Genomic DNA, 144179 nt, shown 5'->3' with positions numbered 1-144179 from the left:
CCTCATTTGAATCACATTCCTTCTTGCTTTCTGCAGAGAAGCAAAAGTGATATAACCCCACAAAAGACTTTGCCTAATTTTTGGATTGGATTTCATGAAAACTTAACACCGGATGACTTTTAAGCTAGACAAGATTGCTAAATTGTGGGAGGGTAGACCTTAAGGGCAACGTCTAAACAGTAAACTAAAACATATATCTTACCAATGGGTGAGATTTGACACATGCCCTATTCTCTACACACAACTCCCACCAATTTCCATGTCTAATCACTATTGCCACAAGTCTATACTTTTTTGACGAATTTTCAAACAACAAAATTTTAAAAACATTAGAGCTATACACGAAACATATCTACCACTCTTGCCAGGACCCAACGAATACTGTGTGTTGTGCCGAATTTTATGGCAGAAAAAAGAAAAGACAACGGAAATAAGGTTGTTAATAAATGACGAGGCCAAGACTTTGATGTCAAAAATCAAGTTTAATACAGAATAATATATGATGCATACTTTTGTGGGATTTTTTTTTGAGGTAAAAAATCCTAGTCACTCAACAAAAAAGGTTTTTTTGGCCTCAGTTCTTCCCCTCCAAGAATTTGTAGAAGACTGACTAAATGAATGGAAACTACCTAACGCAACCCCTAATACAGAACCTTATAGACAGTAGTGGTTTCCACCACGTGTTCATTATTAATGGACCAAAAAATAGCATAATGTATGCAATTTGTTTAAAAACTAAAAAATGTAAAGAATTTTTCAAATTTTACAATATTAGAAAGTTTACTCGTGCAGGCTAATTCCCAGCACATCCCTGTGGCACAAACAACAATAATCAATTGGGTTATCAATTTTAAAGAATTTCTTGTAAAGGAGATATTGATGCCATTTTTAACAATCACGAAAAATTATTTATCTTCTAGATGCAACCTGCTCATCCACTCAGATTTGTAGTAATAAATGAGACTATCGTTATTCAGAAACGGATTGAAATTACATTATAGAAAATTGAAATTGTTAACAATTTATGAACGCACACCAACAAGTCCACCACTTACAAAAATTACGAAATAATGAGCGCTTCCTTTAAATTCTATTGCAACAATGTCAGTTCTTATATCAAAGATGTTAGTTTAACTCTTTTAAACAGGAAGCATTCTACTGTTAAAAAAATTTTGCAAGACCTTTGAAACAAAGATATTTAAAAATGAGCAACACTTTCACAGATGGAAGAAGAAATTTTAGCAGCTGATTTGAGGAACTTGTAGTGAGGTTTGACCAACCTTTTCTACTGGTTATCATTCATTTGGAAAAACAACTTAACCATGGTCAATTATATTTAATGGTAAATTCTTATTGTAAAATGTTGCATATCCAAATATATTGTGCAAAGTATAGAGGGATAAGTGAAGCACATGCACAACACCACATTAAAAAAATTGGAAACAGACATGTCGATTGGCTTACTCCATCTGTCCAACCCTATTTTTGTTCAAATTTCCTATGCCAGAAAATTATTAGACTGCCCTGAAAAATGAAAAATGAATATGCCCAATGAAAAAATATGGTAGTGATACTCTAAGTGTCTCACAGTTTCCCATTATCACTCTGTGTATGCAGTTCCATATCCTCTCATTGCTCCATACCTTCATGCCATTGCCCATCAAAATTATGAAAACGTTTGGCATCACTTTCACTTTTGTCCACTTTCCATACTTGTTTTGAACCTGAAGCCCACCATTCTTATCCTGAAAAATTATTGTTATAAAATCATGATCAGAATGCGGTGAGACACATCCAGTTTTATTTGGTGGTATGCCACAGTAATTCTGATGAAGAAGACCCCAAAACTGAGATTCATAGTACTTGATAATTCCAAAGCTTCTCAATATTATTTTGATAATCCTTATTATTAATTCTTCAACATGAGATGTCTATTCCTCAATAATTTTGAGGCAAGTAAAATAAAAAGGATTGCCAACACGATTGGATTTAAATATAGTTTAAAATTGTAAAATGAAATAAATGCCTTTATACATCAATAAGAGTAACCTTAACGTGTTCTTCTTGTAAATGATCAAGATTGGAGAAAGATTTATGAAATAGGTGTTTTTTAAGATTGCTTTATAAAATGGAATATATTGAAAATAATTTGTGAAACTACATTTACATAGTAGAAAAATCAGTCTATTTATCTATCTATCTCATTATATCGTTATATTATTAGTTTATTCATTTAGATTTACCTAACTTAGACCTTAAAACAAAAAGGATAAATGGTATTAGTGAACTACAATATCTATCTATCTATCTAGATTTACCTAACTTAAACTTAAGAAAAAAGAGATAAATAATATTAGTGAATTACTAGATCAATCTATCAGTTCATCTATCTATCTAAATTTACCTAACTTAGACCTTTTTTTTTTTTTTAATAAAGAATACATGATATTAGTGATTTTTTTTTTTTTTTTAAAAGAATACATGATATTAGTGAATTACCAAATTTGTGGGTTTCCTTGAGGCCATAGTTGATTTGAAAATTTGTGAATGGCAGCAGCATCTGGGGCACTAGGCACACCAAGGCTCTCATAAAACAAAAATGCAAGCACATCAGCTATGTAACCAAAGTCTGTTCTTGGAAACATGTTTTTTTGTTTGCTTTCCTTGGGCAGTGCAAATCAATCTCTAGCAGCTGATTCCATTTCATGAATTATCTCCTACTTCACTTCTTGATTCACAAGTACAAAGCACTCCCATTCTTCACAATCCTTTCTCACTTCAATACACAAACTCTCCGAATCAATATCTTTAGTACCCAAAAGAGAAAGATCAATGAGAGGTATAACTTGCTCACTCTCATTCTGGCCTATCATTTTGTGAGAACCGATTTTAGAAGAGCCTTCAAAGACTGTGATGAATGCTTGTCTGGTGGATGGTATTATAATGGTATTATTATAGATAGTATAATAGTTATTATATCTATTTATAATATTTAATTTAATTTTAATAATAGCTTAGGAACTCGTAAAATGAATAAATTAATTTTGTTATTTGGCTACATGGTAATTTAGAAAAAAAATAGATTTCGAGCAAGTTAAGAGCGAAGTTTAGTTATTTAACATTAGTTTAATAAGGTAAACTTGTAATTCAAATAAACAATTAAGTCGATCAGCTTGTTTATTTTGGTTCACAATGGCCTAAAATTTGTCACATGCCTAAAAACTATCTAATGTTGGATGCTAGAAAATTATCAGTTTCATTAATGTCAGGGAGTGTATATAGTGGAATGAGTTTACTCCATGTCCGCTAGCATATTTGGAAGTAATGAAAGAAAGTTATGGGGAGTGGGTATTAAAAAGGTAAAAGAAAACACATTTTGATTATCCATGCAAACTGAACATAGGCATTTCTTCCAAAAGGATAGCAATTGGATGTAGTATGCCTAATTTTGAATGAATTCTTGGAGCCCCAAATAAAATCTTTATTGTCTTCATAATCACCTTGTTTGGAATGGAGAGGCCCAATATATACCTTGATCATACCAATGCTTGATTCAATGAAGGATTTAAAATTGGATCATACTTGTTAGGCTATTTGGGTACAAGAGGGCACTCTGTAGTACCTCAAAACATAAGTCATAGTTTATCATTTGATTTTTTATTTTTTTTATTTTTTTTTTGCTCTTTAATCTACATCAAAGTTGCAATAACTTAATAGATTACAAGTAGTCTTCTATTCAAGTAGTATGCACAAGTGTTATATTTTCCAGGATTATTTGAAGTGTATAAATTTTAATTCCTTAAAACAATATCTAGACTTCTAAAAATGTAAACTTTAGGAAAATAAACTTTTGGAATCCAATTGTAATGGCCATCCAATCCCTTTGACTTAAAATTAATTCAATTCCTCTACCTTTCACAAAGCATTTCGATGAATTTTAGGTGATCAGTGGATTTGTGCAGGTGGGAAAGCGACTGAAAATAGTTTTCAGTCAAAACCATAGCTAAAAAAAAGGAAGATCTCACAGAAGCCAATTTCTAAATGTCCTCTCAAATGAGTGGTAGATACATGTAATATATATTCTCTTTTAAAGTTTAATGTTGGATTGTCTCTGATTTAGGATTTTCGTTGCTTTCTCTGACTAGTTGATGTAAAATTGCTAATGTTTTACTCTTCAATTGCCTCAAATGAGTTAGCAAGAAAATTCAATGACATTCAATTTGTGAGACATTCAATTTTTATTTGGAATGTGTAAATCCAGTGTCATCGCACAACATCAAAGGATGGTTTTATTGAGGAAATATATCATTACATTTGTTCATAGACAAATTGCGAGTTGACTTGATATGTAATATTTCTAATGGATTTGGTCAAGGTTTTACAATATCTAGGAACTTTTCCAATCTATGCACATATTTTATTTTTATATTCATTTTAAAAACATGTTTCAAATTTTTGGTCCCTATTTCTTTTTGCCAATTGTTTTAAACTAATCGGGATTACTCATCAAAAATGAATGATTACTCCTTGAAAGTTTCAGAACTCATAACTCAAAGCAAATTTTGGTGAACCATGAGAGTTTAACCTATAGGTCTATCATGTGTAGTTTAACCATCTTCGACTAGCATACAAAGACAATCAAAATGATGTACATTCAATAGTAAGGGAAGGAAGAATTTCTCTTTGTCTAATTGCATAGAACAAGAATTTTTTAAAAAAAATCATGAGTAGAAAGTGTAGTACAATAGTATGTGGTAGTTGAAATATCATTAAAAAAGGTAAACTCTTATGGATAAAGATATTTACCATTGAGAAAGGTATACAAAATCATAAACATGAAGATTCTTGAAGTTCAATATTTAGAATGGTCTCTCAAGTTCTTTAACTCCAGTAAATTTGAAGTGGTAGGCACTTTGAACATACTGATAGAGTTGTTTAGAGATGGAATTTGCAACTAACTAAATTGTAGGCACCCAAAGACTCATAAACTTCAGTGATTACTAAAATTTAGCAATAAATAGGAATGTAAATAATTGTCTACTCACTGCTGCATTAGTATAGATGGGAAAATAAACTTTGTATACATTTTACACACAATTTAGTCAATCTTTCTATTGTTCTCTGATGTAATGCATATCATCAAAAGTGGGTGAACCAGTAAAATATATATATAATTGATAAATATCCTGATTCAAAGGCTCAATTGAGAAAGAAATAGGAAGAAAACCCAATATAATTACCAGAATACAACAAAAAGGGAAAGAGAAGAAAGATGAAGAAGCTGAACACCCATCAGTGAGTTGGGGAAGAGATGGAAGAAGAGGTTAGTACTAACAATCTGAATAAACAAGTTGGGAAGATAGTAAATTTTCCAATTTGGAGAAAAACTTTAAGATCTGGTCTAAATATATATAAAACTTATTTTATTTGGAACCGTGTTCTGTATCATTTCACAAAGTTTGAGATTCCTTAGTAATAAGAGCAAACAAGTCAATGAAGAATGATTCTGTTTCATCTCTTAAAGTCTGAGACTCTTGCATCTTCTTGTATGATATTTTTGCATAGAAAGCTCTGAACTCTGGATGCTTGAATGGTTTATAAAGACATAGATGATTTTCATCAATGAATTCTAGAGGTGCATGTATATCACTCTCATCTGAAAAGGAGTAAAAATATGGAAGTGATACTCTTGGTGTCTCGCATTTCTCCATTATCACTCTATGTATGCCATTCCATATCCTCCCATTGCTCCACGCCTTCTTGCAATCACCCATCAAAATAATGAAAGATTTTGGCATCACTTCCACTTTTGCCCACTTTCCATACTTGTTTTGAACCTCAAGCCCACCATTCTTATCCCTATAAATTATAGTTATAAAATCATGATCAGCATGCGGTAAGAGACCTACCTTCTTCGTCTGAATTACTATGACATACCACCAAATAAAACGTGAGGTCTCTTACCGCATGCTGATCATGATTTTATAACTGTACTTTATAGGGATAAGAATGGTGGACTTGAGGTTCAAAAAAAGTATGGAAAGTGGGAAAAAGTGGAAGTGATGCCAAATTCTTTCATTATTTTGATGGGTGATTGCATGAAGGCGTGGAGCAATGGGAGGATATGGAAGCGCATACACGGAGTGATAATGGAGAAATGCGAGACACCAAGAGTATCACTTCCATATTTTTACTCCTTTTCACAATTGAGATTCAAGGTACTTGCTAATTCCAAAGCTTCTCAATATTATTTTGACAATCCTTATCATCAACTCTTCAACATGAGATGTCTATTCCTCAATAATTTTGCTGCAAGTGAAAAAAAATGAAGATTACCAACACAAATATTAGATTTAAATACAGTTTAAAATTGTAAAATGGAATAAATGCCTTTATACATCGATAAGAGTAACCATAACGTATTCTTCTTGTAGACAATCAAGATTGGAGAAAAATTTAAGAACTACATATGGTGTTTCTTAACTTTGCTTTATAAAATAGAATATATCGAAAATAATTTGTGAAACTAGATCTAGATTATTAATAGTAAAATCAATCAATCAATCAACCTATCTATCTCATTAGGTTGTTAGTTTATTCATTTAGATTTACCTTAAAAAAAGATAAATGGTATTCGTGAATCATCAGATCGATCTATATCTATCTATCTATCTAGATTTACCTTTACCTGACTTAGATCTTACTTTTTAAAAAAAAAGATAAATGATAAATGGTATTAGTGAATTACTAGATTTGTGGGTTTCCTTGAGGCCACAGTTGATTTGAAAACTTGTGAATGACAGTAGGATCTGGAGCACCAAGTACACCAAGACTCTCATAAAATGGCAATGCAGGTACATTTGTTGGAATATTTAATACGACAGTTGACGTTTGCCCATGCAGCCAAACACCCACCTACCACCTGACGACCAATAGAACAGACAAAAAACATAAATATGGTAGGTGAGATTTTGAATTTGGACATTGAGGGGTAAAGATATGAAAAAAGGAATGCTTATTCATTCATTCAGAGTTTTTTTGCAGATCAAGCAGATCAGAGAGAAGTTGCAGAGCTGAGCAGAGAAGGAGGAAGGAAATAAGTTTGTGCCCGTAGTTGCACGTGTTTCCCCTATTCACTCTGTAAGTTTGTTGTTGTTTGGATTTGTCCTATTGAAGCAGTGATTTCTCTAGGCACCATTGTATGCAGCCATTAGAGTTGCAGGTTTAAAAGTTTATTGAAGTTTAAAGTATTATTAGTTTAGGGTTATTTTAGGGTTTTTTGGTTGAAGCCGAATGCTCCCAAATTTTGTAATAGTTTAATGAAAGATTGAATAGAAAAGAAAGCATACATACTTGAATCTATTGTTCTTCCTCTTCTATTCATTGCATTTGAGAAACTTGGTTGAAAGGTTAAAGCTTGGTTCTCTGGTTTTAATCGTGAAAGCATTCACGTTAGATTGTTTCTAAGTTATAAATTTTATTAGTTGGAGCTGACCTTACTCGACATCAATTGTCTTCTTTGAGTGCTGAGCTAGCTCGACATCTACTACATTTTTCTTTGTGTGCTGAGCTCACTCAGCACCTGTTGCCTATCACTCGACATCCTCAAGTGTCGAGCAACATATCACTCGACACCATCAAGTTCTGAGCAAAACTGACACTCGACACCTTCATGTGTCAAGCACTTTTTCAAGTGCTGAGTAAAATTTTTTGAGTTAGGGTTGTGAGTATTAAATTAATTTTTAATTGATATTTCTCACATGGTATCAGAGCTTTGAGGCTCCACATCCACACTGAGTTAGAGCATTTGTTTTTTTTGGGATATTTGACATGGCAGGAGATGTAGGAAAGATATGGCAGCAGCTACCATCCTTTAATGGGCAAAATTATGATACATGGGCAAAGAAGATGAAAACCATAATGGTTGCAAATGATTTGTGGGAGTTTTTTGTTAATGGATTCAATGATGTGACTGATCCAACTCAGTATGCTACCCTCACAAATGCACAGAAGACTCATTTGAAAGAGTCAAGGAGGAAAGATGCAAAAGCATTAAGTCTTATTGAAGCAGAAATGACAGAGACAATTTTTCCAAAGATTGCAGCAACAAATTATGCAAAGGAAGCATGGGATATACTTGAGACAAACTTCAAGGGGACTGATAAAGTCTCTACTGTAAACCTACAGAACATAAGGAGGGAGTTTGAGAACTTTCAAATGAAGGAAAATGAATCAGTTGTAAACTTCAGTTCAAGGACCTCCAATGTGATTAACCAACTGAAGTCAAATGGAGAAGACTATCAAGAGTAGAGGATAGTGGAAAAGATATTGAGGAGTTTACCTCGTAAATATGACAATTTGGTCATGATCATAGAAGAGGCAAAAGACCTCACTGTTTTGACAATGGATGAGTTGATGGATACACTTCAAACCCATGAGCATAGGATCAACAGATCTACTTCTTCATCTTCCCAAGAGAAAGCATTCAAGGCTCAGTCAAATCCAAGAGGAAGGTGGAGAGGAAGAAATAGCTCAGGCAGAAACTCCAGAGGTAGAGGCCGAGTAAATGGAGGACAAAGAAATGTTGCAGCAAAAAGCTCAAGAAGAGCAGATGGAGCAACTAGCTCACAAAATACCTCAAGAGGAGGTAAGAAAAACTACAACTCAAATAAGAGTAATGTAGAATGCTACTATTGTCATAAATATGAGCATTATGCAAGTGCATGCTGGAAGAAGCAGAATGATCAATTAGGACAAGAAAATGTGGTTGATGTGAATATGGGAAGCGGACCTAATGCCGTTGCCTTCATCATGTGTAATGTTGGTGAAGAAGGAAGCCCTGAGGTTTGGTACCTCGACAGCGGATGTAGCAACCACATGAGTGGTAATGAAACCTTGTTTTCATTCATTGACAAGAGTTTCAAATCAGAAATTAAGATGGGTAACAATGGAACCCTACCAGTTGTAGGGAAAGGATCTATTATGGTCCGCACCAAGAAAGGTGAGAAGAAGGAAATACAAAATGTGTATTTTGCCCCTAGTATGAAGCACAATTTGATGAGCATTGGTCAGCTCATTGAAAATGGATACAAAGTGCTAATGGAGAATGACAAGTGTGTCATTCATGAAAAGGATGGGAGCAAGAACTTACTTGTAGTAGTTCAAATGACAAAGAACAGAATGTTTCCCTTGAGGATAGAGACATGTTTCTCATCTCAAATTTGTGCTACACCTCACACACAATCAACTCTAAGGAGTGTGATTGAAGACCCTTCAAGGTTGTGTCTCAGCTATGGTCATCTTGGCTATGCTGGTTTAAATTTATTATCAAATAAAAGAATGCTAGATGGTTTGCCATGTGTAGAAAATTCTTGTGAGAAGTGTGAGGCTTCTATTTTGGGTAAGCAACATAGGCTTTCCTTTAATTTTGAAAATTCTAGGAGGGCTAGATATCCATTAGAGTTAGTGCATACTGACCTAGTCGGTCCTATGCAAGTTACTTCCATTGGGAGGAGTACTTATTTCATAATATTCATTGATGATTTCAATCGTAGGACATGGGTGTATTTCTTAAAGAATAAATCTGAAGTATTTGATAAATTTGTAGAATTTAAAGCCTAGGCTGAAAGAGAATGTGGACATTATATCAAGGTTCTAAGATTAGATAGAGGAGGGGAGTATACCTCCAATTCTTTTGTAAATTTTTGTAGGAAACATGGCATAAAGAAAGAGCTCATAGCCAGCTACACACCATAGCAGAATGGAGTGGCTGAAAGAAAGAACACGACCATTGTTGAAATGGCAAGGAGCATTATGAAAGAGAAAAGTCTCCCGACTGAATTTTGGGGAGAGGCTATGGAAACAACAGTTTTCCTAATTAATAGGTGTCCTACAAAGGTAGTCCATGACAAAATTCCAATGGAAGCATGGTCGCGAGGAAGATGGACAGTTGAACACCTAAGGGTGTTTGGATGTGTTGCATATGCACATATGCCTAAAGAGCAAAGGCATAAATTGGATGACAAAGGTCTGAAGTGCATCTTCACAGGGTACAGCTCAGAATCAAAGGCATATAGATTTTATGACCCATTGAACAACACGATGACTCTTTCAAGAGATGTGAAATTTTTTGAAAATCAGTCTTGGTATGGTCCAAGTGATGAGTCACCAAGCACTTCAAGTAAAGTGCCAATTATGAGTGAAGAAGATGCTGATGAACAGTAAGAAGAAGGAGCAAATAGAAGAAAAAGCAAGCATATTCAGACATTGTTGAGCTCCTCTAGGAATGGTCGAGTGTTAGTGCCGAGTACCTATGAAGACCGAGCTAGTTGGCAATGTAGCAGCAGTGAAGATTCTGATCCTACACTCTCCTTCCTATTACCAAGAAAGACCAAGAGTCTTACAGAGATATACCAAGATGAAAGGTATGAAGATTATGATGAGAGTGTTAATTTTGCATTATTTTCTCATAGTGATCCAATATATTTTGAGGAAGCTATTAAGGAGAAGAAATGGTGTAAGGCCATGGACGGGGAAATAGATGCTATAGAAAGAAATGAGACATGGGAGCTAACTGAATTGCCTCCCAAGAAGCATGTGATTAGAGTGAAATGGGTCTACAAGACCAAATGCAATGCTGAAGGCAAGATTGATAGGCATAAGGCAATGCTGGTAGTCAAGAGCTACAAATAGCAGTATGGAAGAGACTATGATGAGACATATGCCCCTGTTGCAAGAATGGAAACTGTGCGTGCTGTCATAGCAATTGCAACTTAGCTCAAGTGGAAGGTATTTCAAATGGATGTGAAGTCTGCCTTCATTAATGGTGTATTGAAAGAAGAAGTGTATGTGGAGCAGCCACCTAGTTATGAAGTTGCAAGTGAAGAGAATAAAGTATATAGATTGAAGAGAGCTTTTTATGGGCTCAAGCAAGCTCCAAGGGCATGGTACAATAGGATTGACTCATATTTGATGAGCAATGGCTTTAGCAAAAGCAATGGTGAGCCCACTCTTTACATCAAGGAAACATATGGTAATGTATTGATTGTTGTCTTGTATGTAGATGACTTAATTTTTATTGAAAATGACAAGGCTCTAATTGGCGAATTCAAAGAGGCCATGAAAAGTGAATTTGAAATGACAGACTTAGGTCTCTTGAAGTACTTTCTAGGCATAGAAGTAAAACAAATGCATAATGACATCTTCATCTCTCAAGAAAAGTATGCAGGGCAGATCTTGGAGAGATTTAAAATGCAGAATACTAAGGCAACCCCCACACCAATAGTAATAGGTCTGAAATTGAGCAAGGAAGACTCTAGCAAGAGAGTGGATCCAACACTATACAAAAGTATGGTTGGAAGTCTAATGTATTTGACTGCAACTCAGCCAAACCTAATGCATGCAATAAGCCTAATTTCCAGATTTATGGAAACATCGAAGGATTCCCATTGGCAAGCGAGAAAGAGGATCCTAAAGTATGTGAAAGGTACCAAGAGACTTGAGATTTTGTATACTGCAAATGATGATTTTAAGTTGGTTGGTTACACAGATAATGATTGGGCTGGAAGTATAGATGATAAGAAGAGCACTTCCGGATAGATGTTTCATATGGGATCGGGTGCAATTTCATGGGCATCCAAGAAGCAACCTATTGTTGCTCAATCTACAACAGAAGCTGAATACATAGCAGCAACATCTCGAGCAATTTGGCTAAGGAGGATCTTGACAGATTTGAATGAAAGGCAAGAGGATGGAACCACAATTTATTGTGAGAACATCTCATCAATTGCATTGTCCAAGAATCCAATCTTCCATGGGAGAAACAAACATATAAAAATCAGATATCACTTCATTAGAGAGTTGGTGGAGAATGGGGATATCAAAATAAATTTTTGTAAGTCTGAGCAGCAGCTAGTAGACATTTTCACAAAGCCATTAGACATTGGACCTTTTGTACACCTAAGAGAGTGTCTTGGTGTAGTTGATGTGGATCAATTGTGATATTTGTTTTATTTGGCTCAAAACAAAGGGGGATTGTTGAAATATTTAATACGGCAGTTGATGTTTGCCCCCAGAGCCAAATGCCCACCTACCACCTAACGACCAGCAGAACAGACAGAAAACATAAATATGGTAGGTGAGATTTTGAATTTGGACATTGAGGGGGAAAGATATGACAAAAGGAATGCTTATTCATTCATTCAGAGTTTTTTTGCAGATCAAGAAGATCAGAGAGAAGTTGCAGAGCTGAGCAGAGAAGGAAGAAGGAAAGAAGTTTGTGCCTGTAGTTGCCCGTGTTTCTCCTATTCACTCTGTAAGTTTGTTGTTGTTTGGATATGTCCTGTTGAAGTAGTGATTGCTTTAGGCACCATTGTATGCAGCCATTAGAGTTGCACGTTTAAAAGTTTATTGAAGTTTGAAGTATAATCAGTTTAGGGTTATTTTAGGGTTTTTTGGTTGAATCCAAATGCTTCCAGATTTTGTAATAGTTTAATGAAAGATTGAATAGAAAAGAAAGCAGACATACTTGAATCTATTGTTCTTCCTCTTCTATTCATTGCATTTGAGAAACTTGGTTGAAAGGTTAAAGCTCGGCTCTCTGGTTTTAATCGTGAAAGCATTTACGTTAGATTTTTTCTAAGTTATAAATTTTATTAGTTGGAGTCGACCTTACTCGGCATCCATTGTCTTCTTTGAGTGCCAAGCTAACTTGGCATCTACTACATTTTCTTTTGTGTGTCGAGCTCACTCGGCACTTGTTGCCTATCACTCGGCACCCTCAAGTGTCGAGCAACCTGTCACTCAGCACCATCAAGTGTCGAGCAACCTGTCACTTGGCACCATCAAGTGCCGAGCAAAATTGGCACTAGGCACCTTCATGTACCGAGCACTTTTTCAAGTGCCGAGTAAAGTTTTTTGAGTTAAGGTTGTGAGTATTAAATTAATTTTTAATTGATATTTCTCACAACATCAGCTATGTAATTAAAGTCTGTTCTTGGAAAAACATTTTCCTCTTTGCTTTCCTTGGGGAGTGCAAAACAATCTCTAGCAGCTGATTCCATCTCATGAATTATCTCCTCCTTCACTCCATGATTCACAACTACAAAGCACCCCCATTCTTCACAAGTCTTTCTCACTTCAGCACACAAACTCTCTAAATCAATATCTCCATTACCCAAAAGAGAAAGATCAATGAGAGGTATAACTTGCTCGCTCTCATTCTAGCCTGTCATTTTGTGAGAACCCATTTTTGAAGAGGCTTAAAAGACTGCGATGAATGCTTGTGTGGAGGATGGTATTATAAATTTTGTGAAGAGGCTTAAAAGATTTAGTCGACAATCTGTTGATTATCTTTAGATTTAATCGACGACATTGTGCTGATTATCTTTAGATTTAATCGACAAGAAAATGGGTGGAAGCTACCGGGCTTCCTATTTTAAATTTATAGTTAAATAACACCGGGAGACAGCCGGGACTCCTATTTAAATAACATTTGTTTGATTATCTCTATATTTTTTAACAATTTAAAAATTAAATTGAAGGAAGAATGCTTGGAACGCCACTCCAAACAATAATGAGGGGACCACTACAGTAATCTTACCAGCTCCAGTCCAAAGAGAGGCGGACTCCACTGTAATTCCGCTCTTACCAACTCCAGTCCAAAGAGAGGCGGATTCCACTGTAATTCCGCTCTAGAAATTGGATTTAATATTATATTTATATTTAACTTTTATTTGTATTTAGTGCAAACAGTAGCATCTCAATAGGAATTATGTGTGCAAGATTTCAGCTACTAGAGTATGCAAGGCGCCAAGAGACTGGAATCTTTTGATGGTTCCATGCATTTTGTACTAAAGATGACTAGACAAAGCAATGCATGTATATATGGCTCATAAGCGTGAATAATAATAAGAATGTCTTAAATAATATATAAATATTAGGAAAGATGTAGGATAATCAAATAAATTGGAAGATAATGGTTTATAGTCACTAGTTCGATTAATTAAACTAATAAAAAGAAAATATCTAAAGACAAAAAAATCATATTTTTAAATAAATTAGTTGATGTAAGGTTTTTGGCAAACCATCTTGATCAAAATGAATTAATAAAATATTATAAAAATATATTATTTAAATGATAAGTATCTAGTGTAGCATTTGTAAAATCACAAATTTTAAGCATAAAAGTAAAACAAAGTGTTATAACATGATATTTGTATTTGGTTACATGTGAATGATGCACAGATGTAAAAGCAAAGGAAACACATAATGTTGAGAAAATTGATAATATAGTAATAAGCACATTGAAAACAATAAAGTTTCAATCTATATAGTTACATAGAAACATTGCAATGTAATGCATACACTTGGACATAGAAACATTGTAAAGTAGTAGTAAAAAATTATAAGAAAAGCTCTTCCAATATCTCACCATCCTATGAATAAATTTAGTGTTAGAACAATCCAAAAAAATTCTCAATAAAGATAACTTATTCAACCATAAATAATTGTGTTATCATATGTAGAGGAGAGAAATGATGCAAACAAATATGGGTCAGAAGATTGGAGGAGACTTTAGGATTTATGCAATTGAAGGAGATATTGCAAATAAATGGGATGATGAGACAAATGGGAGTGTTTCTACAATAATTGGGGTAAAGCATCTATTATTGCTATATTGGGTTGTGGTGTGGAGTATAAGGGTTTTGAGGAGCCTTTGTATTTGGTTGACATTGTTTCTAGTTTACTACTTCTAAAGGAGGGCTTTGACTAGGCTTTTCTTTTTTGAAAAAAGAAATTATCACTCAAGTTATGGTAGAAATTAGTGGAAAAATTGTTGTCTTTGTATTATTTGCACCCTTGGTTGGATATCATTTGTTGATGATGACTTTACAGTGCATGTTGTCAATTTAAAGTTATTCTTTTACTATTTAGGTGGGATTTCTCTTCTAGTGATTCCCATGGCCTTCTTAGCATTGTTTTTGGGCATGGCTTGAACTAGTGCAGGGTTTATTCAAGAGATTAATAGTAGTTGTTGTGGGGTCCTTAGACTTCATGTTCCCTCTCATTAGTATGAGCCATATTATTTTCTTCTCGATGAATATTATTCATGAAGGCATTATAGATCAATGGGAGGTCTCTATAACATCAAAGGAGTTATCAGCACCAACCCCTTCTATCCAACAAGATATCAAACAAAAAATCATTGCAATAAGCTCAAAGTTGATTACTTGAAATTGGTACTTTAAGTAGGAGGATTTTGGTCCCAACTAGTACTAAGAAGCAGGGGGGTGGGGAGGTGGATTTGTTTTCCCAATTCTAAAAATTCTATTGGTTAATGAAGCTAACTTAAATACAAACTTTGTCACTATTATCTAAGTTACTGTTAAGGTAATGATAAAATCTATGTAGTAAAACCATACAATATTATAGAAAGATGCATGCATCAATGATGTGCATCATTATATTCATTAGGAATCCAACCATTTGGCTCATCTTCCCTTTTACTAGTATTAACATTGCCTTGAGCCCCATTTAGAGTAATCTTCCCATGTAGGCCCACTATTGGCTCTGCTTTCAAAGTTTTCAGTTTGAGGATCAACATTGGAAGTTTTCACATTGTCATGCTTCACACACTCTCTATCACTTTCATTCATTATTAACATCTTTAAATAATTAAATAATTAAATAATTAAATTATAGATTATATAGAACCTATTTTCCTACTCTATCACTAGAACAACAACCACCTTAATTTTCCTTTCAAAACTTCCTATATGATATAGGCCTAAGAAGAGAAAATAAATTTGAGAATAAAATATAGGCCTATGATCTAGATTATTAAGGTTAGAAAAGTTAAAGTCATGATAAGGGGTAAATGTATTGATTTTATACTAAATTAATTGGTTGCATGATGGAATTTTTTATTTAATAATTTTTCACAAAACCTATATGTATTATTTAAAAGTTGAAATAACACAATCAAGTTATGCTTTGGTAAAACTGAGCCTAATTTTTTTCAAAATGTGTGCATGTTTTGAAATACTAAAATTTGTTCAAAACATATACATACTTTGAAGGACTAAAACTTCTTGTGAAAATGTGTATGTTTTGAATAAAGTTAACTATTTTTTTAGTGATCATATTACAAACATTATGAACCATATGTTCATTTCTTTCAACAAAATATGTCTTTAGTTTTATAAAACCCATCTTTTCTTATCTTAAAATGAAACTTCTCCATAAGACATATCCTAAATAACATGTAAATTTTTCCTTGTGGGATGGATAGAGAGAGAGAGAGGCTTAAGAATACAAGGAAAGAGAAAGAGGGGAGAGATGGAGAGAAAGGGGGGAGAGAGGGGGGAGAGAGAAGTATATGCATATATATAAACATAGACACACAATATATACATAAATCTATACATATCTCTAGTGTATTCTCTATTTAGAATCCTATTTTTTATGTCTTCATAACTCATGTGAGTTATGAAGAATTTTGAAATGTACTTTTTTCTTTTCAAAACCTAAGCAGGTTATGAAGAACTTAAAAATGTTACATTTTTTTTCAAAACCCAAGGAGATTATTTTTCACATTAAAACTTGTACATCTTTTGGCCTAGTTAGGGGATTGAAAATTGACCCTAAATCTTGCAAGCTCATTTTCTCTCCATTTTCATCCCTTTACACATTTTGACATCTTCTAACATGATTTCTCGATTGCATCATCACCAAGTTAACAAAGTAACAAGTGATTATCTCTAAAATTACCACCATAATCTCACATCTTCTTAACTTTTAGACAATCTAATTTTTTTGTCTGTTGACAACCTTAGCATAGAAAACTTTATTTCTTTACACATGTCTTGTTATCGCTCATAAACATGTCTCTACTAGTTTTTAAATAAGTTTCAACATATTTGACCAAATTCAAATAAAATAACATATTATTTTTCTACACTAGATTCTATACACTTTAAAAATTAGAATTTTTTATTTTATTATTATTTTGATACAAGTTATGCTCAATGCACAAACAAATACTGAATTTTGAATATATAACTTCACTACAAAAAATAATAGAAAATAATTAGCTAAAAATTATAAAAAAAATCTACACAACTTTGAGATCTCCCTCTTAACTACCATCCTACTAAAGGGTTTTCCAAAATACTAAATCTAACCATATATATTTTAAAGTGCATGGAAATGACCATAAATCTATTTAAAATACACTCCAAGAGATAGGTTTTTTGCATAGGTGTAATCGTATGTTTTGCATCACCCATTCTACTCAACCTTTGAGAAAATTTATCTTAACCCATGCTTGACTCTTTTTTACCACCCTCGTACCCTCATCCCACATAACCATTATTTTTAGTGGATTCTTATCTTCATCACTCATTTTGACTTGATTCCTACTATTCAAAATCAAACAATGACTGAAATTGCTTTGCCTAAATTATCTTTCAACCAACCATACCTTTTCAACCACACTATTCTTCTCATCAAATTCTCAATTGTGTGCCTTGAACCCAAAAGTATAACTTCATTTCTAAGGACATTAAAGAAAATTCAAAGTATGCATAGTATAATCCATTTTCATTTTGGTATCTAACATAAAATTTCATTCATATTGTATGCAAAGTAACTCACATCCTAGTCTTTATGATCTCCATAAACCTTCGATCAAACATTTCTCCAAAAAAATCATCTAGCATTCTATTATCCTAAGAAAATGGTACTCTTCACATTTGGAACCACTTGTTACATCATGACATTCTTATGCATAAATGTTAATTTTTTAAAGAAGTGTTTATGCAACAACTTTGAAATACATTGCAATCTTCAAAGAAGGGTCAAGAAAATCATCATCTTTCCCCAATTGAAACAACTTTGTTTAGCTTAGGTATTTGTTACTACAATGTTACCTAAATTGAGCTTTATTGAGTATATTTGACTTATTCTCATTTCAAAGGCCATAAAAATGTGCATCTAATTCTCATTTCATTGGTTATGAATATGTGTCTATATATTCCATAGTATCCACTCATTCTCCCTAAAAAACACTACATCAAACCAATATGAATTACCCTATACTTTTGTTGGAGTGATTTTTTAGGGAGAATAAAATTGTCAAGTTGATGGTGGAGTCTATACTATCAGTAGTATAGTCGGGTTTTGAATTTTCTAGACAAGAATATTTTTGATAGAAACATTTTAATGAGGCAATTTGTATCATATAGAGACACTATTTTACATAATTGTGGGTTTAATCTAGATGTGAATCATGTCTTTTAGGCTAAAATTAGTGTAATAAATTTTGTTTCATCACATTTTGAAAAACTCTAATAATTTACTCTCATGTCTTAAGAGAGTTAGAAATTCATCTATAATAATGTCCTTTTGCGCTAATGTTAATAAATATATAAGTTTTTTTTCTTTTGTTTGAGAACGAATAAATTGTTTAATTACTTTATTTTAGAATTTGATTAATCAAAGAAATTGATGTCACAAAAGTTAATAATTAATTAATATACATGGTAAATGATTCAGTGGTCATAATTGGTTAACTAATAATTTTATGTTGACATTTACTCTTTTGTTAGTTACTTTGACCTTAAATCACACTACAAAAGTTAAAAGTGTTTCTTATATTTAATATTTACCAATATAATATATATAATAAAAGAAATTCTAAAATATTGAAATTAATATTTATTTAAATCTTAGAAGTAACAATGCAAAGTTTTAGTTTAAAAATTATAAGATTAACCTATAGACTATTTTGTCTTGGTTGATATATAATTTTTTTATGTAAAAGTGAAACAAAAAAATACATGAATTAAAAATTGTTTAAACTTTTGATTTTTTTTTAACATTCAAAATTTGCTCAAGATTTAGAAAATAATAATAATGGAAGTTTATTTAACAGAATATATATTGCTATATAATACAAGCCATTTAAGGAATTTCCTAATGGAGTGCTTAGCTTATTTTGTTAGCTAAAACACATATATTTTAGTCATAAGAAGTTTTGTTGAGAAAATTTTGAGAAAAATAGTAAGAAAATAAAAAAGAGGGAAACAAGTTTGTAAGTCATGTCTTTGTTCTTCCCTTTTTTTCAAAGCTTATTTTGAATTTTTTACATTGATTGCTTCAATAAAATAGAAAAATACTCTATTTCATTCTTTTTAAAATTTAAATATTGCATCAAAATAATCAACATGCTTAAATATAAGAAGAAATTAGTCTTAAGTAGCTACATGATAACACAAAGTTAAATGAGTCAAATAATAAGCCTTGAACTTGCCTATATCATGGGTTTAATTTGTTAATCTCAAATTGGTTTCTATATATGGGTGACAATACACTTGAGTCATTTACTAGGTAGAACTTATTTCATGACAAACAAGTAATGTATGTTGAGCATAAGTTGTAGATAGTGCATGCCAAGCGAGATATACAATATGTGCCAAGTAAATAGTAAATGCCGAGTCACTCAAGTGTCGAGTGGGCAATTAATGCCAAGCCATTTAGGTGTCGAGTAGACAATGGATGTTGAATCATTTATAGGCCAAGTTACAACATTGAAGATGTAGTGGATGCTTAGCATTAGAGACTTTAAGTGCTGAGTAAAATAGTTTTGGATATAGTTGTTTTTAATGGCATAGACTTTAATGTAAACTATTTTTTAGATGACTTAATGATTATTTTGTGATTATAGATGATTAGAATGAATCTAAAAATCTTGTAAGCCTTTAATAGGGTAGACCTTTCACATGATATATCATAGTTTATGATCAAACTTTGTAACCTTCATTGGATACACTTTACAACTATAGCAATGAAGATTTGTGGGTATCATTTCCATGCAAGTTTTACCTTCTCATTGGAAAGTTTCTAGGTAATCAAATATCTTGTGTCATATATGTGTTGAATATTTATTTGATTTCATGTTGTGGATGAACATGCTAGTTTGGTATTTCAGTTTACATGAAAATTGTGGGATGGATGTGTGGTGAATGATTTTATGGTTAAAGTTTTCAAGGACTAATTCATCCCCACCCTCCCTCGCTCAGAGTTTACTTTATCTATTGTATTTCCAATAATTTGTATCAAAGCTTTGTTCTCTAGAAAGGAAAGCTTTGCAACTTTGAGGAAAGATCTTGAAGGTGGAAATCTGTAAGTTGGGAAAGACTATTGAGAACCAAAAGATTGAAATCCAAATTTCCTTACATTAGATGATTGAAGCAAGTGACGAGTTAAAGTGCTCATTCAAGAGAACGAAAGAGATAGCTATTGAGGAGAATGACACACATTCCCAAGAGGATGACACTACTAAATTATTTGCAAATGGAAACTCAAGTAAATTTGATGCAACAATTGCATAATTGATGGAAAAGGTGTCATAATTGAAGAGGTCAAAAGTCTTAAGATAGAACAAGAAGTCCAATTAGTATTGCTATGTGAGGTGACTGAGTAGAAAAAGATTTACAAGGAAGAAAAAGTCATGATTGAAGATGAAAAAAGATACTGACCAATAGATTGGTAGAGAAGACATCAGAAGTAAATAGGATTTCTCACGTGAAAGTGGAAACAATGAATCAAATGATGATTTCCAATCATGATTTGAATAGAAAGTATATTGAAGACACAACCCTGAAATTATAGAATGAAGAACTAAGAAATGATCTGAAAAGAGAAAAATAATTTGTTGAAAGTTTCAATAAACCTAGTGAAACCATCAAGTATTTTGAGAAATTGATGAGATCTCCTAGATCTAATGATGATACTACTGGATTGGGTTACACAAACACTAAAGAATGAAAATCATTTAAAGTGGTGAAAAAGGAAAAAACAATGATAAGAACTAAAAACCTACTTGTCATAATTATGGGAAGATAGGTCATACAAAAAATGTATGCAGGAGCAATAATGCAAATCATAACCCTTAGAAGAAATGCATGGGTAACTATCATAAGTGCAACAATCAAGGACATCAAGCATATGAATGCAAGACCAATACTACAAGCACACAAAGATTTGAAGGTTACTACTACAACTATAAGAAGTATGGGCATAGAGAATATTAGTGTAGATCTAGGCCTAATTGGTCATCAATCAAGCAAGCTAAGGTAAACCATACTGACAAATCCTACAATTGGGATTACACTACAAGGTATAGTTGTCACCATTGTCAAGAGTATCGACATGTTTTTGAGAATTGGATTAAAACACATTTTAGAAGTGACTACAATAGATGGTAGAGTCAAACTACATGTTTTAGATTTTTTGAAGATGTGACACACTAGCATAAATTGTTCAACAAGGTCAAAAGTACCTAGCAATGAATTTAGTAAAGGAAAATGAAAGGTTTATGTTGAAGAAGTCAAAGTGTAGATGAACAAGACATGGAAGAAAAAGGAATATTGCAACACATCGAGTTCATATTAGACCATTCATCCAATGGATCAGGTAATCACACCATCTCCAAATAGGAAATCAAGGTATATGTGTGGGATTAATATTTCAAAGTTCACTTATACATCAGTTCCAAGGATTCAACTCTAAAAATATCAAATATCCATGAATCAAGATGTAAACTATTGGATAGAACCTAGAAGAAGTCTATAAGCTTTCATGTTGCTACCAAGCATGAAAAGTTTCACTATTGTTGCTGAGTGAAAAATTAGTTGATGTCAAGCTATCAAAGGTGAAAGTGTTGGCCAAGCTTACTACCATTTTTGAGCATGGTTGAAAATACATGGAATCGAAGTGAGTCAAAATTACAAATATAGCTGAGCTTACAATTGTCTAAGCACTAAGCATTTATTGTAAAGTTTCAAGGGTTATATGGTCATTTTTTAACTCATTTACAATCATTTGAGATTGAAGCGAGCATGAAGAGCATAAGATGAATTAGGGAAATTGATTCAAGCATTTGGATACTAGATTCAACTATTAGTCATCACCAAACATTAAAGATTTTTCAAGGTATTTATCATGTGTTGAGCTACACTATTTGAATTTGTGCAAACCCTAAACAGTTGTAATTGTGTTTAGCTCTTCTATTGCTATGGTTAAGAAGGGAATTTATTTTTTAAATGTACATTCTATTACTAATGAGATTTAATAAGCACATTTTTAGGAAATTCCTGATATTACATACAAAGGAGACTTGTCTAGTGTGTTATCTATGATACCACCACAAGTTTTAATGATACAAGATGTAAGGTGTTGCTATACTTGTAAGGTAGGAAGTATAGGAGACATGAAAATTACAAACTTGTATGAAAAATTGTGTGAAAATGAAGTGTTGAAGGAGGAATATAAAATTCTAGAGAGAAAAGGTTTAACTTGTGCCCTAGAATTTCATAATGTATTCAAGATAAAGTGGATTAAGATAGTTCTTAGCATAATACATGACAACTCTGTAAGGTTAGAATATAAACCTATCAAGATCACAAAGGTAATTATGTAAAGAGTAATAGGGTATCCTACCCTAGAGAGATCAAAGACTACGAGGAGTGATGTAAAAGAGGCAATTGAGAAGAATACTAGGGCAATATGGAACAAGAGAGGGATGACCATAGACACAATCACTAATCCCCTTATTGCATTTGAAGTAAGAGTAATTGCACATAACTTCTTTCAATCTAGTAGATTTAACAATGTACCATGTATAGCTGTGGATTCAGGCTATAAGATAGTAAAGGAGGACCATTCTTATGACCTTGCTAAGTTACAACTCAAGTAGTTATCAGAAAACTTGGGAGCCATAAGAAAGAAAAAATGTGCACATTGAAAATATGGTTCAATACATTTTTGTATATTTTTCTATGTGAAGAACACTTTTCTCTCATTTGGAAAAGTTGCTTGGAAACCATTAGGTCTTTTCTACTATAGATTGGAGAATACAATATAGAGAAACTTGGAGATAATTTTTAGACTACAATGACGACATATTTTGAATACTTTAAAAAGTCAATGAAACAAAGACTGAGAATACCAGTGTTGAACTAGGACAAAAAAATTACCATGATGTTTTTTTTCTAGTTGAGGTTGATTTCACTTGTGTTCAAGCTATTGTTCCAATGCTTAGATGGCTTAGACCATTGCCTTATAAAATTAATGTGGATGAGGCATCTGTAGCCATCACTACTTTACTACTAGAGGAAGTAGATAATAAGGCTAATGCATTTGGAAACTATGATTCATCCAAGTCTAAAATCACAATGAACTTGAAGACAGCTTCTATGATGAGGAAGAAGAACAATATTGTGAAAAATATCAAGGAACAATTTGACCTACCCAAGCACCACTTTCTATCACATAGAGTCAAGGTGAGGACCAAGGAGAAGAAGAAGCAGAATTTGATGAAGGTGCCAAGGAAAAAGAAGCTAATGAAGCATATATTGCTATAGAAAAGAAAAAGAGAAAAGAAAAGAATCCATTAGGAAGAAAACACAAGAAAGTTGTCAAACCTTCATCGCTAAAGTGTTTAAATCCTATCACGAAGTCTAGCACAAGAGCTACTGCTAATAAGACTCTAGAAGTTGAGAAGCCTAAAGGAAAGAGAGCTGGTAGAGCTACCAAGGAAGATGAACTTGAAGAGAGAAAAAGGAGGAAATATATAGCTCTAGTTGAATCAGATGAGGAGAGGACCAAGTTAGATGATGACAACCAATTCAAAGTGGTAGGTCATAGTCCCTCTTTTGATTTGGACAACTTGTGTGATAATATAAAAAATAGTGTTGATTTATTAGGGTTCACCCATGTTTAGTTTGATAAACTTGGGAAGGTAGAAATGAATAAGGTAGAAGAATGAGTATATGCCATGATGGAAACTTTTAAGACCACTAGAATTGAGATTGCTAACTCTTTACCCAAAAGTGGCAATACAGTCTTACAACTAAAAGTAATATCAAAGAGAGTGCTTTAGCAAGACTAATACCAGACTTGGAAAAATCTACAATGTAAAATACATTAATAAGCATAAAGGGAATTTTTCCCTAAAATATAGAGCCTTTAATATGATAGAGTTGAGAAAAGGTGGAAATATAGTCTTACAACTAAAAGTAATATCAAAGAGATTGCTCTAGCAAGACTAATACCAGACATGGACAAATCTACAATGTAAAATACATTAACAAGCATAAAGGGAATTTTTCCCTAAAATATAGAGCCTTTAATATTTTATAGAAAAATATGAAAGATGTTTTCCAAAAGACCACCCATTTGTGGAAAGTGATATATGGGGTGACAATAGATGAGTCAAACCAACACTTGTGGAAGTAGGTGAAGACAAAGTTAAACAAGAGGTAGTTGATATAACAAAGGATGAATCTATAAGGGAAGGACATGAGGAAGGGATTGTGAAAGAAGAAAATAAAGAGGCTATAGCTAAGGAAGAGAAACAACAAGACAGAAATGTATTAGAGGTACATATGCCAATTATTAGCCTCTCTCATGTGGACAAATCAGATCAACAAGAATAAATTGTAAAGATCAAGAATGTCTATTACAACACCACTCAGAACATCAATCCCTCAACAAGGGAGGATATGGAGAAGACACTAATTGTTTCCACCACCAAGGAAAAACTATGCAGCCATCCTGTATTGGTGAATGTGGATGAGAATGAGAAGGTAGAATTGGCATATGTAGGTGACAAAACTCAAGAATGCCTATTGCAGTATATCAAAGGAAGGACACAATGTCATCACATGTCAACACTATGGTATAAAATGCTTTAGTACAAGAAGTTTCAAGAGTTGAGAATGATGGGACACCAGTCCAAATATGTTAGGAAGCCTATCCTGCACTTGCAACATAAGCACAAGGTGAAACATAGATCATATAAAAGGAGAAGGATATGATTGAAGATTTAGTCCTGACTATAGTACAAAATTTTTTAGTAGAAGAAGTTTCAAGAGTTGAGAATGATGGGACACTAGTCCAAATAGGTTAGGAAGCCTATCCTGCACCTACAACATAAGCACAAGGTGAAACATAGATCATAGAAAAGGAGAAGGATATGATTGAAGATTTAGTCCTGACTATGAAACCAGATGAAAAAATAGCAATTCAAACACTAGTTACCCTACTAGATATTGGTACTCTTATTCCTAGTCAAGCACTTCATAGACCAAGTGTAGAAGCTACACCATTGTAGTCATCAAGGCCTAGTCCAGTACATCTAAGGTTAATGAGGTTAAACCTTATGGTGATATCAACATAGATGAGGTGATTGAACTTCTAAAGTTTGATCTTGCATCAATCATCATAGAGAAAATGAGCATATTGCAAGATGCTCTAGCAAGAAAGAAATACCAAGAACTACTTATAAGGGAGCATAGGTAGAAACAAGTGCTACATGATATCAAGAACATATTTCTTGATGTATTCAACCTACCTACACCTGATGAAGAAAAGACAATTATTGACTAGTTGGAAAACATTGTGGAGAAGATAAATGATAAAGACCTAGAAACAAATGTAAAATTACTAGGATGGCCTGAGAAAAAATTTCATGCCAAGTTAATTGCCATTACACTAAGTCAAGTTGATTTGGCAACCAAAATTGATGGTGCAAAGAAGGTGTTCGATAACATTATCTCTCTTTACATCAAGTTGTGTGATGTAACTTTGTTCAAACAAGAAATATAGACATACATTGACCACTTGGAGGGAGATTTGAATTCAATAGGTAAAATCCTACACCAATATCTTGGTCAAAGTCAGTCTCATTTCATAAATATGTTGTCAGCACAAGGTCAATTAGTAGCACTACAAGCTCAAGATGCCAACATTTGGGTTACACTAATCAACATCTAGTCCATGTTGACCCCTCACATGGAGATGTTGCACAAGGAACCGGCCTTTGTAGAAACATTGATGAAGAAAGATCCCCATATTTCTACTCACAAAGGCTTAGTTAGCCTTGTTGCCAAGTTCACTATTCAAATTGAATCTCTAGAGATAGTGTGTGACAAATGGGATTCAACACTAAAGCTTATAATGGAGTTCCATAAATCATTCTTGGACAAACATACTATTTGTGTACCACCCATGATATAAATGTCAAAAAGGGAGAGAAATAATTTTATAAAAGACAAAAGTGGAGAATGAAATAGTTTTGTGGGAGACCAAACTAAGGGGAAATTAGTATAGAAAAAGATACAAAACATTCACTCAATAGGATTATTCAAATTCAGAAAAGAACAATCAACTTAGGGGGATTTATAAAATTTTGAGATATAATTGATAAGTCACAAGTTATGCAAAATTTTAAAGTTTTGAAATTTTGTATGTAAGTCGAGTATCGAACATAGATTATCTGAGTTATGCTCATATGTTAGTGTTATTTATGCATGAACAAATGTTTGTGTCACTCATATCAAAGGGGGAGATTTTTAATCTTAGACTGGTTTTGACATATGAGTGAAAATACACTTAAGTCATTTACTAGATAGAACTTAGTTCAGGCCAAACAAGTAATGCATGTCGAGCATAAGTCATTAGATAGTGCATGCAGAGAAAGATATGCTATATGTGCTAAGTAAATAGTAAGTGTTGAATCACTAAAGTACTGAGAAGACAATTGAGTGATTCAAATGCCAAGCAGACAATGGATGCTAAGTCATTTAGAGACTGAGTTACAACATTGAAGATACAATGGATGTTGAGCATCAAAGACTTCAAGTGTCGAGTAAAATAGTTTTGGACATAGTTGATTGTAATGGCACAAACTTATATGTAAGATTGGTTTGTGATTCTAGATGATAAGAATGAATCCATATTGAGGATCCCTATGTAGTACATGCAACCAATTAGTTAAAGGGATGGATTAAGTGGAAAAATGGATGAATCACAATCATTGATTCATACCTAACCCTAAGTCACCTAGGTCTTCTTGAGGAAGTAAAACCCTAAAAAAAAGTATAAGTGAAGAGATAATTTTGCATGTGCAAATATAGCATTCATGGTGGCTAAGGAGTTGTGAATAAAGTTATGAATTGTAGAATCAGTTAGAGGAGAATAGAGGAAAGAAGTTAGAGGATCAAAGATACATGCAAAGAGGTGATTTTTTATATAGCAAAAAAGTGCTAACCATAGGATCATTGCTAAGAAATTATAATAGGTGAATCAGTTAAATCTCTTAATAGAGTATTCCAAACAGGCAGTTGTAAATCCTTTAATAGGGTGCTTACTTCATTGTAAGTTTAAGTCCTTTAATCATGAACACTTCTAATAGCATGTTCAAATCCTTTAATAGGGTAAGATTTAACAATATATTAAGTCTTTAACAAGGAATAACTTTCATAGGATAGATCATAGTTTATGATCAAACATTGTAACTTTCATTGGATACACTTTACAATTACAATAGTGAAGATTTGTGGGTGTCATCCAAGTGCAAGAGCACCTAGGTAGGCTAAAGGGTAGACCTAGGGCTTCTTTTGCATTTTTTTCTTGTAGTGATGCTAGCCACATCAATAGAGTAATAATAAGTTCAACTTGGTCACAAGGTTAAGTTAAATAGGTTTGAAGAGTCCTAAAATGCAATATTGCTCCTAATTGCTCAAAAACTGGTCATTTGGCTGTATAGAGCATTTTTGGGTTTTGAGGGCCAAATAGGGTAATCAAGTGTTTTAGGTTCTTATTAGGTGTTTTGAATCCATCTTAAACTTTTTGGAAAGTTTGGTAAAAATTAGAGAAAGTTTGGGTAGAAAGTTTGCAAAATTGCTCATTTCTTGCAAAGTTGTCATTGACAACTTTTGCAACTTTTATGCAAAAAGAGAAAATTATTCATGGAAACCCTTCAACCAATTGAAGTAGTTGGAAATGTACATTCCAAGACTAAACTCAAGCTTTTTAAGAGGTTGTAAGAAGGAGAAATGATATTGTACAGAATGTAATGAACATTTTTCATTAGTACAACAGTTTCTTATTTTGAGTTATTTTTCTTGCTTTGTACGAATCAAAATTAGGATTTTCTGAGTTGGAAGTGTTAGTGGAGGTTTCCCTTCATTTCCTTTTTTAGTTGTTGGGTTGTTTCAGAGAGTTTTATGTGCTCAACTAAATTATTTTCTAAGTTAGCAGGTTGTTGTTCTGAACTGGGCAGCCAACACAAAATGGAGTCTTAGGGCCATCTCCCACCATATGAAATGTATGGCCTCTTCTGATTTGGAACTAGACTTGTTGTACATTACGTAAAGAAAAAGAGAGCCCATGGGAAGTTTGTAAACCAGTTTAAGTGTGACGCCCTAGGCAAGAGAACCATGCTTGGTTAGGGATCACAAATATGAAAAAGAGCATTTGGAGTGGATTGAAAGGTCTAATTTTTCAATCCAAGAATGTGGCAAGTAAGTATATGGTTATGGATAACTCCAATATAGAGGATGAGTCCTGGTAAGGACTTTTAGGAGGTTTAAAACCCGAGCAACACCAAAATCCTTGAAACCCTCAAATTAAGCCTAAAATTATGCTTAAGTTGTATGGACAAATTGGGGCTTAAGAGTTACAAAATCTTCAAGTACTCCAAAACCGGTATCTAGAAAGGTGATTTTTCTTGGCCATTTTAAAGGGTTTTTTCAAAATATCTCAGTTTTAGTGCATTTAAAGGGCTAATTATTATAGCCTTTCTCCAAGCAACCGAGTACAAATTGACCTGTGGATTGCAATTTGAATAGTGTTTTGTACTTTTTTTGGGTGTATTATGTTGATGATTAACCTAAGGCATACCTAGGTATTCATTTGACCAAATGGAAAGGTCCAAGGAGAATTGGGGTTATTTGTGTGTTTGTGGAAGTTTGAGCAATCTTGTACTAACTGGTTGATGTGCACTAGTTTAAGAAGTGGAATCTCTTTGATAGAAACCTTAGAGGCATAGGGTGTGAAAGAATACCTATTTTATTAGGTGGAAGAATGAAGGAGGCCCTAGAGAGCTTAGGGTTTGTGAGCAAGATTGGTTGTCACATCAGAGTGGTATTAGAGCAAGTTAAAGATTTGGGAACAGTTGGTGGATGTTTCCACCTACTGTAGAGTTAGTAGGTGAAACCAGCATGGTGTCAAATATAGAAATAGTCAAGGAAGTTGACGAACAAAGGGAGAAGAATATAGTTCTTGAAGAATCCCTAGTAGAGGTGAAGGTGAAACTGGATGCATTTGTTGAAGCATCCAAGAGAAAGGAAGAAGCAGAATTTGAGAAGGGTAAAGAGGTAGTAGAGGAGGGTGTGGTCCTTGAAGCTGACCCTATCTTGAATGAAGAGCCATTCTTTAAGGATATAGAAGCCCTAGGAGTAATAGATTTGGAAGGTGTACCACTTTTCAATGGAAAGATGGACATAGTGTTAGAAATGCTTTAGAATAACTGAGAGGGAGGGGGGGTGAATTAATTATTCAAGGTCCAAATGTCCTATTCAAAATTTTTCACTAAGTGTAGTGAGCCCATTCAAAAATTCATTCATCCAAGCATTAACTTTTCTAATCATAAAGTTACTATAAATCATTATGCAAGCATAACACATAAAGAGATCAACACATAACAGAGTCATTTACGTGGAAACCCAATTTGGGAAAAACTACCAGTAACATGCTACTCAATTATTACTCTTCTAAAATGATGCCCTATGAAAGGCCTACCCTGTTAAAGGCTTATAACACACTGTGAAATGTGACCTTGTTAGAGGATTTATCCAACCTGTTAGAAGTGGGCCTGGTTAGAGAACTTTAGAACATTCTCTTGGAATGTTACCTTGTTAAAGGATTTACAAATGGTTGTTAGGCCAACCTAAGTCCATAGGACTTTTTCTCTATCCTAACTGATACAATTTCTAGAGAGTAACAATTAGGAATTTTGACCTGATTGCAGAATACAATGTAACTTGTAAATCTCAAATTACTTCTTAGCTCATACCATTGCCTAGCCTTCAATCTCTACAACTCTGACAACTTGCCCTCCTTTCAAGCTTAGTCTCTTTGAGTCTCCATGCTCAATGTACCAGTGTAGTCATCTCTTCTTGACCACTTTTAGAAGAAGAGCCTTTGTGCTCTTCCTTCTCCTCGACACCTTTCAAACCACTTCACAACTTCGTACTTCAGCAGTAGCATTTGCTTCCTCGTCTATGACTCCTTAAATAGAAGTCTTAGAGTTCCTTTCTTACTCTATTCTCTCATTCTTTAATTTCAATTCATATGGATTAGGTAGGATTCATTGTATTTAACCCATATTTTGATTCCTCTAGAAACTTCTTGAATAATCCTTTTGAATTCGCCCAAAAATGGTTTACATAGAATTCTGTGCCACCAGCTCATCATCCTTATACTACATCTGGTTGAAAAAATTCAAGGCAACAACTTTGTTAGCTTAGATTTGAAAAATCTTCATCATTTGAAATAATTTAGTAGCTTAGCACTATTGAAATACTGATGCTCGACACATACTGTATTACTCGGTATCAACTATGTTTTTCCTGATGCTCGGCAGTTGAAGATCACTCAGCACCAACTAAGATTTTTTGATGCTTGGAACTTGAACTTTACTCGACACCTAAAGATGACTTGGCACACACTAGAATTTCCTATTGCTTGGCTTCAACTGAGAATTTTCTCAGCTTCAACTAGCTTGCTTGGCACCCACTAATGAACTTAGTTTAAGCTTTGCATGCAACCTTGTTACAACTTATTCCTCCAATGTTTCTAAGTGTGACCAACCTCTATATCTTTGAGTGTGTTATCAATACATCATTTAACCATTATCTTAACTAATCTTTGCACTTCATTACAACATCATAACTCAACTTTGCCCTTAGGTACTCTTGTTACATCTTGTTGATCAAATCCTCTTCATCAACCAACTAAGTGATAGTACTTGGATCTTATAAGAAAATGTCATTCCTACAAATAGCAGGTTTGACATCAATGACAAAAAAATGATTGAAAAAATTCTTTTAATAATAATCTCCCTCTTTGATCTTCAACAATAAGCTTTTCAATGAGATTTCCAACAATCTCCCTCTTTGGCATTGATGGAAAACCAAACTGATCAACCATCATACTAAAATATTCAACCACAAGCTAACTAGTTTAGAACAATAAGTCAAATACCAAAAAGTAATTGTATTACCATCACCATCAATTTTCACATCTCCCTCTACAATCTTGATTGCTTCGTTTTTGCTTCTTCCTCTGTATGCATTGTTCTTCTTCTATTCTAATTAGCTTCTTGATCTTCCCTTCATCTATTGATCATTTCTATCTACTTCTCCTTTTATATTCATTTGATCAGTTTTTGCATTTTCTTTTATCACTTCTCCCCCATACTTTTGATCACATGTTGTTGATCAGTTTCTCACAACTTCTCCCTCTTTGACAACAATGCCAAAGACATATTAGCATCTTACCATTTAAGTGTAGCATTTGAAGGCTCTTTTAATTTCTCCCTCTATCACCTTGATTGTGACTGATTTGGAGCTTCTACACTTTGATTACTTTAGGCATGAATCCTAAAGTAAACATCCTTTGCATCAATGTGTAAAATCTTCAACAATCAACTCATTTGATACAGGATAGTCTTTCTTTTGCTTCAAGTAGCCTTGGCTATGGGTATCACACCTAACATACCTCTAAGATCCTCAATAGCATCTTTAGGTAGTGCTTTTGTGAAGATGTTAGCAATCTATTCTGAGCTAATATATTCCATCTTCACTTGTTTGTCTTCCACCAACTCTCTTACATAGTGATACTTGATTGCAATGTCCTTAGTTTTAGCATGCATTACAGAGTTCTTTGATATGTTGATAGCACTTGTATTATCACAGGGTCATTTACCTCGTCCTTCATAGCTTGCAACAAATGTTTGATCCATACAATATTGGTGCAATTTATAGCTGGTACAACATATTCAGCTTCAACAGTGGACTATGAAGTACAAATTTTCTTTTCGCTAGTCCATGTAATCAATTATTTTCCCAAGAAAAGTGCTCCTCCACTGGTGCTTTTTATGTCATCAATGTTGCCTCCCCAATCTACATCAATGTAGGATTTTAGTGCAAACTTTTCACTCCTCTTGTAACACAAACCATAGTCATCAGTTCCTTTTAGATACCTTAATATTCTCTTTATTGCCATTAAATGATTTTCTCTTGGATTTGTAAAAAATCTTGCCACTATTCCAACAACTAATGCAATATCTGATCTACTATGTATAACATACTGTAACTTTCCAATCATTGATCTATACAATGTCTAATTTACTTTAGTTGTTTCATCTTTCTTGGATAACTTATGTCCTATTGCCATTGGTCTACTAACTAGTTTGGAATCTTCTAATCCAAAATTCTTAAGTATCTCCTTGATGTATTTTGATTGGGTCACAAATATGCCATGTTTCAATTGATGTACTTGCAATCCAACAAAGAATTTGATTTCTCCAAACATTGACATCTCAAATTCATGATTCATTTGATTAGCAAAATCTTTGCATAAAATATCTCTTCCTCTAGATATTATATCATCAAAAAAGATTCTTGATATCAAAATGTCTTTAGCTTTTTCAACCTTGATATACAAGTTGTTGTTCTCATCTGTTCTCTCAAATCCTATTTTCACAAGATATTTGTGCAGTCTCTCGTACCATGCTCTAGGTGCTTTCTTCAATCCATAATGTACTTTGTGCAGTTTGTAGACCATATCCTTGTTCTTGTCATCAAAAAATCCCTCTAGTTGCTCAATGTATACTTCCTCTTCCAGTATACTATTTAGAAAAGTAGACTTGACATCCATTTGGTAGACTTTGAAACCTTTGTAAGTAGCATATGCAAGTAGTGTTATTACTCCTTCCATTCTTGCAACAGGGGAAAATTTCCCCCCATAATCTAGTCCTTCTTCTTGTGCATAGCCTTTACAAACTAATCTAGCTTTGTTTCTTATTATCTCACCATTCTCATCAAGTTTTTTTTCTAAACACTCATTTGGTACCAATCAATTTTTTATCAACTGGTCCAGGAACTAGGAACCACGTTTTGTTCTTCTCAATATGATCTATCTCCTCTTCCATAGCTTTATACTAGTCATTATCTTGTAGTGCATCCTTCACTGTTTTAGGTTCCACCTTGCTCAACAGACATGATTCATTTCTATGTCTACTCCTTGTCATTGCTCTTGCATCCTTGTCACCAATGATTTGATCAGCAGGATGATGTCTTCTTACATATTTGGCTAACCTTGGTTTTTTCCTTCTTTCTATGTTTGATCCTTCAACTTCAAACTCATCTTGATCTTCTCCATCTGGTACTTCATCATTCCTCTCATGTATACTAATTTCAGAGTTAGAATGTGTATTTTCTACATTCTGCAACTCAGCTTCTAAATGCAGCTCTACATTCTCTAGTTGTGACTCGGCTGATACTAAAATTTGTTGTTGAAAGAGAATGTGGACACTATATCAAGGTCCTAAAATCAAATAGAGAAGGGGAATATACCTCCAATTCTTTTATAAATTTTTGTAGGAAACATGGATAAAAAAAGAGCTCAGAGCCAGCTGTACACCACATCAAAATGGAGTGGCTGAAAGAAAGAACAGGACCATTGTTGAAATGGAAATGAGCATGATAGAAGAGAAAGATCTCCCAATTGAATTTTGGGGAGAATCTGTGGAAATAGCAGTTTACCTAATTAATAGGTTTCCTACAAAGGTAGTTCATGATAGAATTCCAATGGAAGCATGGTCATTAGGAAAATGGACAGTTGAACACCTAATGGTGTTTGAATGTGTTGCATATGCACATGTGCCTAAAGAGAAAAGGAAAAAATTAGATGACAAAGGTGTGAAGTGCATCTTCATAGGGTACAACTCAAAATCGAAGGCATATAGATTATATGACCCATTGAACAACAAGATGATTCTCTCAAGAGATGTGAAATTTCTTGAAAATCAGTCTTGGTATTGAAAAACTGACGAATCACCGAACACCTCAAGTAAAGTACCAATTATGAGTGAAGAGGATGCTGATGAACATCAAGAAGGAGTAGATAGAAGAAAAGGCAAGAAACCTCAATCATTGTCGAGCTCCTCTAGGTAGGATCAACTATCAGTGCTAAGTATTAGTGAAGAGCGAGCTGGTCTGCAAAGTAGTAGCATCGAAGATTCTGATCTCACACTCTCCTCCCTATTACCAAGAAAGACTAAGAACCTTAGGGAGATACACCAAGATGAAAGGTATGAAGATTAGGATGAGAGTGTTAATTTTGCATTATTTTCTCATAGTGATCCAATATATTTTGAAGAAGCTATTAAGGAGAAGAAATGGTGTAAGGCCATGGATGAGGAGATAGATGCTATAGAAAGAAATGAGACATGGGAGCTAACTAAATTGGCTCCCAAGAAGCAAGTGATTAGAGTGAAATGGGTCTACAAGACCAAATGTAATGCTGAAGGCAGAATTGATAAGCATAAGGCAAGGCTGGTAGTCAAGGGCTACGAACAAAAATATGGTAGAGATTATGATGAGACATATGCCCGGGTTGCAAGAATCAAAATCGTGCATGCTGTCATAGCAATTGTAGCTTAGTACAAATGGAAGCTATACCAAATGGATGTGAAGTTTGGTTTCCTAAATGGTGTACTGAAGGAAGAAGTCTATGTGGAGCAGCCACCTGGTTATGAAGTTGCAGGGGAAGAACACAAAGTATATAGATTGAAGAGAGCTCTTTATGGGCTCAAGCAAGCTCCAAGGGCATGGTATAGTAGGATTTACTCATATTTGATGAGCAATGGCTTTAGCGAAAGCAATGGTGAGCCTACTCTCTACATCAAGGCAGAAAATGAAAATGTTTTGGTTGTTGTCTTGTATGTAGATGATTTGATTTTTACTAGTAATGACAAGGCTCTAATTGGTGAGTTCAAAGAGGCTATGAAAAATGAATTTGAAATGACAAACCTAGGTCTCTTGAAATACTTTCTAGGCATAGAAGTAAAACAAATGCATGATGGCATCTTCATCTCTCAAGAAAAATATGCAGGGTAGATCTTGGAGAGATTCAAAATGTAGAATAGTAAGGCAGCCCCCACACCAACAACAATAGGTCTGAAGTAAGGAAAGGAAGACTCTAGTAAGAGAGTGGATCAAACACTATACAAGAGTATGGTTAGAAGTTTAATGTATTTGACTACAACTTGGCTAGACGTAATGCATGTAGTAAGTTTGATTTCAAAATTTATGGAAACACCAAAGGATTCCTATTGGAAAGCAAGAAAGAGGATCCTAAGGTCTGTGAAAGGTACCAAGGGATTTGGAATTTTGTATACTACAAATAATGATTTCAAATTGGTGGGTTATACTAATAGTGATTGGGTTGGAAGTATACATGTTTCATATGGGATCAAGTGCAATACTATGGGCATCCAAGAAGAAACCTGTTGTTGCTCTATCTACAGCAGAGGCTGAGTACATAGCAGCAAATGTAGCAGCATGTCAAGCAATTTGGCTAAGGAGTATCTTGACAGATTTGAATAAAAGGCAAGAGGATGGAACCAAAATTTATTGTGACAAGATTTCCTCAATTGCATTGTCCAAAAATCTATTCTTCCATGGGAGAAGCAAACATATAGAGATCAAACATCACTTCATTAGAGAGTTGGTGGAGAAAGGGGTATATCAAAATAGAATTTTGCAAGACTGAGCAACAACTAGCAAACATTTTTACTAAGCCTCTAGGCATTAAAAGTTTTGTACACCTAAGAGAGTTTCTTGGTGTAGTTGATCTGGATCTATAGTGATCCTTGTTTTTTTGGCTTGGGACAAAGGGAGAGTGTTGGAATATTTAATGTTGTTGACGTTTACCCCTAGAGCCAAACACCCACCTACCACCTTTGACAGACTGCAGAATAGACATAAACATAAATGCAGTGGGTGAGTTTTGAAATCAGGGAAAGAGGCGGAAAAATATGACAAAAGGAATGTTTTCATTTTATTCATAGAGTGTGTGTTTAGTAGAACAAAGAAGAGAGTTAGTTCAACAGAGCAGAGAAGATCAGAAGTTTAGAAGAGCAAGGTAGAGCAGATAAGGAAGAAGGAAAGAAGTTTGTGCCTGCAGTTGCACATGTCTCCTCCTCTATTCATTCTATAAGTTCGTTATTGTTAGATTTGTCCTGTTGAAGCAGTGATTTCTCTAGGAACCATTGTATGCATTCATTAGAGCTACAAGTTTAAAGTTCATTGAAGTTTGAAGTTTTACCAGTTTAGGGTTATTTTAGGATTTTTTGGTTGAAACCAAATGCTCCCAAATTTTGTAATATTTATAATCAAAGTTGAATAGAAAGAAAGCAAGCATACTTGAATCCATTGCTCTTCATCTATTCATTTATTTTTCTGAGAAGTTTATTGTTGAATGCTTTAGCTTGGCTCTCTATCTTAAGTGGTAAAAATATTAAGTATATGAAATAGAACACTTGGTATCCTCTTCTATTGTTTATCACTTTCTAGTGACTGTCAAGCATTGCCTTTGAGTGCCGAGCTCTTCTTGTGTCAAGCTAACTCGGCACCTATTTCCTATAACTCAACACCTTCATGTGCCGAGTAACCTGTCACTCGACACCTTCTGGTGCAAAGAAAATTTCCACTCGATAATAGCTTGTGCCAAGAATTTTTTTTGGGTTGTGCAGTTTTAGGGTTGTGTAGTTTTTAAAGTTGTGATTTATTTCTCATAGCTAGAAAATTATTACACTACCCTGAAAAATGAAAAATGAATATGCCCAATGAAAAAATATGGTAGTGATACTCTAGGTGTCTCACATTTCCCCATTATCACTCTATATGCAGTTCCATATCCTCCCATTGCTCCATGCCTTCATACAATTTCCCATTAAAATTATAAAAGAGTTTTGCATCACTTTCACTTTTGCCCACTTTCCATACATGTTTTGAACTTGAAGCCCTCCATTCTTATCCTGATAAATTATTGTTATAAAACCATGATCAAAATGTGGTAAGACACCTCCAATTTTATTTGGTGGTATGTCATAGTAATTCAGATGAAGAAGGCCCCAAAACTGAGATTCATAGTACTTGATAATTGCAAAGCTTCTCAATATTATTTTGATAATCATTATCATTAATTCTTTAACATGAGATGTGTATTCCTTAATAATTTTATTGCAAGTAAAAAAAACATTGCCAACACAATTGGATTTAAATATAGTTTAAAATTGTAAAATGGAATAAATGCCTTTATACATCAATAAGAGTAACCATAATGTATTCTTCTTGTAGATGATCAAGATTGGAGGAAGATTTATGAAATAGGCTTTTTTTAACATTGCTTTATAAAATGGAATATATTGAAAATAATTTGTGAAAGATCTACATAATAGAAAAATTAGTCTATCTATCTATTTGTCTATCTCATTATATTATTAGTTTATTCATTTAGATTTACCTGACTTAGACCTTAAAAAAAACATAAATGGTATTAGTGAACTACAAGATCGATCTATCTATCTATATATTTAGATTTAGCTAACGTAAACTTGACTTAAGAAAAAAAAAAAACATAAATAACATTACTCAATTACTAGATCAATCTATCAGTCTATCTATCTATCTAAATTTACCTAACTTAGACATAATTTTTTTATTTTAAAAGGATACCTAATATTAGTGAATTACCAGATTTGTGGGTTTCCTTGAGACCACAGTTGATTTGAAAACTTGTGAATGGCAGCAAGATCTGGGGCACCAGGGAAACCAAGGCTCTTATGAAATGGCAATGCAGGAGCTATGTAGCCAAAGTCTATTCTTAGAAAAATGTTTTTTTTGTTTGCTTTCATTGGGGAGTGCAAAGCAATCTCTAGCAGCTGATTTTGTTTCACGAATTATCTCCTCCTTCACTCCATGATTCGCAAATATAGAGCACCCCCATTCTTCACAATCCTTTCTCACTTCAATACACAAACTCTCTGAATCAATATCTCCATTACCCAAGAGAGAAAGATCAATGAGAGGTATAACCCATTTTAGAAGAGCCTTCAAAGACTATGATGAATGCTTGTGTGGAGGATGGTATTATAATGGTATTATTATAGATAGTATATTAGTTATTATATCTATTTAAAATATTTAATTTAATTTTAGTAACAATTAAGGAACTCATAAAATAAATAGATTAATTTTTTTTATTTGGTGATAGTAATTTAGAAAAAAATAGATTTCGAGTAGGTTAACTACTTTAGTGAAGTTTAGTTATTTAACATTAGTTTAATAAGGTAAACTTTTAATTCAAATAATCAATTAAGTTGATCAACTAGTTTATTATGGTACACAATGGTCTAAAATTTATCACATGCCTAAAAACTATCAGATGTTGGATGCTAGAAAATTATCAGTTTCATTAATGTTAGGGAGTGTATATAGTGGAATGAGTTTACTCCACGTCCGCTGGCATATTTGGAAGTAATGAAAGAAAGTTATGAGGAGTGGGTATTAAAAAGGTAAAAGAAGACACATTTTGATTATCCATGCAAACTAAATGTAGGCATTTCTTCCAAAAGGGTAGCAATTGGATGTAGTATGCTTGATTTCGAAAGAATTCTTGGAGCCCCAAATAAAATATTTATTGTCTTCGTAATCACCATGTTTGGAATGAATAGGCCCAATATCATCGCACAAAATCAAAGGATGGTTTTATTGAGGAAATATATCATTACATTTGTTCATAGACAAATTGTGAGTTGACTTGATATGTAATTTTTCTAATGGATTTGGCCAAGGTTTTACAATATCTAGTAACTTTTCCAATCTATGCACATATTTTATTTTTATATTCATTTAAAAAATGTGTTTCCAAGTTTTGATGCCTTTTTTTTTTGGTCAATTGTTTTAAACTAATTGGGATTACTCATAAAAAATGAGTGATTACACCTTGAAAGTTTCACAACTCATAACTTCGAGAAAATTTTGGTGAACCATGAGAGTTTAACATATAGGTCTATCATGTGTAGTTTAACCATCTTCGAATAGCATACAAAGACAATCAAAATGATGTACATTCAATAGTAAGGGAAGGAAGGGTTTCTCTTTATCTAATTGCATAGAACAAGAAAATTTAAAAAAAAATCATGAGTAGAAAGTGTAGTACAATAGTATGTGTTAGTTGAAATATCATTAAAAAAGGTAAACTCTTATGGATAAAGATATTTACCATTGAGAAAGGTATACACAATCATAAACATGAAGATTCTTGAAGTTCAATATTTAGAATGGTCTCTCAAGTTCTTTAACTCCAGTAAATTTGAATTGGTAGGCACTTTGAACATACTGATAGAGTTGTTTAGAGATGGAATTTGCAACTAACTAAATTCTAGGCACCCAAAGACTCATAAACTTCAATGATTGCTAAAATTTAGCAATAAATAGGAATGTAAATAATTGTCTTCTCACTGCTGCATTAGTATAGATGGGAAAATAAACTTTGTATACATTTTACACACAATTTGGTCAATTTTTCTATTGTTCCTTGATGTAATGCATATAATCAAAAGTGGGTGAACCACTAATATATATATATAACTGATAAATATCCTGGTTCAAAGGTTCAATTGGGAAAGAAACAGGAAGAAAACCCAATATCCTTGCCAGCATATACCAACAAGGGAAAGAGAAGAAAGATGAAGAAGCTGAACAGCCATCAGGGAGTTGGGGAAGAGTTGGAAGAAGAGATCAGCACTAACAATCTGAATAAACAAGTTGAGAAGATAATAAATTTTCCAATTCGGAGAACAAGTTTAAAATCTGGTCTGAACATAAATAAAACTTATTTTATTTGGTACTATGTTCTGTATCATTTCACAAAGTTTGAGAATCCTTGGTAATAAGAGCAAACATGTCAATGAAGGATGATTTTGTTTCATCTCTTAAAGTCTGAGACTCTTGCATCTTCTTGTAGGACATTTCTGCATAGAAAGCTCTGAACTCTGGATGCTTGAATGGTTTATAAAGACGGGGATGGTGTTTGTTAACTTTGCTTTATAAAATGGAATATATCGAAAATAATTTGTGAAACAAGATCTCGATTATTAATAGTAAAATCGATCAATTGATCAACCTATCTATCTCATTAGGTTGTTAGTTTATTCATTTAGATTTACCTAAAAAAAATAAATGGTATTCGTGAATCACCAGATCGATCTATATCTATCTATCTATCTATCTAGATTTACCTTTACCTGACTTAGATCTTACTTTAAAAAGAAAAGATAAATGGTATTAGTGAGTTACCAGATTTGTGGGTTTCCTTGAGGCCAAAACTTGTGAATGGCAGCAGGATCTGGAGCACCAGGCACACCAAGGCTCTCATAAAATGGCAATGCAGGCACATCAGCTATGTAATTAAAGTCTGTTCTTGGAAAAACATTTTTCTGTTTGCTTTCCTTGGGGAGTGCAAAGCAATCTCTAGCAGCTGATTCCATCTCATGAATTATCTCCTCCTTCACTCCATGGTTCACAACTACAAAGCACCCCCATTCTTCACAAGCCTTTCTCACTTCAGTGCACAAACTCTCTGAATCAATATCTCCATTACCCAAAAAAGAAAGATCAATGAGAGGTATAACTTGCTCGCTCTCATTCTGGCCAGTCATTTTGTGAGAACCCATTTTTGAAGAGGCTTCAAAGACTGCGATGAATGCTTGTGTGGAGGATGGTATTATAAATTTTGTGAAGAGGCTTAAAAGATTTAATCGACAATGTGTTGATTATCTTTAGATTTAATCGACAAGAAAATGGGTGGAAGCGACCGGGCTTCCTATTTTAAATTTATAGTTAAATAACACCGGGAGACAGCCGGGACGCCTATTTAAATAACATTTGTTTGATTATCTCTATATTTATTACCAATTTCAAAATTAAATTGAAGGAAGAATGCTTGGAACGCCACTCCAAACAACAATGAGGCGAACACTACAATAATCTTACCAACTCCAGTCCAAAGAGAGGCGGACTCCACTCTAATTCCGCTCTTACCAACTCTAGTCCAAAGAGAGGCGGACTCCACTGTAATTCCGCTCTAGAAATTGGATTTAATATTATATTTATATTTAATTTTTATTTGTATTTAGTGCAAACAGTAGCATCTCAATAGGAATTATGTGTGCAAGATTTCAGCTACTAGAATATGCAAGGCGCCAAGAGACTGCAATCTTTTGATGGTTCCATGCATTTTGTACTAAAGACGACTAGACAAAGCAATGCATGTATGTATGGCTCTATCTTCATAACAAAATGTAAGAAACTTGTAAATATTTTATAATAAGAGAATGTCTTAAATAATATATAAATATTAGAAAAGATGTAGGATAATCAAATAAATTGGAAGATAATGGTTTATGATCATTAGTTTGATTAATTAAACTAATAAAAAGGAAATATCTAAAGACAAAGAAATCATATTTTTAAATAAATTAGTTGATGTGAGGTTTTTGGTAAATCGTCTTGATCAAAATGAATTAATAAAATATTATAAAAAAATATTATTCTAAATGATAAGTATCTAGTGTAGGACTTGTAAAATCACAAATTTTAAGCATAAAAGTAAAACAAAGTGTTATAACATGATACTTGTATTTGGTTACATGTGAATGATGCACAGATGTAAAAGCAAAGGAAACACATAATGTTGAGAAAATTGATAATATAGTAATAAACACATTGAAAACAATAAATTTTCAATCTACATATTTACATAGAAACATTGCAATGTAATGCATACACTTGGACATAGAAAATATGTAGTGTAGTAGTAAAAAACTATAAGAAAAGCTCTCCCAATATTTCATCGTCCCATGAATAAATTCAGTGTTAGAAAAATCAAAAAAAATTCTCAATAAAGATAACTTATTCAACCATAAACAATTGTGTTATCATATGTAGAGGAGAGAAATGATGCAAACAAATATAGGTCAGAAGATTGGAGGAGACTTTAGGATTTCTACAATTGAAGGAGATATTGCAAATAAATGGGATGATGAGTCAAATGGGAGTGTTTTTGCAATAATTGGGGTAAAGCATCTATCATTGCTATATTAGATTGAGGTGTGGAGTATAAGGGTTTTGAGGAGCCTTTGTATTTGGTTGACATTGTTTCTAGTTTACTACTTCTAAAGGAGGGCTTCGAGTAGGCTTTTCTTTGTTGAAAAAAGAAATGATCCGTCAAGCACTAGTAGAAATTAGTGTAAAAAATGTTGTCTTTGTATTATTTGCACCCTTGGTTGAATACCATTTGTTGATGACGACTTTGTAGTGCCCGTTATCAATTTCAAGTTATTCTTTTCCTATTTAGGTGGGTTTTCTCTTCTAGTGATTCCCATGGCCTTCTTAGAATTTTTTTTGGGCATGGCTTGAACTAGTGCGAAGTTTATTGAAGAGATTAATAGTAGTTGTTGTGGGGTCCTTAGACCTCATGTTCCCTCTCATTAGTATGGGCCATATTATTTTCTTCTTGATGCATATTGTTGATGAAGGCATTATTAATCAATGGGAGGTCTCCATATCATCAAAGGAGTTATCAACACCAACCCCTTCTATTGGAAAAGATATCAAACAAAAAATCATAGCAATAAGCTCAAAGTTGATTACTTGAACTTGGTACTTTAAGCAGGAGGATTTTGGTCCCAACTGGTAGTAAGAAGCAGGGGGGTGGGGGGGTGTGTCAATCTATTTGCCCAATTCTAAAAATTCTATTGGTTAATGAAGATAACTTAAATACAAACTTTGTCACTATTACCTAAGTTACTATTAAGGTAATCATAAAATCTATGTAGTAAAACCATACAATATAACACAAATATGCATACATCAATGATGTGCATCATTATATTCATTGGGAATCCAATCATTTGGCTCATCTTCCCTTTTACTAGTAGTAACATTGTCTTGAGCCCCATTTAGAGTAATCATCCCATGTAGGCCCACTATTAGCTTTGCTTTAAAAGTTTTTAGTTTGAGGATCAACATTCAGAGTTTTCACATTGTCATGCTCCACATGCTCTCTATCACTTTCATTCACTATTAACATCTTTAAATAATTAAATTATTAAATTATAGAGTATATAGAACCTATTTTCCTACTCCATCACAAGAACAACCACCACCTTAATTTTTCTTTCAAAACTTCCTATATGATATAGGCCTAAGAAGAGAAAATAAAGTAGAAAATAAAATATGGGCCTATGATTTAGATTATTGAGGTTAGTAAAGTTAAATTCATGATAAGGGTTAAAGTTAAAATACTACTTTAAAGGACTAAAAGTTCTTTCAAAAGTGTGTATGTTTTGAAGAAAGTTAACTATTTTTTTGGTTCTTCATATTACAAACACATTATGAACTATATGTTCTTTTCTTTCAACAAACTATGTCTTTAGTTTTATATAACCCATCTTTCCTTATCTTAAAATGAAACTTCTCCCTTAGACATGTCCTAAATAACATGTACAATTTTCCTTGAGGGAGGAGAGAGAGAGAGAGAGAGAGAGAGAGAGAGAGAGAGAGAGAGAGAGAGAGAGATCCTAAATAACATGTACAATTTTCCTTGAGGGAGGGAGGGAGGGAGGGAGGGAGAGAGAGAGAGAGAGAGAGAGAGAGAGAGAGAGAGAGAGAGAGAGAGATATGGAGAGAAAGGGGGAAGAGAGGGGGGTCTATCCTCATCACTAGAGTAATAATAAGGTCAACTTGGTCATAAGGTGAAGTTAAATAGGTTTGAAGAGTCCCACAATGCAATATTGCTCCTAATTGCTCAAAAAGTGCTCATTTGGCTCCATAGAGAATTTTTGGGTTTTGAGGGCCAAATAGGATAATCAAGTGTTTTAGGTCCTTATTAGGTGTTTTGGATCTATCTTATACTTTTTGGAAAGTTTGGTAACAAGTAGGGCAACTTTGGGTAGAAAATTTGCAAAATTGCAAAAATTGTTCATTTCCTGCAAAGTTGTCATTGACAAGTTTTGCAACTTTTATGCAAAAAGAGAAAATTCTTTGTTGGAGCCCTTCAACCACTTAAATTAGTTCGAAATTTAAATTCCAAGACTATATAAGGTAAAACTCAACCTTTTCAAGAGGTTGGAAGAAGGAGAAATGACATTGTATGTAATGTAATCAATATTTTTCATTAGTACAACAGTTTCTTGTTTTGAGTAATTTTTCTTACTTTCCACAGGTCAAAATTAGGATTTTCTCAGTTGGAATTGTTAGTGGAGGTTGTTTTCATTTCTTTTTTTATTTTTTGGGTTGTTTCAGAGAGTTTTATGTGCTCAAATAAATTATTTTGTAAGTTAGCAAGTTGTTGTTCTGAACTGGGCAACCAACACAAAATGGAGTCCCAGGGTCATTTCCCACCATATGAAATGTACAACCTCTTTGAATTTGGAACTAGACTCCTTGTAAATTATTTAAAGAAAATAAGAGCCCATGGGAAGTATGGAAAGCATCTTTAGTGTGATGCCCTAGGCAAGAAAACCATGATTGGTTAGGGATCAAAAATATGAAAAAGAGCATTTGGAGTGGATTGAAATGTCTAATTTTTCAATCCAAGAATGTGGCACATAAGTAGATGGTGATGGATAACTCCAATCTAGAGGAGGAGTCTTGGTAAGGACTTTTAGGAGGTTTAAAACCTGAGCAACACCAAAATCCTTGAAACCCTCAAATTAAGCCTAAAATTATGCTTAGATTGTATGGACAAGTTGGAGCTTAAGAGTTGCAAAATATTCAAGTACTATAAAAAGGGTATCTAGAAAGGTGATTTTTCTTTTCCATTTTAAAGGGATTTTTCAATATATGTCAATTTTAGTTTATTTAATGGGCTAGTTCTTATAGCCTTTTTTCAAGCAATAGAGTACAAATTGACCTATGGATAGCAATTCGAATAGGATTTTATACTTTTTTTGGGTGTATTATGTTGATGAGTAACCTAAGGCATGCCTTGGAATTCATTTCACCAAATGGAAAAGTCCAAAGTAAATTGGGGCTATTTGTGTGTTTGTGGAAGTTTGAGCAATTTTGTACTAACCGATTGATGTGCACTAGTTGAAGAAGTGGGTCTCTTTGATAGAATCATTAGAGGCATAGGCTATGAAAGAATACCTATTTGATTATGTGGAAGAACTAAGGAGACCCTAGAGAGTTTAGGGTTTTTGAGCAAGATTGGTTCTCACATCAACGTGGTATTAGAGCAAGTTAAAGATTTGGGAATAGTTGGTGGATGTTTGGAGGTACTGGAGAGTTAGTAGGTGAAACAAACATGGTGAGAAGTATAGAACTAGTTGAGGAATTTGATTAACAAAGGGAGAAGAATAGAGTTCTTGAATAATCCCTAGTAGAGGTGAAGGTGAAACTGGAACTGGATGCATTTGTTGAAGCATCTAGGAGAAAGGAAGAAGAAGAATTTGAGAAGGGTAAAGAGGTAGTAGAGGAGGATGTGGTCCTTGAACCTAATCCTATCTTGAATGAAGAGCCATTCATTAAGGATATAAAAGCCCTAGGAGGAATATATTTGGAAGGTGTACCACTTTTTAGTGGAAAGATGGACATAGATGCAGTCATGGTCTATATAGATGGCATGGAGAACCATTTTGACTATGAGGGAGTATCTAAGGCACTAAAGGTTAAAGTTTCAAAGTCAAGGCTTAGAGGCTCAACTCTAACATGGTGGAAATATGTACAAGATAAAAGAATCAACATGGGTAAGAATCCTATAGCTAACTAGAAGGTAATGGTCACTAAGGTGGAGGAGAACTTCCTGCCTAAACACTTTGAAATTCAGCTCCATAAGAGAAGGAAAGGATTGAAGAAAAATGAACTAGATGTGACCTCTTATACTGAAGAATTTTAGGGGTTATTTTTGATCTTAGATTGGTCTTGACAAGTGAGTGTCTATAAACTTAAGCCGTTTACTTAGTTCATGCCAAATAAGTAGTATATGTCAAGCACAACATGTATAAGTTAGAGCATGTTGAGTTAACAGTAAGTGTCGAGTCACTCAAGTGTCGAGAAAAAAACATATGCCAAGTGATTTTGGATCCAAGCAAGCAGGGCATGCCAAGTCATTCAGATGTCAAGTATTAGTATTGAAATCAGAATATGTCGAGCATTAGGGACTTCAATTGCTGAGTAACATAGTTTTGTCATAGTTGTTTGTATTGGCACAAACTACTATGTAAACCATTTTTGAGATGACTTACAGATGGAATTACTCTAATTTTTTGATAAGGATGAATCTTAAGTTGGAATCTCTATGCATTACATGCATCTAATCAGGTACAAAGAAGGTTTAAGTGGAAAAATGGGTGAATCATAGCCGTTAATTCACACCTAAGCCTAAGTCACCTAGATTTTTTTAAGGAGGACAATGGTAAGAATTCCAAACATACTTGTCATAATTTTGGTAAGAAATGACATACTACCAATGTGTGTAGAACAAAAACTATAAATTAGAGTGATAAGTAGAAGAGCATGGTTCACTACCATAAGTGCCACAAACAAGGCCATTAGGTACATGAATGTAGAACCAAGACCATTCACACTCAAATATTTGAAGGATATTGTTACAAATGTTACAAGTATGGACATAGAACTTTTGGGTGCAGATCCAACCCAATATGGTCATCAAACAAACAAGGAAAGGTAAAGAACAATGACAACTTTTACAATTGGGACTATAATACAAGGTATAGTTGTCACTACTATCAAGAGTGGACATATTCCTAAGAACTATATTAGAATACACTTCAAGAGTGACTAAAAAAGGTGGTTGAGTCAAACCACATGTTTTAGCTATCTAAAGACTGGTCATATTAACCAATATTGTCCAACAAGGTCAAAGGCACCAAGTTGTGAGTTCAATAAAGGCAAAGGCAAGGTAGATATTGAAAATGTCAGAAATAAATTGAAGAAGACATGGAAGAGAAAGGAGGAGAGAAATATATAAACTGGAGAAGGGATCACTGCACCTAATGGGTCAAGTGATCACACCTCATCAAATCGAGAAATCAAGAGGTATGTGGGACTGATATTTAATAGTTATACCATACATCAATTCCAAAGGATTTAATTTTGAAAGGATTATATAAGCACGAATAAAGATGCAAAGCATTATTAGGAATCAAAAAAATATATTGAAGTTTTGTTAAATGTTCATGTTACTCCCAAGCATGGAAATTTTCCTCTGGTTGCCCCAGTGAAATTCTAGTGAATGTTGAGCTAACAAATTGGCTAGTTGATGCCAAGCTCATAATGGTTTTTGAACAAATAGAAAGATGAGTGGATGTTGAGTGAGCCTAAAATTAGTTGATGATGAGCTCACAGCTGTGTAAGCACTTAGCATTAATTACAACATTTTAAAGGGGTATTTGATCAATTTCTACTCATTTAACATCATTCAAAATTGAGAGAGAGAAAGAAGAGGTTAAAGCAATCTAGAAATTTCATCTAAAGCATTTACAAGAGATTTGAGTAGTTGTGCAACATTATTTCACCAGGATTTACAAGGTATTTATCATGTGCTCAGCTATGCTATTTCAAATTTCATAAACCCTGTATTTTTAAATTGGCATATAGTTCTTCAAAAGAAAAAGGTGTAGAGGGAAAATAAGTTTTAAATCTTTAGTTGGTTACCAACAAGATAAAACAACCTATTTTGAAAGCCGTTTTAGAAATAACATACAAACAAGATCCCTTCGGTGTGCTATCTATGATACCGCCAAAAGTTTTAATGATCAAGATGTCAAAAAGTGTTACAATTGCAAGATTGGTAGTATTGGTGAAATGGAAATCAGAGAAGCATATGGAAAACTATGTGAAAATGGTATGTTAGAGGGAAGAATTCAAGATTATAGAAAAGAAAGGGTTAACTTGTGCCCTAGATTTCCCTAACATTTTCAAAATGGAATGCATGAAGATTGTTTTGAGTAGAATTCATGATAGTTTAGTGTGGCTAGATAATGGACCAATAAAAATTACAAAGAGAATAATCCATAGGGTAACAGGGTATCCAACCCTAGATCAGCCAAAGACTATGAGGAGGGAGTCCAAAGAAGTTATTGAAAAGAACATGAGAGCTATATGGAACAAGAGAGGAATGACCGTAGACACCATTACAAATCCTCTGATAGATTTTTTGTAAGAGTAATTGCACATAAATTTTATCAACCAACTAGATTGAATAGTGTACCCAACATTGTAGAAGATATGGGTTACAAGATTGTGAAGAAACATCATACATATGATCTTGCCAAGTTGCAACTACAACAATTGATTAAAAACCTAGGAGCAATAAGGAAAACAAAGAGTTCTCAATGTAAATTTGAATCTATTTTGATATGCATCTTCTTTTATGTTTAGAACACATTTCCTCCATTTTGTACTATTGCATGGAAGACAAATAGGTTTTTTGTAGTTCAAATAGGAGAGTTTAATATTGAACAGTTAGGTGAGAGTTTTGAGTCAGTAATGACTAGTTATTTTGAGGATTTAAAACAATCCATGAATAAGAGATTAAGGATTCCAATATCATTAGTGAAAAGATATTAAGACAATTTGAGTAAATTGATCATTTTTTTGATACTTCATGATATTTCTATGTTTCATTTGGAGTTGGCATGGATTGACTAGTTACAGGTGCTCTTGGATACTTAGAGATTGTGGTGATGTTGATTTCTCTTAGAATAGAGAAATACTTTTTGGTACAATTTATAGCTTCAACAAGAAATTCAAGGGGAATTTACCTAATATGGACTAGAGAGGATATTGTTCTTAGATGATTCTTGGTTGGACACTTAGATATCTTGATGAAAATTCTCATTCCCCACTCTTGGTCTACTTGCCAGTTTACTACTTGAGACGTATAGCCCATTATTTATCTCAGGTGTAGTATATTTATGTTTATCTTTCATTGATATGGATCTTGAGTTGTGGTACATGAGTTAGTATTGCAGGGTTCATTTAAGAGATGGTTAGGCATTAGTTTTCTCCATGTGCATATATTTTTATGATGTTGGTTGACTTTGGGAGATTAATTTATATTGGGCATGTTCCTTGGATTAGGAATGGTTATTCCTTGGTTTGGGAATGGTTTATGAGTTTAATCTTCTTGTGAGAGGCTTACATCCATGATTAGTTATATGGTATGGTTTGGGTTTTATTTTTGCTTCTTTGTTGGGGTTTTATGGAGGATATCTTACTTGGCACAGTTTACATCTAGAGGTGTGTGTAGAAGGACATGATACATGTTATCCTTTGCATGATTTCTCTTTCATCTTGTTTATCTTCCTAGATGTTTAGTTCCACCTACATTGGATTTACTATTAGTTGGAGATTGTGATAACAGGTTTGTGTTCATGTTTTTCATGTGAGAGATGACATAGGTATTTCTTTATCTCTTTCCTTTGTTTGTTGTGGAGAACTTGGGAGAGTGTTAGACAATTTTTAGTAGAGTTGTTCTTGCAGGTGATGTGTTTATGTATTGTGGATTTCTTTGATACTACATGGATTCGCTTCTTTGAGATGTTGTGTGTGGATTGGTTATAGATTTGACATTATCTTTTGCAGTGGGAGATTTTTGGTATATATGTGGCACGTATTTATCGCAAGACTAGTGATTGCAGTTATAGATTCGATATGTTGATGATGTGAGATTCACTTGGTATACCTTTTGAGGTATGGATAGTTGAAAGGATTGGCAGTTGTTGTGGGTGTTATTTCAGCTATGGATGTTTGACGACTACAGATACATGTGATTACCTTTTGGATAATGTATTTGTGCTTGACATTTTAGTTGGTACAAGATTTTATGATTCTTATGTGATAGGTTGGGTGGCTTTCTCTTTGGATGGCTTATATGTATGTCCAATGGTAGTAGCATAATAGGAGGTGGGATCATTCATGTTTCAAGATGTTGGATACTTTGATTTTGTTGCATATACTAGGATAGAGGATATGGTGTACTTTAATCCATGATGGTGGATGTGTTAGTGTATATAGTAGTACATGTTAGAGCATCTTACACAACCTCACATATTTTAGAGATAAAATTCATGGTGCTACTCCATATTATGCACATATTATATAGATTGTCCTTGACAGTAAGAGATGAGAGTTCTCTTTAGGTCTTTCACTATAGTAGGTACATGGCTTAGTGTCCAAAGAGACACTGAAAAGGGATATTTTCCCACATTATGTTACACAAAAGTATGTGAAGGTGTATTCTCCACTTAAGTGTACAAATCCATAGATGGATGAACTTATATACCCATGCTTCCTTTTGCTCATGGTCATTATCCAAATAATGACCAAATTCCACTCTATTTTCCATGAAAATATTATGCTAAGTTTCGCTTAGGCAGGGTGGTGATTGACACTAAATTACCATTGCATTTAGGATAGGGGCATGGTAGACTAGTTGATAGGCAACCAAGTCATCCACCATGAACACATAGGTCAATTTTTGGAAATAGTCCACTTACTATTTCCCCTATATTAGGTCTATTAGCTGATGAGGCTTGTGCAAGACCCGCTTGTAGGGGGTGATTTAGGGGGTTAAAGAGATTGCTAGTATTTGATGTCTCATCGACATCCTAGATCATTTTTTGATGTTTCATCTTCAGAAGACTTGTATAGTGCAACATGTATCCCTTCACTGAATAGCTTAGAGGGTCTCGTTGGAGTGTTGACATGAGATACTATGACTAGTCTTGGTGAGGATCTATTATACTCATATAGATTCATATTAGAGAATTTTGGCATAGTAATATCAAATGTTCAACATTGTCTCCATGGTAGTATTAGGGCACACCCATAATCACATTCCTCTTATTGATCAAGTAGTAGTCACGGTGATAGTACACACAACTATCCACCTACTAACCACTCTTTTACTATAGAGGGACATATGCATACTAGAATAGACCCTTCACCTAGTGTAGGGCATGGTCAGAGTTCAAGTGTGTGCCTTGATGATGTTGACTTTAGCTTGTCAACCACAATATGAATGGACTTGTTGACACATGATGATTGTACTTCTATGTCATCTAGTCATTCCACTTGGCTCGTCATTATTAGGATGTGTTCCAATAACCAGTCAGGCTAGCATAGATGTAGAGATGGAGCTAGACGAGCCCAAAAAAAAATGGATATATTGGTGGACACAATTGATTCTAAGTAGTTTGAGTATTATTAGATGCCAGCATCTACATAGCTAAATCTATAGTTATTGTTGTTCATGCTAAAATTTCAATTGTTTGTTCAACTAATAATTTATGCAGATATACATATCATGCCTTTGTAAGTATACATTTTTAAATTTGAATTTTTGCACATGTATGTATGTATTATAGGGGCACATGCTTCTTTTTACTCCATCTTTGATGTTAGATCATGTACTTCATTGGGATTCATTCGATGATGTCAATAGTGGACAGGTGAGTTTTAAATGAAATATATAACTTGCATGCAATTTGTAAATTTAAAAGAGATTTAATTTAGTATGAAATTATGTACATTGATACTACTTTCTCTAGAATATATATAGGGGTCAACACATCTTAGCGAGAATCTTGATAGTCAGTCTTCAAACCATGCTATGAGGAGACATCACAATGATAGTCTTGGAATTGATGATCTATAGTTTTTAATATTATAGATTATGTGATCTAGACTTACATCCAAATTAAACATTTTTTTTTTTTTTTTAAAATGATTGATACACATATAGTAGACTCAAGAATGATGTTCGACACATGTTTATGTTTAGGTTCATATACATGTTTGATGATTGACCTACATATATACATTCTCTAGACATTTCTTTTACATGTTAGATTATGTTGAATAATGTTCTATTATGTTAGATTATATATAAAGTTTATGTTGGATTATGTTCTTTTACATGTTAGATTTTACATTTAGATTATGTTGGATAATGTTCTATTATGTTAGATTATGTTGCTTTATGAAATTGATGTATACATATGTGGTTAATTTTGTTCTATGCAAGTGATATTTAGATATATTAAATTCCTAATTAGTTACATAATTCAAAATTCCTAATAATGCATATAAGTTGCTAATTTCTATAACTAGTTATAAATCAAAATTTAAACTTGACAAGTTAAATGAAATAGTAAAAGTAATATATAATTAGGTACAAGTCCTAATTTCATCGCCTTAAGACAAGTGATTTAATTTCTTCCCCTCAAGGAACATTTCTTAATTAGGTGCATATAAGTTCCTAATTTCTATAATTAGTTACAAATCACAATTTAAAATTGACAAGTGAAATGAAAGAGTAGAAGCAATATATAATTAGTTACAAGTCCTAATTTTATCCCCTTAAGGCAAGTGTTTGAATTTCTTCCCCTTGTGGCACATGTCCTAATTAGTTGCATATAAGTTGCTAATTTCTATAATTAGTTACAAATCAAAATTTAAACATGAAAAGTTAAAAGAAAGAGTAAAAGTAATATATAATTAGTTACAAGTCCTAATTTCATCTCCTTAAGATAAGTGTTTGAATTTATTCCCCTCAAGACACATGTCTTAATTAGTTTCATATAAGTTCCTAATTTCTATAATTAGTTACAAATCACAATTTAAACTTGACAAGTTAAATGAAAGAGTAAAAGTAATATATAATTAGTTCAACCAAATTTAAAATTTGAAATGATCAACTTCAACCAAATCTCAAATTTTAAATAGTTCAATCAAATTTCAAAATGTTGAAGTTATTTCATATTAGAAGTTGTTTCTAGCTCATACCAAGTGGGTTAGCTTATTGTTGGATAACATTTAATATTTTTCTATGATCATCAATATCGAGCCTCCAATTACATATTCTAGGTACTTTGATTGGATGAAGAGTTAGACTAGTTGTAATAGCATGGTTACTATAATGGTATACCATATTATTAGGTTGATAATCAGTAAAATGAAACCTATTCTTAAGTACTTTCTTTACTTCAAATATGTTCCTTGTACAACAACAGAACCTACGTACACATTTTAAAAATATCACATAGACTAATTAATTACTAAATATATGCACGTACGCGCGCGCGCGCACACACACACACACACACACATATCAAATAAGTTAATAAATTTGAATTCATAAAAAGAAAGATGTACATACACAATTCAACTATATACTAACATGTGGGAAACATAATTCCATCACTAATTTTATTCATTGCTAGCTTCTCTCTTTGTATGGTGCAACACATTAAATAAAAGGAAACACCTTCTATATTTTCAGATTCTACCATGACTACAAAAACATTTCCTACACAAAATATATGTATATAAATTCCATGTGTCATGTACATGAGTATATATATTAAATAAATTAAACAAAATTATGAAACAAATAGACTTGTACATATACATACATACCAACTCTGATCAATCCTAAAATATGGTCATAATCACTAGAAATTAATGGAATATCAGCATAGTTTTCATCCTCAAACTTATTTGTATTGATAACATCTAGTGGCACCAAACTTCATTCACCCACATATCCATGTTCATGATTAATGCAACCATCGTAGTTTTCATCAATGCAACCAAGACAAAAACATGAGTATTCTCTTGTGTATAATGACCAAACATTTTTCTTTTTTGGATCCGTAAGAGGCCAAAGCCAAGATTAATTATTATGTGTTGTAATTAATTAATGTTTATTATTATTTATTAAGCATGGCTGCATATAGAATCAAACCCAAGACCTCTTCGATAAGAGGCTCACAATTTACCATTGTGTTATAGGCTCTTTCCTATATAAAGGCCACACATTACTATCTATACTCATAACTAAATCAAATGATTGTGTCTTCTCTACTCTCTTGCATGCATGCATTTATCTTCTACTAACACCTAAATGTAAAGTCCATATATACATATAAAAAATGAGTTTTAAACATGTGTGTACATAATTTAGTTATCACTTAACATATTAAATATAAATTTGATTCAATTATAATATTCAAATTAATTTATACCTAATACCTCCCAAAACACTTTTAATGGTATGACTCGATTCACTTGTGACTCCATGTTATCTATATTTTCTGGCACTGTAAAATGTGTTTTACACCACTCAACCACATCATGAGCATTATTAATGTGATATCCTTTATAGTCCATTTGATAGTTTCTTAGCACATTTGATACAACCTTGTGCACCATCATGCTCACCCTTTCCATGTCCACTATTGAAAAAACTACAAATATGTGGTATATTAAAGCATTAGTGATATCTACATAATGCATAAAATGGTCTAGCTGATTTAAATTATGCTAGACATCCATATGACCATACCTTTTCTTTTCTTTTTTTTCCTTTTTTATGTCTTTAATTTTCAAATATTCAAAAAAGTCTTAAAATAATGTTCTACAAAATGTGTGTCATGTTCTTTGTCATCACTAATGTAAAAGTGCTACTCTTTTTTAATGAATTGTGCTTGATCTATACTTTCCACACCATCCTATCATGACCAAAAAAATGGGGGAAAAACACACCAACATTTTTTTTTAAAGATTAATAATCCATTTAATACATGCTACATTGATTAGGTTATGGAAGGTTGACAAAGGATTAAAGTGAGTTTTGAATACATATCATAAAGATGTAGAGTCAGTATTCCAACACAATACATAGGTTTGAAATCCTAATTCCTAGTGCTACATGAACACTTGCATCAGGTTGATTAAGTCAATTGATTAAACCCTAATTTCATGTTTAGGAATGCAGGACACCATGTTTGAGGAACATTTGATTAGTAACATAAGTTACATTAGGTTTGATTAGATACCTTTACATTTAATTCATTATACTAGTTTAACCCTTCTTATTGATATTTACTTGAATAAATATCTCACATGATTTAACCATCTATTTGAATTACTAGAATAAGGAAAATGCAAGTCTATAGTCAAAATTAAATAAATAAAGGTTTATTTTAAGTTTGATAAAACACAATTCAATAAATTTAAACTAAATGAACAACCTTTGTATAATTTAATTTATTGAATTCAATCATAGTCACTTCAGTATAATTAACAATTAAATTTAATCCTAATATAACTTATTAAATTCAAAAGTAATTAGGTAATTGGTTAAGTTTATATATATTTTTAATTTAGAGATCTCTCAATTTAAAACTTGATTATTGAAATATATTTACCTTCATTTAACTTATAAGTAAATTTGTTCAAAAATAATAATAATCCTATTTATACCTTTGTACTTTCAACTCTCCCTTTAAATAGATTTATCCCTACTCTTATTTGGGAGGAAAATAGAAAGAATGTTCCCACTAATGGAATTTTTCTCCACCTTAGTATGAGGAAAAATAGGCCAAAAAATAGTATTATGACTCATATTAAGTATATTTAATAACTCCATAAGAGATTAATTCTCATTGCATTAGTATTGATTTTCTTTCTAATATCAAGAGGAAAATCTATTTAGTAATAAAACTTTTAGTAGTACAAATATATTTAAATGATGAGAAGCCAAAAAATAAAAATAATTAATGTTATTTAGAGCTATAATAGTTTAATTATAACCAACCAATACAAATTAAATAAATTAAACCTATTTACTATTTAATTCTCTTTCTAACTAAATTAAATTATTTTCAAACTAAGTTACTTCATTTTACTATATATTGAATAAATTGAATATTTTTACAACTGAAAAATGTGTTCAATTTTATGAATAATATTTCAGTTTCTACTTGGGATTATCTTCTTCTAAAACTCTGGAAACAAATTAAGTTACCTCCAGGTTTCTCTGTAAACTAGAATTCTAATCATCAATCTGATCAACTTCATGTAAAATGGTCTCCCCCCTCTAGAAATTTTCTAAAGTTAAGTTTTGATGGTTGCTCTCATGGCAACCCTGGTAAGTCAGGATTGGGTGCTTGTATTAGAAATTGTCAAGGTGAAGTAGTTGCAATCAAAGTAGATGTTTTACAAGTTGGTACTAGCAACCTTGCAGAAGCTCAAGCCCTATTGGCAGGTCTAATTCTGGCAAAGAGATGTAATGTTTCCACCATCTATATTAAAGGTGATTCTTAGGTAATTATAAACTCTTCTCTCTCATGATCTTCTCATACCTAGAAACTAGCCTATATCCTTCAATAATGCTGGGATTTAATTGATTCTTTTCAAGCTACTTGTTTCTCTCATACTCTAAGGGAGGGCAATAAACTAGCTGGTTGTCTAGCTAATCTTGGTTGTGAAGGCTCCATATTTGAATCTTGCCATTCAAAGATTATTTTTTCGTAATTCCCATGCTTAGCAGAGTGCCATATTTGGGACACAAAGAAGATGAATGAAGCTTTATAGAAACTAGTACTATATCTAATCAACACATGGCTATTAGCTTGCACATTCTTTGTGCATGTTCACAAATGCTCCAATTAGACAGGAGGTTCAAAGCTCTGTTGATTTTAATTAAATCTTTCAGAAGGAGAGGTTTATTGACATAATTGGACCCTACTCATTTTTGAGTATTGATATATATCATACTTTGGGTACTCTTGCTTAGTGCAAAGAAATTGTATTTGGTTGTAGGTATGGCTGGTATGACATATCAGCTTTTAACACTTTTGTATTTTGGAAATGATTCAGCATTTTCTTGCTAGTTCTTTCTCTGATGAGCCCTTGAACTAGTTTATTAATAAATATATTATATAAGTGATATGTCACTTTTTTATTATAAAAAAAAAATTAACTAATAAAGATGCAAGGGAAATACTATCTAAAACAATTTGCAAATAAATACTCCCTACTAACTAGCTAATTTTATCTTTATTAAATACTAACATGCTTTCTTTATCTTAAATCTATCTACTAAATCTGATTTACAACTACTAACTATCCTCTAAACTACACAACTAACATTATCCTTAAGGACCAATCAAATCTCACCTCCCTTTCTTAACTCCTCATCTCCCCCTTGGCCACTTGGCCACTTGCCATTCCCTCTTCCCAAGGTCATGGGTGGCCCCCAAGGTCAAGGCACATTGGCCTAAGCCTACAACACATTGCATAAAGTCAAATTGCAAAAAAAAGGAATGTATGGACAAGAGGTTGGAGTTTTAAAAGAAAACATATTTGATTTATGGGATTTTCCATTCATAAAGTTACTTGAATTTATTTCCCTTAGTCTTTTGGATTCCTGCTTCCAACAATGGAGAGGAGGAAGGGGAATGGGAGTGGGGTAGGGACCATGTATGTCCCATTATATTCCTCTTAAATATTTCCAACTATATGATTTGTGTTTAAAGTCTTTTCCATCCACTTGTAAGAGTGATGATGGTGTTTTATATATATATATATATATATATATATATATTACCACAATTTAAAGAAAAGGGATAAGTAATAGGGAAAATAAATGCACAAAGACTTTTGTGTTTATTTAGTAATATATTTCTATTTTAAATTTGAAAGAGAATATTCTCTATGATTTTCATAATCCTTGTTTTTCTTATAATACTATCAACTTTCAATATAATGATATAATTCCTTTATATTTGGTCATGCATAGGAAGACTACTTAAGATAATATTGTTACCTAGGAACTATGTTCTTAATGTTTATATAGGATTACTGAGTAACAATATATCATTTAATATATTAAATCAATAGGGTCAAATACTAAGCAATTTACCATATCCAAATGTAGATAAATTTAAGGACTATGTTATTGATTAACTTTTCATTTGATTTCATGTTGAAAATTCACAAACATACTTGGAAATTGTATTCTTTTCATTCTTCCATCATTTATACAAGCACCAGGGAATTTTATTTTCTTTTTAATAATTATGAAAGTAAAAAGAAATACCAATTAATTAAAATCAGACTTCCTTAACATAGTTTGGAACCAAATTTCATAACTTAATACAACATTGTTTCCTCTAACAACCATTAAAATTATGCATACACATTTGAATCATAAAGAATATCATATGAAAGGAAAATACTCTTTTTTTTTCTTACTCATTTTGTTCAATCACCTAATTCAAATACTCCCTCAGGAAAGAACCAGAGAAGAAAACCTGAGATAATAATTATTTCAGAAATAAGGTTAACAATAAAAAGTTAACAATAAATTTTTACAATGGGATCACTATCCTAAGGAGAAGTCTCCCAAACATTTAAATTGAAACAACTTTGAATTCCTACTTGGGTCCATATCAAGGTAGCCACTACAAAATCTGCAAATTTTATCAAGGTAACCATGGAGAAAATGAAATTGACTAGGAGACAAATAGATTTAACACAAAGACATGTTCAACCCATTTACTCCCCTCCCAAGTTTTCATAATAGATTCATCATCGAACTAGACTAGGGAGAAGGTGGATTTTTCCAGCGTAGGAGAAGTTAGTCACAACATCATAATAGATGAGCTTTTGAGGCTAATATCATAACTACTTTCATTCTTTCACTTCTCAATTTCTCAAAACACAAACATGGTTTGTACTGATGAGTAGCAGCCCATAACACCCTACTCTCTCCCTCTCCTCATCATGAGGAGAGACTCTGCACTACTTCGAGTCCAACTTAAGCCCTCCTCCTATACATGGCCACTTCTACCCTATCCAAGGGCGAGTAATGCCAACAAAACCCTTATAGTTTCCCTCATAAATCAAAATGTAAAACATGAAGGAAAACATTTAAGAAAATCCATCACAATCCCATCCCTTACATGTTTCTTTATACACATGAACACACACATTTAGAAACCTACTTTAAGAAATGAAACACATCATGAAGACACAAATCTGAAGGATTCCTACCTTCACAAATGGTTATGATAAACTAAAATTTGAGAAGAGCTCTCCTTCTTCCTCCTTCAATCCTAACTTTACTCTCTAAATGTAGAGATTTAGTGAACACTCTTCCACCCTCAAATTTGGAACTAAATAGGCTCCTAACTCAACCACCTACAAATTGCAATAACTCCCCACTTGACTAAGGGCTTCTAGAGTCTTCTAACTTAATTCTTTCATAAAGGTAAAATTTATGGTGAAGTATAACTTGTAAAACCCATGGTGAAGGTCCAATTTTCGCACTAAAGAAAAAATAGGATATTTGGATGGTCACAAAAGTCAACAAAAGGGGCTAGATGGGTGGAAAATGCCCCCAACCCATACATATACCCCCTAGGAACATATTTTTTTATTAATTTTGGCATCTAGGACTATTTAGAGACCTATTAAATTGCTTGAAATATTCGAATTTTCTAAAAACTCTAGAAATGCAATCTTACCAGTAAACCTTGATTAAGGCAATTAACCCCAATTACCCACTAATTAGTATTAGGTTACTAACCTAGTCCATCTCAGATTATTAGGTTAGTTGGCTAACCCTAATTATCATGTTGATATACAGATATGGAGTATGAGTGTTAGGTGACACTATATAAATCATTGTTACAAAATATTAAAAAATTTATGATTTATAGAATGATACATACATTCAATTTACCTTACAAATAAAATACAAAACAATGGGGTCTACATCTTTCATTAGACTCAACCCTAGTTTTCACAAACTATACATAGAGTCGAGTTTCAATTCTCCATTAGATTTTCTGACTAATAATCCTGCATACTTCATTCCACACATCAATAGCCTGAGAAAAATCACATGCATATATTTAAAACTCATCTGGATAATCACATCAATCTTTCATATAAATAACTATTTATCTCATTTTTACTCATACATTTAACCATTAAAAATTGCTTAACCAATATAACATAACCTATTCATCAATTCAAATTAAAGTACTAGAATAATCCTTATTAAGCATGCATATACCTAAACATCATAAACATCATCAATAGGGCATGTTGAACTATTTGAATGCATATAACCTAATAATCAAGGTTCCATAATTAACATTGTCATAATAAAGTGAAACACCTTGTATCATTGTTAGTGAAATTTAATGTTTAAATAGTCAATATAATGTAGTAGTTCTTGAATTACTGAGTATTTCAAACATGAATGTATCAGCTGATCTCAATTTTTCATTAGGACATCTAAAAAATAAAACATTACTTCATATCCATTCCAATCTCCTATAATGGATTTAATAGAGAAATTCATATTTAATAAGTACATATGAGTAGGGACCTTACACATCCAAATTAATTTGTGCATGTTGATAAGACACTTGAACCATAATAGTAAGTTTCTTTATATAGTAGTATTGTGCTTGAAGTTATTGAGAAATGAAAGAGTAATTCTCTAGAAAATCAACAATAGATAAAATTGTTCTGAGTGGGAAACTTTCTCTTAGTGTTTGAAACTATTTTTCTTGCCACTTAGCAAAAATAACATGACGTATCTATGGTTGAATCAAATTATTAAAAAATGACATAAATTCTCTAGTAGGTATGTCATCCTCTACATATTCCAACCTCGTTGATTCTTTTCCAACTTTTATTTCTGACATTATGTACTTATATCTCTTACATTAAATTCCTCATCATATCAGTCTCTTCATCTCTAGAAATTTAGTCAGGTTACCACATGTTTCACAAGTTCCTCTTATGCAATCTATTTCACCTATTGCACGATCATGTGGTTTGTCACATAAGATTGGTGTTATGAGTTGGCTTAGTTGTTTATGAAAAGAAATTTGAGAACCACCACTTTCTTCTATCATCTTTCAGAACCTTTGATAGTACAAATAAAATTCAACATGATATCAACAAAAAAATGTTTCAAAAGATCTATTTATCTTCACAAAATTGTTTTCCCAATCTTTGTTTCAAGATTTAAATTACAAAATGAGAGATTCAATTCATGTTGCGTGACATCCAACCAATGTTTTTAATGTTGAAGACACTCCTTAGGCCCAATTGTCTGCTTTATGATATCTCTTCTATTTGGTGAAGGACAAGTATGATCAATCCAAATTTGAAATACTTAGTTGTTCACTATTTCAACAATCCTACCAGATTGAGGAACTTTATGTATTAGTGACCAATTTCGTTCTAATGCACTATCATCCAAATTGTTTTTCCTTTTGAGATAATGCCATATTGTTTTTCAAATATACCTATTATGAGATGATAGTGAAGAGATCTATCTTTTTTTCTGTAAGTTCTTATTTTAAACAAATTCCAGTATCACTCTTCATGCAATGGATTTGTCTGTAGATCTAGTTCTTTTTGCAATGGAATGCAACCCTTCATTAACACTTTCAACAATATCTTTTTGTAGTTTAGATGTCTTCCTCTCTCTTATACTTGTATCTATACCTAATAATTTCAATGAATCTTTGAATTCATATTTAAGAAGTGAAATTGATAATAGTTGAATTTTCTCCACCATATCAAGTTTCTCAAATTGTGCAATTATTTCTTTAGACTTTTTATTCAATTTCATCTTCATAGTATGTATAGGTTGACTAGCATTTTCTATCAATTTTTTCACATCCATTTCAATTAAATGATCTAAATTTCTATGATTAATTTTTCTCTTCAATCTTTGAGCTAGATTAATATTCTCATTTATTTTTTATCTCTAGCTACAAGAAAAATTAAAATAAAGACTTAAGATACAACTTCTTTTTAGGGGACATATATGTATATACATAACAAGTGAACTATTAAATACAATTGTATATAACCTTCAAATGATCCATCTTTGATTTCTATTCTTCATCTTCAATTTCCTCATGTCTTACTCTTTCATCATCTACTACTGCACTTGTACAATATAACAAATAAAATCAAGCAAGTTTGTAAGGGGATTGTCTCTAAAATTAAAAATAAAAGATATAAAGTTTGCCTAGACCTAGAAATCTAGAGAGAGATTATACTTGCAAGAGATGCATGCATTCAGACCTATTTGAACTTGGGATGAACCTTTTCCAACCTCAGTAGGTTGTCTCGGTTGACTACATCCTAAATAAATTCATAATTTAAAAGATCATAATTAAAATGAACCCTAATTCTAAATATTCATAATTTAAAAACCATAATGTAATAAACTATAATCCTAAATATTCTTATTTTAATAAAACCTAATCCTAAATATTCATAATTCAATAAAATCTAATCCTAAATATACATAATCCAATAAACCCTTAGTATTAATTAATAGAAATCCTAAGTTAATGTTTACCATATTATGAATTGGATAAACCCTAATACTAATTATATACATACAAAAAATCAAGAATACTATTGTACACTATATGTTAAATATGCATTCAAAAAAGATTACACGTGTATCATACCTCCTATAGTATCCTAGTAAATTTTTTTCAATGATTTTCATCTTGTTGTAATTTTTTTTCTAAACTTGATTCTCTGAACATTTTTTTACATCAGCATTTCAGGTCACACTCTATGATCCATCATCAAGATGCATGAAAAAGAAGAGAAGGAGAAAGGAAATAGATAGAAGACCAGACTTCCAATGAAAAGGAGTTGGGGGAAGAGGAGGAAGACTACACATGAAACAAGGACATGAACCAATAAAATGAAGAACCCTAAATTATAAAATAAAATACAAACATAAAAAAACATGATATATAATAAGAAAGACACAAAGAGAAGATAAAAGTTAGCAACGAAAGACCCTAATTAAAATAAAGATGTAAATAAAAAATAAAAAATAAATAAATTAACTAATTAATTATTTAATTGATTAATTAATTAATAAATAGCTAAAAAAATTAATTAGATATATAGTTAATTAATTATTTAATCAATTGAATAATTAATTAGTTAATTAATTAGTTAGTTGATTAATTAATTAATTAGTTAGTTGATTAATTAATTAATTAGTTCATTAATAAAGTAATTAAAAATAAGAATAAATAAAGTAGAAATCTAAAAGAAAGATAAATAGGTTAAGGTTAAATATAAAAATATAAAGAACAAAAATTAAGAGTTAAAATAAAAAATAAATATAAAAATAAAATAAAATGAAATATAATGAAATAAATAAAATAAAAATAAAAATAAAGATATAACTTTATATGTATATATAGACACACACACACCTACACCTACGAGGTGTATGTTAAGAAGGAGGGGAATAACAATATAAAAGAGGGAACAAGGAAATTGCCAATAATAATAATAATAATAATAAGAAATAAGAAAAACAAGTATACAAGAAGATGCATAGAATGATCATAAAGAAGAATATCAGAATGTTTGTGTGTGTGTACATGCATATATATGTCTAACTATATACATATATGTAAGTACCTTTATGTATATACATAAACATATGTATGCAAATGTATATATTAGTATATATGTATTAAGTATACCTATATTTATATATGTATATATGTAGATGTGTAGAAATGGTCAAATATGTAAAATAGTACACACGCACACATACACACACATATATAAAGTTTACATATGTAAATACATACATGTAGACAAGGAAAGGTCAAGACAAGGTGGGACTTGAATTCTTAAGGGACAACAACAAGGGATGAAAAGAAAGGTTTAAGTGCCACCCATCATCACGATTGAGGTTGGATGGGCTGTTATATATCTCAACCACCTCTTTGAACTTTATTTTGAAGAAGTTGCATTCCTTGGAAACAATGAGAGTGACCTCTAAGAGAATATGATTTTTAGTAGAGGATGAGTGTTTGGCAAGGGAAGACTTAAGAACCCACTCATGTCTAATATCTGATGAATGTTCTTTGAGTCTAGTGACAAAAGAGTGAGCTGTTTTGCCTATGTGGGGGATACCACAAGACCAAAGAACCTTGTAGACTCTGAACTCTAGATAGGAATTCCTAGAGTCTTTGAGAGGGGGAAAGCATCTATTGAGAGTGGAGAGGGGCTTGAAGGACACTTGGACCCCTTTTTAAACTATAATTTTAGAGATCTTTTGTGAGATGCCTTCAATATAGGGAAGGGAGAAGAAAGGGATAGGATCGGGAGGTGAGGGTGGGGGATAGGAGGGGAAAAAATTCTTATTTGTGAGTTCTTCTTCATGCATATTTACTTGCTCTTTTATCTTTATTGCCCATGTCACAAATTCTTCTTCCAAAATTCGGAAACATACAAGTTGCAAAATATTTCCTCCCTCCCAATTGACTTGTGCAAATTGATTGATAGGATTTGAATGTTAAAATTGAAAAAACAAAAATTTTATTTATATGACAATGTTTATTAAAAAAAAGAAACCCCTAAAGGTCAACAAGAGTTTCATTTGAAAATAATTTAATAGAAACTTAGTTTCTATCCAAACTAGCTAGGTAGTTTCTATCAAAACTACCTAAGGTCAATTAATCCCACACATAACCCACTCTTTTAGTTTGGATAGAAAATTTAAGATTTTTTTTCTATTGAAACTAATATTTTTAGATTTGGAAAAAATGTAGTTTCTATCAAAACTAGCTAATTACAAGACTTCTCCAAATGTTAGAAGATTTCTAGTGTTTTCATGGCTTCCAGGCTCAATTACCTAGTTCATATGGAGTAATCAAGACATGTCATTTTGCATGATAGAAGTACTTTTAACTAGCTTTCTAATGACTATAAATTTGCTATGTTTTGAATATTTTTAGGTATACATTTTTTATGTGAATTGAACAAAGGTTCGTTATAAAAAACAAACCTCTATATTCAAAGGTCATGGAAAAATAGAAAGTAAGAGAATTTTTTTTTTTTCAAAAATAGCTATAGTCTCTATATTTGAGTCTTGTTTCAATCAAAAATAATAATTTTTGAAATCAAGTAGATATATAATAAGTTACATGTATCAAAAGCCACATATGTCCAAATTAGTATTATGTCAACTTTAAACTCTGATAAAATATAAAATACCAAGAATAAATTTATTTGATCTCCTCCAAGGTTTTGGTATGGATGTTAGCAAAATGAATTTAAAAGAATCAAATTGATATCTATTTCAAAAAAAAGTTATGTTGTTGAAAAAGCAACATTGCTATTTCAAAATAAGGTTTTTTATAACATACTAATTTTCATGGGAGAAAAATAATTGAATAAAATCAATTTAAAAAAAATTAAAACAATATATTTATAATCTAGATAGAAAATCCTAAAAACTCTAATCTACTTCATCTTCAAATTCCTAATTGTTAAATGACAATTTGCATTCGAAAGTGAAAGTTTTCTAAAAATTTCATAGTTCGGTGTTAGTTTAAACAAAAAAGTGTAATCCACTATTGTGGGTTTACCCAATAGCACCATCTAAACCTATCTTGGAAATTTATATTAATTCCTTATTCATTTAATGGTTGGTTAGACCATTTTCAAACCAAAAATGAGTTAGGGTTTCATCTTCACCCCTAGGTGCTCCTACACCACAAGCCACCAAGCAACCTCCTTATTTCTAAAGCCTTAGCCACTAGCCCTACTCTCAAATTTCAGACTCCAAATCCCTAAACTTTAATATCTTCTCTTATAGCTCTCTAATTGAATGCCTATCCAAGCCCTCCTTAAATAATTGCATGGCCACAAGTCAAAATGTTGCAAACATAATCATCTAGAACCCAAATAAACATAGAATGCCTTAGTCATCTTACAACCATTATTTAATACACATAGGATAAATAAAAAAAGACCCAAAGAGGTCCACACACACCCCAAAGATTTATTCATGTCACAATTATATGCTAATGCATTAAGTTAACCAAGTTGGTTGATCTAATTCGCAAGAACAACATTCAGTGAGCCAAATTGTTGAGCATCATCAAAACCACCAAACATTGTTGAGAAATAGTATATGTCAAGTAAAAAAATAGATGTTGAGCCCAATATACATCAAACAAAAAGGTATATGTTAACCTCACTCAGCCAACACTACACAGGTTTTGAAAAGCACCACAAGCTATGTTGATTTTCATCAATGAATGAGTTCCTCAACCAACACTGCACTCAAGAACTACTCAACAATGATCGACCATCAACCCTTCTTTGCCTGAGTTTCCAACTTCAAAGCCAAAAACACTCTAGCATGCATAATATGCTCTTGCTTCAACAATATTCTATAGGTTTAGTTGTATATTTTTAGTGAGGTTATAGCTTGTTTAGTTGACTTAGATGCTTATTAGAGACATAATCAACATGTTATGTTTTAGATGGAAGAATTTAGTTTTCATTTTGTGAAGACTTGCGAAGGATAATGTGTGGATTAGTCCTTGAAGTTCATTTGTGTTATCTAAAATTGGTGTAACTTGTATTATAGAATGTGGAACTTAATTTTAATATCTTATGATGGTCTTATATTATTCATTCTAGAAAAATATATGGTTACATTTGAATCCTTGATCATTTTGTATCTAGAAGAATATATGTGTGGCAAATTCCACAATCAACTCTAGATGTTGAAAAGTGGGGGGAAAATCAACTACAACAATATTTTTGGTGTTCATAATCCTAGAGGCCACATGTGTAGGATGATGGTCCTTATATCTAAATATCTCTGATTGAACTCATTCTCATCAAGACCATTAAGATTTATATCTTCACGTTTTCTCAGAGATATTACTTCAAGGTTTTTCTCACAAGCCTTTTAAATTCTACTCTTGCTCTTAATTCATTCTTCAAATTTTTGTGTGAGGATGAAAGAATGAAGTGGTTTCTTTATATAAGTCATATTTCTAAAAAAGGTGCCTTTAAAAATGTATGGTAAAATTAGGCAGTTGCTTTACATAATCACAAAGATTCCATTTTTTTCACCACTCATTCTTACTTTTCTCCTAATTTTTAGAAAGTTTCCTATTTCATTCCTTTGACTTCACGGTGAAGTTATGCTACAATATGATTTTGTAGGGAATTAAATATAAAAAATTTATTAAAAAATAATATTTATTTGATAATTTGTATTTTATGAAAAAATCACTTTTCTTTCAATTCTCCAATTTTAATTTTTTTTAAAAATAATCAATTAAATATTAATTAAATTATTATTTAATTTCTATCTTAATCCAAAAAAATTGTTTTGTGTTTTCCCACAAAACAAAAAGTTGTTTTTTTTATAAATTACTTCTAAATCTCACTTTTTATCTTCCAAGAATTTTCTCCAACATTTTGCATTTTTTTTTTCAAAATTGTGAGACTTTCACAAGGATTTATATATATATATATATATATATATATATATATATATAAGTTTTCCAAATTTTCAATTTTTTGTTCATTTGGATTTCACAATTTCATTTTTCAAAATTTTCTTGAATTTCTCCATCATCTGAGATTTTCTAAAAAAAAAAAATCATTTTTTCGATATTTTAAGGAATTTCCAAATTTTCAAGTTTCTTCATGATTCCAAATGTTATTTTTTATTTGGGAAAAATATGTGACCCATAATAATGTGTTCTAACCTAGGGGTCTAGCATGTAAGTGATCATAAATTTTATTTACGTTGGAACAATTTTGTATGCAGGAAAACAAAAACTTTTGTTGTGATCAAGTGGAGTTTATAATAGGATGTCCTAGATTTTCTCTATCATAGGCAAAACCCAGAGTGTTGGGAAAAGTGCACTCCAATCTTTACCAAGAACGAGGTTTGTGTGGGTCAGAGATTTTAATCCTTTGAAGGCTTTCCTTGATCATTATGCAATTGTGGAATTGCATAAACATGTGTCACATAGTGTTCAATACTTACTTTGTAGTTTTGTAATGCAAATATTTGATGGTAACTAATATTTTCATGTTTTTTAGTTATTTAAATATTCTATTACAACTGTGTTGTATACAATAAAACTAAAAATAGGAAAAATAACTCAATGATTGGAAAAACTAAAAGAAATAAGAAAAAGATCTAATTATATCTATTTGTAGAATATAATTTGTCTAGATTTAAATTTTGATTAAATTAATTGAATTAAAAGAAGTGCAACTTATATTTTTTTGGAAATTGAATTCTTTCCATCATATTTATTTAATTATTCTTTATATCAAAAAAATAATTAGCACAAAGCAAATCAATTGTTCAAGTAAATATTGAAAATATTAATGATAAAGAATATAGCAATGAATAGTATTAGTGTTGGATGTGAAGTTCATCTTTATCAATAACAAAGTAATTAGAAAATGAGCATGTTATTAGCAATTGGACTATTTGTAAAAAAAAAATATATATTATATAGTTGTTAGAAATAAAATTAAAGATGATAGATAGTATAATAGTTATTATATTTATTAGTGCTTGTCGTAGGCTAACTAATGGTGTGATACTTTTTCCATTTCATTTGTAATCCAAACTTTTTTCTTTCAAATTATTTAAATTTATCATTTTTAAGCTTAATTATACACTCAATACATTGTGCATAGTTAGATGAAAGATTTTTATCTTAATACTATGGTAATTTTGAAAACAAATATATTTTTAATAGATTTTTTTTGCAAAAAGAGGGGTAAAAATTTATTAAGACAGAAAGGAATACAACAAGGAGAGCTCAACAAGGAGCTCGATCCTGAGCAACAAGATCATCAAATTCTTGCACCATCTCAAAGGACAGTTGCCCCCTATCCCTAATATTCCAACCCAGATCATGACTAGAAGCCCATTTGGCTAAACAATCAGCAGGTCTATTCCATTCTCACGGAATATACTTGAACCTAATGAACTGAAAAGAGGAAGAGAAGAAAAGAATCTGCTTAACAATAGTGGCCAGCTGCCAACTAACATCCTCAAGCTCTTGCGAAGAAAGCATGTTCACCACCACCTGTGAATCAGACTCACAAATAATCTTACTCCATCCCCATAAGAAACACTATTCCACAGCATATAAAATAGCCTGAGCTTCCATGAGATTGTTAGTATAATCACATTTAACATTCCCAGAACTACAATGAGCCACTCCGCCAATACCAGCCGGACCAGGATTCCCACGAGAAGAACCATCAGTGTTAATTTTCAGAACTCCACAGGGTGGAGGAGTCCAGTGCCCATCCCGGTTAACTCAACCCTTCCTCTGATGGTGAAGCTACCTGGACATAGAAGGAAACCTATGAGCCGCAACCCCATCTTGCAGATGAAAATTGAGGCGATTACAGATAGCAAGATCAACCGGATCCATACCCCCATCAAGCTCACACTTCACAAGAATAGTTTCCTAGAGAGAATGTGATATTTTCCACCAAAGATGCAAAACACCAAGCCGAACATCTTGGAATATGCGATGATTCCTCTCCAACCAGATATGCCAAAGCATTAAAGATGGGCCAACAATCCAAGCAGCATGGAGAGAAGAAGACTTGGAGGGAGCACTACCCAAGCGAGCCCAGAACTCAGACAAAGAGGAAGCATGCCGACAAGAGCAACCCCAAGCGCTCCACCAAAGGTGCCATATCTGAGTAGAATAGGAGCAATGGAAGAACAGATGGGAGACAGGCTCCTCTCCATTACCACACAAAACACAATAAGAGGGGCCCTGAAATCCACATTTACAAAGATTATCCCAGGTAAGACAACGGTTGTGAGCCACTAGCCACATGAAAAAATTGCACTTGGACCAAGAAACTTTATTAAGTAGTTTAATGAAATTTAATTACTCAATATTAGTTTTCTAAGGTAAACTTGTAAGTGAAATAGATAACAGGTTTAATTATGTTCTTAAAAAAATTGTCTTAAAATGTAGAAAAAACTAGTGCAATATGTAAGATGTCCATGAAAAATGTTAACAATAAATTGTGTAAACCAATCATATTTCAAAGTGTGGATGGCTTTGGTAAGTTGAAGAAAATTGCAGTGTCATTTGCAAATAGTATCACTTGAAATGAAATTTGTATTGAAACGCTTCAAAGAAAATGATTTCTACAGTGTCAGTTGCAAATAGTATCACTTGAAATGAATTTAGTATTGAAAGGCTTCAAAGAAAATGAGACAGGGTAATAAATAACTTTTTGCATATTTTGGTTTTTACAAGTGGTTTATGTAAGTGAAATGATCATTTTGTTTTTACAAGTGGTTTTTGTTTATTATGATAGTGTATGTGAAAAATGGAGATTAGAAAATGTGTTGAAGTGGGAGAAAGATCATTTCTGAAAGGTAGATCTTAGACAAATTTTTGGTGATCTAGGTAGTATATTTTGTTTACCAGTAAAAATATTTCTTATACAATGCAAGATTTTAGTTTCACCTTCATGTAAATAGTTGTTCTTATGCCTAATAATGTGGCTCTTATGTAAGATTTTTTTATGGCTTTAAAAGTATTATGTAAATAGGCTTATGAGTACTGATTTAAGTAGTATATTATTTTAACTAAAACAATGAGTTTCTTATTTATTTTAACTATGATGATGCAACAGGATCAAATTCTAGTAGTACAACTAGCGTGGGTTCATCTCAGCAACAAGTGACTTTAAGTTGGCATCCAACACCAGATCAAATTAAAATAATTACAATATTTGTATGAGAGACCTACCTTTGGATACCAAGCATGGAACATATACAATCTATTGCTACTTAGCTCTAAATTTAAATGTTGATGCATGTTAAAAATAATAGAGATTATGCATCAAACAACCAAATTTGAAAATACAATAAGACTAAAAAATAGATAATATTTAATGGTTTTTTAATGGTTTATCAACATTATCAATGAAATGGAGCATGTAAAACAAGATGAGAGATCCATTAAAAGTTAACTATCCTTAATCATGGTTAAAGAGAGTCCTTAATATTATGCACTAGTCATTCATATCTTTAATTAAATATCCAAGTTTAGTTTTTTTAATCATTGCTAAATCTTTTGCACTCAATGGCTTGTAGGCTCTCCATATAAGATCCCTTCCATATACTCATAGTGATCTTCATTAAATCATAATCCCTTGTCCTTTCCCCATATATCCTTTAACTCTAAACAGAAACCCCTTATGATAATAGCTAGTCATGGGTATGTCTAGGCACATAACCAAGATCCTATAGATATACCGCTTCATCCTTGTAGTCATAATCAAAGTGAATATGTGAATAATGAACAATCATTGTTTGATCAATTGAAATTAACTTAAAACCATTAGTAGTGAAGGCATCATTGACAAAGGCAAAGACTAATAAAATGGAAGTAGAGACCCTTCTTCTATATGTTTAGTAGGCATTTTAGAAAGATGAGTTGATCGAGGCCTATATATAATGGTGAGCACTCTTATACTATTGTGTTTATCCCCACAATCATTTTCTATTAGAACAATGATGATTTCTTTTTAAAATTGAAAACCAAAAAGAAAAGAAGATTTCCATTTAATTGTAATTTATCATACACCAATAGAAAAAAATCGGGCAAATAGACAGATATAATATTATGAGGCACACTATGATATTTGTGTTGGATCACATAAGAATGAGGTAATGAATTCAATTTTAAATAATTTCTATGATGCTAAAATTCATTTTTATCATTGCTAAAGATAAATAAATAAATAAAATGTTGAACAATAGTTCATATTTTTTACTCTTGATGTAAAAGCTTTGAATTAGAAAAGTAGATAAACCAAGGATATGACATATAAGGAATGCCTAAATTACTCAACTTTCTATGGAAAACCCCGCTAAGAGAAGGATGGAAAACTTTTAAAGCTGAAATCATTAAAAAGACTTGTACAAAGCCCTCTCAAAGGCAATATAAAATAAATATTTCAGTATATACTGCTTCATAGCTATTCATAAGAAAGATGTGGCTAAATTATATTTTATAATATAGAGATGAATAAGATAGGCTTAGTGGAGAATTTTGATAGTGGGAGAATTCATGCTCATAGTATTTGCAAAGCATAACAGAGAAAGTTGACAAAGATTTCATCCACAAATTAGACACTAGAACCAGAAAAACAATTTTCCAAATAAGGAAAAAGAATACCTCATTTGAATCAAATTCTTACCTGCTTTCTGCAGAGAAGAAAAAGTGATATAAACCCATAGAATATTTTTGCCTAATTTTTGGATTGGATTTCATGAAAACCTAACAGTAACGACTTTTAAGCTAGACAAGATTGCTAAATTGTGGGACAGTAGACCTTAAGGGCAATGTCTAAGCAATAAACTAAAACATATATCTTAGCAATGGGTGAGATTTGACATATGCCCTATTCTCTACACACAACTCCCACCAGCTACCATGTTTAATCACTATTGCCACAAGTATGTACCTTTTTGATGAATTTGCAAACAAAAAATTTGAAAAAACATTGGAGCTATACACAAAACATATCTACCACTCTTTGCTAGGACCCAATGAATATTAGTGTTCTGCCGAATTTTATGCCAAAAAAGAGAAAAGACAACAAAAAAAGGTTGTTAATAAATGATGAGGCCAAGATTTTGAGGTCAAAAATGAAGTTTAATACAGAATAATATATGATGCATACTTTTGTGGGTTTCTTTTTTTTGAGGTCAAAAATCTTAGTCACTCACCAAAGAAGGTATTTTTGGCCTTAGTTCTTCCCCTCCAAGAATTTGCAGAAGACTGACAAAATTAATGCAAAGTCCTGGACTACCTCAAAAAATCAATTTTTTGCATACAAAAGATAGATTTGGATCGGCGTGGAAATATTCCATGAAGGACAAAATCCTTCATTTGGCCAAAAACTTGCTCCGACAAATTGAGGAGCACATATTTGAGTTGGTGATGGAATGTATCCAGCAGATGAATAATCCATGACTACTGTTAAACTGCGACGCACACCTTTTTTTTTAAGTGCACTTTTTGGAAGATTCTTATTTGCATATAAGCTTGGAAAATCCTACTCCCAAAAAATTGTGGAGGAAAATTTTGATTTTCTTCTGGAATCCTTGACAAATAGGTGAGAAAAGTTTTGGAAAACTTAGAGATAATTCGAAAAATTGTTAAACATGGAAAGTATGAAAATCCAAGACACCCAAAAAAATTCAAAGGGAAGGAAAAAGAATTTTGGAATCTGAAATTTCACAAAACATCCCTTAAGAACGGAAAATTCTTCATGAATGGAAAAGAAATTCAGGGGAAAAAGAAAAAAATGATTTTCTAGCAAGGAGATTTTTTTTTGAAAAAAATTGGAGAAAAGTTGGAAAAAAGTTTGATTTTTCATAAAAATATGAAAATTAATTAAATATTGATTTTAATTGATATTTAATTAATAAAAAAATAAAAAAAATAAAAATGGGATAAAGGAATACTTAGCTTTATCTTGAAGCTAAAAGCATCAATAATAGCAACTTTTTGAAACAAACAGTAAAAAGTGACAAGTGGCACAAAGATGAAATCCTTGATGGCTAAGTAAAGCAACTACCTAATTTTAGCCTACAACTCTAAAGACATCTTTTTTTGAGGTATGACTTATATAAGAAACCCTCTCATTCATTCCCTCTCCAATGAGAATTTGAAGAGAAAATTGAGAATAGGAGTGAAATTCAAAGAGTTTGAAAAGAAGATTTTGGGAAAAAATTTGAAATTGTTGAGGAGTTTTCTAGAACTTCATGACAAAGGATTTTGAATCCTATTAGAAAGGAATTTTTTCGCAGTGAGTTGGGAAAAATTTGCATATTTCTCACAGAAATATTGAAAAGTGAATCTCGAAAGGAGTATGGAAATTTTAGCAAAAATCCAAAAATTTTGTATTATGGACAAGTTGTATCTACTTTTTATAATTTTTTTGCATAGTCTTATGTGTAGACATTTTCTATTTTGTAGGAAAAGGAGAATGGCAAAAACTAGGGGAATAGGAGAAACTCGCGGACAATTGATAAAGAATGAAAGGAGAGGATTCTACCCTGAATCCAAAATTGTGTCAAAGTGGGAAAAAATCAGAGATACAAGCCTTGGTGGCCTTGATTTGAAATATTTTAACCAAAGAATGCTTGGATACAATGATCATCACCCGTCACACCTAGCCACAAGGATTGTGAAAAGTGGAATTGTTGTTGCAACTTCTTTCCCTCCTTTTCAACATCCAGAGTTGATTGTGGAATGTACCAAACACTATAGTCCTAGGGATAGAACCATCAGGGATTTTGAATGAAATATTCTAGCAAATTTTTCTTTGGCATCCATTTCTGAAGAATTTGGAATTCCTTCTCACCCAAGGATGGTCACAAAAACACAAGAGCAAGCATTGAGAATCTACACCTCTAGAGTTCATTTATGTGATGAAATAATCAACAAAAGATGGTTGAAAAAGAATAGATCACATCATTCCAAGATTCCTAAGGAGATAGTATGGTTTGACTTGTAGAGGGAATACAGTGACATGATCATGATGTTGAGTCGCATATTTTGCATGCCTCATTCTTATATACTTGAATCTTGGGTGTGGTATTTTTTTGAGCAGGTGATGGAGGAAGGTGACAAAATAGATTGGGTTGGGCTCATAAGTGATAATCTAAATAAATAGTTGATGAATCTAGAGCATACAAGGAAATTTTACATGACCTCATACATAATCTACATGCTAGCACAGAGGATGAATTATGAGGGACTACGATGCAAAGGACTGATTGGAAGTGGAACTCAGCACCTCAAAGTCCATTTGTGCTACCTGTAGTTGCATTTATATTCAAAGGATGATTACATGAGGCTTAATGATATATTTTCCATGCACATAGTAAGAACACTACAAAAAAGGCCACATATAATATTGTTAGTGGGTGCGATGAAGTTGATCAAAGAATATGGTGCCTGGTTCATTCAGTTTCCCACCTTTTCATACATCCGAGTTCAAGGATTCTCCAGAGAGCCATACAAAATTTCCAAGTACCCAACGGACAAGATGGTTTTGTTAGAGCTTACTCGACAACTTACAACCTATGAAAAGATTCAGAAAGGGAAGAAGAAGTTGGGATTACAGTTCCCATTTTTCATAGGGGAAGGGAAAATTGAGGTATGCCCATTTCTAAAGGTTGTAGAGATATCATCAGATGAGCTCCACTTCTTTCGTCTTCTACTTTATCCAAAAAGGAATGATTTTGATCCTTCCAACAAGATCTCATCAATAGGAGGATCAAAGTACCAACACAAGGTTCACCTTGAAGACTTTTGGGAAAATGTAGTAGATGAGAATGAGATTAGGAAGAAGATGCATTCAAGATTACCGTTGAACATTATTAGAACATACAACATATTCAAGATTCCTATTCAAATGGAGGATGACCCAAATGTGATGCAAAAGGGGTTCAATCCAGAAATAGCTGAACCATATAATTGGAAGAGGGAAGAAGTTACAGATCTAGAAACTCTTTCTAGGCCAGCCTTAGATTTCTTGAGGTGGTGGATTGAGCGTAAGCTTGAAAAATTAGCTGCACTAGCTAATGGATTTACATATAGGTTTCTTGGTCATAAACCACTTAGGGATGAAAGATCAGGACAAATATCTGATGGGACTATTGAGGAAAGAGTAACTCCATCTGTGGACATGGGAACCATGAAAGGGAAAGAGGTACCTTGATAAAAGCATCCTAGGATTGAGGAAATAATCTAGGAACCTCAAACTAAGAAGCAGAATCATGGAAATGGTCCCTCTTCTCCAAGTCACACTCCAAGTGTTCGAGAGATAGAAACATTTAAAAGGCAGGATATAGGTACAAGTATAAGGAGATTTGAGCAAGAAGAAAATTTGGATAGGCCAATTCATGATAGACTAAGTATAAACCCTTATGAAAAGTCCATGTAAGAAAGAGGGAGAGATCAAGATATTGCTACACTGGAAAGTCTCACTACAATCTTAGAGTGGGAAATTATTAATGATTAAGATGGTCCACTAGAGGAAGAAACTCTAGCAGAAGTAATTCATTCTCCAAATATTGAAGCCATAGTTCCTGAGGTTATAGTGGACAGTCCAAGAGGTGAAGAGGAGATTGACATCCGAGTAGTCCAAAGGAAAGAGAAATTATTGATTTTGGGAGATCAAAGTAAACCCATTCTGAATTGGTTGAGGCAAAAAATTCAATTGCATCAACAAAGTAAGGTTGATCTAACAATTGAATTACAATTTTTTTTGGACCAATCAAACTGCTCAAAAGAGCAAGCAAAAGCAAAAAGATATACAAAATTCATCAGAGGAGAATTAGGATCTAGAGTCTAGCAGATTGTGACTCCCATGATTAACAAAGGCAAAAATCAAATTGCTCTAGATGAATATCATGTTAGGGAAATAAATCTTGGTCCTGCCTCCTGAGAGAAAATATTAGAAGAATTTGATGACTCTACATAGGCTTTGAAGGATAGGTTAAAGAAAGTGGAAGAAGGGTACAAAAAACAAAAAAGAGAAATTAATGCATTATGTCAATACATCAATAACTTGCCTCATCTAGTAAGAGAGGAAGGTCCATCATTTTTCCTTCCAATAGGTGTTTCCATTGAGGTAGTAGGTGATATTGACAAAATCAAGCAGACTGCTCAAGGTGAAAAAGTCTGGATAGAAGGAATCCAAGAGCTAGCCTTCAAACATGCAGAAGAATTAGTGCAAGTGCACAATAGGGAATTAGCTACACTCTCCAGGATCCAATGCATGGAGGAACCATGGGTCAATGAGCATATTTACCAAGAGGAGGTGATTGTCAACATTCAAGGCCTGATGAAGACCCCAAAGCAAGAATTGATCAATGGTCAAGTTATCGGTGAGGGGGATCTCTATGATTTTATTTGATGGTATAGTTTATCGATCATAGATAAGGAAATTTTTGAGAGCTTTACCATGGAATCCAGTCAATGAAAGAAGATTTTTGACAACATCAAGCAAGGAATATCAAATGCAGTTGCATCTGTGTTATCACAGAGATTGGTGGAAGAAGAAATGACAACTGATAATCTGAAAGTTAAGTTAGAGGAATTCTTTCAACTAAATGTCTATGAAAGAGATGATTTTGAGAACTTCTCCATCTTCATAAACACAATATACACTACTAAGGAATTATTACCAAATTGGGATGAAAGCTTGGGAAAAGCAGAAAGAGCAATTGCAATTCTAGAATTCAATCGAGAATCTGCACCAAGCATCAGTACAGAGGAGTTGGAAATAATGTTAGATCGATTTCACCCCTTCAGGAAAGAAAATCAAGGATAAATGCATTTAATGCATAGTGGACATTCTTAGGACTCATTTATTGCACCCTACTCCTTCCTAAATGAGCATGCATAGTGGGCATTTATTACCCACTTCATTAGTGGATTCCTTGTTGCATTAATGTAGATTCCTTTCCTTTGCCCTAACCCTAATTAGGGCTGATGTGGAATGATCTTGGTTGTCAGTTATTGTGATCATCCTAGCCACCTTTTGTATCCAAGGACCTATATAAAATCCTCATTTCTCATTTGTAAGAGGAGATTTTTATGAGATTGTTTCTATGAGCGACTGAGATAATAAAGTTTTCATTGGAGTTTGATTAATACTTGATGTGTTTTAGTGCTTTCTTGTTCTCCTAAATTTCTTCAATTATATTAAGTTTATCCTAGTTAATGTGTGGTGATTATAATGAAGAATATGATGGTGTATTGATGAATTCTTTTGGTTCATACTTTTGACGTTTTAGTGATTCTAACTCGTTGTGCAAAGTTAGCCTGAACCTCTTTCATGCATATGCTTAACTTCTATCTTTTGTCTACATTCTTCTTTATGATGGTGTATGCGGTGATAAGAAAATCTTTAGGATCACCTTGAAGATTGCACCAATTCATGTGTAGTTGTAGTATAACTTGGCGAAGCGAAATTTGGTAAATTGAGGAATTTGTCCACTAGAGTACTATTTGTTGTTATCACTACCCTTAGGATTAGAATAGAGTTCCTAAACCCTATCTTATTGAATTTTTGCATATTTTGTGAAAACTCCAAAAGGTACTTCATTGCAAAACCTTAAGATAGCTCCCATATCCAATATGGCTTGAAACAAATCTAAATAAACATGTAAGGCCCCTTGTGATCATCAGAAAATCACATCAACCACCGATCATATCCATAGTCAAGACCTGACATTAAAGGAACCTTGATGTCATCGTATGATCTTCTAGCAATCTTAGCACACGTGAGACTTTATTCAAGAGAGGATAAGATATTTCAATATTTTGTTCTATTGTTTGGTGGGTCATAAAACACACATCAACAAAAATTGGTTCTAGAAGGAGGGCCTTGACTAAAAGGTTTTAGGAAAATTTCACATACTGGAGAACATTAATTCATCCTCACCTAAGGTACATCGAAGATCCTTGAGGTTCACCCCGAGAGTGCATGAACTACAAGAGTTAAGTTTTGATCCAAAGCCTAGGCGAGGAAATAAAGAAGTATCTACAAGTCATAATTCACCAAGTGTAGCCAATCTCACAAGGATATTCTAAACTCCACCACCTCAATATCAAGCACAACAATCAAGCCAAGGAGGAGTTCCACCAGGAACGACACAAATTCAATAGTTATTTGTACAAATACCTATACAAGTTGTTTCACTTGCAACTATCCAACAAAAAGTTCAAGCAATGGCTCAGCAATGGCATCCGCAGAATGCATCACCCCTTGCAACATTTTCCGCATACAACAATATGCCAAAGAATCCTAAACACTTTTGTTTTAAATTCTTTGTGAATTATGTGAACCACACTACTGATGAGCACATTAAGATTTTTGAGGATGTCCTTTGGAATAGAAATGTGCAAGATGAGGATGTTACATGTAGACTATTCTCTTATCCATTGGGCGAGGAAGCATTTTACCGGTATATCAACCTACGTTCAAATTCAATATAGACTTGGCAATAATTGAAGGATGCATTTCTTGGGAAATTTAGATTGCCTATCACCCCTTTAGAATTGTATAGGTATTTTATTGAGATAAGGAGATAAGAATGTGAACCAATTGGTGCTTTCAATAACCAATTTCAAAGGGCCTATTCAAGATTGAGTGATCCATATTGCATAGGAGATGATGTAGCATGACCTATCTACTATGCAACCCTGGACTATTTCACATCTATGTTTGTTCAAAAAACTCATCCAGCTCCTACAAGTTTGATCCAAGCATATGATGAGGCAAAGAAATTTAGTTTACAATCACCTGCAACTACGAATGGAGCACCCAACTATTTTGGAAATGCAAATGCATTAAATCAAGGAGCTTTAAATTATGCTCCAACTATCAAACTAGTTCCTACCCCTCTGAACCAGTTGGTGTTGCATCCTGGAGCACCTATGTCATAGGCAATGCCCATGCAACCAATTTATTTGTAGAACAAGAAAAATTCTACAAGGACCCAAGAGGAAAAAGATGAGATGAGAGATTTGATTGAACAATTGAAAACGTTATCCACTAAGGTCACTTACCTTAGAAATTAGAATAATCAATTGCAAAATGCATAAAGGAATTATCAGTCATATCAAGGTAGCAACCGAGGTTATCAAGGAAATTCCCCTCCATATCATGATAGTAATCAAGGACACAATCAAGAATTCAATGAAGGTAATCAAGGATATCATAGTAATAACCAAGGTCATCAAAGAAGATCATGGAACACTAATCAAAATAATGGGGGCATACCATCACCATTAGACAACCCTCCATCTAAGAATCACCCAACTAATAAAGTTTTCTTAGCAAAAGCTGCACTATCTAGATGGTGTAGATTACATGAGACTAGTCAACATTCTGAATTATAGTATCATGAATTTCAAAGAGTAGCAAATATTTTTAAGGGAGAAGTGATGAACACTATTGCATTTGAGAATCCTCCTCCTATGGGATATGAGATATTGCCCCCACCAATATATGAGCAAGCATTTGTTTTTGATGATTTTAAGTTTCCTCCTCCCGATTCTCAGGATGACATGCCATTAAAAGCTAATCTAAAATTCCCATCGTCTTTAACAAATGATCCCATAGAGACACCATGTTATCAGGTTTCACCAGAAAATCAACCTTCACCAGTATCCCCAAATGAATCACTAGATAAGGATGGATTTTTTTTCCCTCCTCTATACAATAGTATCTTGGCGGAAGGGAAAAGTGAAGTGCGAGCATTTCAACAAATATTTGGTAATACTCTGATAAAGAAATATCAAAGCAATTATAGGAACCATAAGCCATTAACATCGTTAGTTCCTCCAAATAAATTTTCAACTCCTCTACATCCCAATGCAAACAATAATCCAGAGCCTCTCAGAGACTCACTTGAGTATCAAAAACTCGTGAACTCTCAAGGAGATAGAAGCCAGTCTTCCATGATAAATTCTTCACGAAGTGAGAAGGGAAAGAATAATCTTCAATCCTCCACTCAACAAGGAGAACAAAGGCAATGTGAACATCCAAGAAAAAAATATAAAGGAAGTCCTCCTGGAGAGGAATTGAAGAGATTGAGTTCTTATGTATTAGAGGAATTCAAGAAAACTAAAGTGAGTCTTCCATTATATGAATTGATGAAAGTTTTAAAAATTAGAGATACATTGTTGGGAAGTTTCAATGATACCCCACGAAAGCTATTTCTCAAAATGTATCACATCTTCCAAGAGGGGTATCCAATGTCCAACAATACAATTTTGCATAGAACACCAATGTTCTGGACAATGTATTGCCATATGCATCTCACCTTTCTCAGAATCCTTCGAATTTAATTGGAATGGTACAAAACTCTCAATATGATTAGAAGGTTACATCAAATGAACAAATATCCCCAAAAAATCCACCACCAAAAATGATGAGAGATAATTCTCCTTTAGTGGAAAGTTCTGTGACAACACAAAATTGCAGAAATTCTGTACATAACAATGAGACATTTGATTCAAAAGTGTAGAAGCGAATAGTTTTTTATCAAGGAAAAGATGAACTTACACCTTTCCTAGTATCTGTTAGAATTTTTGGGAAAATGTTACATAATTATTTAATCAACTCTTGTGCATCAAGCAATGTAATGCCTTTGGACATTTGTAGAAAGTTGGGATTGATTCCACTTCAGACTAACAAGAAGGTTACATAGTTGGATAAAACTGAGGTCCTAGTCGTCAGAGCGCTAAATAATATTCACATGCAATTAGTCTCTGATCCACATGTTCAAATTTGTATTGACATATCTGTTGTAGATATTCTTGAGGGATATGGCATGCTTCTTAGTAGAGATTGGGCAAGGAAATTGAATGGTTTTATTGCAACAGACTTTTCCCACATGTGGCTTCCATGGAAGGGAATTCTCAATTAGATAAGGATAGAAAGCACTTCAAGGCTCTAATTGTTAATCACTAAGTATGGAAAACATAATAAGATCTTATTCATGGAAACCACTTTGGGATCATATGTTCCCAAAACTAGAGAAGTTCTAATGTTGCAAGGTTACAATCAAGGGGGATGTCTTGATGTGACTCCAACTTTCACTAAAGTACATGTTATGCATGATTCAAAACCATTACTAAATGAAGAAATGTTTAACAATTTTAGGAATTTTTTCCTAAAAAGCATTAAGCAGGAAGTTGAATTAGGAAAGGATGCATCCATTCAAAATTTGTTGTTACCCAACTGGTGTAGAATACATAATTCTTTTCATTCTGAGATATCATGCACCATGTGCAAAGATGCAATTGCACAAGTATCCAAAATGGTTCCACAAGCATGGATAGAAAAAAATATGGCAGAAGTGAACTCATCTTGTACTAGTATGTTTCTGGATTCGATTGTGTTAAGATTTTTACCATCAACGTTTCGAATCACACTACGTGATCCATCATCAGGATGAAGAGCAAGAGAAGCACAAAAGTATATGGATCACGTAGTGTGATTCGAAACGTTGATGGTAAAAATCTTAACACAATCGAATCCAGAAACATACTAGTACAATATAATGGATTGTGGAAATTTGTTCTCTTTAATTGAACTCATCTTGTACAAAAATTTTAGAGCCAGAACAAGAAAGAATTCGAGAGGGTGAAATAGGACAAGAAGAACATCATAAAGAATCCAAGGATTCAAAGGTAAAACCACCCATAGAATGTGAAAATGATCAAGTATGGACCTAATTGAAAGCTTTGATGCTTTCACTATTAAAAGGATAAGTTGAACAAGCAATCCAGTAGAAAACTCTTTGGCTCAATCTGCAAGTTCATTGGAACCATTAGCTATGGATTGTGTGAAGAAATTCACAGTTGAACCGACTTTAGTACCATTAGTTCCTAATAAAATCACAAGTTTTCAAGTGTTTGAGGATGATGAGCGTATCCTCAATTTTATAACAAGCTCAAGGGTATTTGAAGCACAAGTCATAGATGAAGGAGAACAACAAAAAGCTCAATTTGAAATTGATGAGATTATGAATTTAAGGACAAATACCATTCCAAAAGGAATTATTGAACTAGAGAGAATTTTTGATGTAGACAGACTAAGTTCCCTCAAGTATCAAAGCACTAAAGGAGGGGAATGTGAAAAGGTAAACTTAGGAATAGGAGAAAATGTCAAGAATGTATTTATTGGGAAAGTTTGTACTCCCACAGAAAAGGAAGAAATATTGAAGCTTGTGAAGGAATTCCCTGATGTGATCGCTTGGGAATATGAAGACCTAAAGACATATGATACGTCTCTCATCACACATACTATTCCATTAAAGCCAAACAATAAGTCATTTAGACAAAGGAAAAGACTAGTAAATCCATTGTTAGAACCACTAATACACCAAGAAGTGAAGAAGTTATTGTTAGCAAGAATTATATTCCTAGTTTGACACTCAACGTGGGTCACCAACCTTGTCCCTATTAGAAAGAAGAATGGAAAGATAAAGTTATGCATGGATTTTAGAAATCTCAATAGAGCCTCAAAGAAGGATAATTATCTAGTGCCATCATTAGATGAAGTGATACAAGTTGTTAATGATTCTCAAATGATGTCATTTTTAGATAGTTATTCTAGATATAATCAGGTGATGATAGAAGAAGAAGATAGACTAAAGATTGCATTCACAACTAAACGGGGTACATTTGCATATAGAAGAATTCCTTTTGGTTTGATCAATGTGGGAGCCACTTTTCAAAGGGCCATGGATTATGCTTTCAGAGACTTGGTAAAGAAGTGCATCATCATATTCATGGATGATCTCACGGTGTTCTCTCGGCATAGGAAAAGATCATGTCAGTGATTTGAAGAGAATATTTCAAAGATGTAGCAGATATGGGATTTCCTTGAATCCAAAGAAATGCATGTTTGGTGTCACTAAGGGGAAATTTTTAGGACATGTAATATCAGAACAAGTAATCTCAATTAATCCTGAGAAAATCAAAGCAATATCAAAGATAGGATTTCCATCCAGTCAGAAAGAATTAAAGTCATTCTTCAAGAAAATTAACTTCATAAGGAAGTTCATAATTGGATTTGCAGAGATAGTAAGGCCATTAAATGACATGTTAAAGAAAGGAGCAAGGATAGATTGGACACCTATAGCAAGAAAGGCATTCAAAGAAATCAAGCAAGCAATCATGGATGCTCCTATTTTGTTGAGTCTAGACTACACCAAGCCTTTTTACATATATTCCTTTGCCTTAAAACATACCTGTGTCGCGATCTTCACTAAGAAAGTAGATGACCACGATGAATATCCTATGGCATTCATGAGTTCACCCTTGAAAGACACAGAATTGAGATACCTAAATATTGAAAAACAAGCTTACACTTTGGTAAAGGCAATAAAGAAATTTTGACATTACATCCTAAGAAGCAAGGTTTGTGCAATAGTTCCTGATGCAGTAGTGAAGACTTTGCTAATGCAGAATGAGTTGGGAGAAAAAAGAGGAAAGTGGATGACAATTATTCAAGAATATGACATGGAGATACAACCAATGAAGTTGGTACGAGGACAAGCTCTAGCTCAAACCTTGTCTACAACCAGTCTTGGGTTAGTACAACAAGTATATGTGTTAGAAGAAGTATCCCCGGATGAATGGTATGATGATATTGTTCATTACATATTAAACCATAAGTCTCCATCACACTTGAATTCTATTCAAAAGCATTCATTGAGAATGAAGAGTCAAAATTTTATGCTTCAAGGATTTGTGCTATATAGAAAAAACCATGATGGGGTTTATTTAAGATGTGTTGGAAAGGAAGAGGTTGAACACATCATTGAGCATTTTCATAGTAAATTTGGAACTAGTCATGGAAGTGGTTTGGCTACAGCTCATCAAATATCAAGAGTAGGTTACTATTGGCCAACATTGTTTAAATATACTTATGAACATGTGAAAACTTGTCACACATGTCAGATAGTTTTGACACGTGAAAGAAATTTCGTTATGCCACTACAACTTGTTATGAAGTAAAACCATTCACAAAATGGGGATTAGATTTCATTGGTCCCATCAATCTGCCATCTTTAGGACACCACCAGTATATCCTGACTACTACAAACTATTAGACTAGATGGACTGAGGCTCAATTGCTAAAAAATTGCACAACAGAAGTCGTTATCAAATTTCTTTAAGAAAATATCATTACCAAGTTTGGATGTCCCCATGCATTTGTATGTGATAATGGGCCAGCATTTAGATCATTGAAGTTCTCAAATTGGGTATTTGACTATGGGATCACACTAAAATTTTCATCAAACTACTACCCTCAAGGGAATGGATTGGTAGAATCAACAAACAAGAATCTATTGAGTGCAATGAAGAAGTTATTAGACAATAATCCTAGAGATTGGCATACATAGCTAAGATTTGCACTTTGGGCAGATAGGATCAAAATAAAGAGTTCTTTGGGGACATCTCCATATCATTTAGTCTATGGACAGGATCCAATTTTTTCTATCAAATTAAGGATTCCAACACTACGATTCATGCAAGATTTTATGGAAGGAGAAGATAGAGTGCAGACATGTTTGACTCAATTGTTGCACTTGGAAGAAAAGAGAGATGAAGCATTGGAAAAGTTTGCTAAACATTAAGGAGTTGTCAAGAGATGGTTTGAAAAAATGGCAAAGATTAAAGAATTTCAAATTTCAAATTTGGTATTTTGCTGGGATAAGTCACATGAAAAGAATGGTGGACATGACAAGTTTGAAAATTTATGGAAAGGTCCCTATCAAATTTTTGAAGTTTTGGGAGACAATGCATTCAAGCTTAAGACTCTAACAGGAAAGGAAGTCCAATTGCATGTCAATGGGCAATTTCTCAAGCATTATTTCTACCCTTAGGTTTCTTTTGTGAAGACCAACTTGAACATAGTTAGTTTAGATTTCCCATCGTGGTGTGTTTTCTCTTTCCTTTTAGTTAGGTGTGGTTTTTGGTTTGTCTCCCCTCTCTTGTTTAGGAGTTTGGGCTTTGTGTGGTTTGGTTTTCTTTCCCTTGTTGTTGGGTTTTTGTTTTCCCTGAGTTGTCTTCCTTGGGTGGTTTAGTTTTCTCTTTGCTTTTTCTTTTGGTTTCGGCTTTAGTTTTGGCTTTTTCTAGGTGGCTCATAGATATGAGAATCTCTTTTGCAAGTGTTGTGGTATGGTGATTCGGTTACTTCATATGAAGATATCACTAAGTTTTGTTTATTTCATTTCTTGGATAATTATTATGAAGAGCATTAGAATCTCGACCATCCTTCATATATTTTCAGCAGGTTAGAAAACATACTTGACTTGGAAGGTTAATCATACATTGTGTCTTGACACCTAAACTCTAAGGTTGCCACATATTTCACACTTTTAACTATTTCTTTAAGTCCATTTATGTTTCTTTGGAAAAGGTCATGACTTGTGAAAATTTTAAAATCTTGCTTCAGTGCCATTGTAACTCCTAAACCCATGATAAGTTTCATTTCTTACAAGCCAAGGGAAAAGAAAGAAATGAAATACCAATTCAAAAGGAATATAAAAGAGGAAAAAGAAATATGAAATAAAATGATTGGCTTTGGGGGTATGCAGAAATCTCCATAGGTGTTTGAAAGAATAATCTACTAGAAGTGGAGCAATCTTCATTTGTTTTATAGTGACAACTCTATCGGGGCTATGGATGCTTGACTGGCAGTAGGGCAATGTCCAAGATGCTTTTGAAGTCAAGAGGAACCAATAACTTGTCACGATCAATCCTAGGATTTCTGAGTGGTCTTAATGAGCTGGAATTAGTACATTTTGCACACAATTAGGTTGTCACAGAGTAAATGTGTTTTGATCCAATGTATGATTATTCTCCCCTTTTGAGCTTGTTTTCTCTCTTATCGGTGACATAAGATTGAGAAACCAGAGATTTTGAGTTTGAATTAAGTTTTATCCTTGAAATGTTTGTAACATTTCACCCGTGGAGTCGCCAGATGTTGTGACCAAGAGTCACCATTGCCCAAGCCTGAGACTCCTTCTAGTAAAACTTTAGCAAGACTAGAAGGGCATATATACCAAAATAATAAGAAATGATCCATATGTGAAAATTTCTCTCTCTAGTGCAGTACTTGTGAGGACTTAGGTGATTAGCAATAGCTAGAATCCTATATGGAATCAACATTTCTCCATTCTTGTTGCACACAATGTTGCCAAAGTGCTTTTTTTTTTTTATGTCAAGGATAGTAACTTTGGTTGTGCAGATCTTATTGGTGATGTTGCAATACCTGCAAAGAAACTCATGTCTCATGAGAAAGTTGAGGGTTGGTTTCTAGTGTTGGGCAAAAATAGAAAGGTCTGCAAGGAGGGAGCTACACTTAGGCTCAATACAATTTTTTCCCATTAGAAAAAAAAGTGATGTATAGATTTGGAATTGGCGCTGAACCAGACTATGCTAGTGTGCCGAACACATATTTTTGTCGCAAAAAAGGTGGGAAAATCACTTTGTATCAAGATGCTCATGTGCTTGATAATCTTCTTCTGCCTATTCAACTTGATCATCAAGTTTGGTATGACAATGGAAAATGTTGGCAGGATATTTGTGAAGCTATTCTCCAAGCTTGACAGTCGATATACATTATTGGATGGTTTGTATATCACAATATTAAATGGGTTTATGGAAATGGAAATTCAAATTCACTTCATTCATTTTTTAGTGGAGCACAAGTCAGCTATCCACAAGGAATGGTTAAGGTGCAAGATCTTGGATTGCCTCAAAAAATCACTTTTTTGCATACAAAAGGATAGATTTGGATCGTTGTGGAAATATTCGATGAATGACAAAATCCTTCATTTGGCCAAAACTCCACTCCCACAAATTATGGAGCACATATTTGAGTTAGTGGTGGAATGTATCCAGCGGATGAATAATCCATGACTACTGTTAAATTGCGATGCACACCTTTTTTTAAGTGCTTTTTTTGGAAGATTCTTATTTGCATATAAGCTTGGAAAATCCTGCTCCCCAAAAATTGAAGAGGAAAACTTTGATTTTCTTTTGGAATCCTTGACAAATAGGTGAGAAAACTTTGGAAAACTTGAGATAATTTGAAAAATCATTAAACATGGAAAGTATGAAAATCCAAAACACCCAAAAAATTCCAAAGGGAAGGAAAAAGAATTTTGGAATCCAAAATCTCGCGAAATATCCCAAAAGTAAAAAATCATGAAAAGTTGAAATATTGGGAAATTTGAAAAAAATCCCAAATTTGAAGAGAAAGTTGATCCAAAAAGAAAAAGAATGGAAAATTCTTCATGACTAGAAAAGAAATTTAGGGGAAAAAGAAAAAAATGATTTTCTTGCAAGCATATTATTTTTTTAGATTTACATAAAAAATTAAATATTAGTTTTACTAATATTTAATTTGGTTGTTTAAATAATAATCCAAAAAAAAAAAATTGGAGAAAAGTTGGAAAAAAGTTTGATTTTTCATAAAAGTATGGAAATCAATTAAATATTGATTTTAATTGATATTTAATTAATAAAATATAAAAAAATCAAAATGTGATAAATGAATACCTAGATTCATCTTGAAGCTAAAAGCATGAATAATAGAAACTTTTTGAAACAAATAGTAAAAAGTGACAAGTGGCACAAAAGATGGAAACCGTGATGGCTAAGTAAAGAAACTACCTAATTTTAGCCCACAGCTCTAAAGACATCTTTTTTTTAGGAATGATTTATATAAGAAACACTCTCATTCATTCCTTCTCACACAAGAATTTGAAGAGCAAATTGAGAATAGGAGTGAAATTCAAAGAGTTTGAAAAGAAGATTTTGGGGAAATTTTCAAAATTGTTGAGGAGTTTTCTAGAAATTTGTGACAAAGGATTTCGAATCCTATCATAAAGGAATTTTTTTGCAGTGAATTGTGGAAGATTGCATATTTCTCACAGAAATATTGAAAAGTGAATGTCAAAAGGAGTCTGGAAATTTTGGCAAAAATCCAAAAAAAATTGTCTTATGGACAAGTTGTATCTATTTTTAATACTTTCTTTGCATATTCTTATGTGTGGACATTTTCAATTTTGTAGGAAAGGAGAATGGCAAAACCTAGGGGAACAAGAGAAACATGTGGACAATTGATAAAGAATGAAAGGAGAGGATTCTAAGTTGAATCCAAAATTGTGTCAAAGTGGGCAAAAATTGGAGATACAAGCCTTGGTGGCCTTGATTTGAAAGATTTTAACTAAAGAATGCTTGGATACAATGATCATCACCCAACACACCTAGCCACAAGGATTGCAAAAAGTGGAATTGTTGCTACAGCTTGTTTCCCTCCTTCTTTTCAGCATCCAGAGTTGATTGTGGAATGTACCAAACACTACAGCCCTAGCAACATAACCATCAAGAATTTTGAATGAAATATTCTAGCAGATTTTTCTCTGACATCTATTTTTGAAGCATTTGGAATTCCTTCTCACCCAAGGATGGTCACAAAAACATAGGAGCAAGCATTCAGAATCTACACCTTTGGAGTTCATTTTTGTGATAAAATAATCAACAAAAGATGGCTAAAAAAGAATAGATCACATCATTCTAAGATTTCTAAGGAGATAGTATGGTTCATCTTGCAGACAGAATATAGTGACATGATCATGATGTTGAGTTGCATATTTGGCATGCCTCATTCTTATAGATTTGAATCTTGGATGTGGTATTTTGTTGAGCAGGTGATGGATGAAGGTGACATAATAGATTGAGCTGGGCTCATAAGTGATAATCTAAATGAACAGTTGATGAATCTATAGCATAAAAGGAAATTTTACATGAGCTCATATGTAATCTAAATGCTAGCACAGAGGATGAATTCTGAGGGACTATGATGCAAAGAACTGATTGGAAGTGGAACTCAACACCTCAAAGTCCATGAGTGCTACCCACAGTTGCATTTATATTCAAAGGATGATTACATGAGCATTAATGATATATTTTCCATGCACATAGTAAGAACACTACACAAAAGGCCACATATAAGATTGTCAGTGGGTGCGATGAAGTTGGTCAAAGAATATGGTGCCTGGTTCATTCAGTCTCCCACCTTTTCATACATCCAAGTTCAAAGATTCTCCATAGAGCCATACAAACTTCCCAGGTACCCAATGGACAAGATGGTTTTGTTAGAGCTTACTCGATAACTTACATCCTATGACAAGATTTAGAAAGGGAAGAAGAAGTCAGGATTATAGTTTCCAATTCCCATAGGTGAAGGGAAAACTGAGGTATGCCCATGTCTAAAGACTATAGAGAGATCATCATATGAGTTCCACTTCTTTTATCTTCCACTTTATCTGAAAAGGAATGATTTTGATCCTTACAAAAAGATCTCATCAATAGGAGGATCAAAGTATCAACACAAGGTTCACCTTGAAAATTTTTGGGCGAATGCGGTAGATGAGAGTGAGATTAGGAAGAAGATGCATTCAATATTACCATTGAACATTATTAGAACATGCAACATATTCAAGGTTCTTGATCAAATGGAGGAGGACCTAAATGTGATGTGAAAGGGATTCAATCCATAAATAACTAAACCATATGATTGGAAGAGGAAAGAAGTAACAAATCTAGAAACTCTTTCAAGGCTAGTCTTAGATTTCATGAGGTGGTGCATTGAGTGTAAGTTTTAAAAATTAGTTGCACTAGATAATGGATTCACATATAGGTTGCTTGGTCATAGACCAGTTAGGGATGAAAGATCAAGAAAAATATCTAAGGGGATTGTTGAGGAAAGAGGAACTCCATTTGAGAACGTAGGAACCATGAAAGGGAAAGATGCACCTTGAGAAAAGTGTGATAGGATTGAGAAAATCTTCTAGGAACCTCAAAATAAGAAGTAGAAACATGGAAATGGCCCCTCTTCTCCAAGTCGCACTCCAAGTGTTCAAGAGATAGAGACATTTGAAAAGTAGGATACAAGTACAAGGAGATTTGAGCAAGAATAAAATTTGGATAGGCCAATTCATGATAGACTAAGTATAAACGTCTATATAAAGTCCATGCAAGAAAGAGGGAGAGATCAAGATATTGCTATAGAGGAAAGTCTCACTACAATCTTAGATCATAGGAAATGATTAATGATGAAGATGGTCCACTAGAGGAAGAAACTCTAGTAGAAGCAATACATTCTCCAAATATTGACGCCATAGTTTCTAAGGTTACAGTGGATAGTGCAGGAGGTGAAGAGGAGATTGACATCCAAGTAGTCCAAAGGAAAGAGCAATTGGTGATTCTAGGAGACCAAAGTATACCCATTCCAAATTGGTTGAGGTAATGAAATCAATTGTGTCAACAAAGGGAGGTTGATCCAACAATTTAACTACAAGAAATTTTGGACCGATCAAACCAATCGAAAGAGCAAGAGAAAGCAAAAAGATATACAAATTTCATCAGAGGAGAATCAAGATCCAGAATCTTGCAAATTGTGACTCCCATGATTGACAAAGGAAAAAATCAGATTTCTCTAGATGAATATCATGTTACGGAATTAAATCTTGGTCGGGCCTCCCGAGAGAAAATATTAGAAGAATTTGATGACTCTACATGGGCTTTGAAGGATAGGCTGAAGAAAGTGGAAGAAGGGTACGAAAAAAAAGAAGAGAAATTAAGGCCTTATGTCAATACATCAATAACTTTCCTCATCTAGTAAGACAGGAAGGTCCATCATTTGTCCCTCCAACAGGTGTTTCCATTGAGGTAGTACATGATATTGACAGAATCAAGCAAACTGCTCAAGGTGCTAAAGTCTAGATCAAAGGAATCCAAAAGCTAGCCTTCAAACATGCAATAAGGCATTAGCTACACTCTCCAGGATCCAATGCATGGAGGAATCATGGGTGGATGATCATATTTACCAAGAGGAGGTGATTGCCAACATTCAGAACCTGATGGAGACCCCAAAGCAAGAATTGATCAATGGTTGAGTTATCAGTGAGGGGGATGTCTATGATTTTATTCGATGGTATAGTGTAGTGATCATAGCTAAGGAAATGTTTGAGAGCTTTACCAGGGAATCTAGTTGATGGAAGAAGATTGTTGACAACATCAAGCAAGGAATATCAAATGCAATTGCATCCTTGTTATCACAAAGATTGGTGGAAGAAGAAATGGCAACTGATAATCTGAAAGTCAAGTTAGAGGAATTCTTCCAACTAAATGTCTATGAAAGAGATGATTTTGAGAACTTCTCCATCTTCTCAAACACAATGCATAATACTAAGGACTTATTACCAAATTGGGATGAAAGCTTGGGAAAAGCAGAAAGAGCAATTGTAGTTCTAGAATTCAAGCAAGAATTTGCACCAAGCATCAGTACAGAGGAGTTGGAAATAGTGTTAGATTAATTTTGCTCCTTCAGGTGAGGAAATCAAGGATAAATTCCTTTAATTCTTATTGGGCATTCTTAGGACTCATTTATTACACCCCACTCCTTCCTAAATGAGCATGCATAGTGGGCATTTATTACCCACTTCAGTAGTGGATTCCTTGTTGCATTAATGTAGATTCCTTTCCTTTGCCCTAAACCTAATTAGAGCTGATGTGGCATGATCTTGGCCATTAATTATTGTGATCGTCTGAGCCATTTGTTGTAACCGAGGACCTATATAAAAGCCTCATTTCTCATTTGTAAGGGGAGATTTTTATGAGATTGTTGCTATGAGCTACTGAGATGATAAAGTTTTCATTGGATTTTGGTGAATACTTGATGTGTCTTAGTGCTTTCTTGTTCTCCTAAATTTCTTCAATTAGATTAAGTTTAACCTAGTTAATGTGTGGTGATTACAATGAAGAATATGATGGTGTATTGATGAATTCCTTTGGTTCATACTTTTGATGTTTTAGTGATTCTAAATCATTGTGCAAAGTTAGCCTCAACCCCTTTCATGCATATGCTTAACTTGTATCTTTCGTATACATTGTTCTTTATAATGGTGTATGCAATGATATGAAAATATTTAGCATCACCCTTGAAGATTGCACCAATTCATGCATAGTTGTAGTATAACTTGACGAAGCAGAATTTGGTAAATTGAGGAATTTGTCCACTAGAGTACTATTTGTTGTTATCACTGCCCTTAGGATTAGAACAGAATTCCTGAACCCTGTCGTATTGAATTTCTACATATTTTGTGAAAACTCCAAAAGGCACTTCATTGCAAAACCTTAAGATAGCTGCCATATCTAGTATGGCTTGAAACGAATCAAAATAAACATGTAGGGCCCCTTGTGATCATCAGCAAATCACATCAACCACCGATCTTATCCATAGTCAAGACCTGGCATTAAAGGAACCTTGAAGTCATTGTATGATCTTCTAGCAATCTTAGCATTTACGAGACTTTATTGAAGAGAGGATAAGATGTTTTGGTATTTTTTTCTACTGTTTGGTGGGTCATAAAACATACATCAACACACACCAACAAGTCCGCCACTTACAAAAATTACAAAATCATGATTGCTTTCTTTAAATTCTATTGAAATGATGTCAGTTCTCATATCAAAGATGTTAGTTAAACTCTTTTAAACATGAAGCATTCTACTATTAAAAAATTTTTGCAAGACCTTTGAAACAAAGATATTTAAAAATGACCAACACTTTCATAGACGAAAGAAGAAATTTTAGCCGCTGATTTGAGGAACCCTTAGTGAGCTTTGACCAACCTTTTTTGTTGGTTATCATTCATTTGGAAAAACAAATTAACCATAATCAATTATATTTAATGGTAAACGCTTATTGTAAAATGTTGCATATCCAAAGATATTGTGCAAAGTATAGAGGGACAAGTGAAGCACATGCCCAACACCACATAAAAATATTTGAAAATAGACATGTGGATTGGCCTACTCCATCTGTCCAACCCTATTTTTGTTCAAATTTCCTATTCTAGAAAATTATCAAACTGCCTTGAAAAATGAAAAGTGAATATGCCCAATGAAAAAATATGGTAGTGATACTCTGGATATCTCACATTTCCCCATTATCACTCTGTGTATGTAGTTCCATATCCTCCCATTGCTCCATGCCTTCATGCAATTGCACATCAAAATTATGAAAGAGTTTAGCATCACTTTCACTTTTTCCCACTTTCCATACATGTTTTTAACTTGAAGCCCACCATTCTTAGCCTGATAAATTATTTTTATAAAATCATGGTTAGAATGCGGCGAGACACCTCCAATTTTATTTTGTGGTATGTCATAGTAATTCAGATGAAGAAGACCCCAAAGCTGAGATTCATAGTACTTGATAATTCCAAAGCTTCTCAATATTATTTTCATAATATTTATCATTAATTCTTCAACATGAGATGTGTATTCCTCAATAATTTTGTTGCAAGTAAAAAAAAAGATTTCCAACATGATTGGATGTAAATATAGTTTAAAATTGTAAAATGGAATAAATGTCTTTATACATCAATAAGAGTAACCTTAGTGTATTCTTCTTGTAGATAATCAAGATTGGAGGATGATTTATGAAATACGTTTTTTTTAACATTTCTTTATAAAATGGAATATATTGAAATAATTTGTCAAACTAGATCTATATAATAGAAAAATTAGTCTATCTATCTATCTATCCATCTATCTTGTTATATTATTGGTTTATTCATTTAGATTTACTTGACTTAGACCTTAAAAAAAAAGATAAATGGTATTAGTGAACTACAATATCAATCTATCTATCTATCTATCTAGATTTACCTGACATAAACTTGACTTAAGAAAAAAAAAAAGATAAATAATATTAGTGAATTACTAGATCAATCTATTAGACTATCTAAATTTACTTGACTTAGACCTGAATTTTTTTTTAAAAAAGGATACATGATATTAGTGAATTACCAGATTTGTGGGTTTCCTTGAGGCCATAGTTGATTTGAAAAATTTTTAATGGCAGCAAGATCTGGGGCACTGGGCACACCGAGGCTCTCATAAAATGGCAATGTAGGCACATCAGCTATGTAACCAAAGTCTATTCTTATAAAAATGTTTTTTTGTTTGCTTTCCTTGGGGAGTGCAAAGCAATCTCTAGCAACTGATTCCATTTCACAAATTATCTCTTCCTTCACTCCATGATTCACAAGTACAAAGCAACCCCATTCTTCACAAGCCTTTCTCGCTTCAATACACATACTCTCTGAATCAATATCTCCATTACCCAAAAGAGAAAGATCAATGAGAGGTATAACTTGGTCAGTCTCATTCTGGCCTGTCATTTTGTGAGAACCCATTTTAGAAGAGCCTTCAAAGACTATGATGAATGCTTGTGTGGAGGATGGTATTATAATGGTATTATTATAGATAGTATAATAGTTATTATATCTATTTAAAATGTTTGATTTAAATTTAATAACGGTTAAAGAACTCATAAAATGAATAAATTGATTTTGTTATTTGGCTATGGTAATTTAGGGGAAAAAAAAATTCAAGCCGGTTAACTAGTTTAGTGAAGTTTAGTTATTTAACATTAGTTTAATAAGGTAAACTTGTAATTCAAATAAACAATTAAGTTGATGGACTTGTTTATTGTGGTGCACAATGGACTAAAATTTGTCACATGCCTAAAAACTATTGGATGTTGGATGCCGAAAAATTATCAGTTTCATTAATGTCAGGGAGTGTATCTAGTGGAATGAGTTTACTCCATGTCTGCTAGCATATTTGAAAGTAATGAAAGAAAGTTATGGGGAGTGGGTATTAAAAAGGTAAAAGAAACACATTTTTTTTATCCATGCAAACTGAACATAGGTGTTTCTTCCAAATGGATAGCGATTGGATGTAGTATGCCTGATTTTGATCGAATTCTTGGAGCCCCAAATAAAATCTTAATTGTCTTCATAATCACCATGTTTGGAATGGAGAGGCCCAATATATACCTTGATCATACCTATGCATGATACAATGGAGGATTTAAAATTGGATCATACCTGTTAGGCTGTTTGGGTACAAGAGGGCACTCTGTAGTACTTGGAAACATAAGTCATAGTTTATCATTTGATTTTGTATTTTTTAATTTTGTTTTTGTGCTTTAATCTATATCAAAGTTGAAATAACTTAATAGATTACAAGTAGTCTTCTATACAGGTAGTATGCACAAGTATTATATTTTGCAGGATTCTTTGAAGCATATTAATTTTAATTCCTTAAAACAACATCTGGACTTTTGAAAATGTGTGGAGGATGGTATTATAAATTTTGTGAAGAGGCTTAAAAGATGTAGTTGACAATGTGTTGATTATCTTTAGATTTAATCAACAAGAAAATGGGTGGAACCTACCAGGCTTCCTACTTTAAATTTATAGTTAAATAATAGCGGGAGACAGCCGGGACTCCTATTCAAAATTAAATTGAAGGAAGAATTCTTGGAATGCCACTGTAAACAGTAATGAGGCGAACACTACAATAATCTTACCAACTCTAGTCCAAAGAGAGGCAGACTCCACTGTAATTCCGCTCTAGAAATTGGATTTAATATTATATGTATATTTAACTTTTATTTGTACTTAGTGCAAAGAGTAGCATCTCAATAGGAATTATGTGTAAGATTTCAGCTCCTAGAATATGCAAGGCGCCAAGAGACTATAATCTTTTGATGGTTTCATGCATTTTGTACTAAAGATGACTAGACAAAGCAATGCATGTATGTATGGCTCTATCTTCATAATAATAGGTAAGAAACTTGTAAATATTTTATAATAAGAATTTAAAATAAGCATGAATAATAATAAGAATGCATTAAATTATATATATATATATATATATATATATATATATATATATATATATATATATATATATATATATATATATATATATATATATATATATATATATATATATATATATATATATATATATATATATATATATATATATATATATATATATATATTATGAAAGATGTAGGATAATCAAATAAATTGGAAGATAATGGTTTATGATCGTTAGTTTGATTAAGTAAACTAAAAAAAAGGAAATATCTAAAGACAAAGAAATCATATTTTTAAACAAATAAGTTGATGTAAGGTTTTTGGTAAACCATCTTGATCAAAATGAATTAATAAAATATTATAAAAAATATTATTTAAATGATAAATATCTAGTGTAGGACTTTTAAAATCACAATTTTTAAGAATAAAAATAAAACAAAGTGTTAAAACATGATACTTGTATTTGGTTACATGTGAATGATCCATGGATGTAGAAGCAAAGGAAACACATAATATTGAGAAAAATGATAATGTAGTAATAAAAATATTAAAAACAATAAATTTTGAATCCATATAGTTACATAGAAACATTTGGCTCATCTTCCCTTTTACTGGTATTAACATTGTCTTGAGCCCCATTTAGAGTAATCTTCCCATGTAGGCCCACTATTGGCTGTACTTTCAAAGTTGTCAGTTTGAGGATCAACATTGGGAGTTTTCACATTGTCATGCTCCACACGCTCTTGATCACTTTCATTCATTATTAACATCTTTAAATAATTAAATTATTAAATTATAGAGCATATAGAACCTATTTCCCTACTCCATCACTAGAACAACAACCACCTTAATTTTTCTTTCAAAACTTCCTATATGATATAGGCCTAAGAAGAGGAAATAAAGTTCAAAATAAAATATAGGCCTATAATTTAGACTATTGAGGTTAGAAAAGTTAGTCATGATAAGGGGTAAATGCATTGATTTTACACTAAATCAATTGGTTTCATGATGGATTTTTTTATTTAATAATTTTTCACAAAACCTATATGTATTATTTAAAAGTTCAAATAGCACACTCAGGTTATCCTTTGGTAAAACTGAGCCTAAAATTTTTCAAAATGTGTGCACATTTTGAAATAATAAAATTTGTTCAAAAAAATATGTACTTTGAAAGACTAAAAGTTCTTTCGAAAGTGTGTATGTTTTGAAGAAAGTTAACTATTTTATTATTTCTTCATATTACACTCACATTATGAACTAGATGTTCTTTTCTTTCAACAAATTAGGTCCTTTGTTTTATAGAACCCATCTTTTCTTATCTTAAAATGAACCTTCTCCCTAAGGCATATCCTAAATAACATGTACATTTTTCCTTTTTGTGGAGAGGGGGAGAGAGAGAGAGAGAGAGAGAGAGAGAGAGAGGAGAGATGGGGAGAAAGGGGGGAGAGAGAGGGAGGAGAGAAGTATATATATATATATATATATAAACATAGACACACATTATATTCATAAATCTATACATATCTATAGTGTATTCTCAATTTAGAAGCCTATTTTTTATGTCTTCATAACTCATGTGAGTTATGAAGAATTCTGAAATGTATACTTTTCTTTTCAAAATGTAAGCAGGTTATGATGAATATAAAAATGTTACCTTTTTTTTCAAAACCCAAGGAGATTATTTTGCACATTAAAACTTGTATGACTTTTGGCCTAGTTAGAGGATTGAAAATTGACCCTAAGGCTTACAAGCTCATTTTCTCTCCATTTTCATCCCTTTACACATTTTTTCATCTTCTATCATGATTTCTTGATTGCATCACCGTCAAGTTTAGAAATTAACAAGTGATTATCTCTAAAATTACCACCATTATCTCACATCTTCTTAACTTTTAGACAATCTAAAATTTGTGTTTTCTGACAACCTTAGCATAGAAAACTTTATTTCTTTATCCATGTCTTGTTATCACACATAAGCATGTCTCTACCAGTTTTTAAATAAGTTTCAACATATTTGACCAAATACAAATAAAATAACATATTATTTTTCTGTACTAGATTGTATACACTTTAAAAATTAGAATTTTTTATTTTATTATTATTTTGATACAATTTATGCTCAATGCACAAACAAATAAATAATTTTGAAGATGTAACTTGACTTCAAAAAATAATAGAAAACACTTAGCTAAAAATTATTTTAAAAAATGTACTCAACTTTGAGATCTCCCTCTTAACTACCATCCTATTAAAGGGTTTTCCAAAATACTAAATCTAACCATATATATTGTAAAGTGCATGGAAATGACCATAAATCTATTTAAAATATACTTCAAGAGATAGGTTGTTTGCATAGGTGTAATCGTAATGTTTTGCATCACCCATTCTACTCAACCTTTGAGAAATTTTATCTTAACCCACGCTTGCCTCTTTTCTACCACCCTCGTACCCTCATCCCACATAACCATTACTTTTAGTGGATACTCATCTTCATCACTCATTTTGACTTGATTCCTACTATTCATAATCAAACAATGACTGAAATTGCTTTCCCTAAATTATCTTTCAAACAACCACACCATTTCAACCACACTAATCTTCTCATCAAATTCTCAACTATGTGCCTTGAACCCAAAAGTCTAAAATCGTTTCTAAGGACATTAAAGAAAGGTCAAAATATACACAATATAATCTATTTTAATTTTGGTATTTATCTTAAAATGTCATTCATATTGTATGCAAAGTAACTCACATCCTAGTCTTTATGATCTCCATCAACCTCCAATCAAAAATTTCTCCAAAATAATTCATCTAGTATTCTATTATCCTAAGAAAATGGTACTCTTGACATTTGGAACCACTTGTTACATCATGAAATTCTTATGCATAAATGTTAATTATTTAAAGAAGTCTTTATGCAACAACTCTGAAAGACATTGCAATCTTCAAAGAAGGATCAGGAAAATCATCATTTTTCCTCAATTGAGACCACTTTGTTTAGCTTAGAGAAATATTTGTTACTAAAATGTTATCTAACTTGAGATTTATTGAGTATATTTGACTTATTCTCATTTCAAAGGCCATAAAAATATGCATCTAATTATGATTTCATTGGTTATGCATATATGTCTACACATTCAATAGTATCCATTCATTCTACCTAAAAAACACTCCTTCAAACCAATATGAATTACCCTATACTTTTGTTGGAGTGATCTTTTAGGGAGAATAAAATTGTCAAGGTGATGGTGGAGTCTATACTATCAGTAGTATAGTCAGGTTTTGAATTTTCTATACAAGGATATTTTTGATAGAAACATTTTAATGAGGCAATTTGTATCATAGAGAGACACTATTTTACATAATAGTGGGTTTAATCTAGATGTGAATCAAGTCTTTTAGGCTAAAATTAGGATAATAAATATATAAGGTTTTTTTTTCTTTTGTTTGAAAATGAATAAATTGTTTAGCTACTTTATTTTAGAACTTGATTAATAAAAGAAATTGATGTCACAAAAGATTATAATTGATTAATATACATGGTAAATGATTGAATTGTCATAACTGATTAACTAATGATTTTATGTACACATTTACTCTTTTGTTAGTTACATTGACCTTAAATCTCACTGCAGAAGTTAAAAGCATTTTTTATATTTAATATTTACCAATATAAAATGTACAATGAAAGAAATTCTAAAATATTGAAATTAATCTGTATTTAAATCTTACAAGTAACAATGCAAAGTTTTAGTTTAAAAATTATAAGATTAACCTATAGACTATTTTGTCTTGGCTGATATATAATTTTTTTAATGTAAAAGTACCTAATCTCATACAAATAAAAAAATACATGAATTAAAAATTGTTTAAATTTTTTTAAAAAAATTTAACATTCAAAATTCGCTTAAGATTTAGAAAATAGTAATAGTGGAAGTTTATTTAATAGAATCTATATTTCTATATAATCAAAGTCATTTAAGGAATTTCCTAATGGAGTGCTTAGCTTATTTTGTCTAGTTAAAACTCATATATTTTAGTCATAAGAAGTTTTGTTGAGAAGATTTTGAGAAAAATAGTAAGAAAATAAAAAAGTGGGAAACAAGTTTGTAAGTCATGTCATTTTTCTTCCCTTCTTTTCAAAGCTTATTTTGAACTTTTGCATTGATTGCTTCAATAAAAAAGAAAAGTACTCTATTTTATTCTTTTCAAAATTTAAATATTGCATCAAAATAATCAACATGTTAAATATACACAGAAATTAGTCTTAAGTAGCTACATGATAATACAAAGTTAAATGAGTCAAATAATAAGCCTTGAACTTGCCTATATCAAGGGTTCAATTTGTTAATCTCAAATTGGTTTTGACATATGGGTGACGATACACTAAAGCCATTTACTAGATAGAACTTAGTTCATGCTGAACACGTAATTTATGTTGAGCATAAGTTGTCAGATAGTGCATGTCAAGCAAGATATACAATATGTGGCGAGTAAATAGTAAATACCGAGTCACTCAAGTGTCAAGCAGATAGTTGATGCCAAGTGATTTAGGTGCCAAGTAAGCAATGGATGTTGAATCATTTAGAGGCCAAATTACAACATTGAAGATACAATGGATGTTGAGCGTCAGAGACTTTAAGTGCTAAGTAAAACAATTTTGGATATAGTTGTTTGTAATGGCACAAACTTTAGTGTAAACTATTTTTGAGATGACTTAAGGGTTGTTTTGCGATTATAGATGACTAGAATGAATCTAACAATCTTGTAATCCTTTAATTGGGTAGACCTTTCACAGGATAGATCATAGTTTATGATCAAGCTTTGTAACTTTCATTGGATACACTTTACAACTATAGTAGTGAAGATTTGTGGGTGTCATCACCACCCAAGTTTTACCTTCTCATTGGAGGGTTTTTGAGTAACCAAATATCTTGTGTCATATATGTGTTGAATGTTTATTTGATTTCATGCTATGGATGAACATGCTAGTTTGGTATTTCAGTTTACATGAAAATTGTGAGATGGATGTGTGGTGAATGATTTTATGGTTAAAGTTTTAAAGGACTAATTCACCCCTATTCTCCCCCCCTCAGAGTTTACTTTACCTATTGTCTTTCCAATAATTGGTATCAAAGCTTTGTTCTCTGGAAACGAAAGCTTTGCAACTTTGAGGAAAGATCATAAAGATGGAAGTCTACAAGTTGGGAAGGACTATTGAGAGCCAAAAGATTGAAATCCAAATTGACTTACATCAGCTGATTGAAGCAAGAGATGAGTTAAAGTGCTCATTAAAGAGAAGGAAAGATATAGCTATTGAGGAGAATGGAACACATTACCAAGAGAATGACACTACTGAATTGTTTGTAGATGGAAACTCAAGTGAATTTGATGCAATAATTACAAATATGATGGAAAAGGATGGTGCCCTAACTGAAGAGGCCAAAAATCTTAAGATAGAACAAGAAGTACAATTAGTATTGCTATGTGAGGTGACTAAGTAGAAAAAGAAAGATGAGGAGGACAAATTCATGATTGAGGATGACAAAAGGATACTGACCAACAAACTGGAAGAGAAGACATTAAGGGTAAATAGGATTTCTCACGTGAAACTAGAAACAATGAATCAAATGACGATTACCAATCATGATTTGAATAGAAAGTATATTAAAGTCACAACCCTAATATTATAGAATGAACAACTAAGAAATGATCTGAAAAGAGAAAAAGAATTTGTTGAAAGTTTCAATAAACCTAGTGAAGCCATCAAGTATTTTGAGAAATTAATGAGATCTCCTAGATCTAATGATGATACTATTGGATTGTGTTACACAAACACTAAAGAAGGAAAATCATATAAAAGTGGTGAAAAAAGAAAAAGCAAAGGTAAGAACTAAAAACCTACTTGTTATAATTGTTGGAAGATAGGTCATACAAAAAATGTATGCAGGAGCAATAATGCAAATAAGAACGTTAAGAAGAAATTCATGGGTAATTGTCATTAGTGCAACAATCATGGACATCAGGCATATGAATGCAAGACCAATACTACAAGCACACAAAGATTTGAAGGTTACTACTGCAACTCTAAGAATTATGGAAATAGATAATTTTAGTGTAGATGCAAGCCTAACTAGTCATCAATGAAGCAAGCTAAGGTAAACCATACTGAGAGGTCCTACAATTGGGATTACAATACAAGGTATAGTTGTCACTATTGTCAAGGGTATGGACATGTTTTTGAGAATTGGATTAGAATACATTTCAAAAGTGACTACAGTAGATGGTAGAGTCAAACTACATGTTTTAGATGTTTGAAGATTGGGCACATCAGTAGAAATTGCTCAATAAGGCCAAAAAACACCTGGCAGTGAATTCAATAAAGGAAAAGGAAAGGTGTATGTTGAAGAAGTCAAAGTGTAGATGAACAAGACATGGAAGAAAAAGGAATATTTCAACACATCAAGTTCATAAGGGATCATTCATCCAATGGATCAGGTGATCATACCACCCCCAACTAGGAAATCAAGAGGTATGTGTGGGACTGATATTGAAAAGCTCACTTATACATCAGTTCCAAGGATTCAATTGTGAGAAGATCAAATATGCATGACCAAGAAGCAAAATATTGGATAGAATTTGGAATAAATTTATAGTATCGAGCATTAAAAGTTTCACTATTATTGTTGAGTGAAAATTTAGTTGATGTCGAGCTATCAAAGGTGATAGTGTTGGTTGAGCTATGGTTATTGAGCATGGTTGAAATTACATGGAATCTAAGTCAGTCAAAATTACTATTATAGCAAAGCTTACAATTCTATAAGCATTGAGCATTTATTGTGAAGTTTCAAGGGTTATATGGTCATTTTTTGACTCATTTGCAATCATTCGAGATTGAAGAGAGTAAGAAGAACATAAGGTAAATTGGAGAAATCGATTCAAGTGTTTGTATACTGGATTCAACTATTAAGTCATCACCAAACATTAGATTTTTCAAGGTATTTATCATGTGTCAAGCTACACTATTTGAATTTGTGCAAACCCTAGATAGTTTTAATGGTGTTCAACTCTTCTACTACAATGGTTAAGGGAGGAAAAGAATTTTTAAATGTACATTTGATTACCAATGAGTTTAAACAACCACATTTTAAAGAAATTTTTGATATAGAATACAAAGGAGACATGTCTAGTGTGTTATCTATGATACCACCACAAGTTTTAATGATACAAGATGTAAGGTGTTGCTACACTTGTAAGGTAGGGAGTATAGGAGACATGGAAATTAGACTTGTATGAAATTTTTTGTGAAAATAGAGTGTTGAAAGAGGAATATAGAATTGTAGAGAGAAAAGGGTTAGCTTGTGCCCTAGAATTTCCTAATGTATTCAAGATAAAGTGGAATAAGATAGTTGTCAGCATAATACATAAAAACTCTATATGGTTAGAATATAAACCTATCAGGATCACAAAGATAATTATGCAAAGAGTAATAGGGTATCCTACCCTAGATAGATCAAAGACTATGAGGAGTGATGACGAAGAGGTAATTAAGAAGAATATCGGGGCAATATGGAACAAGAGAGGGATGACCATAAACACAATCACTGATCCCCTGATTGCATTTGAAGTAAGAGTAATTTCACATAAGTTCTTTCAATCTAGAAGATTGAACAATGTACCATGTACAGCTCTGGATTTAGGCTATAAGATAGTAAAGAAGGACCATTCTTATGACTTTACCGAGTTACAACTCTAGCAGTTATCAAAAGACTTGGGAGCCATAAGAAAGACAAAATGTGCACAATGAAAAATTGGTTCAATACATTTTTGTATATTTTTCTATGTGAAGAACATTTTTCCCTCATTTAGCAAAGTTGCTTGGAAGACCAAGAGGTCTGTTGCATTGCATATTGGAGAATACAATATAGATAAAATTGGAGATAATTTTGAGACTATAATGACAACATATTTTGAAGACTTTAGAAAGTCAATGAAACAAAGATAGAGAATACTAGTGTTGAACTAGTAGAGAAAATTACCATAATGTTAGTTTTCTAGTTGATGTTGATTTCACTTATGTTCAAGCTATTATTCTAAGGCTTAGATGGTTCAGGCCATTTCCTTATAAAATTAATGTGGATGAGGTATCTATAGCCATCACTACTTTATTGGTAGAGGAAGAAGATAATAAGGCTAATGCATTTGGAAACTATGATTTAGCCAAGTCTAAAATCAAAATGGAATTGAAGATAGCTTCTGTGATGAGGAAGAAGAAAAAAATTGTGAAAAAGCTCAAGGAACAATTTGGTGAGAGGCAAAAGGAGATGAAGAAGAAGAGAAGGATGATGAAGGAGATACACCTGACCAAGGACTAGCTTCTCTCACAGAGAGTCAAGGTGAGGACCAAGGAGAAGAAGAAGTAGAATTCAATGAAGGTGCCAAGGGAGAGGAAGCCAATGAGGCACCTATTTCTATAGAAAACAAAAAGAGAAAAGAAAAGAAGCTATTAGCATGTAACTAGAAGAAACTTGTAAAACTTTCACAACTAAAGCCTATAGTTCCTATCACCAAAGCTAGCACAAGAGCTACTACTAAGAAGAATCAAGAAGTTGAGAAGCCTAAAGGAAAGAGAGTTAGTGAAACTACCAAGGAAAATGAACCTAAATAGAAGAAAAAGAGGAAATATATAGCTCTAGTTGAATCAGATAAGGAGAGGACCAAGTCAGATAATGACAACCAATTCAAAGTGGTAAGTCATAGTCCATTTTCTGATTTGGACAACTTGTGTGATAATATAAAAAATAATGTTGATTTATTAGGGTTTACACATGTTGAGTTTGATAAACTTGGGAAGGTAGAAATGAATAAAGTAGAAGAATCAGTGTATGCCATGATGGAAACTTTTAAGACCACTGCAATTGAGATTGCCAACTCTTTACCTAAAAGTTTATATGATAGAGTTGACCAAAGGTGGCAACATAGTATTACAACTAAAAGTAATATTGGAGAGACTACTCTAGCAAGAGTAATGCCAAACTTGGACAAATCTACAATGTAAAATACATTCATAAGAATAAGGGAAATTTTTCTCCAAAATATAGATCCTTTAATATTTTATAGAACACTATTGAAGATGTTGTCCAAAAGACCATCCAGTTGTGGAAAGTGATATATGGGGTGACAATAGATGAGTCAAAAAAACACCTGTGGGAGTAGGTGAAGAAAAATTTGAACAAGAGGTAGTTGATATAACAAAGGATGAATCTATAAGGGAAGGACATGAGGAAGGAACTGTGAAAGAAGAAAATTTAGATGCTATGGCTAAGGAAGAGAAACAACAAGACCAAAATGTGCTAGAGGTACATATGTTGATTTTCAATTCCTGTCATGTGGACAAAGAAGATCAATAAGAAGAAACAATAAAGATTAAGGATGTCTATGATAGCACCACTCAGAACATTAATCCTTCAATAGGGTAGGATATGGAGAAGTCGTTGATTATTTCCACCACCAAGGAAAAACATTGCAACTATCCTATTTTGGTGAGTGTGGATGAGATTGAGAAGCTAGAATTGGCATCTATAGGGGATAAAACTCTAGAATTATCCACTGCGCACCCCCCTGCAATGCCTATTGTAGTATATCAAAGGAAGGACACAATGTCATCACATGTCAACACCATGGTGCAAAATGTTTTAGTACAAGAAGCTTCAATAGTTGAGAAAGATGGGACACCAGTCCAAATAGGTCACGAAGCCTATCCTGCACCTGCAACATAAGCACGAGGTGAAACATAGATCATAGAAAAGGAGAAGGATATGATTGAAGATTTAGTCTTGACTATGAAACTAGAGGAAAAAATAGCAATTTAGACACTAGTTACCCTACTAGATACTATTATTCCTATTACTAGTCAAGCACTTCATAGGCCAAGTGTAGAAGCTACACCATTCTAGTCATCGAGGCCTAGTCCTATTACATATAAGATTAATTAGGTTACACCTTATGGTGATATCAACATAGATGAGGTGATTGAACTTCCAAATTTTGATCTTGCATCAATCATCATAGAGAAAATGAGCATATTGCAAGATGCTCAAGCAAGAAAGAAACACCAAGAACTACTCAAAAGGGAGAATAGGTAGAAAAAAGTGCTACATGATATCAAGGACATGTTTCTAGATGCATTCATCCTACCTGCACTTGATCAAGAAAAGGCAATTATTGAGCAGTTGGTAAACACTATGGAGAAGATAAATGATAAAGACCTAGAAACAAATGTAAAATTACTAGAATGGTCTGAGAAGAAATTTCATGCCAAGTTAACTAAAAAGATATCTAGTGCCATTACACTAAGTTAGGTTGATTTGACAACCAAAATTTATGGTGTAAAGAAGGTGTTGGATAACATTATCTCTCTTTACACCAAGTTGTGTGATGTAACTTTGTTCACACAAGAAGTGCAGACACACATTGACCACTTGAAGGGAGATTTGAATTCAATAGGTAAAATCCTACACCAATGTCTTAGTCAAAGTCAATCTCATTTCAGAAATATGTTGTCAGCACAAGGTTAGTTAGTAACATTACAAGATCAAGATGACAACATTCGAGCTACACTGATCAATATCCAATCCATGTTGACCACTCACATGGATGTGTTGTACAAGTAACTAGCCGTTGTAGAAACATTGATGAAGAAAGATCCCCATCTTTCTATTCATGAAGGCCTAGTTAACCTTGTTGTTGAGTTCACTATTCAAATTAAATCTCTAGAGGTAGTGTGTGACAAATGGGATGCAATGCTAAAGCTTATAATGGGGGTCCATAAATCTTTCTTGGACAAACACACTATTTGTGTACTACCCATGACATAAGTGTCAAAAAGGGGGAGAATGAATTAGTTTTCTGGGAGACCAAACTAAGGGGGAGTCAGGACAAAAAAAGATAGAATAGATTTACTTAGCATGAGTATTTGGATTTAGAAAAGAACAATTAACTCAGGGGGAGTTATAAAATTTTGAGCTATAACTAATAAGTCACAAGTTATGAAATTTTTTGAAGTTTTTGAAGTTTTGTATGTAAGCTTACTATTGAATAGAGATTATCTAAGTTGTGCTCATATGTTAAGGTTATTTATGCATGACCAAATGTTTTTGCCACTCATATCTGTATATGAGCAATGTTAGTATGCTAATAGAAACCAAATTTAAATAAAGCTTCTACAAACTAAACAAAATTCATAAACTTCAAGATAGACTAAGATGAGCTCTCAATTGAGAATATGAGCCATTAATGGACTCTCTCAATAAGAAGCTCTCTTGTTGAGTAGCTTTGTCTAAATAGATAGGATGTATGCTCAAGCTTTATGCTTAAAAAAGGGCTTCAAATGGAGTTGGAATTTGGGTGTGAGTGTATGGTTTTGATGTAAAATGGCATTATGACTTTACTTAATGGATTTTCTTGTTTTGCAAAGGGGAAAGATCCAATTTATAGGCAAGAGGCTTGAGGGTTTGAGGACTAAGATGCAAGGATGGGAAATAGCTCATGGAAGGCTCAGATTGCATGAGAGGAGAGCACATGGATTGTGCTTCCTTACAACTAATCAAGGAGTGACACATGTCACATGGTGAGAGGATGGAGGAAAGGGGAAGGATGAGTCAACAAAGGAGGCTCAAGGGATAAAATCTTCATAAAGACCCTCATAATGGCTTGTAAGAGCAATAAAAGGGCTTGGAAGAGTCATTTATGGCCTAGTAGGCTTCATAAAGTTTTATGGTTGAGATATTTTGAGGGAGATGAGAGCAATTTCGACTTGGGCTTGATTAGGAGGATTTTAAGCTTTCTTAGGCTTGTGCAAATGATTAGAGGATAGATTAGGATGGTTTAAGGATTAGCTTAGGGATAGGTAAGTGGATGGCATTTAATGAGGGTGGGTGAAGGAGGAGATATTTGTTGACTTTGGCTTGGGTTAGTAAGTCTTAACCCATGTTTAGAGAATGTGACAAGGTTAGGAGGGGATTAGGATTAGGTTTAAAGACATCTTCTAGAAGAGTCTAGATTTTGGATGAGGATAAAGACTTTCTAGAATAGTCTAGAATTTCCTAGGATGAGGATGAAGACTTTCTAGAAGAGTCTAGAACTTCTTAGGATGAGGATAAATTAGATTTTTAGGAAATAAATAAAGTTTTAATTATTTCAAGGGTTTGGGTTGAGGAGATATTTATTAAAACTTTTTTAATAAACATGAGGATTAATATTTAATCTTAATTAAATATTTTGAGTTGGGATTAGGGGTAGGAAATGATGGGTTTAGCCTTTAATCAAAATTAAAGAAGGATTAGAAGATTTTGGAAGAGGTTAGTGGTTTTAAGGAAATTGGCCAAGTTTTGGGCAAAAAATAAATTTTTTTATTTATTTTGAGTTTTTTGGTCAATTTATTAATTAAATAATGTTTAAATAAGCAAATAATGTTTAAATAAGATTTAAACATTTTTGAGAGGGATTCCTTAATTAAATATTTTTAATTAAGATAAAGGGATTTAATGGCATAAAAATAAATAAATTAATTAATTAATTAATTAATGATGATGTCATTAGGAATTTTTCAGAAAATAAAAATACTTTATTTTCTAAAGGTTTTTAGGTGTCTACATTTTTCCCCTCTTTGATGTGATGCCGCAAGTGGCATGGCATCAAAGATAAGAAAATAAGATGCCCAAGGCTAGAGCAGAAGAGGAGAGAATGGACTGCAAGATGCCCCCTCAAGAAGGCAGCGGGGAGAGAAAGTGAGGCTCGACGACTTCTTGAAAAGTACAAGAATCCGAGATGAGAAAGAAAACTCAAATTGGCTTAAGAGAAGAGGTTTAATTAGCTCAAACTCTCACTACAGGAGAATGGTAAAGGGAGAATTAGAGGCACAAGAGGAAGCAAGCTTAAGATCTCAGGGATTGCAGAGGATGAAGGAGTGGAGCGCTATAAAAAGGAATCCAGGATGGGGAGATGGATGAGGGGATTAAAAATCTGATGCAATAGGATTTCAAAGAGTCAGATTGGTAGAAGATGGGTTTTGGAGATCCCTAGGACTAGGATTGTGGATCTCGAAAGATGAGGCTTGGTGGATTGATTTGGATTGGTGAATCCCTAAGACTAGGATTGTGGATCCCTAAAGCTAAAGGTGAGGAGTGATTCAAAGAGATACTAATGCATAAGCTAGGGTAGGAGAGACGGATGTTGGATATGGATGGGGGATAATGGAGATGAAGGAAAACCATTGAAGCTTTTTGAGTAGGGGGGATACTTCAAATAGAAGTACCACCATGTAGTTGAGCACTAGATTTGCTATAGGATTGTTGGTTAATTGCCATGGTTACTAAGAACATCAAGGCCTTTTCACCAACTATCCAAAGGACTGACAGACTTACTCGAAAACAAACACGCAAGGATTGCCCCATCATCACACATGAATCTCAAAAGAATCAGAGTGGAACTGACACTGGGTAACCCACAAGCAGAAAAGAAAACAAGCAAAAGACATGATCAAGACCTTATGCTCTGATTGCCCCATTCATAGTATACCATGATATGGAAGATCATGGCAACCTTGAGGAGGGAACAAGGAGATTGCTTGGAAAAGATATTTCAAGACCCAACAGGGAAGAGTCCAAATCAAAAGAAAGTGAAAATCCAAAAGAGAACCGTTTGCCAATGAGATGGGTAGGACGAGGTACTAACAGACCAAGATCAGACATGAGGAAAGCTATATCCTACAAGGACCTATCGGAGAGCACCTAAGCTAGTGGATTTGGATGAGTGATGCATCTGCCAAGCTGAGCTAAGAAAGATAACACTTTGGTGACAAGAAATCTAGCTAAAGGATGCATTGGAATAGCTAACCAAGATGTGCGATGTGTGCAAGGTGTTGATCAAGGAGGAACTGACACGAAAGATGAATAGATATAATGGTACTAAGCTAAAGAGGATGTACAAGCTGATGGACCAAGATATTTACAAGCGGGCTAATCAAGATATGGTATAAGCTAAAAAACCAATGATAGGTATGATACAGATGGATAAAAAGCTAAGGATAGCGGGATGGCTCAATTTGGTGCAAGAGGCAGAAGCTAAGGATGAGGTGATAATGAAAGATATGGATTTGACAAGATGCATCCAATGATGATGATGGGGACAATGCTAAGGTTGGTGGTAGCTGAACGGATAGATGGTGCTAGAGTGAATGGCTAATGAGAGGATGACATTGGATTTGCATGAGGATAGCCTAGATCAGGATACTAATGACAAGGGAGGATGGACAAGACAAGATCTCCAAGGAATATAGTGCCCCCAATCAAAAGATAACATGCGAAAGGAGGTCTTATGATGGATGTGATAGGATTCAAGCTAAGATGGAAAAGCGAAAGGCGCTAGGGAGATGGATGATAGCTGGGATGATTGGATGAAGCTACAGAAGATCAGTGGATGGTGTGAGATGGAAGTTGGAGGATGGAGGATAGGTGTATAGATTGGAAGATGGAGTTGGATGTCAAGATGCAACCAAAAGCATGAAGATGATAGGCTAAGCTGGGGATGGCTGGATTACGCATGATGCTTGTTTGCCAAGTTTTCATAATGGTACTTGTCCAAGGCACTTGAATTGCCAAGTTTTCACCAGTGGACGCTTTATTTGTCTTTATTTTATTTTATTTTGACTTTTTAACTTTTTGACTTTGGACTTAGCTGGAATGACTTTGGCTTTCTTCAGCTATTTTTGGCTCATAGATGTTGGTAGGATGGATGAAAAAGGATTGGATTGAACAAGTGGAATGGTGGGTGGGAGTTTGACAGATAATGGATGCGAAGACATAAGGCTTGTGTGTAAATGGATGAGGAAAATGGAAAGATCATCATTGGCACACACCTTGAGAGGTGATAAAGTAGTGGAAAAGATGGTTTTGAGTGAGGTTGAGGAGAAAATGGAGGAAGAGAAAGATAAGGACTAAAAGTAGAGTTGGAAGATGGAAGATGGGAAATTTAGGATAAGAAGCATATGGACTAAAAGTGTATTGGGGGGATGAAGGATGCTTATATGGGGATTTGGATGAAGGATGGATGGATGAGGCTTTTTAAGTACCATGAATCAATGCCAATTGAGATTTTTCTTTGAGATGCATTTATTTTATGAGCATCTTGGGTATCCACATGATTTTTGAATTTTTTAGCTTGGGCTTTTGTGGCCTCTTTACTTTTTCTTTGATTGGGATTAAATGTTTCTTGTTTTGAACATCTATTTTAGAAGGGACATGTTGAGACGTGGATTTTTGTGGATTTTTGGATTTATGCTTTTGTATTTTGACATCCAATATGCTTTTATTAGCCATGGGATGGGAACAAGAGCATGGAGGAGATGGAGGGATAATTGATGGAGTGATAGGGTTTAAAGGTTGGAAGGGATTCAAGGGTGAGTGCCTTTGATGATCTAGCTGGATGATTTGAGGGGATGGAAGGATAGATTGGAACATAGGATATGGATGGATATAATTTCCCGAAATGGATAGAGGGAAAGAAGGATATGGGCCCAAAATAGATAGAAACGGAAAAGGTGTAGGTCCCAAAATAGATGGAGGGGATAAAGGATTCATATTAGGTATGTAAGGACCCAAAATGGATGGAAAGGGGGTGGGATTTAGATAAGGGATATATGGACCCAAAATGGAGGGTTGGAGATAAGGAGTAGGATGAGGGCCCAAAATAGATGCGGAATAAGATGGATGGGAACTTTGGGGTGGAGATGGAAGGACTTGGGACCATGCAGGAATAGCAGGGATACCAACATCTAGAAATACATTTTCGTTTCTTTTTTCAATATGATGTTCATTATTTGGAACACAAGATGTGAGTCCATTACTAGCCGAAGGAGTTGGAGCTTCAGATATGATAATTAGTTCTTCTTCGATGGATCTATCATCATGGATTATGGGAGATGTATGATCATGAAGCAGAGGAGATGGGAGGATAGGATCTTGAGTTGGGTGGGTTGAGGGAAAGGGATCTTGAGATGGAGTAAGTAAGATGGTAGGATTTAGATATGGAGGGGATGGTAAAAGTGGATCATGTAGGGGAATAAGTGGGATGGCGGGATCTGTTGTTCTGTCGGAGGATATTTCAACATGCTTTTGGACAACATCTTAACAGGAATGGATGGGAGTGGATGCATGAGGTTCATTATATGGGATTTGGATAATGCTTGGAGGAGGACATGTGGATGGGATTTGGAGCGATTCGATGGGTGGTGGGAATTTGATGCTTGTGGGAAGTGGAAGGATTTTAAGAAATTTGATGGATGGTATGGGGATGATAGCTATGGGAGATGGGGATGATATTATAGATGGGGAGGCTTCATCACTGACTACTTCACATGGTTCGATTAGATGACATGGCTTATCTACTGTTGGAGGTGGCTTTTCTTGTATGTCCTCTAGGAGATTCCTTGGAGACTCGTGTGTCAGAGGTGGAGGTGGTGGATTGATAGGAATAACTGGTGTGATGAGGTTGGAAGATTGGAAGCTTGGTTGATTGGGTGATGGAGGAGAAGCTGGGATATCAGATGGCATGACTAGATAGTTTGGAATAACTCTTGGATTTTGGGGGATGCTTGGGGGAATGTTTCTAAGCCTTTCAATATACCCATCATAGTCAACAAGATTTTCATCATCATTGGAATAGGAGGTGGCGGGGGCAAGGACAATACGATCAAACACATCATGATAGGTTTGGGATTTCATGTTTTGATGATGAGTTGGATGGGGATAGGGTCTTGCATACGGATGAACACGGAAGCTCATGGTTGGATTTCGATTAAGCGTAGATTTTGGATTGGCTGATGAAGGATTTCCTAGGGAGAGTCAAAGCTATATGACAAACCTAAGGAGGATTGGCTAGAGTTTTTGGCTTTCCTGTGGATGGAAGACTTCAAGGGCATGCTGTCAAAAAGTGAGAGTTTTTCTTTCCTATGTGTTGGATTGGTGGAGATTGTGTCAACTTAAGGATAGACTAATGATCCTATGGGAATGACACGAGATTGACCACTTGTGGATCCCAACCTTTAGCTCAAGGTGATGAGGGATAACAAGTGACAAAGCTAGATTACCCTAGACAAAGCTCTGTCAAAGGGATAACCTTGGTGAGGCTGGTGGATTGGTCGGATTGATTGGATAGAAAATTCTAGCAGAGTGACAACAAATCTCTAAAGGCTTGGGTGTGATTTTGGATTGGGTTGCTAGCTGGATAGGGGGGATGATTTGGAGAGACTTTGGATTTGGAATTGTTCTAAAGCAAGGAAATAGATAGATTCGGTTGCAGCGGGGGAGCTTGGATGATTTTTTGATGAGGTAGTGACTACGCTAAGTATGCCTTGAGTTGGGAGATCTTTGCTTTTTTTGGATTTTGACCAAAGTTGGCAAACATTCATTCAAAAGCTATGAACAAATAAGCAGACAAAATTTTGGAGCAAGCATGTCAAACACACCAACATCCTAGGAAGCTTTCTACAAGAATGAAATTTGTTATAGCTAGGGAGTCCTCGATATATGCAAGGTACGTGAGGCCCAAATCCATAGATGAAACCAAAAAGATGTCACACAGCCGAGAGGAGCAGTAACCCACTTCTCCTCTTTCACTTGTCAAGGGTATAAAGTTCCTTGAGGCTTAGCCCGAGTGACAAAATCTTGATTCCAAGAGAGGTGTCTTTGGATTCACCTCCCAATTTTTATACTTCGTCGGAACACTGGAGTTGAGGTCATCCCAAGGGGTGATGAAATCCCCAAGCAGGCCTCCTAAAAAGTGTAAAACAAGACCACATACATGATCTTGGGCTTTAAAAGACACAAATTTATTCCAATTGATGATTTAGATTTTGTAAGCTATGATTGAAGACACTTGTGATCATGGCATACAATGTTCATTCCATTTTGACAGCATCATCAGCATAATGGAAGTCAAGAGATCGTCAACATAAGAAATGTGAGCGTCATTGAAAATGTGTCAAAACCATGTGATGTTCATTGATTGTTAGGCATTCAAGATTGAGTGTGAGTTTTTTTTCAGCCCAAAACAAAGATATGTGAAACTCGATTTGTCAAGCGCGTGCCCGAAGGCCCTCCACGTCAAGATTTGTCCAATTTTTATGCCCAAATGAAGTGTGAGTGAGATTAATGCACATTCATGGAATTTTCTAACTTAGAAAAACCACTAAAGACCCAAGTGAGTGGAGTTTGATCTTTGTGGAGCACTTATCACCCTCTTAGGTAGACCCATCCCCATAGATGGCACTAAGATTGCAACCAATGGTTGAATTGATGGGTGATTAAAGAGGGTGAGTCCAACTACAAACTTACTCAAAGCGTCTTTATTAGTTTTTATAATTTAGAAGATTTCAAAAATGTGGATTCTTTTTATGTCCCAAAAGATGATTATTTGATCTATGACATTCAAGATTAGATTTTTTGTTTTAATCATGCATTCATAAAAAAAAAAAACTTGATTTTAATCCATGGCACTCAAGAGTGATTTTAGCAACATGCATTCAAAGACAAGTGATTAAACATTCAAGTTTTTTCCTTTGAGCATTCAAGATTGAGATTTTGTGTGTTCTTTTAAGAACTTTGAAGTGCTTTGTTTTAACCTTAGATCATTCAAGATTGTTTTGGACTCAAAAGTGAAAATGACTCTTTGGACTTTGGTTTTCATTCAAGATTTTGTGTTCTAGTTTGCATATTTTAAGCCCAAAAATGATATTCCTAGATTGTTTTGATGCATGAAAAACCTAAGCAACATTCAAGATTTTGCAACAAGACATTTGTTTGGAACAAATAACAAAGCTTTTAGGACAATTTTTGGCAACCATTTAGGACTCTTAGTTTTCATGAGATTTTTAAAAGAACTTTAAAATATTTGCAAATGAGGTTCATTTTATCCCTGATTGATGCTCTGAGTTTGATTTAGATTTTAGTGTGCACTTAATGTTGATTTTGAACCTTTTGAAATAGAAACTTGAAGCTCTTTTCAAATTCCCAAAAATGAAGTGTTCCTAACTTTGCATGAATGCATCTAAAACCTTGATGTTGCAAGGAAGCAAATGATTAGATTGGTTTAGTTTCACTTGTTATAATATTTTTTCTTTTTTGCAAATTTTTAATTTTTTAATGGATTTAAGTATGATTTGGGGGTTCATTTTAAGCACTAAAAAGAAGTGTGTATGATTTTTCTTCCTAAAAAAAAAAATGGCCAAGATCTCCCACAAGAAGAAGAAGAAGAAGTAGATGGAATAAGAAGAATATAAACAAGAAGAGGAAGAAGAATTCCAAGTCCTTTGTCCACCTATAAGCTTGAAAAATCTGCAAATACTATGAGATAGACTATGAGTTCCTTTGTCTTTTTCATGCTCATGTGGACGTACAAAACCAATTTATACAATCCTACCAATCACAAAAACAAGCAAAATTAGCCAAAATTAGCAAATGACATACAAAACTTGACTAAAAAAGCTAATGAAGATGATCTATGTGGGGTCCCACCGTGCGTGCCAAAATGTATATGAGCAATGTTAGTATGCTAATAGAAACCAAATTTAAATAAAGCTTCTACAAACTAAACAAAATTCATAAACTTCAAGATAGACTAAGATGAGCTCTCAATTGAGAATATGAGCCATTAATGGACTCTCTCAATAAGAAGCTCTCTTGTTGAGTAGCTTTGTCTAAATAGATAGGATGTATGCTCAAGCTTTATGCTTCAAAAAGGGCTTCAAATAGAGTTGGAATTTGGGTGTGAGTGTATGGTTTTGATGTAAAATGGCTTCTTAAAATGGCATTATGACTTTACTTAATGGATTGTGTTGTTTTGCAAAGGGGAAGGATCCAATTTATAGGCAAGAGGCTTGAGGGTTTGAGGGCTAAGATGAAAGGATGGGAAAAAGCTCATGGAGGGCTCAGATTGCATGAGAGGAGAGCACATGGATTGTGCTTCCTTACAGCCAATCAAGGAGTGACACATGTCACATGGTGAGAGGATGGAGGAAAGGGGAAGGATGAGTCAACAAAGGAGGCTCAAGGGATAAAATCTTCATAAAGACCCTCATAATGGCTTGTAAGAGCAATAAAAGGGCTTGGAAGAGTCATTTATGGCCTAGTAGGCTTCATAAAGTTTTATGGTTGAGATATTTTGAGGGAGATGAGAGCAATTTCGACTTGGGCTTGATTAGGAGGGTTTTAAGCTTGCTTAGGCTTGTGCAAATTATTAGAGGATGGATTAGGATGGTTTAGGATTAGCTTAGGGATAGGCAAGTGGATGGCATTTAATGAGGGTGGGTGAAGGAGGAGATATTTGTTAACTTTGGCTTGGGTTAGTAAGTCTTAACCCATGTTTAGAGAATGTGACAAGGTTAGGAGGGGATTAGGATTAGGTTTAAAGACATTTCTAGAAGAGTCTAGATTTTGGATGAGGATAAAGACTTTCTAGAATAGTCTAGAATTTCCTAGGATGAGGATTAAGACTTTCTAGAAGAGTCTAGAACTTCTTAGGATGAGGACAAATTAGATTTTTAAGAAATAAATAATGTTTTATTTATTTCAAGGGTTTGGGTTGAGGAGATATTTATTAAAACTTTTTTAATAAACATGAGGATTAATATTTAATCTTAATTAAATATTTTGAGTTGGGATTAGGGGTAGGAAATGATGGGTTTAGCCTTTAATCAAAATTAAAGAAGGATTAGAAGATTTTGGAAGAGGTTAGTGGTTTTAAGGAAATTGGCCAAGTTTTGGGCAAAAAATAAATTTTTTATTTATTTTGGGTTTTTTGGTAAATTTATTAATTAAATAATGTTTAAATAAGGAAATAATGTTTAAATAAGATTTAAACATTTTTGGGAGGGATTACTTAATTAAATATTTTTAATTAAGATAAAGGGATTTAATGGCATAAAAATAAATAAATAAATTAATTAAATAATTAATTAATAAATGATGATGTCATCAGATATCAAAGGGGGAGATTTTTAATCTTAGATTTCTTTTGACATATAAGTAAAAATACACTTAAGTCATTTACAAGATAGAATTTAGTTCACGCCTCAAATGTAATGTATGCCAAGCATAAGTTGTTAGATAGTGCATGTCGAGCAAGATATATAGTATGTGCTAAATGAATAGTAAGTGTTGAGTCACTGAAGTGCTAAAAAGATAGATGATGTTGAGTGATTCAGATGCCAAGTAGACAATGGATGGTGAGTCATTCATAGATTGAGTTATAGCATTGAAGATACAATGGATGTTGAGCATCAGAGACTTCAAGTGTTGAGTAAAATAGTTTTGAACATAGTTGTTTCTAATGGAACAAACTTATATGTAAACCATTTTTGAGCTAACATAAGGATTGATTTGTGATTCTAGATGATAAGAATGAATCTATATTGAGGATCCATATGCAGTACATGCAAATAATCAGTTAAAGGGTTGGTTAAGTGGAAAAATGGATGAATCACAATCGTTGATTCATACCTAACACTAAGTCACCTAGGTCTTTTTAAGGAAGTAAAACCTAAAAACAATGTATGAGTGAAGAGAGAAGTTTACATGTTCAAACATAGAATTCATGGTTGCTAAGGATTTTTGAATGAAGTTATGAGTTGCAGAATCAGTTACAGGAGAATAGAGGAAAGAAGTTAGAGGAAAAAAGTGATACATTTGATCAAAGAGGATTAAATGAAAAGAGTTGATTTGCTATCTAGAAGTAGAGTGTTAACCATATGATCATTCCTAAGACATTCTAATAGGTGAATCAGTTAAATCTCTTAACAGAGTATTCCTAAGAGGCTATTGTAAATCCTTTAATAGAGTGCTTATTTTATTGTAAGTTTAATTCTTTTAATCAAGAACACTTCTAATAGCATGTTGAAATCCATTTATAGGGTAAGATCTAAAAATATTTTAAGCCTTTAACAAGGAATAACTTTGATATGATAGATCATAGTTTATGATCAAACATTGTAATTTTCATTGGATACACTTTACAACTTTAGTAGTTAAGATTGGTGGGTGCCATCCAATTGCAAGAGCACCTAGGTAGTCTAAAGGATAGCCCTAGAACTTGTTTGGTGTTTTTTCCTTGTAGTGATGCTAGCCACATCACTAGAGTAATAATAGGATCAACTTGGTCATAAGGTGAAGTTAAATAGGTGTGAAGAGTCCCACAATGCAATATTGCTCCTAATTGCTCAAAAAGTGCTCATTTGGCTCCATAGAGCATTTTTGGGTTTTGAGGGACAAATAGGTTAATCAATTATTTTAGGTCCTTATTAAGTTTTTTGGATCCATCTTAGACTTTTTAGAAATTTTGGTAACAAGGAGAGCAAATTTGGGTAGAAAACTTGAGAAATTGCAAAATTTGCTCATTTCTTGCAAAGTTGTCATTGACAACTTTTGTAACTTTATTCAAAAAGAGCAAATTATTCATGGGATCCCTTTGACCACTTAAAGTAGTTGGAAAAGTAAATTCCAAGACTATATACGGTCAAATTCAGCCTTTTCAAGAGCTTTTAAGAAGGAGAAATGACATTTTATGGAACGTAATCAACATTTTTTTTTTTTATTACAACCGTTTCTTGTTTTGTGTGATTTTTATTGGTTTGTACGGATCAGAATTAAAATTTTCTAAGTTGGAAGTGTTATTGGAAGTTGTCCTTCATTTATTCTCTTATTTTTTTGATTGTTTAAGAGAGTTTTATGTGCTCAAATAAATTATTTTGTAAGTTAGCAGGTTGTTTTTCTGAACTGGGCAGCCAACACAAAATGGAGTCTTAGGGAAATTTCCCACCATATGAAATGGAAAACCTCTTGGGATTTTGAACTAGACTCCTTGTACATTATGAAAAGAAAATGAGAGACAATGGGAAATATTGAAATCATTTTTTGTGTGATGCCCTAGGAAAGAAAACTATGTTTGGTTAGGGATCACAAATATGAAAAAGAGCATTTGGAGTGGATTGAATGGTCTAATTCTTCAATCCAAGAATGTGGAAAGTAAGTAGATGGTGAGGGATAAATCCAATCTAGAGGATGAGTCTTGGTAAGAAATTTTAGGAGGTTTAAAACCTAAGCAGCACCAAAATCCTTCAAACCCTCAAATTAAGCCTTAAATTATGCTTGGGTTGTATGGACATGTTGGGGCTTAAGAGTTGCAAAATCTTACTCCAAAAAGGGTATCCAAAAGGTGATTTGTCTTGGCCATTTTAAATGAATTTTTCAAAATATCTCAACTTTAGTGCATTTAAAGGGCTAATTCTTGTAGCCTTTTTCCAAGCAACTGAGTACAAATTGACATGTGGATTACAATTCAAATAGGGTTTTGTACTTTTTTTGGTTGTATTATGTTGACGAGTAATGTAAGGCATGCTTAAGTATTCATTTGACCAAATGGAAAGGTCCAAGTAGAATTGGGTTGATTTGTGTGTTTGTGGAAGTTTGGGCAATATTGTACTAACTGGTCGATGTGCACCAGTTGAAGAAGTGGGATCTCATTGATAGAATCATTAGAGGCATGGGGTCTAAAACAATACCTATTTGATTAGGTGGAAGAAATAAGGAGAACCTAGATGTCTTAGGGTTTGTGGTCAAGATTGGTTGTCACATTAGAGTAGTATTAGAGCAAGTTAAATATTTGGTAACAATTGGTGGATGTTTGTAGCTACTAGAGAGTTAGTAGGTGAAACTAGTATGGTGACAAATATAGAACTAGCCAAGAAAGTTGATGAAAAAAGGGAGAAGAATAGAATTCTTGAAGAATCCCTAGTAGAGGTGAAGGTGAAACTGAATGCATTTGCTGAAGCAATCAGGAGAAAGAAAGAAGAAGAATTTGAGAAGGGTAAAGAGGTATCAGAGGAGGATGTGGTCCTTGAACCTGACCCTATCATGAATGAAGAGCCATTCATGAAGGCTATCAAAGCTTTAGGAGGAATAGATTTGGAATTGAGGTTGTACATTTCATATGGTGGGAAATTTCCCTATTGAGAATCAAGGAATTGAAATACAACTCATTCTACATCAATTGAATGAAGCAAGATATGATCTAAGGGAATCATTGAAGAGAATGTATATTGCTAAGCTATTTGTAAATAGAGACTCTAATGAATTTGATGCAACAATTGTAGATCTAATGGAAATGAATAGAGCCCAAGCTAAAGAAATTAGAAATCTCAAGTTAGAGAAAGAATCACAAGCCATATTGCTATGTGAGGTGACTGAATAGAAAAATAAAGAAGTAGAAGACAAATCCATGATTGAAGATGACAAAGTAGTTTTGACTAGAAAATTGGAAGAGAGATCATTAGAGGTAACTAGGATTGGGCTAACATGTACTTAGAAACTTTGAGTCAACTGATGAATTCCAACCATGAACTCAATACCAAGGACATTGAGATGACAACACTAAAGTTACCAAATGAAAAGTTAAGTAATGACCTAAAAAGAGAAAAGGAATTTTATGAAAGTATCCATAAACCTAGTGAAGCCATCAAGTACTTTGAATAATTGATGAGATCTCCTAGATCAAAAAATGATAAAGTTGGACTAGGATACACAAGTACTAAAGAAGAAGAATAATCCAAAAATGTTGAAGAAAGAAGTAAAAAAGGTAAGAATTCAAAACCTACTTATCATAATTGTGGTAAGAAAGGACATAATACTAATGTGTGTAGAAGAAAAACTATAAATTAGAATGATAAGAAGAAGAGGATGGTTCACTTCCATAAGTGCAACAAACAAGGCCATTAGACACATGAATGCAGAACAAAGACCATGCACACTCAAAGGTTTTAATTATATTGTTAAAAATGCTAGAAGTATGGACATAGAGATTTTGAGTGCAGATCTAACCCAATATGGTCATTAAAAAAATAAGCATAGGTAAAGGACAATGAGAACTTTTACAATTGAGACTATAGTACAAGGTATAGTTTTCACTACTATTAAGAGTATGGACATATTCCCAAGAACTATATTAGAACACACCTTAGTAGTGACTAGAAAAGGTGGTTGACTCAAACCACATGTTTTAACTATTTGATGACTGGTCACATTAGCCAATATTGTCCAACAAGGTCAAAGGCACCAAATTGTACATTCAATAAAGGAAAAGGCAAGGCAGATATTGAAAATGTCAGCAATGAAATGAACAAGACATGGAAGAGAAAGAAGGAGTGCAACACATCAAATGGAGAAGGGGTAACTTCACCCAATGGGTCAAATGATCACACCTATTCAAACTAAGAAATCAAGAGGTATGTGGGATTGATATTTAAAAGTTATACCATACATTAGTTCCAAAGGATTTAGTTCTAAAAGGATTACATAAGCACGAATAAGGATGAAAAGTCTTATTAGGAATCAAAAAAATATTTAAGTTTGGTCAAACTTTCATGTTACTCCCAAGCGTGGAAAGTTTACTATGGTTGCCCAGTGAAATTCAAGTGAATGTTGAGCTAACATATTGGCTAGTTAGTAACAAGCTCATAATGTTTGTAAAAAAAATAGAAAGATAAGTGGATGTCAAGTGAGCCTAAAATTAGTTGATGCTGAGCTTACAATTGTGTAAGCACTTAGCATTAATTACAACATTTTAAAGGGGTATTTGATCAATTTCTACTCATTTAAAATCATTCAAAATTGAGAGAGAGCAAGAGGAGCTAAAGGTGATCTAGAAATTTCATTTGAGGCATTTGTAGGAGATATGAGTAGCTATGTGACATCATTTCACTAGGATTTACAAGGTATGTATCGTATGTTGAGCTATGCTATTTCAAATTTCATAAACCCTAGATTTGTAAAATGGCATATAGTTCTTCAAAAGAAAAACATGTAGAGGGAAAAGAAATTTTAAATGTTTAGTTGGTTAGAAACAAGGTAAACCAACCTATTTTTAAGGCCATGTCAGACATAGCATACAAGCAAGATCCCTTTGGTGCACTATCTATGATACCACCAAAAGTTTTAATGATTCAAGATGTCAGAAAGTGTTACAATTGCAAGATTAGTAGTATTGGTGACATGGAAATCAAAGAAGTATATGGAAAACTATGTGAAAATAATGCGTTAAGAGAAGAATTCAAGATTGTAGAAAAGAAAGGGTTAACTCATGCCCTAGATTTCTCTAACATTTTTAAAATCAAATGGATTAGGATTGTTTTGAGTAGAACTCATGATAGTTTAGTGTGGTTAGATCATGGAAAAATCAAAATCACAAAGAGAATAATCCATAGGTTAATAGTGTATCCAACCCTAGATTGGCCAAAGACTATGAGGAGTGAGTCTAAAGAAGTTATTGAAAAGAACATGAGAGCTATGTGAAACAAGAAATGAATGACCATAGATACCATTACAAATCCTTTGATAGATTTTTTAGTAAGAGTAATTGTACATAAATTTTATCAATTGAGAAGATTGAACAATGTACCCTACATTGCAGTAGATATGGGTTACAAGATTGTGAAGAAAGATTATACATATGATCTTGCCAAGATGCAACTACAACAATTAATTAAAAAACTAGAAGCAATAAGGAAAACAAAGAGTTCTCAATGTTTCAAATCTATTTTGATATGCATCTTCTTTTATGTTCAGAACACATTTCCTACATTTGTTACTACTGCATGGAAGACAAATAGGTTTGTTGCAGTTCAAATAGGAGAGTTTATTGAACAGTTAGTTGAGAATTTTGAGTCAATAATGACTAGTTATTTTGAGGATTTGAAACAATCCATGAAGAAGACATTAAGGATTCTAGTATCATTACTGGAAATATACATATATACTTCATGATGTTTCTATGTTTGATTTGGAGTTGGCATGGAATTACTAGTTAGAGGTGCTCATGGATACCTAGAGATGGTGGTGATGTTGATTTCTCTTGGATTAGAGAAGTATTTTTAGGGATGCTTTATAGCCTTAATAGGAAATCTAAGGGGAATTTACCTAATATGTACTTGAGAGGAGACTATTCTAAGATGATTCTTAGTTAGAGACTTGGATATCTTGATGAGAATTCTCATTCCCCACTCTTGGTCTATTCGATAGTTTACTCCTTGAGAGGTATAGCCCATTATTTATCTCAAGTGTAGTATATTTATGTTTATCTTTCATTGATATGGATCTTGAGCTGTGGTACATGAATTAGTATTGGAGGGTTCATTTGAGAGATGGTTAGGCATTAGTTTTCTCCATGTGCATATATTTTTACTATGTTGGTTGAGTTTGGGAGATTATTTTATATTGGGAATATTCCTTGGATTAGGAATGATTATTCCTTGGTTTAGGAATGGTTTATGAGTTTGATATTCTTGTGAGAGGCTTACATCCATGATTAGTTATATGGTATGGTTTGGGTTTAATTTTGTCTTCTTTGTTGGGGTTTTATGGAGGATATCTTACTTGGCACAGTTTACATCTAGAGGTGTGTGTAAAAGGACATGATACATGTTATCATTTGCATGGTTTCTCTTTGGTCTTGTTTATCTTTCTCAATTTTTACTTCCACTTACATTAGATTTGAGATTGGTTGGAGATCGTGATCACTAGTTTGTGTTCATGTTTTTCATCTGAAAGATGACATGGGTATTTCTTTATCTCTTTCATTTGTTTGTTGTGGAGAACTTGGGAGAGTGTTAGAGACTTGTTATTAGATTTTTTCTTGTAGGTGATGTGTTTATGTATTATGGATTTCTTTGATGCTACATGGATTTATTTCTTTTAGATGTTGTCTATGGATTGGTTATAGATTTGACATTATCTTTTGTAGTGGGAGCTTCCTGGTATATATGTGGCAAGTATTTCTCATGAGACTTGTGATTGCAGGTATAGATTGGATATGTTGATGATGTGAGATTCACTTGGTATACCTTTTGAGGTATGGATAGTTGAATGGGTTGGCACTTGTTTTGGGTGCTATTTCAGCTATGGATATTTGAAAACTACATATACATGTGATTACCTTTTGGATAATGTTTTTGTGCTATACATTTTAGTTTGTACAAGATTTTATGATTCTTATGTGATAGGTTGGGTGGCTTTCTCTTTAGATGGCTTCTATGTATGTCCAATGGCATTACTATAATAAGAGGTGGGATCATTCATGTTTCAAGATGTTAGATACTTTGATTTTTTTGTGGATACCAGGATAGAGCATATGGTGTACTTTGATCCATGGTGGTGGATGTGCTAGGAGGGATTATTCCCTTGTTCATTCATGTGACTCTGGATTGATCCTATGCAATGTATACAACAAGTGGGAGATTGTTGAGATTATGGGTGTTGAACACATTTCATAATATTGTTATACTATATTATATTATTATGTAATGTTACATCTAGGAGCACCTCGTTGAACATGCAACATGTAAATATTCCCATGGAATTGTTGGAATAATAAAATGGGAAGAATACTTCTAGGGGGGGCTGGGGAGTGAATCAGAAGTAATGCATTTTATCCATTAAAACTTTTAACTGAAAATAAACACCATGCATGTAACATATCAAATAACCATAAAGTAATCAAATGCAAGTAAACACATAACACTAGAATATGGTAACCCAGAAACCCTCTAGGAATAAGAAGGTAAAACTGGGGTGGGGATGATACCCACAAAATCACTGCATCAATAATTGTTTGACCACTTCTGATGGTCTGCCCTGTTAAAGGCTTTACACTATGTCAATAGTGACCTAATTAAAGGATTTAAAACATTTTACATGAAGTGTCACCCTGTTAAAGGATTTAATCACCTCTTCAAAGGATCTACAAAATAGCTATTAAGCTAACCTATAATCATAAGATTTTCACTATCTAATACAATTTCTAGAGAGTATTAGAAATCTCTGACTTGATTACTTACAATCTTCCAATGCTGATTTCAAGCACTTGATCTACTCCCTTTGATGTGATCCTTGCTTGATCTAATATTTGTTTGTAGTCCTTGTTCTATTCTGATCAATTGGATTTGCAATTGTTGCTCTATTCCTCTAAGTCTTTCACACTTCCCACTAAATTTTTCTATAGTTTACCCATGCACTATTCTCATCCACACATGCAAATGGGTTTTTCATCCTCCTTTTAAAGATTACAAAGACTTAGGGTTAAGTATGGATCTATGATCCATATTGAATATTTAATTCCTACTCATTCCTTGTACTTTTCTTACTGGTTGCATGCCTTCTCCATTTCTCTTATTGATTGCATAGGAAATATAAAAGATTCATTCTAATCTTTATTATCCTTCAAGATCCTTCCATCTTAGCTCAAAAAATGGTTTACATCTAAGTTTTTGAAGGCACAAACTCATATGCAAATTTTTGTGTTACTTGGCACATAGTAGATTATTGGTGCTTGGCACATGTATGATTCTAGTTTTCTTGGCACCTATAGCATTCTGGCTTACTCGACATCAACTATGATTCAACACCTCTATATCACTTAGCTCATAAGGTTCACTTGTCACTTGATCTTCACTTGGCATTTGAAGATTTCTCGACCTATATAGTGTACTCGGCTTCTATACAAAAAGTGGTTAAGTGTGTTGTCACTTATTTTTCAAAAACCAATATGAGACCAAAAATCTCTCCCTTTGATGTGAGTGTGAAAAACACACAACTTAGCATTATTTATCTGACCTTTTGAGTACATTATCCAATCTATTTGGCATATATACAAAATTTCAAAATTTTGTTCAAAATTTTGTAAGGAACAATATACCTTAAAATTCTTATAACTCCCCCTGAGCTAATTGTTCCATTTCATTCTTGCAACCAAAATTCTTGTACTGATGTATCTGATACTCTTTGTCTTGGCCTATTTATGTTTCTTGTGCCTGCTTGCTGAGCCATGTTGTCTATTCTATCTGCTCTATCTGCACTTGTAGGTTTTATTCATATCTTTCCCAAAACATTATTTCTCCCCCTAAATATTATATCTATCTCCCCCTTTTTTGATACTTATGTCAAAGGGTGCTAAGGAGTAATACCATATTTTGCCAAAAATGTGTTGTTTACCTCCATTATCATCTTAAGAGCTACATTGCATTTCTCCAAAGAAATTTCTAGTGACTCATGCTAGATGGTAGTCTCTGTAGCAAGATGTACAAGTCAGTCTAATGTAGAAAGATTAGGATCTTTCTTTTAAATAGTTTTAGCATAGACTTTCTCTTTATGGAGTACTTCTAAATGTGGGGTTATGGAAGATTGAATCTGCATTAATTTGGCCTCTATATTGGCCTCTTCACTTGTGAATGCAAAAAACTCATTTTGGGTGTGAAGCGATTGGGAAAAATGCTTCTCACTCTGAGCTAGATCTTTTGGTAGTTGCATGCTAGAAATCTTTAGATTTCTCTTCAAGCTCATGATCCTTTGGCCCGTCTCTTGTGTGAAATTGAAAAAATCACGTAGTATGTTGTACAATGAGAAGATATTCTCAAGTATAGTTTTGATCTTTTCAATGTTCTTGGCCAATTCAACTTGTTGAAGTGCTATAGCACTTGGTATCTTCTTGTTCACCTTCCCTTGAAACTTCCTCTCAGACCATTCCATGAGTTTCACATTGGTCTCCTGGTATTTACTTGTTACTTGTTCAACTATATCTAATAATTTTTCCATTATAGGCTTTGACTCATCTAGTTATTGCAAGTTGAAGGCATCTATAAAGATGTCCTTATTCTCATGTAGTGCTTGCCTATGTTTATACTTTTTTCTGAGTATTTCTTGTCTTCTCCTTCTATTTAATGCATCCTACGTCTCTATAATCTACTCAATGGTGATAGTCTTTGAGTCATAAGAATGTATTACTATCTCTTCATCTAGCTCAAGGTCTCCATAGTGAAGTATCCTGGTCACCTTGGTTGAGCTTGAGCCTGGTGTAGAGATCTACAAAGGTATTGCATCAGTGCTCAGCTTTTGAAGAGTTTTTGTAGGAGTGCCTATTTTTGGTAATTCTACTAGTGTTTTTATTATGGCCTGCTCATCTTCTTTTGATATATACTCCTTTTTCTCATTATACTTCCCTTGATCAATGAAAATTACTTAGGGGGTACCTTGGAGTTGCACTATAGGATCAGATGTATCAATCTATCCTTTTGGCCTTATTGTTGTATCCTTCTCTTCTTCTACACTCAGCTTCTGAATGGTGTCACCTACTCCTAATGTGTCAATTATTGTAATTGTTGGAGATGGTGGTGGAAGCATTAAAATTTGAGTACTGGTAGCTGTAGAGATAGAAGGTGGTTCTTTTGGTTTCACCTTATCTCTTATTGGTTCTGTTATTGCCTTCTGTAGCTCATCTACACTTGCCAATATAAGATTTATGCATAATTGTGCCTGTAAAGTTGATTGGTGAAGGATCTTCTTGAGATACTCTACAGCTAGTGGATTGATGTTCTAACATGATTTTTCAGTAACATCCTTTATAGTAATAGTGTCTGTAGGTGTGATGGTTACATGAGGAGGGCTAGGGGGTGGCATTTGTGTGTCTTGAACATTTTGTTCTTCTTTCTCCCTTTTGTGTTTCCTCCTTGTCTACCTTCTCTTCTATTTTCTTTTCCTCCTCCACTAATTTGGCTTCCTTTTCATTCTCACTGGCTTTAGCCTTGTTTTCTTCTTCATCCTTGTCATCAATCAATTTGGATATTGACTTCCACAATTTTGTGGACTTATTCACTACATCTTCAATTCTATTTTGCAGAATACTAAATGCTCTATATTTTGGTGCAAATTTTCCACCTTGTTTCTTAGTAGCCTTAGTAATTTGACCACTTGTCAGATTAGGCATCACTTGTGCCAATTTCGATTGTCTAATTTCCTTCTCCATCTCGAGACAATAGTGCCATTTTTTTTCAATGATCTCATATAATTCCCTAGGCATGGCATTGTCTAATTCTAGAGGTGTGTTCTTAAACTCTATCATCATGGAATACACTGATTCCTCTATCTTGTTTTGGTCCTCTCTACTTAACTTATTAAAATCAACACTTTTCATATCGTAAAATCTGCATTTTTCCTAATATTATCACAGATTTTATCTATGGCTGATTTGGGAGGATGACTTACCACTCTAAATTGATTGAAATCCTATAATTTAGTCTTCTCCTTCTCATAAAAATTTGGTTGTGCCACATACTTTCTCCTTTACTTGTTTTGCACTAGAATAGTCTCCTCAATAGCCTTTTTATTCTCTTTCACTTGCTCCTTGGCATTTTGAGTAGAGGTCCTTGTGTTAGCTCTTGTTACTAGTGCTAGCTTGGCTTGAGTGGTTTTTGTAGCCTTCTTTGCTTTAGGCTAGGCTGGAGGCTAAGTTTTAGCCTTTCTCTTCTTTGACTCAGCTTGTGTAGGTGCTTCCTTGGCTTCTTCTTCCTCTACACTTTCCTCCTTGTCTTCACCTAAGCCTTGAGTTATTTCCATTATGCCTTGCCCTTGCTCTTCTTCTTCACTCTCACCTTCTTCTTCTTCTTCCTCTTCAGCACCTACTACCCCTTCAATTTCTTTCTTCACTAGTTTATCATTCTTCTTTAAGGTGGAAGTTGTTTTTAGTTCCATATCTACCTTGGAATGTACAACATCATATGTTCCAAAGTGAGGTGCCTCCTTATCAATTTCTTCTGCAAGCAATGTAGTTATTGCTACTAATGCTTCATTTACATTAATTCATAACCTAATGGCCTTAGCCATCTCACCCTTGGAATATCTACTTGGATATAAGTGTAGCCAATGTCTACTAGGAAGCATATGTCATTGATATGTTTTTCAACTAGGGAAACTAGTATCCTAACCCTTTACTTCATGGATTTCTTAAATCCTCAAAATAGCTTGTCATTGGGGCTTCATAGTTGTCACCCATATGTTCAATGTACTCATTGATTTGAGTGATAGAAAACTTGTTTGAATTTTAGTTTCCCTTTCCAAATGAATGAAAATCTTCCATGACATAGAAAAATATGCAGATAAGGACTGAACCAAACTTTCATTGAGCTCCTTTTGACCTTCTTATTACTCCTAGGTTCTCATTTATCTGTTGCAACATCAATTCTGCTAGATCATGTGTATGATATTTCTTTACAAGCTTATAGGTTACATCAACAACAATATATGGTAAACTATTTAATCTATTGGATTGGTAAAATTTGTGAGATATCACTCTCACTAAAAAATCTAGAATATGATCTATTATAGTATCAATTTTCATACCCCTCTTATTCCACTTAGCCCTTGTGTTCTTTTCAATGACCTCTTTTGAATCACTTCTTAGGGTCTTAGGCTGATCTAGGGTTAGGAAACCCCTAACCCTACGTACTATCCTCTTTTTTATCTTCACAGGTCCTCCTTCTAAGCATAAACAACCATTATGTATCCTACTTAAAACAATTCTTATCCACTCTATTTTAAAACCTATAGGGTAAACTAGGGCATGGGTTAAACCCATTTTCTTGACTATTTGAAACTCATCCTACAATATTATGTTGTCACATGGTTTATCATACACTTGAAAAATTTCAAGGTCTCCTATTGCTCCTATTTTGCAATTGTAACATTTTCTCACATCCTACACCATGACAACTTTGGGTGGAATAATGGACAATGCACCAATAGGGTCATTTTCTTAGGTGACTTATGGGATTGGCCTAAAATCATGTTGTTTGACCTCATTGCTAACTAACTAGACCTCATAACCTTCCTTATCCTTTGGGTTCTTGGAACTAGATGCCATTATACCAATCTAGGGTTTCAAAAGTTTAAACTTAAAAAATATCATAACTCGACACTTGATGAATACCTTAGATCGACAAAGATGATGTTAAGTCATTGTTGCAATTGATATAAATGCCTTCAAGGTTTCTCCTAGATCTCTTTTATGCTCTTCTCATCTTTTCTCTATGTTTGAATGGCATAAAAATGATAAAGAAATAGACATTATATCCTTTAGAACCTATCATTGAATGCATAATGCATACAGCTATAAACTCGGCTCTTGAGGGTTTCAACTTAACTCAACTTCCATTGATTTTCCATTACTCGACACTAACTATCAACTTGGTTGCTACTGACTACTCGGCATCAATTGGAGCTTTACTTGGCATCTAAGGATAGCTTGGAAACACTGGTGAAAACCTTGAATTTTAATTTTTGCATCTCTAATCATGTTGATTCCTTCTTTGTAGTGCTTGTTTTTCTTGGAACTAATGCATGATATAACTATGTATATCAGTCCCATACACCTATTCATTCTTAGTTGGATGAGGTGTGATCACTTGACCTCTTGGGTGAAGTGATCCCTTCATTTGATGTGCTAGCTCCATCCTTTCTCTTCCATGTCTTATTCATTTCTCCTCTAATTTGTTCAACATCTACTTTCTCTTTTACTTTGTTGACTTCTGACTTGGGTTCCTTAGCCCTTGTTGGATAATACCTACTGATATGGCCAGTCTTCAAGCAGCTAAAACATGTGGTTTGGCTTAACCACTTGCTGTAGTTCCCTCTAAAATGTGTTCTTATACAATTTTTAGGAACATGCCCATACTCTTGACAATAATGACAGCTCTGCCTAATATTGTAATCCCAGTTGTAGTGGTGTCCATGATTGTTTCTCCTTGTAGGATGGTTAGGTGTCCACATGGGATTTGACATGCATTCAAAAGCTCTATGTCCATATTTCTTGTAGTCGTAGTAGTGACCCTCAAATCTTGGTTTTTTGATAGTCCTAGTCCTATATTCTTGTGTTTGATGTCCTTGTTTTTTGCACTTGTGATAGTAGCTTGCATTCTTAAGCTTATCATGCTAATTGTTCTTCTTACTCTGACATAAATTAGCAGTGTGTCCCTTTTTACCACATAAATGATAAGTAGATTTAGTGTTCTTAACTTTATTACTCCTTTCTTCTGTAGTCTTTGATGATTCTCCTTGTTTAGTGCTGGTGTAACCAACTCCTAAAGTGTCATTGCCAGCCCTTGGTGATTTCAGTAACTGCTCAAAGTATCTGATTGCCTCATTGAGTTTTTTGAAGCTTTTTTCAACTTCCTTCTCTATTTTCAAATCATTTTGTAATTGTTCATTTTGTATCTTCAGTGTAGAGATCTCAATGTCTTTCATATTCAGCTCATGATGTGTATTCATCATCTGACTTAGGGTGTCAAGCTACATGTTTGAGATTCTTTCAAACTCAATTGTCTTTTCCTCCAGTTTATTGGTAAGATTTCTTTTTTCATCTTCTATCATAGCCTTGTCCTCAATGGCTTTCTTCTTCTATTCAGTTACTTCACAAAGCATTATGGCTTGTGATTCCTGTTCAAGCTTGAGTATTCTGATTTCTTTTTCTTGAGCTCTATTCTTTTCCATCAATTCTACTATTTCTACATCAAACTCTTTGCAATCTCCATTGGAAAACACTTTTGTGGTATCAATCTCCTTGTAGTGTATTTCATTTTCAGCTATGGCTATATCCTTCCTTCTCTTCAAGGATTTTCTCAATTCTTCCTTGGCTTGCTCCAAGTTGTGTAAAGTGAGTTGCACATCAATCATGTAATTCTCTATAATCTTCCCAAGTTTGAAGACTTCCATCTTGAGATATTTTCTCTAAGCTATTGGGCTTCTCCTTGTGAGAAACTTGCTTTGATACCAATTGTTGGAATAATAAAATGGGAAGAATACTTCTGAGGGGGGAGGGGGTTTGAATAAGAAGTAATGCATTTTATCCATTAAAACTTTTAACTAAAAATAAACATCATGCATGTAACATATCAAATAACCATAAAGTAAACACATGCAACTAAATACATAACACCAGAATTTGGTAGCCCAGAAACCCTCTAGGAATAAGAAGATAAAACTGGGGTGGGTATGATACCCACAAAATCACTACAGCAATAATTGTTTAACCACTTTTGATGGTCTACCCTATTAAATCCCTGCCGTATTAAAGGCTTTACACTGTGCCAATAGTGACCCGATTAAAGGATTTAAAATATTTTACATGAAGTGTCACCCTATTAAAGGATTTAATCACCTCTTCAAAGGATCTACAAAATAGCTATTAAGCTAACCTATCATCATAGGATTTTCACTATCTAATACAATTGCTAGAGAGTATTAGAAATCTTTGACCTAATTGCTTACAATCTTCAATTGTTAATTTCAAGCCCTTGATCTACTCACTTTGACATGATCTTTGCTTGATCTAATATATGTTCATAGCCCTTGTTCTATTCTGATTAACTAGATTTGCAATTGATGCTCTATTCCTCTAAGTCTTTCACACTTCCCACTAAATTTTGCTATAGTTTACCCATACAATATTCTCATCCACACATGAAAATGGGGTTTTCATCCTCCTTTTAAAGATTACAAAGACTTAGGATTAGGTATGGTTCTATGATCCATATTGGATCTTCAATTCCCACTCATTCCTTGTACTTTTCTTATTGTTTGCATGCTTTCTCCATTTATCTTATTGGCTGCATGCTAATTACATAGGAAATATAAAAGATTCATTCTTATCTTTATTATCCTTTGAGATCCTTCCATTTGGCTCAAAAATGGTTTACATTTGAGTTTGTGAAGGCATAAACTCATATATTAATTTCTATGTTACTCAGCACATACTGGATTACTAGTGTTGGCACATGTATGATTCTAGTTTGGTTAGCACCTTTAGCATTCTAGCTTTCTTGACATCAACTATGATTTGACACCTATATATCACTTGCTTCATAAGGTTAGCTTGACATCTAAAGTCACTCGACTTGATCTTCACTTGGCATCTAAAGATTTCTTGGCACATGAAGATCACTTAGCACCTGTTGGAATTCTAGCTTGGCACATACTGTAGCTTGGCATATATAGTGTACTTAGCTTCTATACAAAAAGTGGTTAAGTATGTTGACACTCAGTTGTCAAAAACCAATTTGAGACCAATAGGAATATACTTGATGAGTTGTATTGTAACATTGTGATGATATTTGATGTAATTATTTAATATTGGGGAAAAGAATTAAATGTTAAATATTAAATATGGAGTCAATGGATTAGGTAGCACATGGTTTTAGCCCATGGTTAATGTAATACTACTTGGTGTTTTTTCAGGACTTGCTACTATATAAGAAACTACAAGGGTAGTTGTCAAGACAAGACAAAAGGAAAAAAGGAAAGCATTCAAAAAGAAAATGCTTGATAGGCTAGCCAAGGGAGCATTTGTGAAGGTTGGAAGCATGGGATAAGATGTGTGGATTAATGCTTGTTCACATGGATTTTTTGGTTGTGGCTACGAATTTGAAGGCTTCTATGATTGTATTGCAATGGTATTTTTTTTGAATAATACATGATGATGGATTCTTTTGGTGGCTAAATTGTCCCATAATGAAGATTTCCCAGGGTATATCTTGTGTCAGATTTGTGTTGGTATGTTGTCTATTCTCTTGCATGTGGATTTTAATTGCATATTTATTTCATATCTATTATGGGTTATTTTTGTTGCAAGTTTCCTTACACTTCATAACTATCATGGTGAACCCACAAGAGTGTGTTGTGTTTTATCAGAGGAAGAAACTCCTCCAAAATTGTGAAACAACCAATTTTTCTTTTCTTAGTTTCGATAGAAAGTATTATTAAAGTTTTGACAAAAACAATTTAGTTTCTATCAAAACAAATAATTCTTCAATTTTCAATAGAAGCTTTTTGTGCCACATAGTTTTTATAGAAACTACATAGATAGTTTTGGTCAAAACTATCTATGTAGTTTTTATCAAAAGTACCAAGCCCAGATAGTGTTTGTTAACCCCTGTCTCGGGCTTGCTAGTTTTGATCGAAACTATTAAAAAAAATAGAAAGCTCAAATATTGTCACTGCGACCCCACATGTCATTTTTGACAATGGGGCTATAGTTTTGATCAGAAGCACAGAGAGAGGCATCTAAAACTATTAGAATTTGAAAAAGGTATGATTTTCCATATTTTTAACCAATTTTAAATAATTTTAGTTTCATTTTTTTTTGTATGTATATATATCATGTATATGTATGTATATATATCATGTATGTATGTATTTATATATCATGTATATATGCAAATATATACCATGTGTATATGCATATATATGAACATGTGTATATATTTATATACACACAAATAGGTATATATACATATCACATACATATATAGATATATCCATATGTATATGTATACATATGCATATATGTGTGTATATATACATATGTGTATATATATATATATGCATGTGTGTGTGCATGCATGCACATACATACATGTAGATGTATATGTGTGTGTATGTATGTGTATATATATATATATGTATGTATATGTATATGTATGTATGTATGTATGTATGTATGTATGTATATTGTGGATATACATACATTTAAATTTTTAATGTACACATGTGAACTTGTAATATATTAAAATTTAAGTTCATATATATATATATATATATATATATACATGTGTGTGTTTGTGTGTTTAAATCTTCACCTTGCCCCTAATAATAATAATTTAAACGAAATAACCCTAACATTAGTTCCAACCCTAGGTCCTGATATGAACCCTAATATAAACTTCACCTTGATCCTCACCCTAATCTTAAGTCTAATTAAACCTTGATTAAAATCTAATCTATAAAACAAATATATCCACAATCCTAACCCTAAATTTTATGTAACGCAATGCTAACCCTCATGTACATTTAATGCTAATCTTAACTCTAAACATTATATAAACCTTAGAATTGATCTTGATTCTAACCATAACCATAAAATCAAAATCATAACTATAATCCTACTTGTTTAATCTTAGTCATGTAGTTTATACCATAACCATAATTAGAACTACTTCTCTATCTTCAGTATGACCCAAACCTAAAGTTATGTCACTAACCCAAAAGGTGTCCCTAAACCTAACCATGATGTGAAGACTATCTATAATTTTTTATAGTGATCCTCACTTCTTAACCCTGAAAAACCCTAATATAAATCCTAACTAAAATCTTTAATCTATTTACACTAACCCTAGAAATATAATTCAAAAGATCCCCCCTAAACATTATATTGACCTTAACATTGATCACAATTCGAATGATATAGCTCTAAATCTTAACTCTAAACCTAACCATAACTATAACATAAACCTTAATCCTAATACTAAACCCTAACCCTAATTATATTAACTTACTCAACATTTTGACACTAAATCCTAAACCTAATCATAATTCAACATGTAATGCTAACATAAGTCTCACACAGATATTAAACACTAATGAGGACTATAAACACAATTATAACACTGGCCCTAATTCTAACCATAATATCTTACTCAAAATAGAACACTATATGTAGCCCTAAATATTTTTTTAACCCTAACTTAATGAAAATATCATGATTAAATTCTAATAATGACACTAAACTCAATCTTAATACTAAACCCTAACCCTAAAATTAACCCTAACTATAATATAGACCATAATCACGATATAACATTAACCTTGAATGCCAACCCTAATCAGATTAATTTATGCTATGAGGTACATGCAACAAGAATAATATTTACTACTAATTATAACTATAAATGTAAATACAACCCTAATAATAAGTCTTAACCTAACCCTAATATTTTAACTTTAAGCCTAACCCTAAAATTAACTCTAAACCTAACTCTATATCTAACTGTAACTCTAACTCTAACCATAGTCCTACTTATTTCCCTAACCTTAGCCATGATCATGACATTATACCTATTGAATTATATAGCAAATCTAGTTCTATATTTAACCTAGTTATGTGTTAGGTAGTCCATCCATGTGATCTAGACTCTATCAAGACTTAATTGAAACACTTTTATGAAGTTTTTGCATGCACACATGATATTAAAATTGATGAAGAATTAAAATAATTGTTAGGGTTCTAGAGTGAGTGTTTAGGTTACTTGATTAGAATTACATTTGGACTACAATTAAGCTTCTAAGGTTAGGATTTTGATAACACTTTTCATGGAGTTCAGATTAGGCTTTTATTAGGGTTCATATTAGGGTTTTATTGGGTAAATATTAAGCTTAAACATTAGGGTGAACATATATATGCACATGTACAACATTCAAATTTGAAACTTTTAGGAAGTTAAACACACATGTACACATGTATGTTATGTTTGTTTCATGTTTACGAAATTCTAGTTTCTTAACTATCATTGTACAATAAATTTCAAGTTTATTATATGCCATATTTTAGTTTAGGATGTAAAACACACCTGTAGTATGTATGTTATGTTCATTTCATGTTTACACATATTATATTTTTAATTTCATGTTTACAAAATTCTAGTTTCTTAAATGTCATTGTACAATAAATTTCAAGTTTATTAAATGTCATATTTTTATTTTTATTTCAGGTTTACACATTATATACATGTGTATACTACATACATTGACCTCCACGTGGCAGATCCACAACCTCCTATCCCCCCCAAGAAGCCCCCTATCCCCCCATGCAAAAACCTCTTATCCCCCTTGAGCAACAACAACCTATCCCTCTCCAGCAATAACATGTCCCCTCCAATAGTGACCTATTTCCCCAAATCAGCAATGTATCCCACCGGACATGCTCTATGATTGTATTAACTAGGAGATAAATGAAGATGTCATGAATTCTTGCTTAGTGGGTCATGCTCTAGTGTATATAGTAGTACATGTCAGAGCATCTTACACAACCTCACATATATTAGAGATGAGATTCATGGTGTTGCTCCATATTATGCACATATTATATGGATTGTCCTTGACATTAAGAGATGAGAGGTCTCTTCAAGTCTTTCACTATAGAAAGTGCATGGCTTAGTGTCCAAAGAGACATAGAAGAGGGAATGTTTGCCACATTATGTTTCACAAAAGTATGTGAAGGTGTATTCTCCTCTTAAGTGTACAAATCCATAGATGGCTGCACTTATATACCCTTGATTCCTTGGTTCTCATGGTCATTATCAAAATAATGACCAAATTCCATTCTATTTTTCACTAAAACATTATGTTGAGTTTCACTTAGGTGGGGTGGTGGTCTACACCAAATTACCATCACATTTAGGATAGAGGTGTGGTAGACTAGTTAATAGGTAACCAGATCATCCACTATGAACACATAGGTCAATTTTTGGAGAGAGTCAACCTAATGTTTCCCCTATATTAGGTCTATTAGAAAATGAAGCCTCCATAAGACCCAATTGCAAGGGGTGATTTAGGGAGTTGAAGAGATTTCCACAACTGTCAGATCTATTTTGAGTGATGAGATTGGCTAGTATTTGATGTCTCAATGACATTCCAAATCATTTTTTGGTGTTTCATCTTTAGGAGACTTTTATAGAACAACATGTATCCCTTCACTAAATAGCTTAGAGGGTCTCACTAGAGTGCTAACATGAGATACTATGAATAGTCTTCTTGAGGATCTATTATACTCATATAGATTCATATCAGAGCATCTTGGCATACCCATATCAGATGTTCAACATCATGTCCATGGTAGTATTGGGACACACCCACAGCCACATTCCTCTCATCAATTAAGTAGTAGTCACGGTGGTAGTACACATCATGATCCACCTACTAACCACTCTTTTTCTATGGAGGTACATATGCATACTAGTATAGACCCATCAACTAGTGTAGGGAATGATCAGAGTTCAAGTGTGCACCTTGATGATGTTGACTTTAGCCTATCAACCATAGGATGGATGGACTTGTTGACATGTGATGATTTTACTTCTATGTCATCTAGTCAATCTACTTGGCTCATCATTATTAGGATGTGTTCTAGTAACTAGTCATGCTAGCATAGATGCAGAGATGGAGCTAGAGAAGCCCAACAAAAAATGGATATATTGGTGGACACAATTGATGCTAGGCAATATAAGTATTATCAAATGCTAGCATCTACATAGGAAAATCTATAGTTTTTTTTGTTCATGATAAAATTTCAATTGTTTGTTCAACTAATAATTTATGCACATATACATGTCATGCCTTTATAAGTATACATTTTAAAATTTTATTTTTTGCACATGTATGTATGTATTATAGGGGGACATGCCTCTTTTTACTCCATCTTTGATGTTAGATCATGTACATCGTTGGGATTCATTTGATGATGTCAATAGTGGACAGGTGACTTTCAAATGTATTATCTAACTTGCATGTAAGCTAGAAATTTAAAAGAGATTTAATTTAATACAAAATTATGTGCATTGATACCACTTTCTCTAGAATATATATAGGGGTCAACACATCCTAGTGAGCATCTTGATAGTCAATCTTCAAACAGCACTATGAGGAGACATCACAATGATAGTCCTATAATTGATGATCTATAGTTTTTTAGTATTATAGATTATTTGATATAGACTTTCATCCACATTATACAAATTTTTTATGCTTTTATAATGATTGATACATATATATTGTAGACTTGAGAATGATGTTTGACACATGCGTTTATGTTTAGGTTCATATACATGTTTGATGATTGACCTACATATATATATTCTCTAGAAATTTATTTTACATGTTAGATTATGTTGAATAATGTTCTATTATGTTGGATTATGTTAGATTGTGTTTAAATTTTATGTTGGATTATATTGTATTATGCTCTTTTACATGTTAGATTATGTTAGATTATGTTGGTTTATGAAATTGATGTATACATATGTCATTAATTTTGTTCTATGCAAGTGATATTTAGATATGATTAAATTCCTAATTCCTAATAATACATATAAGTTGCTAATTTCTATAATTAGTTATAAATCACAATTTAAACTTGATAAGTTATATGAAAGAGTAAAAGTAATATATAATTAGTTACAAGTCCTAATTCCATCCCCTTAAGACAAGTGATTTAATTTCTTCCCCTCAAGGAACATGTCCTAATTATATACATATGATTTTTTAATTTCTATAATTACTTACAAATCACAATTTACAAGTTAAATGAAAGAGTAAAAGCAATATATCATTAGTTACAAGTCCTAATTTCATCCCCTTAAGACAAGTGTTTGAATTTATTCCCCTTGAGGCACATGTCCTAATTAGTTGCATATAATTTACTAATTTCTATAATTAGTTACAAATTGAAATTTAAACTTGAAAAGTTAAAAGAAAGAGTAAAAGTAATATATAATTAGTTACAAGTCTTAATATCATCCCCTTAAGACAAGTGTTTGAATTTCTTCCCCTCAAGACACATGTCTTAATTACTTGCATATAAGTTCCTAATTTCTATAATTAGTTAGAAATCACAATTTAAACTTGACAAGTTAAATGAAAGAGTAAAAGTAATATATAATTAGTTCAACAAAATTAAAAATTAAAAATGATCAACTTCAACCAAATTTCAAATTGTTGAACCAAATTTCAAATAGTTCAACCAAATTTCAATATGTTCAAGTTATTTCAAATTACAAGTTATTTCTAGTTCGTATCAAGTGGGTTAGCTTATTGTTGGATAACATTTCATATTTTTCTACAATCATCAATATCATGCCTCCACTTATGTAGTCCATGTCCTTTGACTAGCTGAAGAGTTAGACCAATGGTAATAACATGGTTACTATACTAATATATCTTATTATTAGGTTGATAATTAGTAAAATGAATCTCATTCTTAGGTACTTTGCTTCAAATATGTTCCTTGTACAATAACAGAACGTGCATACACATTTAAAAAATATCACACAGAGTAATTAATTAGTAAATATATATATGCATATCCATATATATAGATCAATCAAATAAGTCAATAAATTTTAATTCATCAAAAAATAGACATACATACATAATTCAACTATATACAACCATGTGGGAAACATAATTCCATCACTTATTTCAGTCATTGTTAGATACTCTCTTTGTATGGTGCAACACATTAAATAATAGGAAACACCTTCTACATTTTTAGATTCTACCATGACTGCAAAAACATTACCTACACAAAGTATATGTATATAAATTCCATGTGCCATGTACATGTGTATATATATTAAATAAATTAACCAAAATTATGAAACAAATACACTTGTACATATACATACATACCAAGTCTAATCAATCCTGAAATATGGTCATAATCACCAGAAGTCAATGGAATATCATCATATTTTTCACCCTCAAACTTATTTGTATTGATAACATCTAGTGGCACCAAAGTCCATTCACCCACATATCTATATTCGTGATTAATGCAGCCATCATAGTTTTCATCAATGCAACCAAGACAAAAACATGAGTATTCTCTTGTGTATAATGACCATACATTACTATCTATACTCATAACTAAATGCAAAGATCATGTCTTCTCTACCCTCTTGCATGGATGCATTGATCTTCTACTGACACCTGAATGTAAGGTCCATACATACATATTAAAAAAAAAGTTTTAAACATGTGTGTACATAATTTAGTTATCTCTTAACATATTAAATATAAATTTGATTTAATTATAATATTCAAATTAATTTATACCTAATACCTCCCAAAACACTGTGAATGGTATGACTTGATCCATTTGTGATTACATGTTATCTGTATTTTTTGGCACTATAAAATGTGTTTTGCACCATTCAACCACATCATGAGCATTATTAATGTGATATCATTTATAGTCCATTTGATACTTTCTTAGCATGTTTTATACAAGCTTGTGCACCATCATGCTCACCCTTTCCATATCAACTATCGAAAAACTCCAAATATGTGGTATATTGAGGCATCAATGATATCTACATAATGCATAAAATGGTCTAACTGATTTAAATTATGTTGGACATCCATATGACCATACATTTTTTTTTCCCTTTTTTATGTCTATATTTTTCAAATATTCAAAAAATATCTTAAAACAATGTTCTACAAAATGTGTGTCATGTTCTTTGTCATCACTAATGTAAAATTGATACTCTTTTTTAATGACTTGTGCTTGATCTATACATTCCACACCATCCTGTCATGCCCAAAAAAATGGGGCAAAAACACACCAACAATTTTTTTTTTTAAAGATTAATAATCCACTATGTTAATACATGCTACACTAATTAGGTTATGGAAGGTTGAAAAAGGATTAAAGAGAGTTCAAATACATATCATAAAGATGTAGAGTCAGTATTATGTTTGAAAACCTAATTCCTAGTGCTATAGGAACACTTGAATCAATTTGATTAAGTCAATTGATTAAACCATAGTTTTTATGCTTAGGAAGGTGGGACACCATGTTTGAGGAACATTTGATTAGTAACATAAGTTACATTAGGTTGAATTAGATACCTTTACACTTAATTCATTATTCTAGTTTAACCCTTCTTAGTAATATTTACTTGAATAAATATCTAACATGGTTTAACCATCTATTTGAATTACTAGAGTAAGGAAATAACAAGTTTGTAGTCAAAATTAAATAAATAAAGGTTTATTTTAAGTTTGATAAAACACAATTCAAGAAATTTAAACTAAATGAGTAACCTTTATATAACTTAATTTATTGAATTCAATCACAATCACTTCAATATAATTAACAATTAAATTTAATCATAATATACCTTATTAAATTCAAAACTAATTGGTTAAGTTTATATTTTTTTTAACTTTAGAGATCTCTCAATTTAAAACTTGATTATTGAAATATATTTACCTTCATTTAACTTATAAGTAAATTTGTTCAAAAATAATAATAATCCTATTTATACTTTTCTAGTTTCATGTCTCCACTTAAATAGATTTACCCCTACTCTTATTTGGGAAGGAAAAAAGAAAGAATGTTCCCACTAATGGAATTTGTCTTCACCTTAGTAGCAGGAAAAATAGGCCAAAAAATAGTATTATGACTCATATTAAGTATATCTAATAACTCCATAAGAGATTAATTGTCATTGCATTAGTATTGTTTTTTTTTTAATATCAAGAGGGAAATATATTTAATAATAAAACTTTTAGTAGTACAAATATATATAAATGATGAGAAGCAATGCAAGCAGTGTTATTTAGAACTATAATAGTTTAGTTATAGAATTTTCCCACTAATGGAATTTGTCTCCACCTAAGTAGGAGGACAAATAGGCCAAAAAATAGTATTATGACTCATATTAAGTATATTCAATAACTCCATAAGAGATTAATTCTCATTGCATTAGTATTGTTTTTTTTTTTAATATCAAGAGGAAAATATATTTAATAATAAAAGTTTTAGTAGTACAAATATATTTAAATGATGAGAAGCAATACAATTAGTGCTATTTAGAGCTATAATAGTTTAGTTATAACCAACCAATACACATTAAATAAATTAAACCTATTTACTAATTTAATGCTCTTTCTGACTAATTTAAATTATTCTCAAACTAAGCTACTTCATTTTACTATCTATTAAATAAATTGAATATTTTTATAACTAGCTAAAAATTAACTTATAAAGATGCAAGTGAAATACTATTTAAAACAATTTGCAAATAAATACTACCTATTAGTTCTAGCTAATTTTAACTTTATTAAATACTAACATGCTTTATTTATCTTTAATCTATCTACTAAATCTAATTTACAACTACTAAGTACCCTCTAAACCTGTACAGATAACCTTATCCTCAAGGACCAATCAAATTTCACATCCCTTTCTTAACTCCTCATCTCCTCATTGGCCACTTGGCCACTTGCCATTCCCTCTTCGCAAGGTCATGGGTGACCCCTAAGGTCAAGGCACATTGGCCTAAGCCTACCACACACTGCCTGAAGTTAGATTATAGAAAAAAGGAAGGCATGGACAAGAGGTTGGAGTTTTGAAAGAAAACATATTTGATTTATTGGATTTTCCATTCATAAAGTTACTTGAATTGCTTTCCCTTAGTCTTTTGGAGGCTTGCGTCCAACATTAGAGAGGAGGAAGGGGAATGGGAGTGGGGTGGGGACCACATATGTCCCATTACATTCCTCTTAAATATTTCCAACTATATGATTTTTGTTTAAAGTCTTTTCCTTCCACTTGTAAGAGTGATGATGGTGTTATATGTGTGTGTGTGTGTGGGTGTGTGTGTGTATAACACCATAATTTAAATTACCACAATTTAAAGCGAAGGGATAAGTAATAGGAAAAATAAATGTACAAAGACTTTTGTTTTCATTTTTATTTATTTATTAATATATTTCTATTTTAAATTTGAAAGAGGATATTCTCAGTGATTTTGTTTTTTCTTTTGAAGCCAAAAATTACTTGCCCATACATTTTCCAAGAGCTAATATGCTCTCCTAGAAAAGAATGGATTTTCATAATCCTTTTTTTTCTTATAATACTATAAACTTTCAATGTAATGATATAGTTCCTTTATGTTTGGTCATGCACTGGAATACTAATCAACTAGGAACGATGTTCCTAATGTTTATATAGGATTACTGACTAAGACGATATAACATTATCTCAAAAGGAGAAACAATTTGGATGATAGTACACTAGAAGGAATTTGGGTGCTAATGTGTAAAGTTCCTCAATCTAATAGGATTGTGGAAATAGTGAAGAACTAACTACTTCAAATTTGGATTGATAATACTCTTCCTTCACCCAATAGAAGAGATATCATCAAACAGAGGATTGGGCCTAAGGAGTATCTTCAACATGCAAAACATTGGTTGGATGTCATGCAACATGAATTGAATCTCTCATTTTGTAATTTAAATCTTGACATAAAGGTGGGCTAAACACATTTTATTATTGATATCATGTTGAATTTTATTTGTACTATCAAGGGTTCTGAAAGATGATAGAAGAAAGTAGTGGTTCTCAAAATTCTTTTCATAAAAAGTTGAGCCAATTCATAACATCAATCTTATGTGACAAACAAATGATCGTGCAATAGGTGAAATAAATTGTATAAGAGAAACTTGTGAAACATGTGGTAACCTAATTAAATTTCTAGAGATGGAGATATTGATATGATGAGTATGGTAATCTAAGGGATATAAGTACATAAAATCTGAAATAAAAGTTGGAAAAGAATCAACAAGTTTAGAATATGTAGAGGATGACATACCTACTGGAGAATTTATATCAAATTT

At 33.0% G+C, this 144179-nt stretch overlaps 1 protein-coding gene across 1 annotated transcript; it reads right to left on the bottom strand.

The window, feature by feature from the left end:
* Nucleotides 1-40823: 40823 nt before the first annotated feature.
* LOC149533408 (taxane 9-alpha-oxidase-like) lies at nt 40824-94542 on the bottom strand. Its single transcript, XM_089805853.1, has 4 exons — nt 94154-94542; nt 83506-83599; nt 40977-41054; nt 40824-40853 (listed from the first exon to the last, which is right to left on the bottom strand). The coding sequence occupies exons 1-4, from the start codon at nt 94540-94542 to the stop codon at nt 40824-40826; spliced, it is 591 nt and encodes a 196-aa protein (XP_089661979.1).
* Nucleotides 94543-144179: the final 49637 nt, after the last annotated feature.

The sequence above is a fragment of the Cupressus sempervirens genome, chromosome 10 (genome assembly GCF_028749045.1).
Source record: "Cupressus sempervirens isolate cs-2001-9-10 chromosome 10, ASM2874904v1, whole genome shotgun sequence".
Taxonomy (NCBI): domain Eukaryota; kingdom Viridiplantae; phylum Streptophyta; class Pinopsida; order Cupressales; family Cupressaceae; genus Cupressus; species Cupressus sempervirens.
Note: the sequence above shows the minus strand (reverse complement) of the source record. Positions and strands in the feature narration are given on the sequence as shown.

What these genes read in the sequence shown, in the direction of transcription:
- LOC149533408 (XM_089805853.1), bottom strand. Translation starts at nt 94,542, where the DNA reads ATGGGTTCTCACAAAATGACAGGCCAGAATGAGACTGACCAAGTTATA. An exon ending in TAGTGAAGATCGCGACACAG is followed by an intron (nt 41,055 to 83,505) that starts GTATGTTTTAAG and finishes GCGGAATTACAG; the next exon opens with TGGAGTCCGCCTCTCTTTGG. An exon ending in CTCTCTTTGGACTGGAGTTG is followed by an intron (nt 40,854 to 40,976) that starts GTAAGATTATTG and finishes TTATTTAAATAG; the next exon opens with GCGTCCCGGCTGTCTCCCGG.